The 116764-nt window shown below is 40.1% G+C and overlaps 4 protein-coding genes across 8 annotated transcripts; 3 read left to right on the top strand and 1 right to left on the bottom strand.

Annotated features, from left to right (window-relative positions):
* Positions 1 to 7277: 7277 nt before the first annotated feature.
* Positions 7278 to 20774, bottom strand: atp6v0a1a (ATPase H+ transporting V0 subunit a1a). 3 transcript variants are annotated; one of them, XM_051073694.1, is made up of 21 exons: positions 20643 to 20774; positions 19255 to 19428; positions 18512 to 18590; positions 18179 to 18276; positions 17957 to 18085; positions 17146 to 17228; positions 16564 to 16690; positions 16371 to 16453; positions 16193 to 16286; positions 14200 to 14412; positions 13390 to 13540; positions 12950 to 13089; positions 12654 to 12820; positions 12460 to 12550; positions 12153 to 12271; positions 11835 to 12051; positions 11617 to 11724; positions 11413 to 11520; positions 10918 to 10962; positions 10287 to 10404; positions 7278 to 10138 (listed from the first exon to the last, which is right to left on the bottom strand). In XM_051073694.1, the coding sequence occupies exons 2-21, from the start codon at positions 19369 to 19371 to the stop codon at positions 9963 to 9965; spliced, it is 2463 nt and encodes an 820-aa protein (XP_050929651.1). In that variant the 5' UTR covers positions 19372 to 19428; positions 20643 to 20774; the 3' UTR covers positions 7278 to 9962. The 3 variants fall into 3 exon arrangements, with proteins under 3 accessions (XP_050929651.1, XP_050929652.1, XP_050929653.1); XM_051073695.1 differs by having other exon boundaries at positions 10918 to 10935; XM_051073696.1 differs by lacking the exon at positions 10918 to 10962.
* A 3261-nt stretch (positions 20775 to 24035) lies between these two features.
* Positions 24036 to 42966, top strand: cavin1a (caveolae associated protein 1a). Its single transcript, XM_018702595.2, has 2 exons — positions 24036 to 24983; positions 39895 to 42966. Exons 1-2 carry the CDS (start codon positions 24483 to 24485, stop codon positions 40660 to 40662), a joined length of 1269 nt encoding a protein of 422 aa, XP_018558111.1. The 5' UTR covers positions 24036 to 24482; the 3' UTR covers positions 40663 to 42966.
* A 486-nt stretch (positions 42967 to 43452) lies between these two features.
* stat3 (signal transducer and activator of transcription 3 (acute-phase response factor)) lies at positions 43453 to 57182 on the top strand. 3 transcript variants are annotated; one of them, XM_018702617.2, is made up of 24 exons: positions 43453 to 43668; positions 46898 to 47041; positions 47428 to 47671; positions 47785 to 47877; positions 48000 to 48081; positions 48236 to 48336; positions 49125 to 49276; positions 49516 to 49674; positions 50044 to 50136; positions 50289 to 50348; positions 50461 to 50490; positions 50581 to 50674; positions 50771 to 50818; positions 50955 to 51038; positions 51982 to 52080; positions 52204 to 52339; positions 52433 to 52485; positions 52577 to 52671; positions 52818 to 52957; positions 53048 to 53269; positions 53435 to 53477; positions 54469 to 54528; positions 55640 to 55737; positions 55983 to 57182. In XM_018702617.2, exons 2-24 carry the CDS (start codon positions 46914 to 46916, stop codon positions 56021 to 56023), a joined length of 2355 nt encoding a protein of 784 aa, XP_018558133.1. In that variant the 5' UTR covers positions 43453 to 43668; positions 46898 to 46913; the 3' UTR covers positions 56024 to 57182. The 3 variants fall into 3 exon arrangements, with proteins under 3 accessions (XP_018558133.1, XP_050929912.1, XP_018558139.1); XM_051073955.1 differs by lacking the exons at positions 55640 to 55737; positions 55983 to 57182 and adding an exon at positions 54668 to 54990; XM_018702623.2 differs by lacking the exon at positions 54469 to 54528 and having other exon boundaries at positions 43454 to 43668.
* A 3973-nt stretch (positions 57183 to 61155) lies between these two features.
* stat5a (signal transducer and activator of transcription 5a) lies at positions 61156 to 112890 on the top strand. Its single transcript, XM_018702607.2, is given in 22 exon segments — positions 61156 to 61337; positions 93308 to 93371; positions 96826 to 96963; positions 97191 to 97347; positions 98772 to 98861; positions 99851 to 100025; positions 100410 to 100540; positions 100673 to 100795; positions 100797 to 100825; positions 101187 to 101342; positions 104037 to 104085; positions 104088 to 104218; positions 105025 to 105112; positions 105770 to 105892; positions 106233 to 106325; positions 106917 to 107123; positions 107828 to 107922; positions 108251 to 108393; positions 108797 to 108952; positions 109107 to 109158; positions 109584 to 109694; positions 109836 to 112890. Coding segments are annotated over 20 exon segments (2361 nt in total). The 5' UTR covers positions 61156 to 61337; positions 93308 to 93371; positions 96826 to 96835; the 3' UTR covers positions 109960 to 112890.
* The last annotated feature ends 3874 nt before the right edge of the window (positions 112891 to 116764 follow it).

Genomic DNA, 116764 nt, shown 5'->3' with positions numbered 1-116764 from the left:
CCAGCATCCTGTGAAGAGGAACACAGAGTAATGTTTTCCACTGTAGTAAAGTTTCTTTCCCTCTCTGTCTTTCTCTCTCATGCTCACCCTCTTGTGCTTGTTTACTTGTGTCAGGTTAAACAATATCCCAGCCTGCCAATATCATGAATTCTTGCTTTAATGTGCTCTTCCTCTTATGGCTGGCAGTGAGCCAGTTCAGCTCAGCCATGGCCAGTAAAGAGAAAGCGGGGCTCCCCTGCAGGGTCCTGCTCTGGTGGCTCTTGGCTGGACCGACCCCTTCCCCTAAAGAAAATCCGGCTGCTGCACAGAGCCAAGGAATGCCAGAAATGTTCATAACCAGCCTCCTGCCTTTTTTCAAACCACGTCCTTTATGCCTTTCTTCTCTCCTATCCTCCTTATGGGTTTTTTTTTTCTTGGTGGGAGGTGGTATTGTTTCCATACTGCAGCACACGCGCAGACACACATAAACATATGCGGTTATTGAAGTGGTTGATTAAGTGGCTGTTTCTCAGAAGGACTCTCGGGATCGGCTCATGACTTTGATATTTAAGGTGACTATTAGAGGATGATTTAAGACAGATGTGGAGACAATTTATGTTGTCTCCTGACTGGTGAATGCGCTACAACATCTGGCTTTGTAGCAAAAGAGCACTTGACTCCTACACATCCAAATAAATACAAAGAGCCCACCAAAGCTTATTGTGACATCCAGATAACCTGCTCTCAACAGTCCATGTGGATTGAAACTAAGGTCTGGCTTAATGGTTTCTGAAGGCAACAAATATTACTTTTAAACACCACAATGAGGCGCATTATGTTACAAAGTCCATTTGTCTCTCTTGTGTCTGTGCACCATGCAGAACATAGGCTGCTTCTGCTGTAGGCTCTCAGCAGTTGTTCCATCTCACGCTAACCAGCCGCACATCCCAAAGGCAAGTCTGTCATTGCTTCCAGCTGTCACACTTTGATCCCTTGAGGTTCGTGAAAATCCAGAACTGGGATTTCAAAATGTAAACCTCTTGGGAAGATGGAAAGGCTACATTCTACACTGTAAAGGTCAAAACTATCCGTTATATAACCAAAGACTGTTTGACAGCAGGGTTATATTTTGACTGTGTCTTTTTCATCCATGTGCCACCGACGGCTCAGGAACATGCTACAAAAATGGTATCTTGTCTGTAATCAAATATTTGTTTATGTAAAGCACTTTTCTTCGTCATAGTCAAATATTTTTGTTATCTGGGTGGTTAGGGAGAACATCCAGGGGAGCACCCTAAAATAGCTCACTGAAAATAGAAGACTTTATAAGGGCTTTAAGTCCTACTCATTTACATGAAGTACCACACAGAGTCAGATATGACAGCAGCACAAAGAGCTACAAATAAAAATAACTTTTTTGTTAATCTACTGGTGCAAAGCATGTTGGGTACTTTTAGTTTGTAAAGATTATGGTACTTTGTGCTGCTCTTGTCCCTTTTTCTACTTTGTGGCTCTGTGCATAGCAAATAGTTTGACCGTATCTTGATACCTGAACTGAAATCCAAGTGTCTTTGTGTCCTAACCAGTACCACACAAAGGCCAGTACACATATGTATATGGTTAGATGTTCCAGTGCAAAAACACTCACAGCGCAGTGCCCTTGAAGCAGTTTGGAGGTTTGATGATTTGCTCAAAGGCACCTCAATAGAGCATATGCTGTTCTTGGTTTGGCCAATGGATTGCAATTAAAAGCTCATTTTCTAAGCCAGTCTGCTGCCTCCATGAACGGCCTATTTCCATCACTAGAAAGACATGAGAGCTTTCCCAGCTCCTCACAGTGTTCTTCTCTCTCTTCATCTGCTTGACCTCCTGCTCCGGTTGTCTCTCTCTGTCTCCTCTAACTGTTGTGTTTTTTGCTCTCCCTGTCTCTCTCAATCTCACTATCTCTAGATCTCTTTCAGTACACCAGTTTTCTCAGAAGTAGTTCCCCTCACACCTTACATAATGGGGAAATTCCTTTACGCTTATGTTCCTGATTATGCTGCCTTTATGGAGAGAGTACACTGATGTCAGAGACCTCAAGAAAGTGCAGGGGGGTAGATTTAGAAAAAACATCGCCTATCCTCCTGAAGTTTTAAAACCTGCAGCCTTCAGCAGTCTGCCTTTCCAACGTTCATTTTCAACTCCTGTCTCATTGATAAACATAATTTCTGCTCACCTTTACATCATAACCACATAGGCCAATGATTTCATTGATTATACAGTGTATGGCTAATAAAATGAAAACAAGCAAAAATCCTCACAGTTACTTTGGATTCTGTCTCTTCCAAAATGCTGTATTTCATAGAGATAAGACCAGCCATGACAAAACTGGCTGAACTTCTCCATGTTTGCTCACTAAAAGTTGACCAGAACAACAATGGAGAACATTTCTTTCACGTGTCCCACAAATGCTTGCAAAAGAAAAACAAAGAGAGAGAGAGAATTTCCAGAAGAGGCAAAACTCCCGTAACCACAGGTAATATGTTTCTCATGGTGGTGCATTCATGGCAGTGAGAGAGGCAAATGCCTTTGGTTAAGCAGAGCTATTTATTCTGTCCCTGGAAACAGTTGAAGAACAACAAAAGCATTCTCAACAAAGAGTAGCACGACCTGATGCTGCTGTCTGTTTTCATCTGTCTGCGGCAGCCATATCCTCCCTCAACATGGGGGCACGACTGGCATACATCGTACTCAAAGAGCTACACAATAGACACACTCAGCTGAGGGAGAACTTTTCAACTCAAAAGCTATGAACGAATCCCAACCAAAACAAGGGACACAGCTAAGTTAATCCTTAAAAGGTTCAATTTCACTGTGGGTAAGCTCATGGAAAGAAACAAAAACACTGCCAGTTCTGTTGTTTGGATTTGCTGGACGTGGTGCACACGAATGCCCACTCACATGGACTTAAACTGTACTTTATACACACACACACACTTGCCAGAGTACCCACAGTGAACTCTGTCCGCTGACTCGCTACAAGCTTGGGAGGGAGTCCAGGTTTTCAGACTGACAGGGAACAGATTGTGGTGGTCTGGATCTTTTCGAGCTCTTGATTTTCAACCCACAGCACTCTCCTTGTTTACTATAGTACTGGATTAGGGAGTTATTTAGAGCACGCACACACACACACACACACACATCTACGTGGATTCAGCAACATGCTCAACTTTAGGCATAAGTTAAGTTTGTACCAAATTTCATAGCAATTCATCCAGATATTTCACACAAAGACTCATGGTGACCCTAGAGGTCAATAATGTCAGTGGGATTCATCCTCTGGGGACCACAAACTTGTGTACCAAATCTTTTGGGAATTCATTCAACAGTTGTTGAGATATTTCAGTCTGAACCAAAGTGGTGGACTGTGGTGAAACTCACCACTCACCACAAACAGAAGCTGTCAGACAAAGCATTTCTCACACTTGAGAAGTACTTGTATTTATGATATTGGCTTTATTTGACAGCTCTTGTTTTTTTAATTGTTGGGAGTGCGAGATGCCACTTGTTAAATTGTGTGCTCTGTGGAAGTGACTGAAGATTTTCAATGAAGAGAGAAACAAATATCTTCTTTCTGGAACTTGGTGTCTTTTCAGTGGAACTTGTTGCCTCCAGGAATTTTTTCTCCAGGTTTTCCTGGAGCCTGGAACGATTAATTATTAAAAAAAAAAAAAAAAAAGTCAGCTGTCACATCTATTCATGTGATTGTCACTTGCTTTTTCTCTTTCTATTCCTATTCCATCTCTCTCTCTGGCTTTTTGTGTTATGCAACAGTGTGTTTGTGTGCATGTTTGTGTGGGTGCGTGCATGTATGTTCAACACTGTCATTAATGTCAGATTTTCATATTGTCTGAAACTTCCTGATGTAATCGGCCAAATCGGTGTGTGAATAAAGAGCCTGGAAACAATAGCTGGGGAGTCATACAGGTCATGGAAATCTGTTTGAAGAACAATGTTATCTGAAGACCTGGTAATAAATTCCCAGTGGTGTGGAAAGGTACAAGCCCTTTGAGTTAAGAGAGGCTTCCGCTATCCCAGACTCACCTGGGCTTTCTATTAGAAGAATGGACCAGCCTGTCACTCATGTCTGCACAAACAGTTTTACCTCGTCTCTCTGTCAGCCATGATAATTCCTGATGTGACAACTTGTGGCAGTCTCTTGACAGCATGACAGGCTTTACTTCTGCTGTGTTGCAGGTGGATGTCAAGAGGGATCAAGACCTAGAAAAATATCAGTGAGGACAGACTGTTTCAATTAATTTTTACCTTGAAAATGAAAAAACCTGATGATTAGGAAGTCTTATTTTTCACGCTAGCCATGTGGGGCAGCCCCCCACTTTGATTCAGACTGAAATATCTGAAAAACTATTCTAACACATAAAATTTTGTACAGATATTCATCATCCCTAGGGAATGAACTCTAAAGACCCCCTGACTTTTCCTCTAGCACCATCATCAAGTCAAAATTTAAATTTACCAGATACTTTAGTTTATCAATAGCTGCCAAACAAATGACATTCCCATCTTCCTGGGCTGCACTTCAAGTTCATTCCTATGTTCCCAGGGTCATATGTTCCACACATTTGTATGACAAATAATAGGACAATGGGTCCCATGTTCCCCAGTTCTATGTCCTCTGCCAGGGTCCTATGTTCCCAAAGTCCTACAGTTCTCCAGCTCTATATAGCACATAATAGGGATCTGAAATAGAGTTCTCCTGCTCTGTATTCATTCAATATGTCATGGGCTATTGTGGGAACTTGTCAAAGAGGTTTCCTGTTCACTAGCACTACTTATGTCTTTCAATAAAATAGTCCCTCACTTGAGAGAACTTATCAAATGGGTTAGGGATAGCTTTAGGAGTAGGGTTAGGGTTGTTGTGTTTATATAGCTGTTTTGAAGAAGGTTGATGTGTGCTGACAGAATACTGAACTGGGGAACATCCTGAGAACAAAGGACCCCAGAAACATAGATACACTCACTGTCTAGTGCTAACTAGCAAATGTTAAAAGACAGAGAATAATATTGAGATTGAGACAATGGCAGCATCTTAAACATTAACATGTTGCCATTGTCATTGTGAGCATATTTGCTTACATTAATTCAGAGCTGTAGAACCTCACAGGGCGCTGGCATGGCTAAAAACTCTTCCATTACAACAGTGCAGTGGCATGAGCTCTGTAAGATAGTTTAACATTTTTGTCATTTGTTTGTCTGAAAGTCACTGAGCATGAAAGTGTGTGTGGGTGGAAAACAGAAGAAGAAATGAGAACATCGTATTCCACAGCTGCTGAATGCACAGTACCTTAGAAAGGGGAAAAAAAAATCCTTTTCATGAGTGGGTCATCCCACAAAGATGTGTAAAATGTTAGAATCACACCAGCAAAAATACAGTGAAGCCATATTTTATGCAGATTCATGCAACATACTGTTTGGGCTCTTCAGGCTACAGAGACCCTAATTTAGAAATTGGCTTTCCACAGCAAGATCTTCAGTTGCCACTGGTGTAGCTGTTTTGGCTCATATAACATCATGAACCCTGTTTTTTGTGCCTGGATCAAGAGGACACCAAGGCCTGCAGCACTACAACAGCTGCAAAAGCATCTTTGTTATCCCAAAGAAAAATCTACTGTAACCTTACGAGAAACACAACATTCCTTGAGACACTTTTCTGCCAAACTAAAGTGCGCTCAATGTTTGCCTAAGATAAAGGAGCAAAAAAAAATAAGTTCAATCTCATTTGGGGGTTGTGCTTTGAAACTGCAGAGTAAAAGTCCCTGCAAGTGTAAACACAGCACGATTTCTGGGCCTCTTATGCAAGCTTGCCCTCACCCCAGGTTACACATGACACACTGGGAAATATCAAATTAAATGAGCTTGCTCAAAAAAACTGTAAGATAAATAAAGAGTTCTATTATTACTCTGGGACGTTGTGGCTAATAGCAAATGGCCCCCCTCAAAAAAACACACAGGATAAAGAACATGATGTTCCTAATCGCAGAGCGGCTGAGGATTTTTACAGTTAGGCCTCCCATGGAGTCAATAGGATGAGACACTGTTTTAGACTTTGTGTTGGCAGTGACACCTCAAAAAACCCTTTTTTGTATGTTTTTTTTTAATGAGCTGTGTTACAATGGTGGAAAGTAATCAAGTATATTTACTCAAGTTCTGTAAGTACCCAAGTACAATTTTAGGGTTTGTGACCTATTGTTATAGTTCACAATTAAAAGAAGCACCGCCTTTACCAACTCATTACCAGATCATTAAGTGAGGTAGACATTAATGCATCAATAATTATAATCCAATAATACAATTTACAGTATTCTGAAATAAGCCATTCTGCATGAGTACTTTTGGTACTTTAAGTACATTTATATGACAACTTTATTAAGTAAAAGTTTGAATGAATTACTCTCCTTGTTTTTTGGTTTTTTTTGGACACAGAGTAGTTTTACACTGGGGTATTTTTTAAAAAGTAATATTCTGTTAAGCTGATTTTCCTGCTGCTTTTGACAGAGAAAATCAAACAAACCCTTTCAAAATGGGTGGAAACACAAATGGACACTTCTGTTTGGACATTAGAACATAATTGCCTGGAGACGGCTGGCCTGAGCAAACTGAAGCAATTACACCATAAGTGACATGTTAAAGAAAAGGACCATTATGTGCAAAATACATGACTGTATTTCCAGTGTAGTCAGTGTTCTTATGGGTAATTTCCCTTCAGTTTGCCAAATCTCCAATATCCTGTTTCAGGCATAAAGTTCAGCAGCAAAGCAGGTAATCAAAATAATTCATCTGTCAAAGACAAATTTACTGCAGGTGTCCTGATCACAACTTTTAACAGACAGGGGAAACTCCTTTCTAATGGACCACTGCCACACACAGCCTATTCAACAGCACCACCAAGAGGAGGGATTAACATACTGAATACCTGGTCCTGAACCCACCATATAGGGGTTCAGCAGTTCACTCAGTATCATTGTTGGACTATGTTAGTGAGTTTTTATTTTATTTTATTTCATTGTAGTGCTTACCATAATAACTTTTAGCTAACAATAAATACCACAGTTTGTACTGTATTTGACATGACTTCCACTTCTGTTCTTTACTGAAGTAACATTTTGAAAGTAGGACTCTTACTTCGACAACAATATTTTTATAATGTAACATTACCACTTTTACTGAAGTTAAGACTTTCTTCCATTACTGCAGCACAGTACATAAGTGAAAAAAAATTAAAGAAAAACCACAACTTAAACCAGCTCTTTCCACTTTATTGACAGAGATGTACAATTAATGCGGGTGCCCAACCATCTATTTGAACATGCCTGCTGTATGCCACTCTTACTAAGTGTGAGGAAAACATTTTAAATGTTAAACATACAAATGAAATTTAGACGAGGAACAAAAATCAGCAATACTGATAATGTCAAATCATTTTAGCATGTTTGATTGCTACAGAACATCTATGTACAGATTCCCCTTCTTTCTCTCCAGATCTGTAGTAATGTCAGAGCACAACGCAAGATTAAACTGTTCATCTTCATTTTCAAAGATCTGACTGACATCCTGATGAAGGATTAATTGAATTCCCTTTAGACCTTTATAGCTCTATGTCAGAGGTCAGGATGCACTGTAAGAGAGGCATCTGCTAGTGCAACATGAGTGTGTGTTTTTTTTTAAATAAAACAGATGAGCTCAGTGCACAAGATGTTGATTGTTGCTGAAGAATAATGCCAATACAAAGAGAAAGTGACAATCTGGATACAACAGTGTGGAAAAGACCTTCTGTCACTTGACTCTGAATAAGCATTTATCAGCATCATCAGTCAAGAAATTTGCAGATTTGTTTATAATGATCGGTATTGCAACACTCCCCCATAGGAAAAATGCGGGTTTTATAAGAATTTGCATAAATAATATTAAACTAAATAAAAGACAGATAAGACAAAATGACTTCACCAAGACAAGACACAAAACAGATTATAGTTAATGCTATTTTTCTCTGGAATGAATGAATAGTAATTTCTGAGTAGATGTTCCAGATTTAGATAATGATTCTGAAAATGATAAGTTGAAAAGTCTGATAGATAATCTTGTGGAGGGTCACTCATGACTTTGTGGTAACACCCAGGATATTGGAAAACTCAAAAATCACTATTCAACACCACACCACTCAATAGATGAGTGACATTAATAGAAGAAGAAGAGTTGTCAGATCTCAGTCTTCAAACCTCCCATCCAAGATGCTTTCGAAGGTGAAAGGGAGGAACTTGAAGCCCTGGCCTGAGTAAAACTTGTTTTGGAAACTCCACCCTGCAAAGAAAATAAAGATCCAATCAAAAAACAATGACCAGGAAGTCTGTTAACACAAAAACACAGTCAGGCACATAGCGATGATGACTGTCAGGTCGGGTAGTGCTGAGCAGAGCAGTCGTGGCTGGTGACCCCTGCTCTTCATTCCACAGTCTGCACCCGACCTGCACCCACTCATGTCTACATCTTTGTGCCTGGACCCAGTCCTAAGGCCAGTTACCTAAGCCCTCTTCCCTTCTGGAAAATGATCATGCGCTATTTTTAAAAGGCCAGCGTTAAGTGATGGCTGGATGACCTTTTAACTGAGGACCCACAAATACTTGCCATTCCACAGTCTGTCTGTACTGTACATAACTTCCTGCACTTTATCTTGCGAAAATGCTCTGAGAATGTACCAGTGTTGAAAATGAAATCAAAATGGATACCAAAGATAAAAAGACTTGAAGGGATCCTCAAGCCTAAATATCTTGGTATCCTTTGATTTCATTCATACTTGTATCATTTTAAAATTATAAGCGCTATCTTACGACTGTTTTAGGTAACTGGTGCATATGCTGTAAGATGGTTAAGATATCTCAGCAACTGCAAGAATCTCTAGACAGATAACCACATAAAAGTGGAAGGTCAACAAGCATGTCCTTTTTTTTTCCACCTCTACTTTGGTCAACCGACCTGGGAAATCACATGACTATATTCAATAGTTTCCAGAACCACTGGAAATAAAATATCACAGTTGTTGTTTTATTAGAAGCCTCCATGTGCTCAAAATTGCACCTGATTGTCCCCGAAGGCCATTTAGTGAAAGCTGAGTCACCCAGCATTCCTGTGTGAAGGACAATTATAGAGAAGAGTGGCTCTAGCACAGGCACGCTCTGTAAATGTGCCAGTGGATTATGAGACCAGGATGACATTCAGGGAAGCCAGACAAAGACAATGATGAGGGGACAACAGAGCTTGTCTGTACCATACTAAGGAGTCACGGACTGCTCCGCACGCCACACATGCAGCATAAATGGAAAACACAACACTGGCAAGAGCCAGACATGATTTAGGTCACAGGACAGGGAAGAGTGTGTCTGAAAGGGAACCACAATTTGTCGATTTCTAATTGGGACACACCTTGGTTGACTGGCACACTGTGACTGCTGGTTACTGGCAGCAGTGCCTCCAACAAAGGTTGGAACATTTAGATATTATAGCTACATAATCTATATTTTGGTTCCAATTCCTCAAATTGAAAGAAATAGTGACCAATATGTTATATCAGTGACAAACTCTCATTGGTACATTTTTTTGTGCAGCCACAGACAATTAGTAAAGTTAAAAAAGGTTTTAGCCTGCAGATGGAGCTATACCTATAGCTTACAATCATTTGGCTGTTGAGTCCTCATCTTTAACACATTTTGTTATAACGCAATTCAATACACACCAATATTAACCTGTTATTAAAATAGTTGAATCAGCACACATTTCATACAAATAAAAACTGAACATTTGTTATAAGCTTGAACAATGTAGCTCATGAAACTGTGATTAGTTAATTTTAAGAGCTAGAAAAATCATAGTATCAAGTAAATGCAATATATACACATAAAAAAAATTAACACATGCTATTCCTCAACTTACCAGTGCAGTCTCAGTGCATGCAGGAAGGCTGACAAGCCCTCCATAATGAGGAGAATGGCAACTGTGAGAACAGCAAAGAAGTAAAAGACTATGGCCAGAAGGATGAAGCCTCCAAGGCTGCTGCTAGAAAGGCCAATGTGCATCACCATGGACCACAGCACCTCTGACAACTCTGTGCATGGGACAAAGAAACACACAGGTTTCACTGCTGAACTGAACTTGATTTTATTTTCAATTACATAAGAGTTAATTTCTCTTAATGGATGTGTGTGTATTGCTGCTTTAGTTTACTAATGTCAAATTTAAGTGTGTGGACCTACGTGCATGAGCCAGACTGAGGGCCCAAAGCCTCAGATAGGAGGCAGTGTTTGAGATACAGCCCAGGCAGTACTCTATGGTGTGGATTGCCTGATGCACTGCCACATCCCCAAAGTTAAACTGTGGGACAGAGACACAACATCAAAACAGAACTGCATGTTAGCATGAAACTCTAGAAAACAAAATCTCTACGACAAGTCCTGAGGTCCTCTTAGGAGAGGTCTGCTTCATTGTAAGTGCGTGATAACTCAGGTGATTGCCAGGAAAGCCTTTTGCCACTGTAGATCAGCAAACCACCCCTAAATTAGAAGAGGCACCATCGTAGGACCCTGTGAATCTAAAGAATCAGCTGCTGATGTCTCATGCACATCACTGAAACTGTAAGGAAGCACTGGTCTACTGGCGCCCACTGCTTGGAGAATCCCTGCAACCCATGTTTCAACAAGAGACACCTGGAACACACTGACCACACACCGACTAACACGCACTGAGACACAACTAAGAGCAGCAGGCAATGGTTGACAGCACATGTAGACAACAAAGCGAGAGGGGCAGAAAGAGACAGAACTGCTAGACATGCACTTTGACAAGGGGGGATAAGTTGCAGGGTGCAGCATGAGCTCCTGGTCCTACCTCTTCCTCCTCGTGGGCCTTGAAAGCAGGTGACAAAAGGCAACGCTTGGTTATTGACGGCACACACACACAGGTGGACAGACAGACATCAGTAAACAGGAAAGTAACAAGAGAAACCAGTTACTCACTTAAAAACAAACAATGGGAACCCAACATTAGAAAATGACAACATTCTGCTCACACATACATCAGTGCATTTTAGAATTAAATTATGAATCTATATCAGTTATCATTATATCAGTTCAATTTTCATGTAAAACAACTCACAGCTCGGACCTTAATCCATAATTGATGTTTTTCATTGCCACAGTGGAAGTGGAAACATGAGGTATTAGTTTCTGTTTCCAACTGAGTGACTGAATTATTCAGAGATGTGAGTGGATCCTATAACCTGTGTAGCTGCTGGCCTGCTGTTACTCCAGCTCTGTGGGCAAGCGGGAAAAAATGCCATCAAGCTAGAAGACAGTGTTTCTGATGAGGACGTGTATCGTTTACCTCAGGTTCTTCCTCAGAGTGCTGCGAGAGCTGGTCATGCTGGATGATTTCAGCCTGATCCTCAGTGGGACCGTTTTCTACCCGGATCCCTCCAAAGTTCTGTGTACCCTGTCACACAAGATGCACAGAAATAACACAATTAAAAAGGACAAATGATCACTTACTGTGTTTATAATTGTATTAAAATATCTTATTTCATCTTACCAAATGTTTCCGCCAAAGGTACTGTCTGCGCAGAACCAGAGTTTTCACTATTAACATACAGGGAACACATGCCAAGGCTATGACCACCAAGAGTGATTGTACACCCATCTACACATCCAGGGGGAGGAAAGAATAACACAAAACGGGCCAGTTATCTCTCTTTCGTTGATTTGAGGACAAAAATATGGATGAATGGGTGTTACCTAAGTGTATCTGACCTGTCCTCTGTAGAGAGGTTTGTTACTGGGGTCATTGTAGTTGAAGAGGAACATGTTAATAAAGGCAATGAGGAGACTGGGAGCGTCCCTGGAGGTACGAGCATTGTATGAGACCCACTTGTAGAAGATCAGAATGACTAGGTAGCCAAACAAACTGGACATGAAGACAATCTCTGGGATAAATCCCAAGTAGATATTCAGTGGCTTCTGGAAATACCTGCAGAGATGCAGCAAAGCCATTTTATCACCATATCAATTATGCACAAATCTGAAGAATGAAAGACAACAAGAACAAATAAATGGGAAAGAAAATCTCACAGGTGGTTGAAGAGACTGAGAGTGACTCCAAACAGCATGTGGATGACTCCCAGGATAACGGACATCTTCATCTTGAAGGAGTTCAGGAATGTCAACTTGTTGGTCGCAATGTTCCATATCTGAGAGACAATATGATTAAGTCATATAAAATAGCAAGCTTATGTTATCACCACTGTTAATTATTATATGTTAGAAACAAACCTCAACATATAATAATTTGCAAAGACATGGCTTGTAATAAGTTACGACTGAGTTAGTTTGTACTAAGCAGAATTAATGGAATAGAAAAAAAAAAAAAAACATTTACTGGATCGATGCCGATGGGGTATGGCCCTTTAAACACTCCGTCTATTGTGGGGTCCAACTGCAAAACTTTATTGCCGTCAAGTGTCTCAAACCTGAAAAGATGACAAAACAAATCAGTTCTATAACTTGAATTACAGCACCCTCACAGCAGTCACTGGGTTAAAGTCCTAGTTAGTCATTACCAATGACACTTACGACCAGTTGCCTCCTACTCGAGCATCAAACATAGGCCTGACGCTCCAGCCAGAGCCAAACAGGTTGAGGGACTTGGAGAAGCAGTCGTTGTAAATGATGCCCGTGTAGATTGAGAAGATTCCCATCAGCAGGATTATGTAGCGCCCCGCAAACACCATGCTGAACATCTGCCCCGAAACAATTAAATAATTTAAATCTCAGGGAAAAGAAAATTGGACATACATCTCTCAACAGGATAAACTGAAATCAAAAGGGATGGTGCAGGACTAATGAGATGGCGATGATGGGATCCATACCTCATTATCGTTCTTCTGGGCCATCAGCCTGCTCTCTCTCAACACAAGGTAGAGGGCAGCACAGGTCATGAGTACCCCGTGCCCCAGGTCACCAAACATGACCGCAAATAGGAAAGGGAAGGTGATGATGGTGTATGGTGCTGGAGACATGAGGGCATGGAGGCAGGCATCACATGAGATGAAGGTGGTGTGACAAGTAAAACAACAAATGAGTGACACATTAGGAAACACAGCACGTCCCAACAAGGTGATAATGGGTGATGTGGCAGCTGAGGCAACAGCCTTTCAGTGACTGTAGTTCAATACTACAGCCAGCACAGGTAAACAGAACTTTTAACAAAACAAAGAGTTCAGCTGCCTTAAAAGATAAAGATAAACACTGATCTGGGTAAAGACAGGCAGAGATTTAGAGTGGACAGAGAAAGGTGTGGCACGTTTACCAGGGTTAATCTCACGGTAGCTGCCGATTCCGTAGGCATCCACAATGTTTTGAAAGCCTGAGGTGAACTTGTTCGTCTTGTTGTAGGTGGGTGGGGTCTGCTTGGTCTGCATCCTATTGAGGATGGAAGGCACAGTGGAGCCACTCTTCTCCTAAAGTGCAGAAAACAAAGCCGTGCAAAAAATGATTATGTCACACATTAGCTTTATTCTCACAGACATGAATTACTAGAACATTTCTAGAAATCTCTTTATATTAACTGGGGAAAAAGCTAACTTTCAACAGTGTGAAAGCAATGCAAACAATGGGATTGTGTTCTGAGAACGCTAACTGTACAGAAATGAGAGGTCTAATACTGCTTTCTTAGTTTTTTATGATTAAGGGTATCAAAGCCCATCATATCTCTGAACTGACCCCACCTACTACCTTAAAATCTGGTTTTAATAAAGAGATTATGAAAAGTGCAAGTTGTGTCTGCTCTGGCCCTGACTTATAATCTCAACCAGTCGCCATGGAAGCAGTTAAATAAATATACCTTCAGGTGAAGTGAATATACTGATATTTAAGTACACACAAAAGCCGTTGTTTATTGCTGGCTAAACACCATGTTTGCACTAATGTAGTCTAGACCTATTGGTTTCAAACTGGTTCTGCTACATTCAACATAAGACCAGGTAAACATAAACCAGTCTACTTTCTCAGAAAAAATAAGCAGGGCTTTGTGTGACTGTGTCTGCAAAATATGAACAAATGCTACTAAATGGTGGATGGTTTCTATTAAACATGAAATGCCTGGTGCGCAGTTACTCACCGTCCCCCTGCGCAAGGCAAACTGGATGGAGTCCAGGTCAGAGACGGGACACCACACCTCAGCGATCAGACACTTCTGAGTGACATCAATGTTGCAGAGGTTGAGGGTGTGGTAGATGGCCTTCATCTTCCTCACCTTGATGAACCACACTCTGACTGTCTTGGCTGCGGCCTGCAGGACTCTCTGCCTGTGATCCTCGGTCTGGTTCAGCACCTTTGGGGACAGACAAGAGTAGAGGTTGTCAGAATGAAATATTTTACATGATTGTATTATAAGGGTTATATATACTTTTTATTATCACATTTTCAATTCTGATTTTGTGGTATATTTTGTCGTCCGTCTTATCTTGGCCAGCACACTCTTGAAAAATAAATGTTTAATCAATATTAATTATTACAAATCATCAATGGCATTTATCATCTATTAATCCATCTAAATAAAGTCACAGCTGTGTGGATTATAATTTCCATTACAACCAGAAAAGGCTATCATAACAAGAAAACCAAAAATAGCAGCAATGAATCACACATTCCTTGATATTCATAGAAAGGGTTTACATTTACTGGCACGATAAGTGAGCAGTAACTCATATACTAAAGAGCGGCAGGCTGTCTAATCCATTAGGTTTTCCCCAAAAGAGATATAGGATGTTCCCAGGTATGCTGCTGTATGACTCACATTTTAAGCCAAGTCCCATGATCAGCAAACGGCATGATATTTAAACTGTGCTGTCTGCCTGCTGTCGAGAGGCTAAATGGCCCACACATAGCTGACTGCTGGACAAATAGCCTGACATTCTTCATCATCCATGCAATTCTGTCTTCTGCCTTCAGCTTGCAAGCCCACATAGCGACAAGCATAGCACAGCATCCACAAACACCGAAACACACATTCTCTGGGATATAAAGCCGTGAAAGGACATCAATCGATTTGTCAAACTGGAGGCATGCTAAGTATCAAGTATCCATCTCATATAAGCCGTTACTGTGGCTGCAACGGTTAGTCATCCTACAATATGTGAGTATAAAACACTTGAACAAAACTGACACAACTTGCAGACTGAGTGAGGCAGCATGTGAGAGACTGTAGCCCAGGGTGTAGTGAGTACAACTCCTCTAATATATGAGTCTGTGTGACATGATGTGCATATGTTGTTACATGACAAAAATACAAGAGGGTTCTCATCTGCAAAGATACAGGAGGAGGGGAGGGTACTCTTCCTCATGCTAGATAACGAGTCACAAGGGAGGAACGCAACACTATGGGCAATAACAACAACGTGTGAATATTCAACTGCAATTAGACCACACTCTGTATCCTGTGTGGGGTGGAGCTAGAACATTTAACTTCTGTTGATGATTTGGTGCTATATAAATAAAACTGACTTATCTTGTTGATCAGCAGCTACAAAAGTTTACTGAGCCATTATTTCCCAACTAACAGAGATTCTGGGTGTTAACAAATGAGGACTGCAGCTTGAATGAGTGCAAGACACTGTCTGTTGGTCGTGGTTTAACGTGCATGCATCATGGAGGATGTGGTGATTTCTAAAGCCATGTCAGCATGAAAAAACTGGGAAGGAAGTGGGTTTATCGCCTCACTGATGACAAATTTACAGTTCATTGTGTCTGGTGACAGAGAGATCTTCCTGATGTTTTAGTTCCTTGAGGAGCTGCTATGATTGCCAACAATCTTTACTAACATCTTTTAAAAAAGACAATTTAAGGGCCCAAAAATCTTACAAGAATTTACTGCTTAAGAGAATCATATCTTGCTTTGAGGCTGGGCTGAAAATGAACTGCAAAGAGCAGATGTGTCACTGTCTTCATACGTTATGAAATTTCTTCTATTGACACTTTCCAAAGAAGAAAATCTTGCTGATTAGGGGGAAGCAAAAAAAGAGAACTAACCAGTTCAAGTGTGTTTTTGTGAGAGTTGTTGTTTATGAGTCAACAGTGTGTGGCTGTTTTCCCAGCTGGTGTACAATATTTACCATTTGCAGGTCATCAATGCGAGCATTCACTCCTGCTAGCATCTCTTTCCTCTCCTGGGGTGTTTCTGGACATGGATACAAGGTCGCTCTGAACCTGAGGACACATGGAGAAGTACAGATAAGGACCTGTTGGTCAAGCATGTTTGATAAATTGTACAAATGTTGCTGACTCACTTACCCCTCACAGATCTTCTTGACTCTATTCTTCAGTTGGTCTCCCTGGAAGAAGATGATGAAGACAGACTTGTTGACCTGGTCACCCTGTGGAAACATCACACAGTTAAGAACTTGGTGGGAGAACACTGAAGCATGCGTTACATCTGACCAAACCTACAGGCTACAAAATATTTCATTTGTTAACAGGTACTGACTGTAGTTGGGTCCTCCAGAGGATCTTCAATGTCTGCCTGCCTTAGAAACACATTTCCTCTGCAAACCCTCCACAGCATCCTCTCAAATGTTGGGATACGTTCTCTGCCAATGACTCCAGCTACAAATCTGTAAGAAATTGACAAATCCTGTCACTGTTGTTTCTGACATATCAAATGAAAGACAATAAACCTTTATCAGTCATGTACATAGCATGAGTTTAATGAAACAGCTTAGACTATTTTCATGTAATTACACAAATTCTGTCAGTTTCCCTGACAAAACAGGTATTATCTGTCTACTGAGGTGAATGACTTTATTCTTTGGCTCTGTCTTTAAGAGGTGACCAGGGTGATAACATTTAGTGAGATGTCTTTACCAGTAGGGGCTGCGTTTGTGAATCTGAATGGATTTCCGCATTAGGGTGACCTTTGTTGCATGTCTAAGCTTGGCAGCCTGAGCTGGTGTGTGGGAGGTAATAGGCTACTTGTAACACTGCACAGAGGGCCAAAGTACACAGAATGGAAATCTCCAAGAAATGCTTGATCCTTTTAAATTAGAAAAGACCACAAAACACAACTCACCCAAGTCTGAGAGGAGCCCCCCTGTTAACCTCACTGGGGTCCAGGAGGATGGATGATTCCTCCAGTAAACTGGGGTCCTCCATCTGAAAATTCAGTTAACAAATCATCAGTTACAATGGCAACATAATCATTACTGCCACTGCATTACCAGACACTTGTGAGTAGTGCTGTTACAAAACTTCTCAGACATTTTATTTACATGAATGTTATTTGACAGAGGAAAGATAAAAAAAAAAAACAGGGCAAGACAGTGAACTTCATCAGTTAATGGCTGAACAGCTATGTGTTTGGTTAAATGATTCACCTCAATCAAAGCTCATAACAACTTGTAAAAGATCATTTAACACTGTGTCAACCCAGTTTTTTCTTGTGAAAGCAATGAAGTGGAATTGATGTTGGGCAAAGGTGGAAAGGCAAGAATTTTGCTCTAGCAAATTAACGTTCTCATACGCAGAACTAAACCTAAGTACCGTACAGCAGTGGGCTTACAGCATATGAAATAGTCTGAATAGATGGTGTAAATGGACCAAGATCATGTGAGCAACTATAAAAGATCATGAGTGCAAACACAAAATCCAGCAGCAATAAGCTTTCCTTTGTGTGGGTGTGTGTGTGTGTATGTGTGAGAGAGATCAGTGCTTATCAGGAGAATCTGTATTACACCAATGAAAAGCTGCAACTGTTTTTACCCAGAAGTAAAAACAACTACAAAAGTAAAAGTCTCACTTCTCTTTCAGGCAATCACAGTCTTAGTTAAATAAAAGACCCAGCACATAGTTTTGCAAGGCCGTGTGTGCAAAATGAAGCTGACCTCATCAAAAAACTGTTGTGTGCGACGCAGAATGTGCTTGAGCTCAGTAAGTTCCAGGAAGTTCTTCTTTAGTGCCTCTTGGTTTGTGTTTATTTCCTTCAGTTCATTCTCAAGCTTCTCAAATGTGGCCTGCGGAGAAACATATGGGAGAGGTTAGTGGAGGGAGGCAGCAGATGATAAGAGCTCAAATGTTTATCTTTAAAAGAAAGAGGGAGCAGTCACCTCCAGGTCGATCATGTCCCTTGGAAAGGGGACTTCAGGGTTTTCTCCTGTGTCAACAATTGGGATGTTCGCCTTCTTAATTTCTTTCTCCACAAATCCTGCAAATGAGAAGTAACCAGGTTGTTTTATGCTGGATAAAGAACCACCTATAAGCAATGTGTGCTACACTGCCTCTGTCTGTAGGGCTCTAATGTGGTTTATTAAATGGCAGATATGAAATAAACAACCGTTACTGTCGGTCAGGAAATACGAGTTGCGATATTGTTAATTTCTGCCCAGGGCTCCTGTAAAAGGCAAAGGCAGCTCTTGCAAGATAAATCCAGGCTCGCTTACTCAGTTTGCGATCCATCTCTTCACATCGCCGTACTTCATTAACAAACTTTCGCTGGAACACGTTCACATCAGGATTTAGCTGCAAGAAAGAAAGAAGAGGGAAAATAATTATGGGTGAAGAAACACAAAATGAACTAAGACATGACTATAAAGGAATGATACAAATTGCCCATCAGCAACATTTGTACAATCAGCACATTTACAATTAACTGATGTGCTCAAATTCTGCATTGTTATCCACTGACAACCCTTCCATTAACAGGCTTTTTTGAGTTGTTCAACGGTGTATTTTCAAAAGTTTAAAAAAAACTCAACTTTCTTACTGTCGTTAGAAAATATTATAACTTTTTAAAGCTATGTCAGAGTATAATTTGATCAAATGCATAAGATACTGTTGATGATGCACAGACCTACTCTGTTACAGCCCATCCAATACTCTAGCACAAAGCTTTCCTCAGGGCTTGTCATGCGTGGAATGAGGGGTCAGCTGTGAGCACATGATGAACATGATGCAGAAGGCATGCACTTTCTCAACAGTTTTAACAACATGGTTATCATCACCACAACAGATGACAGTGATGACTAATTAACAGGTTTTTCTTATCTGAGCTTTTCCACTATGGGAACCACCTTTGGAAAACGTTTTAAGTTGGTAGAAAATGGTAAACCAAAGCAGAAGCTGTAGTATATTGTGAAGGGATCATGAGTCTCAGGGCAACACAATGGGATGGAGGTGGACTTACATCACGAAACTGCACCATCCCAATCTCTCCCAGTTCACTGACACAACAGTAGGCAGCTTCTGACTGGAGGAAGAGCTGAGCCAGCGTCATCTCTTCACTCCTGAAGAGTTCCCCCATGTTGCTGAAGGATGTGAGCTCTCAATTCACCCTTAAAACAAGCAGATCCTCTGGAAACTGAACAATGATATCATCCATTAGAGACACTCAAATGTAAGCAAACTCCTTTTCAGTTTTAGTTCTACATGCAACACTTATCTCTGCACTAGCATGCTAGTGTGAAAATCACTAAAGGGGGAGGTCTGTATCAGTTCTGTGTTAGTTTCACACAAGGCTGAAAAACTGGCATGTGACAAAAAGAGAAAAGAAAAAAAAAATATCAGCTTGCCCCATGCTGATCCCATGATCAGTGCAGGAATGTAGATATGGTATAATGAAAGGAGCTTCAACTGTAACATTGAAATTAACCTAGAAGACCTTGGATTTTTAATTTGGAAGTAAAACACAAATTAATGACCTATGCAGATACAGAGCAGTTTGTTGTATGTCCTTTAACTACAACTAAAAAGGTGAAGATTTTCTCAGACTATCCTGACGCTAAGCAGCATGACCTCCTACTATAAAACGACCACACAGGGCTTATCTGTGGATTACAAGGTAGCATGTGACCTGTAGCTTTAATAAGCCTCAATACATCAACGCTGAGTGCACATTTACTGACTTAAATCTTAAAAACAGCATAATAAAATCAGACAAAACTACAGAGTTGAAACATTTAATATTTAGATGATCGATACGCTAACACATCAGACAGCTACTACAACTAGCTTAGTTCCGTGACTAATGCAGCTTCACCTGTCAAAGCTGGAGATGTTATAGAGGCTAACAGTTACTAATGATACTAATGAACCAAACTGGCACTGTTAAAGCTGCTTGGACACGGATCAATCAACACTATTAACACCGTAGAATGTAAATAACGTAGCAAAGCCGGACAGTTATAGCTAATCAGTCGGTGTTGAAGTTATTTAGCTTAAGCAGAACAATTATTAGTTGACGGATGCTAGTCAGATTAGCAAGCGCTAGCTGGTTAAACTACAGTATTACGAACGACATAACGTTATACAATAGGATACTAAATGTAGTGATGTTTATATGAACTTTTCCTGATATCGGATGCTAGTTAGTTAACTTATTAGCGTTAATAGCTCAGAGCGTATACAATATATATATAGCTAATGCTAACCTAGCACCTGTTGTTCGATATTTTAACTTAGCCCACATTAAAGACGTAAACGCTAGAGTAGTTTAAATCATCTTCAGCCTCAGTTATATTAACATAATAGTAATTAACCAATAGCTTGTTTGTTTTTTAAATTCAGTGTCCTTACTGATTAGATGCCCTGCCTCTCCTCTTAGCTTCCCGTCTTGGTTTCCTCTTCGCCGTTTGTTGTGGACTAGTCGGTGGTTTGAAGCAGACCATTGGAGTATCGACCTTTCAAAGAGGAAGTGTTGAGGCACTTCTGTCTACTACGTTTTATTTTGAAAGTCCTAAACGGAAGTGTTGGTGTGTGGTTTTTTTTTTTGTTTGACTTGACACCCCTGAGTTTGGTTGTCATTAGTACTAATGGCTATTCAGCGTTCCCCAGTGGATAAAGTGCGCAAATGCATCCCTGTCTTTTGTAAAAGCATTTATTGGTGTTATTACAAGTATTTTACAATGTTGGTTATTTCACAAGGAAAATGCTTGTCAAATAACTTATAAATATACAATATATATGGTTTATTTATATTGCACGTTTCATTATTTATTCCATATTTATTTCAAACTCAATGTACTATAAGATACAAAAATAAACAAGCAAAACAGGTGACATAAAAACACAGTGCATAAAATTCAAGACAGTGCAGGTGTAAGCAAAAACCTTCATCGATCAATAATGTGACTTTTGTAGCTTTTATTTTTAATGTTTCACCCGGAAATACGACAATATCAATACGTCTGCCTTGACAGCAAATAAATTGTAGTTGCTCACCGTGACCACTAGAGGGCAGAGCCGATGTCAACGCTCGGCATAACTCGTTATTGTACCGGTACCCGCCTTTATTGTCGTAGGCCCCTCATTATACCGTCAACGCCAAGGAGGTAGTCTAAATAGAAGTGGACTAAATTTTTCACGTATGTAGCATCTGCTGTAGAGTGGTTTAGAATACATTATTTAGTCTAGGGCTACATATTGTTGATGATGATATGACTACAATACAAATACAAACACAGACAACAACAAGTAAAACACGTGGCATGAAAATACAATACATAAAATGCAAGACAGTGCTACAGTAAACATATATTACGTACATATGTAGCTAGTGACTTTTATTTTGAATGTTTCACACGGAAGTACCGCTATGCTATTATATCTGTCTTGACAGCAGTGAAATTAAGTTGTAATTGCTTACCGTGACCACTAGAGGGCAGCGTCGACGTTAACGTTCAGCGTAGTTAGCTAATTATCTTATTAAATGCCATTGTGATTCCAATGGATAACGGTTCGCCAACTTAACGCTATACTGTAAGGAGGTTCTTTATTGGTAGATACTCTCGCAACCTGTCGTGTTAACGTTAACTCGGTACTGGTACTTGTCTTTATGGTCGTAGGCTTCTCATCATATCAACTACACCAAGCAGGTAGGCATAAATGGAAGCGGGCTAGATTTTCACGGAGGTAGTATTTGCTGCGGAACGGGTTGGAATGTATTACTTAGTTTGGGGTATCATATTGATTGACAGTAATATGCCTACGTTAGATAAAAATAGAAAGAGCGACGACTATACAAAAAGCTATTGTCTACATTGTCCTGTACTGACCAGTACTCTATGTAGCTTGTGACTTTTATTTTTGAACGTTTCACCCGGAAGTACCTTATGCTATTATATCTGCCTTGACAGCAGTGGAATTAAGTTGTAATTGCTCACTGTGACCACTAGAGGGCAGCGTCGACGTTAACGTTCAACGTAATTCGCCAGTTATCCTATTAAATTACATTCTGAGTCCAACGGATAATGGGTTGCGAACTTTACTTAACTCTATATTGTAAGGAGGTTCTTTATTGGTGAATAAGCTCGCAAGCTGTCGTGTTAACGTTAACTCGGTACTGGTATCCGCCTTAATCGTCGTAGGCCTGTCATCACACCATCAACATTTAGCAGGTAGGCTAAATGGAAGCGGGCTAAATTTTTCACGGAGGTGGTAGTTGCTACGGGACGGGTTGGAATACATTACTCTCTCTACAAGTCTAGGGCATTATGTCTACATCATAAGTACAGATACAAATTCAAAGTGCAACAAGTAAACAAAAGTTACTGTCTCTATTGTCCCGCACTGATTACGGTGTAAACTATTTTGTTTATTTTGTGACTCTTATTTTGAATATTTCACCCGGACGTATCGCTATGCTGTTATGTCTGACTTGACAGCAGTGGAATTAAGTTCTCATTGCTCACCGTAGCCACTAGAGGGCAGCATTTAACGTTCAGCTTCGTTAGCTAATTAACCTATCAAAGAACATTGTTATTTTTACGGATTATGGGTCATTCATTTTACTTAACGCTGTACTGTACGGTTGTTTGTTGGTGGACAAGCTCGCAAGCTGTCGTGATAACATTAGCTCGTTAAGGGTACCTGCCGTATGACCCTCGCCGTTATCGACCTCAACGCCAATCAGGTAGGCGAAATGGAGGATGGCTAAATGTTTTAACAAAAGTACTATTTATTTTAGAACGGCTTGGAATATATTACATGTTGTTTCTCAATATGGTGTCTACATTATCAATACAGATAGGGTACATACTGTACAAAATGTGAATACTTATGATACTCCGCAAAATTGAGAGTATGCTAGTATCCCTGCATTGACGTTGATTGTTGTGACCGCTAGAGGGCGTGATTGTAAATACATTTATGTCAACTGTCAACTCCATAAATATCAGTAAAATCAGCATAATATGAATAACTACAGTTCTTGGTTAGTGTGTTAACCACAAATAACAGAGGAAGTAGCAATAATTGTGAGATTTATATTCAAGAAAGAGCTGTTAAATGAACAATAAGTCACGCATGACTGTCTAGTAAGACTTCCGAGGAATATTTTCAAAATAATTTGTCGAACAGAATCTGTCAGAGAGAATTACTTTAATTGACCAATTTGATGTAATAGTCATGCTTATTGCTCACAGTTAGAGACTGCCACTCCACATTCAGCACAGGGAATAATACAGATATTAATACCAGTTGCTTATCAATACTGCAGCTCTATCTTTGTATGTTGATCTCACAGTTTAGATTCAGTCTTAAGATCAGTTGGTTGAAAAGTTGCTTAGTTCCATTTGTTTTTTACTCTTTGTTTGATCAGAGGATTTAGACATTGCTTACTTTTAATCATAGATGTAATAAATTATTTGTCAAACATGGAAGGTTGCTTTTAAACACAACTTCTCTTTCCACGCGATTTTAAAAATGACAGTGAGAAGAATTATAATAAATTGCAACATTGTCCATACCATACAGAGAGCACAACAGTTGGACATACAGTACAGCATGCATTTTCAATGTAAAACTTTATTACCTGTTAGATTTCTAATGTCTATATTTTTTTCCTTTGACCAAATTTCAGAGCCTGTGAACTTCAGTTGTCACCTTTCTCTGACAGAGGCTGATGTCTTTCTGTGGTGCTCAATCTTGCCTGTGGTGGCCCTCACCTTTCCCTGTCAGAGAGGAGTGTCATGTCGCCATGAGAGGTGGAGTCTGGAGATATCCTTGGGGACAGAACAGGGTGGAGCCCCAGCGGCAAAAGGGAAGCCGGGGGGTGGGGGCCGGGTGTAGGAAGGGAAAAGTTTGACGGGGTGGTTTCACAAGGAGCAGAGGCATTTGAGTCAGGGCACACATGCCTTAGCTGTGAGAGGCCCTACTCCCCTTGGCTGGCTTGCATCCCAGAGCAGAGGCAGAGAGAGACTGAGAGGGTAGAGTGTGAGAGATCGAGGGTGAAGAGAAAGTTAAACTGTAAAGTAGACTAGGAGGAGGCAAACAAGTGCTATAGAAAGTTGTCTGAAAGAAAGGAAAAAAGGATTAGAGACTGAGTTCTGTGCAGCGTGGCTCCTGCAGGTTGTATTTCAGTTGTGTATTTTTATCTGTAGTGAGTGCACAAACAGTTTGCATTCGGAGTTGACAGCCATGGCGGACACAGGTGTCAAGAAGGAGCACACAGCCCTGGCAGAAGTGGCTTATGATGATGAAGAGGTAGCTCTGGTGGGTGCCGCCACGGAGCCAGCAGTGGACGACGATGACCCTGCTGAGGAGGTGGACCTGGTGCTGGCCACTGGCTCTGGAGGCAAGAGCGAAGCCCAGATGAACGGGGTCATGGTCCTGTCTCTGCTTGATAAGATCATCGGGGTGGTGGACCAGATCCAGCAGACCCAGAACGGCCTCGAGGCCAGACAGGAAGCCATGGAGAAGTCGGTGTCAACCATCCAAGGGGAGCTGGCTAAGTTGTCTAAGAACCACGTAGGCACAGCCAACACTGTCAACAAAATGCTGGAAAAGGTACGCAAAGTCAGTGTCAACGTCAAAACAGTGCGCAGCAACCTGGAGAAGCAGGCGGGCCAGATCAAGAAGCTGGAGAGCAACGAGAACGAGCTGCTCAAGAGACGCAACTTCAAAGTCCTCATCTACCAGGTGAAGGGATGGGGGGGCATACTCAGAGGTGCAGTAGGTGTATGAGCTTGTTCTTTTTCATCATATGATAGTAATATTTTTTCTAAAACATGGTGATGATTCATAGTTCACATGTGACTATTAATGTGAATTCGCTAAAATTACACTCACAGTACATGTTGCCCCCCAAAAGGGGTGTGTTGCATTCCCCACATCATGAGGGAAGTTTAGGAGGAAGTGTGAAAAGCACCTGAAAAGCTATCAGAGCATCAGAGCAACGTTTTGACATTATCTCATCAGACAGTGAGAAAGAGTCACATTGTGGCATGGGGTGAACCTTCATGGTGCAAATGAAAAAGGGTCCTGCAATAAATCTTATCTTAATGAAGTTGAAGTGTGTTGCATTATACAGAGGGGCGTTTCTGTTTGGATGGAGAAAATGGTAGAAACATTTATCTGAAACTGCAGCTTCCAAAATGACCATGAAGTTGAATCTGCATCTCTTAAAAACAGTCTCAACACAAGCTGAACATCATAACTGGTAACTAATGTAAGATTAATTGCAGGACTGAATTAGCTTTAGCTAGTAAACTGTCAGGGTGCAGGATGCTGGCTAAAGCTTCACCTCTGTGGTTTCCATGACATAAATGACAAAGTCACTTTTTCCTAAAACTTAAATGAGGCTGTAATGTTTGCCAAGTATCAGACACTGTGCTCCTCTATTTAGAAGCTGTTGCACAATTTGTGTTCAGTGAGAGGTGGATTCCTCCTCTCACCAGTGAGGGGAATACCAGTAGCTTCTATGGAAAAATGAAGGCAGGTAGTGGCCTCTCCCACTCCACGGGACTTCATGATTACCCAGTGAAACTATATAAAGACTGGTGGGGGTAAATAAAAATATAAGCCCTATAAACACTGGCATGAGGGGCTACTTGAGACAGAACCAACGCCCCACCCCAGAGGACAGATAGTTGGCAGGCTGTGCCATGTAAGATGAAGATGTAGTTTTTATTATGAAGATTTCTCAGAAGTGGAACACACTTAACATTCATACATGCATGGTGCTCAAGTCCACACTTGAATACCTAAGAACACCAGTTGTTCATATAGAGGATGGGTCAGTTTTAATTTAGGAGAAGCAGAGAAGTTGTCAGAAGTTGTCACCTTATGCACATCACATCATAACCTCTGCAATTTGCTGGCTGGTAAAGAGAGAAGATTTTCTTTAAAAAAAACATTAGTAACAGTGAATCTGCGAGTTGCAAGCCTCTCGTGAGTAGAGCTTACTTCAGAATCTGCATTGGCAGGCACAAACTTTTTCACTTCCCCCTCCTGGGATATCCACTGTGGGAGCATGTTACACTATCGGTATCTAGCAGAAATCCAATCATAGACACTAGGCCTTAATAAATTACTCTGCAAAGCAGGTGCCTCCTGCTGTTTGGGCCACTGTATGGCCTACTGCAAACCTTTTCAAGTGAATGTGTGGAATTGTCAGTGTGGGATACTGTACATTTAAGGGTTTGCAGATGTGGAATTTCTTTCAGAATCTTGCACTATTTATAAAGCTTTATATTTTAATGTTTTTTTGTTTGGATTGGCACAGCATAACTGACTTCCTGTTGATATCACTGTAACTGTAATGCTCTTATCACCATCTAAACTCGGTGGCTGTCACGTTTACAGAGCAGTTGTAAGAGCTGTAGCTTCCATGTTGCAGTAGCTGTTTCGGGCTCCCACGGTCTATTTACTGCCAGAGGATGGCTGCACCGTGTCCGGTTTAATAGACCGGCAGGCTGGTCAGTTATTGGCAGCGTTGCAAATCAACACTGGCTCTCAGTCAGGTTTCACCACTTTCCACTGTGTGTTTGTGTGTTAATGTGATGGAGTGGGTTAAGTTTAGAATTAGAATTAGGTTAAGGATGAGATCAGGGTTAGACTTAGGCATGTAGAGGTTATGGCTTATTTTACGGCAAACGTCCATGGATGTGCCCTCACAAGTATAGAAATACCTGCCTGTGCGTGTGTGTGTGGTGTGTGTGTGTGTGTGTGTGTGGCCATTCCTCACCAATATTGGCTTTCACCTGCAGTGTCAATGTCAAACAGGGCTAGAATATGAGTAAGACAAGTGAAATATTTTCATAGCATTACTTTTGTTGTAATGGACTTTGTACTCTGTTAAGCTGATCCTGGCTTTAACTGCAGGTGCTGGATTTTTCTTTCTCTGTCTGTGCACTCTGAGAATAGCCACATAACTCAGGATTTCTAGCCGGAAAGACTTTGATGATGATGCTTTATAATTAAACCGTCAATGATGGTGGTACGCAGGATCCCCTGGCAACAGCAGGGTGTGGCAGTGAAGACGCATCAGCAGGGGTGGAGCAAGTATTCAGATCCTTTACTGAAGTAAAAGTAGCAATACTACAGTGTCAGAATGTATGTAGTAAAAGTCACGTATTCCACTTTTTACCTCAACAAATGTACTGAATATTACTAATATACTTAAAGGTGTTATATCTAAGTCTTTGCTATAGCTTCACAGCCAACATTAGCATTAACAGCTTAAGAGCTTCAGCCATTGTTGCATTTATAAGACAAAATACAGCCTCTGGGCAGTGCTACTACTTCATTGTCTCATTTTGGACTGAGGGCAAGTTTGTGTAGTGACTCACTATCACACTGTGGTAATACAAGATGAGATGGCCTCATCTCTGGTTAGCATGGTATCTTCAGTGGATAAAGTAAGTGTGCTAAGTTACATTCCACCACTGCATATCAGATATGCAAAACAATGTCAATGTCTATGTACATTTGAATAATAGTGAAACACTGTTACTGTGGTTTGTCATGAGACTGGAATATGAACTGGCCTCGCTGTGATCATATTTGGACAGAGAAATCTGTGAAGTACAATTCTCATTACAATCATCAAGACTACTTAGAATTTGAAAAGTATGGTAGGTACAACTGTTGAACATTTCCCCCCTCGCGGGTGGTGTCTCTGTGGAGTTGCAAAGCTGGGGTTTTAGAATAACAAGCCCCTGACTGTGAGTGTCCTTGCAGCAGCTGAGGGTCTCCCTACTGCACAAGGCACAGCCAGCCTGTCATCACAGCTCTGTGGAGCACAAATGTCCAGTCAAGCCCTGTTTTCACACCCTCCCTGCATGTTTCTTCCCTGACTGTGATTCATATGATATTGTTGTCCTTTTATAGATCTTCTCAAGAGAAACAAACATAATCATTCTAATTGAGTCCAAGTTTGTTTCCCCATTTCCTGTTAAACTCACATTGCCAGGCACTGGACCAATTTCCTGTTGTACTCGCAGAGTTTTCTAACAGCAATAGCTGTCAGGAAATAAACCTAGACAAAAGCTGTTAACAACAATAATGCAATTCTGATAGAATGGTTTATAGATGATATTGTGGCTTTTATGATGCATAATACTGGTCATATTATCATTGCAAATTGTTAAATGTCCCTCTAGAGGCTTTCTGTTTCTGCAGCAGCTCCATATTCCACTAATAAAGGCATTGTGCTTGTAAATGACCATTATTTCCATTATCAATGTTTCTGTGGATTATTTTCTCAATTTATCGATTAATTGGTTGGTGTCTGAAATATTAGGAAGACAATGAAAAACACGTATTCCAAGAGAGCCCAAAGAGATTTATTCAGATGTTTTATTTGTCCAGCTACCCAAACCAAACTGTCTAGTTTGGCTGACAACAGGAAAGTAAAATGGTTTCATCTTGATCGCTGAGCCTCCTGCTCATCCTCAGACAGACCAGGCACATCTACACCAGTGTCCACCAATTGTCAAGGCTTTCAGTTGCTTCAAACCGATGCTGTCTTAAAACCTTAGCTGGCTCAGGTTCCCTCTTAGCTCAGCCCTCCACAGCTTCCATATGGGCTGCCCAGGCAACAGTAAGAGACTTGTACAGAAGAGGGGTCCTGCTGTGTGACAGTAGTCCTTACAGTAGCCCCAGCACTTCTTTCCACAAATATTACAAATGACAGCAGAGTGTGCCTGACTTAGGCTTAGGCACCGCCCTACAAAGAGTTGCCAGTCCCCAGGCAGATGGCCCAGGCTACATGCCGATCTTTTTCATGCATGCATTTCAACCACTGGCAATTAATTTGTCGTGACATTTAAACCATGACATTTTATGACATCAAGTCAGGCTATGAGAAATAATGGTAGATGTTATACACTGTTTTCTGATATTTTATAGAGTAAATGATTATTTGAGAATATAATCTGCAGATTAATCGATTATGAAAATAATTCTTCTTCATATTCAGTAGTTAAACAACATAGTTCCATGAAACACATGTACCAGTGTTAGTTCTCATTTCAGTTCATTTACTAAGAAGGAACGTGTGCTTTAATCCCATACTTAAAACTGCCATCAGAACTGGGGGTCATGTGTATGTGTTTTATAATGCACATTATCTGTTTGATTATGTGAACTAATCTAGTTTATGCAATGTGATAGTACATGTCTATCAGAGTGTGAGACAGTACTGCTGTGTGTCTGGGATCAGGGTGTTTGGCTGCAGTTCAAGGACAGTGATAGCCATGTGGTCAACTCTATCAGAGAGATGTAAGACTTCTCAGTTACAGTCTACTTATTCCACACCAACTTCACAAACCTTCCAGAGCTCAGATCACAGCCAACAAGCCTCGCCACTCCACCAGCCTAAGCCCACTTTTCTTTAATAGCTTTTGACCTGGCCCAGACTGTGTAATAACTCAATTCCACTTTCTGCAGACATACAGCCAAAGCTTTTGGCCACCTCAGCTCTCTGATTCTTTGTTTCCAGGCATAAATCAGACCTCAGCGTCATTGCAGAGAGGATAGTTATGAAGCACTTAGCTAGCCCGTTGCAAGCAATGGAAGGAGTACCAAAAGCACTCGACTAGCAGCACCAAGTTAGTGCTGTGATTCACTCTGCTGGCATCTCTGTGCTACTTCTGCCAAGATACCCACTGGTCCTCCTCCCCACTTCTCAGTTTCTCGACTTAGCCCATTTTACTCCCACTCAGAATTCGAATCCAGAACTAAGGGGCGCAGCTCATTCAGTATTTGCTACAGTACTTGTATGCTATGTCATTCCCTTCTGGTCTCTTCTCTCTGTATTTCGCTCCTGCTGCTCTCCTCCGTTACCGGGCGAGTGGAAAGATATCTGAAAGGCTCCACATTTCACTATTGCATGTCAGCTACTGTGTCGAGCCAGCACTGAGTTCCAGTACTCAGTGGCGTGTGAGCCCCTGCATGTAAAAAGTTGTCCAGTTGTTCATGTGGGTTGCTTAAACCATGGCTTATGTGATAAAGAAAAAACATTTCAGATATACACATCTACTAAAGTAAGCGAAGATGTCCATAATGAACTATTACTTTGAGACAACAATTATTTCTGAGAACTGGGCATCAGAGAAAACAGTAATGAAAAAGAATGAGTTAAATTCTGAAGACACCTGCCCCACATCTCGTCAAAAGGGTCTTATGAAGATTGTTAAAGGAATAGTACTTCTCATTCTGGGAAACAGGTTTATTCGCCTACATGCCGAGAGTTAGATGAGAAGATTGATACCACTCTTAGGTGTGTATGGCAAATATGAAGCCACCACAAGCAGATGGTGGGAATAGCTTAGCATTAAGACTGAAAACAGAAGGTGAAAGACAGCCTGGCTCCGTCCAAAGGTGAAAAAAATTAAAAACAAAAATAATTAACACATTATGCCCTGTTTTGTTTAACCCCCCAAAAAGTGTGAAAATCTTTGTATCTATCGTAGTTTATCTTATAGTAGTTTATATTTACTATACAGAATTGAGAGTTCAATTTTCTCGTATAACTCTTGACAAAAAAACTAAAGAAGTGTACTTCCCAAATGTCAAACTGTTCCTTTACAGTCAAGCTTTCAGTTCCTGTGCTTGTCTCACCCTTTCATCCCATTTGTTTTAGCAGCAATCAGCGACATCTTGGAGCCGAACTGTGTTTCTTTTGGCATATTTTGGCACCAAATTTGGGTGCTGTAATGCCCTGATCCTGTCTCTCTCCGCCTCTCCGTCTTTGTCTCTCTCTTTCTATTTTCATACACATTTTTGAGCAGTACAAGGAACAAGTGAGTTCAATCCAAAGTAAAAACAATCCTTTTTTAGTTTTGTTCTAATTAATCTTTTATATATTGGAAAGATCAAAACCATTGTCCTTGCTTTCAAAAGCCCTTCTGTCTTTCATGTCCCTTGTGTACTGGCCAGCATCCTTTACTATTGTTCACCTCATTTTTCTGGTTTCTTTCTTTTGCAAAGCAAAAAGGAATTTCATTCTGAAATTCTAAATTCGTACACTCACATACAGTACATTTGCTCCATGCCATGCTTTCTCTGATCAAGTGTACAACACTTTGTGGTGTGTGGGTGTGTCTGAGATATAGAAGGTGGATTTGCTGATACAGTTACTTTAGCCTTTCCTGCATTCCTGTCATAAGGATATCAAGCGTGTATAGCGGAAAGAGGATCCCTGCTGTTCCCAAATGTGGTATCACTGCACATGCCTGTATATAAATATTATTATTGGCTATTAATAGATCTGCTTGTCTAATTTATTTGTTTTTTTGGTTTTGTTATGCAGTAGTCTCCCACAGCACTTTTAGACTATGTGTTATTTACATGGCATAGCTGGGGCACCATTGGGCCTGTGGCAAAAAAATTAATCGCTGTTACCTACATTAACTTGTAAGTTCGTTGTCTCATAATGGGGAATTATTTTAGCAAAAAACGTAAATGAACTTGAATTCATTAAAGGTTTTCATCACACTTTCATACTTTGGTTGGTATGACAGTGAAACAGGTATGAAATTGCATTCTATGTGATATTGCAAAAGTCATAAATAGTGTTTAATTTAACTAGATGAATTCCACAGAAATCCTGGTAGTGTATTTTATTCACTTTGGTTTATTAGTTACACACTGCTTTGCACCAAAAAAATACCTCTCAGTCAGGCACCATGAATATGCGCTAGTGTTCTGTGTGCATGCGTGATTACATCTGCCTGTGCATAACATTGTATAATCCAGCTGTTTTGTTGTGAGCTGTTTCTCCAGGTCTGCAAGAGGACACTCCGAGTTGCCCCCATTAAAAAAAAAAACAAAAAAAAAAACCTAATTTTATGTTCCCTGTTGCCCGATCTGCCTTCCCATCTCACTGAACATCCCAATCCCACAGCAGCAGACAGGATTTACCAGCTGGGAGACCGATCAGGTCACTCCCTCAATTTGAACAGTTGTAGTTGTCATCCAGCTTCTTGGCTGGCTAACAGAAATGTGTCCTCATACTACATCACAACTCTGCTGATACCCTCCGTGCTGTTTATTCCAAGATTTGTAGGCACAGCCTTCATCTACGAGGCCATTGCCAAAATAAAAAGGTGGCCAAATTATCTGAGTCGGTATATTAAAGGAAACCACTATGTTGCTTTTGATTATAAATACACAAGCAGCAATGCAATGGAATGGTGTAGTGTCCTGTTTCATTGAGTTAGTCTGAATTTAGCTATCAGCAGCAGCAATTGATTGATTAATTGCATTATATACATGTTTGTGTGGCTGTATTTCCAGATAAATGTGCTATAGGTGCTGTAATTTTAAATGTTTTGCTTAATTGAAAAAGATTTATCAAGGACAACTGTTCACAGCACAGTCAGTGTTTCTTTACAGGCAAAACACTGCTAATAAAAGTACCTCTCTGCATATCTAGAGACATCCTTTTAAAGTGTTCGTTTATTTTAATAATCCAGAAGTTGCTGTTAAGGGTGCATTCACACATTTACCACTATTATAGGTTACTGTTATTCCTGTAACCTAACACATTACGTGTGAAAGTAAAGTCTGGTCTGTGTAAATCTTCAGTCTAAAGTGCAACAGTCAGGTTACACTGGTGGTATGTTTCCCACTGCTTCAGTGGCAGCTCGCCGTTCTTGTCACTGGTATTTGAGTTATAGGCTGTCAGAGAGAGCATGCTAGGATACCTTGTTGGTTTTGGGTACCCTTGGGATTAGATTTTGCATGCACATGGATGTTTAGGATGATTAATATATAAATAATACAAATAGTGCTTAAATTATGATATCAGTGCAAGAGGCAACTTTGATGTATGCTTACTTATTCTCTGTGTAGGTCTACTTTGGTTCTCTGAGGTTCTGCTGTGGGGTAAACACAAGTTTACAGTACAGAGGGAAAGAAAGAATTCATCCAAAGCTCTGGAATGCATTGTTAGCATATCAGTTAAATATAATATTTGATTAATTCAACAACAGATCTGCTAAATTTACAATGGAATTTTTTATGCAATTTGATACCAAAGCTGTTGTGTTATGTTAGATTAAAATAGCTGCACGCCTGATCAACTAAGACAGAATAAAAGCTCTATGCAGCCTGTCAGTTTTTCCATATAAAATGACCCAGTTGTATTTTTCAGTCTCACACAAACAATAGTTCAACTGAGAACAAAGCAAAGCAGTGTTTGTGATTGGCTGGATGCATTCCTTCCCATTCCCACAAGTGTTATTTTGCAGGAGTGATTGGTCCTAATGTAATTCAGTAATTATAGTTTCCTAAAGCTGGGCCCAGTACTATATTCATATTTGGAAATTATTCATGCCCTGTTGAGAGTTTGTTTGTGTTTTACATAGAAAATAAGGATACAATGAATAACTGCAACATCCTCTTTCACTTAAAGATTAAAATAATAAAATACCATCAAAATCGTCATGGTCAGTGCAGTAGGATGAGTAAATTCATGTTTGTGCCTAAACTACTTTCCAATCTTTGAAGCACACGAATGGAAACTTTGATGTGGCTGTGTTTGATTTGGCTGAAACTGTATTTACTGTACCCCTTCAGTGTCAATATGGATGGCACCATTAGAGAGAAAGGGAGAGTTATATAATATATTCCAGCACTGCGGCTGCCAGTTCACACCAAGGTGTGAATGGAAAAGTAAATTTTCTGTCTCTGCGTGGGACTGACCCTGGGATTCCAGCGGTTACGGAATTGTGAATGTGGGAAGGTTGAACTGTGGAAAAGGGCTTCCCCCGAAATCACAAATCACTGTGACAGAAAACCCAAGGAACTCCCTTCCTGTGGTGCACACTTAACATGGTGTCTGTGTGGTGTATACAGAGGCCCTCTCTTATTACCCACAAGACACTTAAACACGTTGCCACCAGCACAGGTCATTCTCAAAGGCAAAATGAAACAGAATTTCCATTGTATAAACCCCAACATGCCTGAAATGGTAGGCAGCTGGTCCAGTCCTCTGTGAATTGTTCAAGCCTCAATGAGGAGAGTGTGGGAGGCACCAATATTAATGACCAGAGTACATTAGCGTCCTTATTTTAGCCTCAGAGCCTTCTTTAGGGATCAAAGCATCGTGATTCTGGCCTGCACAGGGCTCCAACACATGAATCTCCACCTCTGTTTCATGTCAGTTTCTCATTTGGCCTTCTCCCATCCTGGAGGGGCAGACGGGTCAGTGATATCACTCATTGTGAAAGCTAAGTGCACAGCTGCAAGGACTGGACAGGATCAGACAGCTGCTCCTGTGACTCACCGGAGAAGCCTTTCATCACACTGCCTCAAAAGGCATGGTGTGTGGCTGGTCTGCATGCATGTATGTGGATCAGGACTGTGAATGTTGTGCATGGATTTGTTATCTTAACAATAATCAACCTTGCTACATTTCCTAACTGCTGGCAACATAAGTTAATTCATTAACTTATGTTAATGAATAGTAATGTCTGAAATAATCTTATGTTTATTCTAAATACAGAAAAGGAGTTTAATACTATTGGTATTTGCAATCGGTCACAGCTGAATATTATCTTTATCTTCCTAGATTTGAATAATGTACTACGGATCACTACTGTAATCTGAATATTTATTTGATAATCTATTAAATACACTTGGATAATACATTTTCAAAATAATATATATATTTTTTAATCTAATATATTGTGACATTCAGATATAACGTGTTATAGTTTGAACAGAACAAGGTGAACAGATTAATATTTTAATGCACTGGTTATCTGTGTTTATTATTATGATTGTATATAGCATTAACTGTGACCCACAAAACCAACTTACAATTCATAGTGATGGAAAAACATCTTTAATCAGGCTTGTAGTAATTCTTCACATACCTGCCTTAATAAAGTTGCATGCTCAAGTAGCAACTTGATTAATTTACTGATGCTGTTAATATCTGCCACAGTTGTCAATGATCACATATTTAAGTAACCAAGCAAGAATATTGGACCATATTGGTGGATTAATGATGTCGTCTTGCAGCAGATAAGACAAAGAAGGTGGTAGGGAAAGTTAGATGCCTGTGGCTTTAGTCAAAGCTGCTGTGGTCTCTATATAGTGCTGGTTGAGAAAACTGTTTGCTCTGTTGTCCATGGAAACAGTCAGTGAGTAAAATTATCCCCAAGCCCTCGTATGAGTCAGACAGAGAACATTTTGCCTCTGATAATATTTAGACAATGAGAAAGTGTTACTGTTGCAACATGGACGCTTTAGATTCAAGGATTTTTGAAGGGTTGTTTTTTACTTTAGATTGAGAATATTGTTGTGTTTGGAAAGATGACGTCTCTTTTCTTCTTGTCCTGCTTTGCTTGCTTTTCCTTGATAGGTTGTAGCTGTTTACCATACTCTCTCCTCAGTCTGCTGGGACTTTTTCATTGCATCTCCTGTGTTGTGTCTCTTTCTGAGAGACGGCTCAGACAGTTGCTGGCTTGTCCGTGCAAATAAAAATGGAGAGAGAGAGAGTTCTCACTAATTCTAGCCAGCTTTTCCATGAGGTATGATTCACACTACTCTTACTAGGAAAACATCAGCAACAGACCTCTTTCTCATTGAGGAAAGCACACATACACGCAGTCACTATTCCCACAGCATCTGTCAGCAAACATACACACACAGACTTCTGACTTTTCCACTGCTGGTAAGTGGGAGGAGAGAAGAAGGTAACACAGGCGCACTAATGGACTTACCATCTCCGTTCTCAAGCTTCTCTTGGTTTGTGATCAGGCAGAAAAACCCAAACAAAGTTTGCTGATATAATCACAATTTCCACAGATACTGTGGACTGACTCAAGTTTTAAGAATGTAAACAGCAAAATGTTCCAACAAGCTCTCTCTGTTTTTGGTTATTGGTTCCAAGCCATGAAAGTCTAATAAAAGATTAAAACATTTTGAAAATGTGACTTAAATCTTTGGCTGATAAATTTCGATTGATATTAGCTTATTGCAGATACTGGTATCAATCTATTTGTCTGCCAATAACTAACAAGAAAATGCAGGAGAGAAACGCCAAACTAGGTTTAAGGTAATTTAGAAACGCTGTGGCCATTACGTAGTTTGTCAAGTCTATACTCCATTAGAGTTATTAGAAAACTCCTTGAGCAAGTATGAAAATACTTTGATTTCTGTCAGTTTTAAGGAATAAGTTGTACCTCTCAGGAAAACATTACTAAGTTGTGCAGTGATGATCTTGATTACGCAGTACATAGCTTTAGTGAGACACGGTATGAAATTTAGATGATCCTGGACCATGCTGTAGTTTCCCTGTTTTGTATGACTTCACTGCTGTTTTTCCATTGGTTGTGGAAACTTCTTGTTCAAGGATCAGAGCTGCTACTTTTTATGAAAGGTGTTCACAGTTTGGCTTCATGGAAAAACCTTTGCATCTATGTCTGTATGCGTGAGGGTGGGCGTACACGTGTTAGCATGAATACTCATACTCATGCATTTGTACGTGTGTATTTTTACACGCAGGGAGTCTTTCCTAAGGGTTACTTTCTACAGGAACACAAGAGAAGCACTTATATATATTTTTAAAATGTAAGCTTAACAAATTGGCTTAGCCACTTAGCTTAGCCCACCAGCCAAATTTACCCCACAGTAGCAAACATGTTTTGCCAGGGACATATGATGTCACTTGAACAGCTTCTGACACAGCTATTCACAGTGTGCAGTGTTTTTTCTGTACTTTATGTCACTGTGAGTAAACATGTTTACTCTCTGTAGGTTTGTCTTTAAAATCTTAATCAAGTTCCATTGAATTATCTTTGTGTATTTGTCCTGTTCAGTGTTGTTCATGATATTAATACACTGTTCTGATAAAAGCTATGGAAAAATGTTGCGGTAGGGCTGTGCTCTCACTGATTCAAAAATGTCTCTCATTAATGTTATTATTAGCTCAGCCTCACTTTTTCTCAGTGCTCATGTCTACAAAGCTGGTGCAGTATTTTGTCATAATACGCTCACAGCAACTAAGAGCCTCATGTCAGTGTATTGTTGTATAGTTGTCAGCTGTTTTTCTAGCAGAACTTCACCGCCCACCAGCGACAACATGAGGAGGTGGTTGCCACGGTGACAGAGCGCCGTGTTTATCTGTTGCTGTGCTGGAGGGGAGGGTGTTGTGTGGTGGGGGTCTGGACGCTGCAGTGGCTGGTAGCCAGAGAACGGAAGATGGAATCTAGAGAGAGGGAAAGGCCAGCCCAAAATAAACCTATACAGAGCGGGCCGGCCAGGCCCACACCATACCCAGCGCCAGATAAGGAGGCAATGTCCATTATGTGATAGAACTGTATGGCAGTATTTGAATAACCGGGCATTACAAAACCCAACATTGCAAGTTATTTATTCCTGTATAGTTAGTAGTGTGTGTTGTGACAAACTGAGACAGTCTTAATCTTTTTAATAGAAAAACTCATAGTAGGTTAAACTACACTGGAAACGATTTTTTTACTATCTTCATGTGTGTTTGCTCTCATTTCTTTTCTAATCTATCTCTCTCCACTGTCCTGCATGTTAAAATATGGAGGGATATACTTCAGGGACCAGGTTTTTGTTAAAATGCAGTGCATGTAGGCGAAAGGGGATGTAGCCCATGTGTGTTGTGTCACATGAGTTAAGGAAAGGGGAAGGTGTTGCAAAAAATGCAGCCATAGAAAGTGGAACCAGAAATTATTTAATCTCAAGTGACAGCTAGACATGGGGAAGAAAGAGTGATTACACTTCAGATGAGATTTGAGGATGAACATGCTCACTTGTGTCAGAGGCGATGCATTAATTTGATCTGTTGACATGGTGATGCTGATTAATTTGACAAGTTATTGCTGCCTTATTAAACTGTTTTTACAATAATCCCAATGAAAAGGTGTTGAGACAAACAGACATCTGCTATCAGCAAGCAGCAACATCTGTATATCTCTGTATAACTGAGCCCACCTGTGTTCTGTAGGGGAATCGGTCTGTATGAGGCAACAAGCTGACAATAACCACATTCCTTGATGTCATCAACTCTCCAGCAGGCCAGTATTGGATGAAAAGGAGTAAAGAGTGCATTCTGTTTGATTGTGAACCTTCTGCTCTTTCCTGCTAATATGTAAAATTAGCATTAATACAGAATATCAATATCAGTTTTGGCCTTCCTAAAACCTTCACTGGTCTTCAGTTCATATTGTATGATAGCATGAGCAACTCAGGTTGGAAAGCCATGATAACTTTTCATATTTGTATCAGAATTTTATTATGACTTACAATTTAACAACGAGTGTATCTACAAAATCAGTGAAGATTGTGTTGGCGCAATGATGAAATCCAAAGAGAAACAGTGAGGTGTGGCACTGAGGTGCAGCAGGGATGGGACCACTAATCCCTCTAGTTGTCATAGACATCCTATTAGGCGGAATCACATTCTTTGCATAGCTCTGCCTCTCCCTGTGTGGATAGTTGACACTGACAGTGTCCTGCCAAATAGCAGGGAAATATGGTCGCTGCAGTGCTGATTGATTGGCATCTGTCAGCATTACAGCAGTATAGGTTGTTGCTTGAACAAGTGATGTTACAAAGTTATAGAAATGTCATGGAAAACCCTCTTGTATCTCTGTGTGCGTTGTGGAATTGTAGACTGTTGGGCACTTTACTGTTGCAATTGATTTTACAACTTAGGGCAACATTTCTGAATTGCTGTATGCTTTCAGATCTATACATATAAATATTGTTGACCAGGTGTGAATTTCTGTATGGCTGCTCTCTGAATTACAAGAGTAAATTGAAACTGTTTTAACCACAAAGTATTTCCAGTAAAATGAAAGCAGCATTACAAATTACAGAACATCTGTGATTGAAAGATAATCTATGTTTTATCCAAACATTTTTATCCGTGAAGTCAACAGAAAGTAGTCTTTATTTACTGTTAGATTGGACTGAAAATTCTACCTTGAAGTCACAACAATGAAAGTGTGTGAATTTAAGATTTCATAGAAAAAGTAATAGCACAGTGGCAGGAAATGCAGCTGTGGTTAGATGTAAGAACCTGTTGGCTTTAGTTTCAATATGACTGTAGAGCTGCAGTTAATATAGGTTTTTGTTGAAGTCCTATAGTTTTATTATTTTTTAGGAGAGGTGTCACATGATACACACCACCCAAAGTTCTCATATTCCTAAGACCATGAAGTGTGAAATAACTGGATGTAGCCTTGTTGGCGCATAATCTTTGGCATATGCCTAACACCACTAGATGGCACACTACACTAGCTACAAGCAGTGAACTGTTAGGTGCACAGACTAGGGTGACTAGGTAACACATGAATCTGTGAGGTATCATGCTCATATTTTCAATGTCCTTTCTCATCCAAAGGCCATGAACTTCACTTTCTCAGGCTGATAATTTTCACATGACATATTCAATGAAATGCCATGATTTACATTAAGCATACAATACAATCAGTGTAGCGCCATGACTCCTAATTTTGTAGTAAATGTCAAAGTGAAAATGTTATTAATTTCACTCATTGTGATCCCTTAATATAATCTTGCTGTGGTTTACAGTCTTCTGTTTTTCTTATCTTTGCAGGACCAAGTGAAGACCCCAAAGGCATCCAAGGCCAAGACAGGAGAAACAGTAATTGAAGGTAAAGCAGTGGAGGGCCTTGAACAGATACCTGAGGAGGAACAAGAGGGACTCCCAGCCAATCTCAATTCCGATGAGGAGGTGGAGATTGAGGAGATTATCGAAGAGTCTCGTACCAAGCGCCTCCAACGCTCCACCAAGCAGCAAGTGGACAACATAAAGAAAGCTTTCTCCAAAGAGAAAATGGAGAAGACCAAACTAAAGACCAAGGAGAATTTGGAGAAGACCAAGCAGAGAACCCGCGAGAACCTGGAGAAGACAAGACAAAGAACCCGTGATAATTTGGAAAAAACTAAGCACAGCCTGGAGAAGAAGATTGGCAAGCTTGGGACCCGTATGACCCCCAACCAGGAGCGCAGGGCAAAGATGAAGAGCTCCAAAGATAAGATGAAGAAGTCCCTAACCCCTGACCACACGATCTACGCTCGCTCCAAGACCACTGTGTATCGTGTGCCACCCTTCACTTTCCATGTCAAGAAAATCCGAGAAGGGGAGGAGGAGATGGTGCAGAACACAGAGATGGTGGAGGTGACCGAGGCTGAGGGCCAGCCGGCCGGAGAGGAGAATGGGCTCGATGTGCATGTGGAGGTGGAGGAAGGGGAGCTGGTGAGTGTAGACAGCCCAGAGATGGAGGCTCTGTTGGAGGTGACTGAGGATTCTCAGCTGGTCAGCGTGGAGCCAGACTACCTAAAGAAGGCCCAAAGCGAATAGAGAGTCCCAGCTCTGCAATGAAAGAGAGAAGGATGAAGAGAATGAAGTCTCGATAAATGAATCTAATAACAAGGACACAATATTAGTCGTAGTGACTTTCTAGAAGTGATCACAATCTATGACATTTAATGTGTTTTCTGTTCTCTTTTTATTATACCCAATAGGGATGACTTTCATATTTGCTCCTCTTTATCATAGAAATAAGAAAAATAAAACAAAAACATGCTACAGGCTGATTGGTTATTCTAGACCTGTATGTTTAGGGTATTTGCTTTTTTTTTGGTTGTTATTGGTTTGATCAGTTGCGTGGCTATAAGAAAAAAAGGGTATAAATAGTCTTTGCTATTGAGATGTATTGTATAATATAAAATTTACCATATATGATATGCACATTAATTGGTATGGTAACAAGACGTTGTTGGCAAGATTTATGTTCTAATGGTTGATGGTTTTGAAGTAACGTGCACATGTGAACAAAAACTGAACATGCAAGGATTAGGCCTGAGAATTAAGAAATAAATAAAGAACTGAGGAGGCAGGAGGAGTGGGAATGGACTTGAAGAGTTTACAAAAAACATTACCCCTACTATGCACAATGCTTTAGTGAATAATGTTTATTTAATGCCAGTTACTCAGGCATTGTGCTAAACGTTACAGTGTAATGTTTTTCGATGTAAAATACAAATGTATTGAAAATAGAAGCATAATGTCTGTTAAATTATATTGGGAATACTGAAACACTGACAGGACTTTATCAGAATATTACTACTGCTACAACTACACAGTTGTACTACATTATGTAGGAAAATATCTCTACTCTATTCCAGGTCCCTAATTGGTCACTCATTTCAGTTATAATTTAGTGATATAATAATAATGATATTTAGAATGTAACCTTTGCTACACCATATCTGTACAATGCATATTAGAAAACACAGTTTGATGATCATTTACTGTCAAGTATTCATTCACAGTTATTTACATACACACACACATATTTATTGCATCTGGACATCTTGTACTCACCAAGTTTAACATAGCAGACTTCCTACACAGAGGAGAAGAATAACAATGGTGTCACCATGGTCACAGCTCATCATAGTACATTTGCACATCCCTATTAAATTTCTCAAGGTAATTGCAGGCAGAAAAAAATATGGTCTGAAGAGCAAGATGACAGTTTAATGACTGACTGTTTAACACATGGAGATGCAAATGTCATGCTAAATGCAGTCAGGGTGAGACAGTACACTGCCAGGTATTATGAATGGCATGGCACACTGATAAATGTCAGAACACCAGAACAGAATGATCCAATGCACAAATGTTTTTGCAGAGACCAGGTGTAACTCTTTGTAACTCTTTGTAATTCTGAATTATAAAAAGAATGTCCCCTATAATGGAAAAAAAACCTTGACCATGTGACCATGATTCCTAAAATGAGGTTATCATTGTAGAAAAGGTAGTGGTGGAGGATTAGAGGAATCTATTATAATTAGAATGTAATTATTCTGAACCTAATGTAAACTGACAATGGCAATGCTCAGTCATTGCTATATTTGATCATGTAAAGCAAGCCTACAGGGCTCCAGATGGAAACAAAGTGAATGTAGTGCTTCCATTTTCCTGTCTGGAGACTGTATGTGACCTTGATGTGGTGCAGGCATGCAGAAACCCACTGTGTAGCATGGAATACCATTAAAATAATCAATGGGCTGGGGAATGCAATTAAGGAGAGTGCTCCCTCTGAGCACTGAGCAGGGTTGTAGAACTGTGAGAAGGACTGAGCGAAAGGATATGTATATGTGTGTGTGAGTGTGTGATTGTGAAGAGTATATGCATACCATATAACCAGACTTATATTTTTGTGAGACTCTAAGTTTGTCAGCATGAAATAGAAATTTCTTTAAAGAGAAGAAAGAAGAAATTAATTACAGGCTTTTTATGTATCTTTTTATTGATCTTTTTTTTTTGACAGAAATGTGTACATTGTCTTGCACATCAAACACTGAAACATTTGTAAGATACTGGTCCCTTTGAAAGATTTTGCCACCATGTATATCTTGCCTTATTTTAAGCTACTGGTCATTAAAAAAAACTGAACCAGTGTGCCACAAGCATGATATAGGTCATGTACAGCTTCTATAGAAACACAGTCCTTAAAAAATAGTCACATAAAACAATGTAACACATAATTAGAATAGGTGTTATTAATTCATATTCAAATAATGAAGCTTGTCTTTTCTGTTGTGTTTAAGACCTCCTTTGCCTAACCACTTATAAATAAAAGCTTACTGAATAATATATATTGCCTACAATTTTTATTTTATGAACTGTTACATACCTACTTACTGTACTTGTGTGTCAACTAATGTGTTTAATTATGTTTGTGCACCCACTGAGGAACGATGCTTTGGTAATTAAAGTATTGAACTGTGATTAGGATAGGGCAATAATGAACAGCACTGGTGTTATTAAACTCTTGATGACGTCGGCACTGCCAGTAACTCAGATGACTTCCAGGCTGGCTGTTCTTGTGAATTGCTCGTCCTCCCTCCGCAGCAAAGAAGCGCGCGGGCCTATTCTACGGTTCACCCGCAGGGAGGGTGTTCCGGTGGGAACAGCGCAGTTGCGACAGCAGTAAACACGACGTTCTCAACCAAGCACTGCGTCAGATTCCGCCTCTCTGGCGTATAAACTGTGTTTTGATTGGCTACAGCAGAGTTCCCAAATACTATTGGTTGTTGTAGGTGTCAATAAAGTAGTTTATGGAGTTTGGCTGGCTGGAAAGAAAGACTGCAATGTAGGGGATGGGTTGAGTGTGAAGGTTTATGCGTGTGTGAGAAGTGTGTCCGGAGCTGGCAAGAAAAGATACAGAGTTGCGATCTTTTTCTGTGTTTCTTAGCTCGCTCTTGTGTGCTCAGTTTTGAGAAAAGTTGTGTTTTTTAGTACACAGGGTTACATTTTTCTGCGGGAAAACTTTCCAAAGGAGTGAAAAAGAGCTAGGTAAGCGACTACAACGACTTCTGCTTTTGGCATTTATTAAACGTTTTGTCTCAGATTCGAGGTCATATTTTTTTTCATTATTATATCACAACATCTAATCTTAATTGCATGGTTAGCTCTGTTGTAAATAACACTAATAAACTACAACTGTAGCAACGTGACTGCGTTATGAGTTATTCATGATGGAGAAACCATTCTGTGTCCACGGTGTTCTGTAAGAAACTCAAATGTTAATATATTTTAACTGAAGCTAGTCAGTCCTGCTCGCTCCTCATTACTCTGTTAATATTACAGCCAACGCTCTCAGGCCAAGCTTCGTGAATTTTTATTTTCTGTTTTGCTCATGTGGTCTGGACCGTTTGGTTAAATAATGGCCAGGACGTTTGTCCTTAAACGGGACTGACCACTCAGACTTTTCCAAGATGCATATTTGTGTTATTTGGACACAGCGAAATTCAGGTCAATGTTTTGTGTTTGCCTTGAATTGTCACGCCCATCTCCCTCCCATCTGCGGCCAACATGTCTGACACTTTTTACTTAGCGATTCTTTTCTTCCATACCACATACAATTTAGAGATCATACAGCTCTCCATACCTGCACAAAATCTTAATTTTTGGCAGCGTGTGATTTCTCAGAATACCTTGTATAGTGCAGACAGCACAGATGTGGAGTCATAGTGATATTGTTTATCAGATCAGCGACTGTAATGAAATACATTCATGACTTAATAACATACATATCGCTATTAATATTTTGGTGTCACCTGTGTCTTTCGAGACCATAAAACTTGAAAGTCAGCATGGTAATTGCTTTCTTTGTTTGTTCCAGGAAGTACTGGATGTTCAAGGAAGTACTTCCTAGAATATCTGTAACATGATTTAAGGAATCACATTGTGCTTTACTGGTAGTGCCACATGACTGCCAAGCATTGGAAACTGGACAAGCGACATCTGGTTGGCCTGGCATTATGTTGACTAAGTCTGCTTGCATACCATCAAATTGAATATTAAAACTCAGGCAAAAAACAAATATGTTGCAGATGCCATGTTTGGTCAAAACCCTTACGTTGGCACACTTTTACTGTTATTATGCGCACTTTGGTCTTTGATAATCCTTTAGAGTCCTCACAGAGGTTTGCTACCATGTTTTGGAGCAGTCCAGCCACTTCATTTAGGTGGTGAATTTACTAGAAACCCAGTTTGTAATTCAGTGCATGGAAATACTTGAAATGGAGGTAGTAGAAATAGATAACAGTCATACCGTATCTAGAGGTTTGCGGACGGAACTTAAGGACCCTCTTGGTGTCCTCTTTTCCTTGGCTAGTGTGGTGCCTTTGTGTATCAGAGAAGTTTGAAAAAGATACCAAGTTGAGATACTGTTGGTAATTCCAACCCAAAATCATGAAAGTTGCAGACCCTAGTTCAGATGATGAATGAAAAGAATCTTCACAGTGCTTATGATGACTCAGCTGTTCTTTGATGTGATCCTCTTAGGGTTTTCACATGCCCAGAAATTCACACTATGCTGATGCACCATTTCATTTGTTAGTGAAAGAGGAAGGTAGTGCATATGAAAACTGTTAGGTTTGTGGGACAATTTGAGTTATGCACCTTACATGCTTGAAAAAACTAGTACCCAGATGATGTCAACGAGAGTAACTGCTACATGAACTGTTTTACTGAATTCTTGTGGCTTCTCTGGGACACAGACTTGATTAAATGAAACTTTGAACAAATATAGTTATGTTTCAGGTTGCACTAAATTAATGTAACAATGAGCTGGAACCTGAGTTATGAGTTCATTTGGTGTACCAGTACGGTCTTTTTCAGTTCATTATGAAAGACTGTTGTAACAGTGGGCATGCTGAGTTGGTAAACACAGGTGTTAACTAATAAAATTAATAATGGCCTCATTCCATTAAGGTGTAACAGTGGCCTCCACCTTAAAGGAGCAAAGTCAATTAATTAATTCTAGTTATACCTCTGCTTTTTATTAATTATATAACCCTGCAATAACTGCTGTATTTGTAAAGCTTCTAATGTTTCTGTTGACACTGTGTCAGATAAGACATGATTAACTAGTAATCACCAAGGTTGTGGTTAGAGGCTTTGTTATGGGGGATTGCATTATATTGAGAGGGGTTTCTATTACTCTGTCAGATCAAATGTGCAAATTTAGTAATGATTCTGTTGATCAAGTACAATGTGAGTGATGCAGAAACTCAGACTGATTTAGAATGCAAATTTAGGTACTTATTTTTAACTTTTTCAAATGTTAACAGCACTGACTAAGATATTGCTCTTCCTGCTGTCTGTCAGGAAGAGCAATATCTTAGCTCCTGGAAATAGAAAGCAGAGTCTGGTTTCTTGTCAGAAACATTTCTGAGTCATCATTTACCAAGGATCAGAGCTTTAGTAAACTTCTGTGCCTAGATTTATATTCTCCTTGGTACACAGCACAACTCAGTATTGTGCTAGGACGCTGTGGAACTGACTACTCAGACTTTGGATAATAGTGCAGCAGTATTCAAAAGATATGTAAGGGGCTTAAACAAAGATTTCAGTCTGTCATTTAATACAGTATGGATGACAGAGAAGATAACTTTCTATTGGATTTGGTCTGGAGCCCTCCAGGGAACATTGTAGCCTGTTGTTGGTAAGATGAGAAGGCTAGCAGAACCTTCAATGTGAATCTGATGGGTAATAGTTGTCTCTGCAGGCAGCTGAATGAGGATTACATAGTTTATGATGTTCAAGTTGCATTGTTCTCAACAGAACACTAATATGAGAGAAATGATAAAAAAAACAATTTTTATTATGTCCAAGAATATATGTTTCTCTGGTATCAAATCCATACCTACCATAGCTTTTCAACAGCTTAGAGAAGGAAATGTGGTTTTCATTCTTTCTAGCGAATACAACTGGGGCAAAACCTCAGTCAAAGATCATTTAACTCTTATCTGCCAAGGGAGTTGACAGCTGTTCATGTCGGCCTATATATCTCGGTGGAGGTGTAGTGTTTCACTGAACAGGAAGTGACTGCACTGAAAAGGAGGCCTCCTGAGGGCCTGTCATCTTTTTCAGATAAAACCTGACATTTAGCTATTTTTCTTTGGTCAGTATAAGTGTTACTGAGTTAAGGCATGTGAAACTCTTTTTTTAAATATATATAATTGTCAGTATGTGTCCCTTGCTTACTTTATTTTGTTACGTCTGTCTTTTTATGTAGGTTTTAGGAGGTCAGAATGGCCCAGTGGAACCAGTTACAGCAGCTGGAGACCAGGTACCTGGAGCAGCTCTACCACTTGTACAGTGATAGCTTTCCCATGGAGCTACGGCAGTTTCTTGCCCCCTGGATTGAGAGCCAGGACTGGTGAGAAATAATTTAATTCCTGATTTCTGTTATCATTTTGTTTCTCCTGTTTGCAGTATTTGCCATTAAATTTATTTTATCCGCCACTCCCTCTAGACTGGCAGCCGGCCATTCACCATGACTTGCTAATAGTTTGCCACATAGAAGGCTATTGTATTTTAGCATTCATTGTCACCCTCGTCCTTATCATGTCCTATTCCTCCCTTATGACACCATTACAGGGATCTCATGCATACCATGTATCAGGGTGCACCTAAATGATTCTGTGAGAGAATTTTGAGGGCCAAATTAATAGAACTTAGTATCTACCAAAGAAGTTATATTTTGCATCTTTTACCAGCTTAAAAATCAGCATACCCTTATTATCTTATCCTCTCATTTACAAGGGCTTATGCTGCCAACAAGGAGTCACATGCCACACTGGTGTTTCACAACCTCTTGGGAGAGATAGACCAGCAGTATAGCCGTTTCCTGCAGGAGAATAATGTGCTCTACCAGCATAACCTTCGCAGGATTAAACAGCATCTGCAGAGCAAGTACTTGGAGAAGCCGATGGATATTGCGCGCATTGTTGCCCGCTGCTTATGGGAGGAGCAAAGGCTCCTGCAAACTGCCACATCTGCTGCACAGGTAGAGAAAGCAACACAAACCTAGCTTTAGATTTTTTGTTACACAGTCATTAATAGGTATGGGTTGACACACTAGTGGTTCTACACTATAGTATATCTTTTATTCTCTTGCAGGATGGCCAAGCAGCGCATCCAACAGGCACAGTAGTGACAGAGAAGCAGCAGATCCTGGAGCACAACCTTCAAGACATCAGGAAGCGGGTGCAGGTTAGTTTCTGGGAGAGCCGCATTGATTTAAATGTTTGAATATACAACATAAAAATACTAAATACTTGACAAGATTAGTGTTGCTGTAAATGTATAATTCGTGATCATTCGTTTTTAAACAGGATATGGAACAGAAGATGAAAATGCTTGAGAACTTGCAGGATGACTTTGACTTCAATTATAAGACACTGAAAAGCCAAGGAGGTATATTCTAATTTATGTTTTCTTTGCTTTTTCAGTGACATTGATCCCTTGGAAATGTGTTAAAGCTGTTACAGTGCCTTTATCAGCCCTATAGAATACATTAAATGCATCTTAATTTGTCAGCTGACCTATGACATGCCCACCCACTTTCCAGAGTTGTCCCAGGACCTAAATGGAAACAGCCAGGCAGCCGCTACAAGACAAAAGATGGCTCAGCTTGAACAGATGCTGAGCGCCTTGGACCAGCTCAGGAGGGTGGGTGTCTTTGTCTAACTTATATAGTGAGTTAAGTGAAAAATACATGAGAAAGACTTGCAGCTTTGCAAACCAAAAAGATAATAATAAACACAAGGATAAGTTTGCTTGTATATCTGAACAACACCTATAGTGTCATGATGGTGCAGTACAGGGACACACCCAGCTTGGCGTTGCTGACTAATACAGATTGAAGAAGTTCTGCCTTTGGCTGTGAAACCACATGTGCAACTGACGCCTATTTTAGAAGCTTGGTCACCAGTTTTGACTTAATGTGAAATTTTCTGACTTAGTTAATGGTACAAAACTGGAGCAGCAGCATTCTTGGAAAGACACCTGGCAGATGAATATTTTAAAAGAGTGGTCACATTATCTTTCCAATAAGAGACTATGTGGGTTAATGGAAAACAATGATTTAGATCTTGAGAATCAATAACATACTGTACAGACGTTATGCTACCAGTGGCATCGACCATGGTGACTAATAGTAATCACACCTACTAAGTTGATATTTCTAAATGTGTGGTTGTAAATTTATACAGCACTTTTTAAAGTTGTTAACTGTCCTGAATATTTGGGTCTTACACATGGATATTGGAAAATATCATAAATATATATATACATACTATACTGCATATAATATTATTTAGATTATATAATAATTTATCACATCGGTATTAGATATTAGCATTGTTATAATCCTTCACAATAACAGGAACTTTAGATCACAGGTAGGCATTAACTGATTATGCCCATGTTTGACGCATGCTGTGTTTCTTATCTTGTAGCAAATCGTGACAGAGATGGGAGGCTTGCTGACTGCCATGGATTATGTGCAGAAGAACCTGACAGATGAAGAACTAGCAGACTGGAAGAGAAGGCAGCAAATTGCCTGTATTGGAGGTCCACCTAACATCTGCCTGGATCGCCTCGAAACATGGTAACCAGGAGTGCAAATTTTAACCAGTTTTCTAATTCAGACATTACTCATGGTAATTATTAGTGATCAGTTTACATTTAAAAGTTAATAAAAGGCAAAATGTGTGTTGATGAAATCTTTGTTTAAACAACTTACATATCACCCACATTGCTGCCCTTGCTTCTGCTTGTCCAGCATCTGAAAACACAAGAGCAGACAGAGGTGATGTTGAACTGAACTGGGTTTAATTTTCTAACCAGGATCACATCCTTGGCTGAGTCCCAGCTCCAGATTCGTCAGCAGATCAAGAAATTGGAGGAGCTTCAACAGAAGGTGTCCTACAAAGGGGACCCCATCATTCAGCACCGGCCTGCCCTGGAGGAGAAGATTGTGGACTTGTTCAGAAACCTGATGAAGAGGTACTACATATGATGAATCTTAACTGTACATTTGCCCAGAATCTTTGCTAGTGTTACTATGAACTGCATGGATGTTCCTTCTTGACCTTTGGGAACAGAAGAATCTAAATTCAAGGTTTCACCCACTAGTGATACATAGCTTGCAGCCACATCTCATAGCATCCTGCAAATGAAGTTTACAAATAAAGTTCAAATAAATATTACATTGTGGTTGTGAGATCACATCTGACCCAGCTCCATTTGCTGATGGCTGAGATGTAGTGAAAAGCTCAGAATCATTAAAAGTGGACCTTTGACCTTAGATTCTCATCACCATATGTTATGAAGTTTGCTTGAAACCTAATCTGCAACATGATCTCTGTCCTCTAGTGCTTTTGTGGTTGAAAGGCAGCCTTGTATGCCCATGCATCCAGACAGACCTCTGGTTATCAAAACAGGAGTGCAGTTCACAAATAAAGTCAGGTAAAGATGTAGCACTGAAGTATCAGAGACAACATACATATGTTTCTGTTTTTGGTATCATGGTAACATTTTATGTGTCCCATATCAGAGAGAACAGTGGCACCATTTTATATCATAAGGAATTTTGTGTCCAATATTTTCTTCTCTTCTAGGTTACTGGTTAAGTTTCCTGAACTCAATTACCAGCTGAAAATTAAAGTTTGCATTGACAAGTGAGTTTTTTTTAGTATGGGGTTTCCAACATTTATACTAAGACATTGATTTGAGTGAAGTGAGTAAGGGGAGAAATTACTGTTTTGCTTATTTAAACTGTTTATTTTTCAGGGAATCTGGTGATGTGGCTGCAATTCGAGGGTAAGACTTTAAGAACCCTTTTTTAAAAGCATTTATTCTATATTATTTTAGAAAAGAGTATCACTTTCTGCTGTTACTCGATTTTCTTAGGTCACGAAAGTTTAACATCCTTGGCACCAATACAAAAGTTATGAACATGGAGGAATCCAACAATGGCAGCCTGTCAGCAGAGTTTAAACACTTGGTGAGTTACACAAGCAAAACAAAAAAAAATGTTTGACAGTGATAAAATTCTCTGATAAAAGCCTGCGATGAAGTGCTGACTTCCTGTTTGTTACAGACCCTGAGAGAACAGAGGTGTGGTAATGGTGGCCGGACCAACAGTGATGTAAGTACTCAGGTTACTACTTACTACTACTCAGTACTAACGCTGGGATAGTGTAATTTAATGCAGAAATACACGTAAACAGTCCATGCAGTTCATTTTTTTATATAATGGAGGTTTAAATATTTGTTTCCTCTAGGCCTCTCTTATTGTCACAGAGGAGCTCCATCTTATCACTTTTGAGACAGAAGTCTATCACCAAGGCCTGAAGATAGATCTGGAGGTGAGTGCCACCACTTTGTTTCATGAACTGGGAGACATTTCTATTTTCTCAGTTAAACTTTCTCACAACACTAGAAGTCAACAAAACTCTAAACTCGAAAAACTCTCAAAGCATAACACAGTGTTGTTTTTTGACACCCTGTACAAAGTAAGTCACCAGACAAGTGAGTCATTGACAAAGTCTCCCGCCTCCGGAGACCTCCCACCTTGGCGGCTTCTAAATAAGCTGTTACTTAAAGTTAAACCTCTTCCTTCAACCCAGTTACTGACCTGACCCCAGTTACCATACTGAGGGCAGAGTAATCAGATCCAAATATTTCATGCTGAAGTGCAAAGTTTGATTTTTTACAGCGTTCTCTAATCTTCTGTGGGTTTCCTTGAATAATCAAACAAGGAATTTAGATAGTATGTTATGACTAATTTAACTTTCATGTTTAATGTATAAGGCATTATGTGTTTCCTTAAACTTCAAATGCACTACAGAGCTTCCATCCACAGACCCCGAGTAAAAATACAACAAGCCATGTCTGTCTCAGAGCAACATGCACCACATCCATAACATAATTATCTATGTCATCATGGCAAAACAAAATTCTCCCACTGACAGATGGTATTTTTTGTTCGCTAAACACTAAATTGTGCACCTTGTGTCACCTCCACATGATGAATTTGACATGTTCTTTGTTGCAACTTGTCATACTCAGCTGAACTTTACACCAAATAATCTTGCACTAAGAACAGCTCCATGCCTTCCTAGGTCTAAGTGTAGTATTAATGAGAGGACATTCTGAAGAACAGCTCTTTCAAAACAATGCCCTGAAATAAAGGCAGGAACATTTTTGGGTCATTGTGCAGGAGTAAATCTCAGCAGGCAAATAACAAAACTCAAAAAAAGAAAAGAGGACACAAATGTGCTGAAATTAATTTTTCCTTCATTTGTGCAGACTCATTCCCTGCCTGTGGTTGTCATTTCGAACATCTGCCAGATGCCCAATGCCTGGGCTTCCATTCTGTGGTACAACATGCTCACTAACCACCCAAAGGTAGGACAGTGCCCTCTGGTGGAGAGGGGCTAAAATCTGTTGGGGGGGGGAACTGTTCACACATTACAGTTGGAGAAAAAATGATACATTTTTAAATATGTTGGCCTGCGTGTCTCTGCACAGAATGTAAACTTCTTCACCAAGCCCCCAGTGGGAACGTGGGATCAGGTGGCTGAGGTGCTAAGCTGGCAGTTCTCTTCCACTACCAAGAGAGGCCTGACCATCGAGCAGCTCACCACTCTGGCTGAGAAATTACTAGGTGAGTTAACATGTCTGAATCACTCCAAAAATGTCAAACTTTCATATAGTAATATGTAATTTTATGACGTAATGATGTTTTTTATCCATGTAGGTCCTTGTGTCAACTACTCTGGCTGTCAGATCACCTGGGCCAAGTTCTGTAAGGTACATCACCCACCAACCACATATGATTCAGTCTGCCATATTGCCATTGTGTTGAGTCAATGTGAGTTATTTTTTTCCTTCCCTTTCGCAGGAAAACATGGCTGGTAAAGGCTTCTCCTTCTGGGTGTGGCTGGACAACATCATTGACCTGGTGAAGAAGTATATCCTGGCACTGTGGAATGAAGGGTGAGAGGTCGTTCTTTGTTTACAATCAAGTTCCCAAGCAGTCGCTGGAACAGTGTATTGACATGCAATAGTCCACAGTTTTAAAATAGAGTTACTATTTTAAAATTCAGTGTGCATTTATTTGACTTCCTGTTGCCTTTCTACAGGTATATCATGGGTTTTATCAGTAAGGAGAGGGAGAGGGCCATTCTGAGTCCAAAACCTCCTGGTACTTTTCTCCTGCGATTCAGTGAGAGCAGCAAGGAGGGAGGCATAACATTTACATGGGTAGAGAAAGACATCAGTGGTGAGTATTTTGGGCCTTCTTTAATTGTTTTATGATATTTTCAAGTCTTTATTTGTTGTCATGACGCTGAGTTTCCTGGTGTGACTACAGGAAAGACCCAGATCCAGTCAGTGGAGCCATACACCAAGCAGCAGCTCAACAGCATGTCTTTCGCTGACATCATCATGGGCTACAAAATCATGGATGCCACTAACATCCTTGTTTCACCCCTCGTCTACCTCTACCCCGATATCCCCAAAGAGGAAGCTTTCGGGAAATACTGCAGGCCAGAAGCGGCTCCTGAAACTGAGATGGGAGGAGACTCTACGAGCAGTAAGTCACTTGTCCTGGTCATCTGTGGTGTTTATGCAGTTTCAGAGAAACAACACATACTGCATTGCTTACTATGTATGTTATTTCTTTCTCTTTCATTTATATCTTGTGTTATTGTGGATAGTATTTTTGTGACAAGTAGAAATATTTTCTTTTCCCTGACAGCTATTCAGCCATACTTGAAGACAAAGTTCATCTGTGTTACACCGTAAGTATCTATCACTACTTCTCTATCCTTAAGATGTCAGTATTTACGGGAAGATCCAGTGCGACCCATTTACTTCCACTTATCTTAGCCCTTATTATTTGCTGTTGATATTTCCTTTTATAAAGACAACAGACTGAATGTTCCTGCTCAAGATCTGCACTTCCTTTTTTTGAACTTCTTTTGTATATGGCAAGTGTTGCCAAATGTTCACAGAAAAGAGAACAAAGCTGTTTTCACTCTTACTGTGAGTCACCACTGTCACTGGAGGAACCATTACCCTGTTCAGCCCCAGATATGTGTATATTCGGTTACGACAGATGCAGTTCACACCTGGCATCAGGTTATGTAGTTTGTGGGCTTCTGACCGGAATTCATTTCTAAGCTCAGTATGCAAATAATCATGTGCAATGCTTGCATTTCTGTAGATCAGGCCTGTGGTCAAAATAAAAACAGTAAGGACCATCAGTTTCCAACAGGCAAATATGCCCCTTCCAAATGATACATCTATTCTTAATATGCTGTAGGATGTATATTTCTGTTGCTGTTTATGTGCTTTGTTGTGTGTTTTCTTTGTAATCACACTTAAGTTCAGACACTTTTTGGTGTGATCAGGGCCAAAAGACAAAAACAAGAAATAGCAACAATCGCTAACTTCTGAAATTAGTTGCAGCCTTAAATATTTCCAACTAATATTTACGTACAAATGCTGACATTTAGAAATGTAAGAATTAGCCTCTATAGAGCTTCTTCAAATGTTGTAGCGTTGAATATCTGAGATTAACTGAAAAATAAATGAGGTGGGAGGGGGAGAGGAGGGTCAAAATTGGCTGCAGGTGAGTGTGATAGTGTGAGGTTGACTGAGATCAGAGGAGTGTATACACAGGCTAGTCAGCCATGTGTGCGTTGCTTGGTAGTCGACTTGATGGTGGATTTAATGGCGTGCTGGTGGGTTGTGAGGTTTGCTCAGTGAGATCCTGACCTGTCTCCGTAGGTGTCCCTCCGTGTTCATGGACTTGCCGGACAGTGAGCTGCTTGGGAACGGATTCCCAGGGTAGGCACTCGGGGGAAAGTGGCATGTAGGGCTGTGTGTGCATCTTGACACTTTGTCTGTCTGTTTTATGGGTGGGTTTTAGGGATGATGGTGCAGTACCCCCATCTACATAATTGATGTTTGTGTTTCCAACTCACAGCCACTTTTCCTGGTTCTAATTCAAGAGCATCTCCCTGCCATTCATCAATTTTTCATTTGGTTCAGGTCACACTCATGTTTCCAGACATTTCTGCCGTAATTCCTCAACCAAATCCATTTGTATGGATTAAACAGTCCAAACAATTTTTGATATGATTGCTTGAGGAAAAGTGATATGAGATTTTAGATAATAGTAGTATTTTTGATGAAAATATTTCCAATTCAATTAGTAGTCAATAAAATTTTTTTAAAAAAGGGCAAAAACCAGTTTGACAGAAGAAAGAAACAAGAAATGGAAATTGTTCTTTAAGACTGAAGAAAAGAGTGAGTAATGGCCTGTTCGATCCACTTAATCCACTGTGCTAACAAACAACTGTTGTGACACTGACTGTAGAGTAGCTGTCATTAACATCAATACAGTGTTAAACATAAAAGGCTTTTGTGTCAGTGTGCTTAGCACTGCCTAAAATATATGTGGCATTCTCAACATCTGTCCAGTCTTCTCTGGTTTCATTTATAATGTATTTTGGTATTTAAATCAAAGTATTTGTCAGTGTTGTACCACAGAACCATCCCGGCTTTCATCTTCTTTCTTTTTTGGTCATGACTTTGCATACTGACGCTGAATGCTAAATTACCTTTCAGAGTATAATGAGACTGATGGAGTGACTTTTCACTGATTAACCACTGATAGGTGCATTAAACAATTCAGCAGAATCACATCCTTTTTGTTTGTGGTAACCCTGCAGACAGTGTGATGATGACAAACACTAATATACACAAGTTAGTAGGTTAACTTATTTTGTGGTGAAGTGTAATGACAAATGTATTTTCACAGTAGTTATGTTCAAAGTATTGTGACTAACCTGAATACTGTGGCAAGTAATTCTAAGAGAAAGTGTGTATGATCCTCTGTGGACATTTCAGTTTGTAACATGAAATTTGTCTTCTTATGTTGTTTGTTTCTTTACAGAACAAACTCTGGAAACACCAGTGACCTGTTCCCCATGTCGCCTCGCACCCTCGACTCTCTGATGCACAATGAAGCTGAAGCTAATCCAGGACATTTGGGTGAGTCAGATACACATACTGTACATATGCACACATAGTTATACTTCTGTACTTGTGAGAGCACTCACTTGCAATTGCCAAGCCTGTACTTTCTAACCTAAATAAAAGCAAATAGCCCTTTGAAGAAGGTAGGACCAGCCAAAAAACCATTGTGTTCAAATTAGTCCTCACAAAGATAGACGATAGAAGAACAGAACTTAATTTATAACTAAGATTAATAACTGATATTTCGATTTCTTCCACAGATTCACTCACTTTGGATATGGATGTAGCATCACCTATGTGAGGAGATTTGTAAAGTTTCTTCATTTTTTTTCTTTCGTTGTTGGTATTTGATGATGATTTCTCTTTCCTCTGTACACTCATTCTGCCTGTACAGTTTGTTCCTTGTTCCTGTTTAAATTTACACACAGTAGGGAGTTGAATGAATTTTGAAAGATATTCTTTTAAAGGATGCATTGCCACTTATTTAGCCTTTGACTGTGCACCTGTACTAAGTGTGTTAAACTGTTGATTAATACTGACCTACTTACTGACTCTCTATTCAGTACTTCTCCCATCTTCATGTGTGTCTTTAGTACATTTAAGTATCTGGAATTGTATTTTTTGAGAACATTATATTTTTGTGTTATTGACTCTCAAGATGGTTATGATTTCATGTGTTCTTTGAATAAGAAAATGTAATGATAATAATTGTTGTATAAGCTATGCCGCTTAAGAAATGTACTTTGGCGATTTTACTTGGATGCATTTAATGGTCTTTGTCAGTAAGAGTTGCATTTTTAATCTCTGCCAAATGTAATGTTGCAGGTGTTCCCAAAATACCTTGGTTGCATTTAAAATGGTTTCTGTTTAATAATGTTTTTTACACAAAATTGAATATTTCCTGTATTTCTCAGAGCCCTTGGAAACATTTTAAAATTGTACAGAGAAAGAAAGATGGGGAGTTTCAGACACTTCTAAAGTAATTTTCCTGTAAGCTTTCTCCCTATAGTATTGTGAGAAATTAAGTGATATAACTTGTAAATGTGGTGCTCTGAAAACAGTTTTTTGTCACTCCCGCCTAAATACTGTAATTTGTGATCATGTAAATTGCACTTGCTTTTGAAATTAGTGTTATTATTTTAGTTTTGCCTGAATTCACCTGACATGGTCAGATATGTAAATCAATTTTATGAACAGTTTATTTTAGAACAAAGTTGTTATCAAAATAATCATGGGTGTTTCAGATAGATATTTCACTCTAACAGAATGTACACAGTAAGGTGTGTAGCAGGTGACTTTTAACCTTTCATACAGTTGAGCAAACCCTGTCAGTTGAGGTTCGATGCAAGCCACATATTTGTCTGTCAAGCCATGAAATATCAAGAGGTTTTCTGTAAGATATGCTGTAACTACTCATGATTTGACAGAAGGCAATAAAAACAAGTTGGCACTAAAAGAAATCTAGTAGTCTGTTGGTAACTTGGAAGTTAAATTTGCAAACATGTCAAATGTGCTCAAGAATCAGTATCTGACAAATAAGAATCAGAGCTGTTTTAGTACTTGAGATGGAAGTGATTGATGTCCACATTATTTACAGCATCATGCCATGACTTTTAAGTTATTTGCAACCGTGTACAAGGATCAAAAATTAATAACATTTAATTTACACTTACTCATTTGGCAGACTCTTTTATTTGGAGTAACTTACAAACGAGGAACAACACTCAAGTTTCAGTGCAGTAAGAGACTTCAGGGTAGGCACTAAGTGCTAGATCTGTTCAATATGACAAAGTACAAGGAGGTCAGGTACAGAAGTGCACAGTAAATGCAAGTTAGCCAGGTTGAGGGTGTTAGGTGTTAGGAGAGGATGCACTATCCAAAGAGATGAGTCCTCAAGAGATTCTTGAAGATGGATAGGGATGCACCATCTGGTAGCAGTTGGTAGTTTTCTACTGTGGAGAACAACAAACAAGAAGAATCTGGACTAAGATTTCCTCGTGTATAGAAAATGCCAGTGCCAGAAGATGTTCCCTGGAGAAACACAGTGATGGAGAATAGGCCTGTATGATTGAGTTCATTGAGTAGATGAGTGCAGACCCAGAAGTCACTTTGTACACAAGCATTAGTGACTTGATTTGATTTGGGTGGTTTTTTGGTTGCCAGTGGAGGTCAATGAGCAGCAGAGTGACGTGCTTCTTTAGGATGATTGAAAATTAGATGCGCCACTGCATTCTGGAGAATGTATAAGGGTTTCACTGTGTATGGAGGGAGACACCACCATCATTTTGAATATGAACACACTTTTGAATGTATGATTGTATTGAATAACACTTGATTTTTTTCTGCTCACAACATTTTGACATTTCACCATAGGAAAAGCACAGATGTGAATTAAATTAATGTTGACTGAAGCTCATTTAGCTGCCTTGGTTTCAAGGTCTTGATATTGTCCTCGTTGGCTCACTTAGAGGGACACTTGAATATGGCATATATCATTAATGTTATTAGTAGCACCTGTTCTTTTTACAATATTGTCAGTCAAAATGTTTGCTGTGAAAAGACCTATTTAAGGGACTTTCAATCTAAAGTAAGTAACAGCCAGTATAACATTATAGTATACTATGGCACTTCATATTCAACATTATTATTCCTATGATTGGCTGTTCATCATTTATGTATCATTGATGTGCAGTTAAAATATGATGTTTTTCATACACAGCTGGTCCTGAATGTTCCAGATATAAAAGAGATAATAAGTAAAGCACACACACCATCAAATGATGCTGGATGAGGACAGCATTGTTTCTGCTTTACAATCTGGACACTGTGATGCAGCTTAACTGGATGAGAAGTGACAAGCTCATGTAGTCACACCCTTCTCCAAAAGATGAACAGATAGTACAGTGCTCTTCTGATCAAGCCAGAGGAAGTCTAAAATGGTAAAAATAACTAGAGTTCATAATTGGAAATGTGCTGAAATGCACCAGTGTAGGTGGGAAACCAATAACAACAGACCATTAACAAAGAGGAACTCTAAAGATTTAAGATAAGCAATAAAACAATATGTGATAAATAACATGCAAGCAATAGACGTTTTATGTCTGTGAGGAACTCAGGGCCCCTGTTTGTCTGACACTATCTGCTGGAGGGGAAAAGAGCTGAAGTGTTATATCCATTGTAAACATTAACATAAAAAACTGAGTTCATACAATGATATCTGGGGCATTTTCACATTCATATTGTGCAAAGAATACATTTAACCCACCCACTGCAAACATTTTGGTTATATGAATCAGGAAACAGAAATTCAACAGCACAGAAAATCAACCACATATTCTCTTTATTATTATTTATTTATTTATTTTTTTTTGTAAAATCTTGTAAAATCTCACCTCAGCAGGTGTCAAATATGATGAAATCCACTGTGTGTTGGCTCATAACACTAATTATTTCAAATAAACTGTTGTTGAGGCCCTGGGAAATGAAATACACAGATGTCGTGGCAGTAATAATGCATTGTAGTTTCTGGGATTCATGTACATGCATAAGAAATGACATATTATTGCACTTCCTATTTTCACTTTGAGAGTTTCTCTCTCCCTTTTGGTGACAATACTCTCGACACATGATCACTGGACTTCCCAGACTGGAAACCCCATATTGCATGTGTGCAACTCCACTACATTTTCAGCTATAAAGTAGCACTGACATGATCAGCTGCAGTGTGACTGCCAGGATTCCCACGAGTCCATTTAGAAAATATGTGACAGCTGATATAAAGCAGCTAAATAAATTCAGGCAGTGAGGAAGCAGTTTCTGCATCACTGAGCCCCTGCCTTGCTCTACAGCACTTGCTTGCTCTGTCTCTCGTGTGCGTCTAGTTCATCTCTGTGATAGGAAATGAACACAGACTGGTTAGAGGAGATGAGGGGGTGTGGAGATGTACATCTATTACCGTCAGCAGCTGCTGACTCAGCTGTCTGAGGAAGCAACTGTCACCCTTCAGTTCTGGCTCGCAGCCAATCAATTTGGAGAATCAATGAAACTGTGTGTGTGTGTGTGTGTGTGTGTGTGTGTGTGTGTGTGTGTGTACATAAATGATGACTTTTTGACATGGATGTGGGAAAATGAAGTCATTTATTTCTGCAGTGTGAGAGGGGACTTTTCAGGTTACAGTCATCAGCAACATTCAGAAGAAATTCTGGACGTTTACCCTTTTGTTTGTATGTGACAAAGTCAGTTTACTGTACAGCCACAGGCAAGATGTAAGCAGGTGCATTTCCACAAGTAATGTCCTTGGCTACAATTTTGACGTACTTATATTTTGAGTATTCCCATTTTGGGAGTCAAATGTTTTTAGGTGTAAAATTGGTATGTACAAAACAACAAGTGTCACTACTGGCACATAGGACCCAGTATGTGGATTCTGACCCCTTTATATGGTCCTGTGGGATAAAGAAAGTAGCACAGATACAACAAAATACAATACAATAACTAAGATATATAATATTTTCTTCAGTCAGCACTTGTTTACATGGTGCCCGTTGCCCTTTTATGTGTATTTTGTTTTGTCTCAGGCAGCAATATGTGGCTCTCTTAAATGCTGGACGTGCCTCAGGCACATATTGTCCTCTAATTAATTCTGGCAGGTTTATCTTTGGTCCCTGCCACCTCATCTCTCTCTCTCTCTCTCTTTCTCTCTCGTCCCCCTTTCATCCTTTTCTCCCTCCCTCTCTCTCTCTCTCTCTCTCTCTCCTCTCGCTGTTTTTTTTTAAACCAGAAGGCGTCGCTATTCTACAGCTTGAGGGAGACAGATCTAGGATCGAGTTTTGCACTGAGTTGGATAAGAGATTTGCTGTACAGTAGATTAGACTTAATCTAATCAACCGGTCTGCTCAAAAACTATGTGCAGTAGTGAACAGCTTTGATCACAGCAAGTCAGAAAAAAGCGAGTCTGAGCTTAATGACCTGCCGCAACCAGGGGGCAATTTAAGTGTGATCTCTGATATAGGAATTTAATTACATTTAACCTATTTCATTTATTTATTAGGTATGGAATTATTATGATTATTTCTTTATTTATTGTAGTAGTGGTGTTTAAGGTATAGGCTATTGTTTGTGCCTATGCTTTATGTATATAACCTATGGTAACATAGTATTGCTCAAAACAAAGTTGCAAAGTCCCCTGAATTCAAAACATTGTGCAGATACCGAAGGCTACAGCAAAAAGCCCATAAAATTAATATCTATTTTGAACACATACAAAAAATAGTAATTTCGTCTGTTGTTGTTACCTGATAAAAGGCTTTCAGCTGCTTAAGCCTGTATTTAGCATTAGTCCACATCAATCATCACCGGGACACAAATCAGTAGAAACTGTTGAGAGTGACAGAGTGCAAGAACCGCCGGAAGTGGGCGGTTTGTCAGCGAGAGAGAGAGAGCGAGAGACATAGGGAGAGAGAGAGAGAGAGAGATCGGTGAAGTGTGAGGCGAACTGCTGGAAACTAGACGACTGACTGACTGACTGGGAGATTCCTGTTGTAGGTTGCTCACGTCGCTGCAGCCTCTCCCCGCATTTTATGAGAAAGGACAGCAGCTTCGGTCGCTCCACAGAGGTGAGTGTGGCAGTTTCGTTTCTTTTGAATGTGTTTAAGAGGTGAACGTCCTCGTCTCGTCCCGCTGACTGTCCCTGTTGCGAAAGAATATTCTGACAGCGTTTTGTAAACAAACTGCGAGTGTGAGGCGGCAGCAGCGCTCCGCGGACGCCGCTGCACACAGATAGAAACCAGTTTGGATGCGTGTAATATCATTTAGTTTCTGCGTTACTTTTTTCCTTGCCTTCTCTGTGTGTTTTTATCAACAGCTGCTGAATCAACAGGCAGGTCTCCGTGCGCAGACGAAGGAATCCCTGTGATATTTCTGTAATAATCCTCACGGACTGGCAGCGTGTCTGGTGCCACCGAGTTTACTGTCACCCTGTCGTAAGCTACTTTGTTGGCATCTTCCATCTCCTGTGTTGTGTCTTCATCCCAGTATTGTTGTAGGAACATGGTGTCCATGTAAACAAGCTTTGTGGCATGTGACTATGACATTCTCACTGCTGTAATGGTCCTACAAGGGTTGACTCACTTTCAAAACGGCATTTTGAAATGTTAAGTTTTGCTGTTGGGACGAGCCTCCCTACTCCCCTCCAGTAACTCTAATGATACCTATAGGAGGCGGTAAGCCACAGTCACAGGTGAAATAGGACCATAAAGATAACCCGCGGCAGCACTCACACACACACTCGGGTTTTACAGCCTTTGACTTAAATGAGTGCAGAGCAGCGTAATGATGGTGTAATGGACATGCTTCAAAAGTTTGACAGGTGAAAGCCTGACTGAGAGCTTTTGTTTCAGGGACTGTCTCCGTCATACACATACGTGCTTAATGCTTCTACCCTGCTCTATTCAAGTACGTGTTTGAGCTACTTGAACTGAGCTGTTCCATTTTGTGGAAATGTATACTTTTACCTCACACTTGAGCAAGAAGTCTTGTACTTTGTACTGCATGACATTTGTCTGACTGCTGATGTTACTTTGAAGATAAAGACCTCACATGCAAACACACACACACATACACAAGCTCATAAAATGCTGATGCTTTAGTCTCAATTATTCCCAGCAATGTATGAAGTAATCTTAGTGAGACCAGCCGCAACAATAAAATACTGCTCATATGTTACCACATGAAACACACTTTAGAATGGGTACTTTCACTATTTTAATTACAATTTACTGCTCTTTAACTTCTGCTGGTGCCAATTTAGTTTTGTTCAAGTGGAAGTGGATTTTAATCAACTTTTTGTGCACAACAAACACCAGCTATAGCAACAACGTGAGGCATTTTACAAGAATAATAAACTGATTTCTTAGGAAAAGCGTGAATGTAGGAGTGATATCACACAGATAAAGCTAAAAACCAACTCAGTAGGGTCATTCAGTATTGAGTGCCACAAATTCAGTTGCAGTCCCTATGGCAATATGGGAGAATTCCATAAAATGACAAAAAGGTCACTCTGGTCTCACTACTAGAACTCCACAGTGACACACAGTAAGCCTTTATACTGTACAAGTACTATAGTTATGTTACACTCTAAAAAATATGTCTTGAAAAGAAGAAGAAACATCTTTCTTTAGAGAAACCTTAGGGAAAGGCCTGTAGGCTACTGTAACCCAAATGGTCTGTGTCATCTCTCTTCACCTCATACCCATTATCATATTCTTACAAAAGCTAAATCAATGTGAAAGATGTTGTGTTAATACAACGCAGGAGTGCGTATGCTCATTCCGATCGTGTCTCTGCCTTTCACTTTAGCTGTCCTAAATGTGTGTTACTGTAAAACAGAGGATTCATTGTTTCTCTGCATTTGGCTGTTGATATGCGGTATGAAAAAGAATGAAAGGATGGCTCATAAAGGTCGACACAAAGCTGTCAGAGCTGTAAGGCACATCTCTAGAATCAAGACCCTGGTGTTTATGCTTGCTTACAAACAGAACTGAAATGTCACAGACACTTTGAAGACACTGTCATATCCAGGAATATGGTGTGCTATGTTTGTGTGTGCGTGTATTTGTCCTTGTGTATTTCTGAGTGTGCAGATGAGCTTACCTGCCCTGACTGACTGCATCCTTCTGATATGCATCCTTTGTTTTTGTTATTTGCTGAATGCTTAGTTACTCTGATAAGTCTTTGGGTTTTTTTCCTTTGGACTTACAAAAAGATATATTTTACACTCCTACAGTCAAGTTGGCATTGACTTTGTCCCCTGTTGCTCTTGGTAATTGAGAATTACATGTTGTGATTATAATGCTTTCTGCCCACTGTGATAATTTCCCCCCTTGAGGCTGCTGTGTGAAAAGTGTTTGAATGAGGTCTATGACTGCTCTCTGAGTCCTTTCCTCTCAACACAACAATAGAAATGGTTTGTTTGCGGCACCTTTGTGTTTGGCTTTTAGTAGTGCTGAAATTAGTCAGTCAAAAAATGTTTGATGATTTCTCTTTTTTATGTGTTTGGAAATTGTGTAACTTTAGGTTTTGGACATAGTAGTTTCAAGGCATCACCTTGGGCTCAGGGAAACAGTTACAGGAATTGTTTTTTTATCTATTTCTTGACATTTTACAGATGTTATCGTTTTGTTCTGTAATTTCTGCATGTCTGCTCTCCCAGTCAATAAAACATTTCAGACAGGAAATAACGGCCATCGCCTTTTAGCATTTAACCCTGTTGGCAAGCACTGTGTTACCCTGCATGCTCCCTCTGTCACTGCTGCGCATGGTGCGTGGCAAGGGAGGGCTTTCCCAGGTTTCTGTGAAAAGGAGGGTGTTTTATGTTGGCATGCGAACATGGCATGCTGGCCAGGCATGAATTGGCTGGCACACTGTGTCCCTGACAGAAAGACCCAGGGGAGACAGGGGAAACCAGTATTTTATCCTACAAACCCACTGTGCCATGTGCTCACAGCATGGCATGTCCTTAAGCTTGTCTATGCTGTTCACTTTTTCACTCTCTGCTGCCAGACAAGTGTAGGGTTCAGCGAGCCTGGAGAGGCTGATGTGAAAATCTGGGTACTGTAAGTAGGGGTGGGGGTGCGGTTATTTGGGAAGGACAATACAGGAGACATGTTCTCAGCATTGACATCATGAGTAGCTGGAAGTGAGCCGATTAGAGTAGTGGTTTCAATCTGACTGAGTTATGAGTCAAAGGTGTCAGAATCACTTACACACGAATGACGATGCTTAGCATGGGGCTTCCTGTAGGTCCGAACAGAGCAGGAGAGTATGAATGGATGAAAGAGTTAAATGGAAAGACACCAAGAATTCCCTTTGCTTGTGATCCTGGTCTTTGATGAAACTTTTTTTGGTGCAAATGATCAAAGTCACGTGAAGAAAATAACATTTTATAAAACTGTGAAAGGCAAACAGGGGACACAGGGAGATTCAGAGTGACAGAAAAAAGGAAACAATTTCAAAGGGAAGTGATCAGGAAGCATGTGGTGACATGCACCCTAACCTCCTCCCCCTTTCAGTTGGGCTAACGCTAATCCACTGGCCACGTGACCATGAGCTTTTAGCCTGGTCTAGGCCAGGAGTGCTCTGATTGTTGGCATCCACAGTGTGTATTTCTGTCCCATGATCACTGCCTGCTCCACACAAGACTCAAACTTGATCGCCATCAGCTAGTTACTTCTGCAGGGCTTTTATCAGCAGTTTCATGAGAATTGCCCTCTCTGTGGCAGTGTCTTTCCCATTGTCCTTTATTCTGTGTCTATCTCTCTTCTCTGCGGTACAGTGAGTAAGTGGGAGGGGGATGACAGTCAACCCTTGTGGACACTGAGAAGCATGATAAGGCCTTGGGTTATTATCTCAGTGACACAACGAGAATAGCCAGAACACTTGAGGGCAAGTTTGTGCTGAGCCATATGAAGGAAGTCACATATCATGAGACGCAAAGTGTATGCTTGAAATCCTATGAATGTCGCTGAAGGTGCTTCCCTTTTTGTTGCTGTGATTTTAAATTGTGTAAGGAGACATCGGACATAGGTCAGCCCAGAATAGACTTAGAACGGATATATGTGGTCTGGATTAATCATTTTCTCATGTTTACACAATATTCCCCTGCAAGCTCAGTCACACAGGAGCAATATGCTGTTGAAATTTGCTGTTGCGGGACCATAGCACCATGCTTGGCCCTCTTAAAATCATACTTTAGAGGCTATTTTGCATTACTATATGCATGCATGATTACAAATGCTGTCTAAAGTTCAGTGATATTCATAATCTGCACATCACCATCTTGTTTATTCAAAAACTGATTACAGGTATCAACTTAATTATTGAGATTACAGCAAATTATATTGCAAGTCTTTCAACATTATCTCTCATCTTGTGGCTTGATCCATGCTGTTATACTCTAGTAGGGACACACACCTGAGGGTTTGGTAGCTCGAAGGTTAGTGAGAGCTGGCTTGTGAGCAACTGGCAGTTTTTGAAGCAAGCTTTGAAAGCTTTTGAATCCTCAGAGTAGTTGGGGAAGTCTGAGTGAGAAAAAGAGAAGCAGTTTTCCTCCTCCATGCAGAAGTAGCATCAGTGTGCTCTTTCAGCAGGACTCTTAACCTCAGAATACTACTAGAGTAGCTCAATGACCAGCAGCACACAACTCTGGCTGTGCCTTAAAAGTCAGAAATATAATATGTAGTTAAAATGCAAAATCTCCCCAGGCTGCTGCTGCACAAGGACCCAAGTTCAATTGTTTCATTAAATGAGAGTTAAATAAACGGGATGGTTTACTGCAGAACCTGGACTAGATTTGTCAATTGGTGAGTTATCGATCTCTGATATTTTTTGTAGTTGTGTTGGAAAGTTACACTGCACAATCTCTTTTGTGTTTTATTAATGCCTTGGGCCCTGAGTCATGCTTGATCTCTCATGCATGAATTATGTGAACGAACAGCTTCATCTAGGCCCTGAAGGATATTGTACCATGTGAAGTCTCGAATCTGAAAATGTGGGAAACATGTTTGTTATGTACAGGACATGTGCAGGGCATATTGCTGGTGAGACCTAGTTATATTTCCTTTCTCAAAAAGTATTCAATTCAATTCAATTCAGTTTTATTTATATAGCGCCATATCACAACAAAAGTCATCTCAAGGCACTTTTCATATAGAGCAGGTCTAGACCATACTCTTTAAAATAGGTAATTACAGAGAGAGACCCAACAAATCAAATTATATTTAATTGAAAGTGGTGTAGATTAAAAATGTGCCTGTAGGATTATGCACAAATCCTTTTCATATTTATACTTCTGGTCTCATTGTGACACCAAATCTTTCACTGAAACTCTGTTTGCAGAGCTTTAGTAGTTTATTTTTTCTTTTCACACCCACACTGTTCATGCTGTGGGTCATGACCCTATACAGCCTGACCTGTTGGCCTACTTCTGAAGTCAGTGTAGTTTATAACTCGTTGAGTGACCTGGAAGCTGTATTAAGAGCATTGCCATCTGACAGTGTGTTTCAGTTAGATGGGGAAAAAACTCTTATATCTAATCTTGTAGCAGCAAAGTCATAGGATTTGTCACAGAAACACCATTCACTTGTCCTTAAATGCTTTCTCTGAGCCAATATAAGCTATTGAATAGAGTACAGAATGTGATACTATTTATGTCAGTGTGATTTGAATAACACCACTTTAAATGTCCTTACATTTCCAAATGTAAGGTTTGCAGGACTGCTATTTAAAGCAAAGACTTTACGGTGTAATGATGATGAAAACTATGTATTTGGTTACTATGCTTTGACTTGATGCCAGCGTTTGAACTACTGTACTGTATGTTAGCAATACTGTTGTGTAAGTTTTTTACCACTTAGCTTTGTGGGTGATTGGTTGGGTTTGCAAATGTAATTAATCTTGCGCTCTGTATTTGAAAAGGGCATCTGTAGGTCCCCTCCTTTGTATTGTTTTAGTGTTATATTTATTTTTAAATTCTTGCAAACTCTGTCATCACCTTATTAATACTATCTACTTTGTTGTGGTGACATCAGCTTCAACAATTTGATGATCCATCTTTCAGATGGTGTTGACTATTTCAGGTCATGACAGAAGTTCAAGGCACTCTTCATATATATATATATAAATAATAATATTCACAGAGACTTCACATTCCACCATGAGTGAGCAACTGACAACAGTGGCAAGAAAAAACTCCCATAGCAAGCGCAGCAATGCAGATTCCACTCAGAGATATATAGTTATAATGATAATAATGATTGTAGCAGTGGATGTTGAGCAGGCTCATCGAGGCAGTAAGTGGCTTACAATCACAGATCCAGGCTCTACAGCTTTGGAGGGAGAAATACCTGCATAAAGCAACAGGAGGAAGCAGAGAGAGAAGCACAAAACTATGGGAGAGAAGTTGCCAAGTTAATAACAAGCACTGATGGGATATGAATGTGTAAAGATGGAGAGGGAGAGGAGGATAGAGGAACACAGTACATCATGGGAAGTCTCCTGGCATTCTAGACCCATAGTAGTATAACTAGTGGATGGTTCAAGGAAAGCCTAAGCCAGTTCTGATTAAAAGCTTTATCAAAAAGGAAAGTTTTAAGTCTGCTCTCAGACATGGAGAGAGTGTCTGCCTCTCAAATTGGAAATTGGCTCCACAGGAGACAAGCCTGACAGCTGAAGGCTCTGCCTCCTATTCTACTTTAACGGACTCTAGGAACCACAAGTAAACCTGATACATGGTTTGAAGAAGGCAGACCTTTAAGCATGTTTTATGCGGGAGTCAAAGGACATATACTGATCAAAGATATCTCAGATTCCTTACAGTGGTGCTGGAGGCCAAGGCAGTGCCATCTAGAGGAACTATGTCATTAGATAGTGTGTTTCTGAGGTGTTTGAGATCAAGCACTATAACTTCAGTTTTGTCTGAGTTAAATCATCCACGTCTTTAGGTCCTTAAAGCATGCTTGAAGTTTAGCTATTTGATTGGTTTCATCTGGCTTCATTTAGAAATATATTTGGGTATCATCTGCATAACAATTAAAGTTTGCAGAAGGTTTTCTAATAATCTTGTCTAAAGGAAGCATATATAAAGATGAATAGAATTGATCCAAGTGCAGAACCTCGTGGAACTCCATGACTAACTTTTGTGTGCATGCACGGAGTCATCATGAACATGTAAAAACTGAAATTGATCTGATAAATAGGATTAAAACCAGCTTAGTGTGGTTCCTTTAATGCCAATTATATGTTCTAGTCTCCATAATAGGATGTGATAGTCAGTGGTGTCAAATGCAGCACTAAGATCTAACAGGACAAGTCCTTTGTCCAATGCAATTAGAAAGTCATAACTTCTAACTTTTACCAGTGCTGTCTCTGCTCTATGATGCACTCTAACTCATTGGCAACTGCTTTCTCAAGGGTCTTAGAGCAAAAGGGAAGGTTAGGTTTATAGTTGGTTAAAACACCAGGATCAAGAAAAGCCTTCAAAGAAACTGTTTCATTACAGCTGGTTTAAAGGTTTGTCTTATGTAGCTTGCTAGTAAAGACAAATCGATAATATCTAGTAAAGAAGTGCTTACTAAGGGTAAAGCCTCTTTAAGTAGCCTAGTTGGGATGTGGTCTAAGACAGCGTTTTTCAACCTTTTTTGAGCCAAGGCACATTTTTTTCATTGAAAAAATCACAAGGCACACCACCAGCAGAAATTGTTAAAAAATGAAACTCAGAGGCTATATTGACAATATAAAGTCGTTCTCATCAAAGTGTCTTGAATAGGAATCAAATAAACACAAAGAAAAAGTATTTTATAATCTTTCATATTTCTACCCGCTCAGTGTGAAACCTGGGCCTATTTGGATGAACACAGAGCTGATTTCCTGGCAGGAATCGAAGAAAGACACACACGAAGCTCTTCCTCAACAGCTCTCAGTCTCTCTTTGTTTTTAGTTTTTATAGCAGTCAGGCTTGAAAAGCTCACCTCACACAGATATGTCGTGGAAAATGGGAGCAATGTCAAAATAGTTTTGTTTGCCAGAATGGGGAACTCCTTGGCAGTAGCCAACCAAAAAACAGTTTCGTTTGGAGATGGCGTTGAAGCTTACTTGGGACCATAGCACACCTCACCACACACCAAGCACAAGAGTCGGTTTCATTGCATCCCCAGTGAAAGTAAATCCAAGCTTTCGCTGTATTGCCTCGCGCCAGAGACTTTGCTTAAGCTATCCGTCTTTGCTTTCTTTTGACCTCCACTCATACTTGGGCCTTCATCTGGGCCCGAATTTTGTCCAGGGTCCAGTTCGGAGTTACCATCTTTCCTTTTCAAAAACTTCTCCATCACTGTCACTGTATAGTCTTGCTAGCCACAATGCCACTGTCACCGCCACCTGACGCATCTATGCATCACTAATTCTCTTGTCTCAAAGTACAAAGCAATTAGTGGAACGGAGGTGTCTTCATGTAGATTGTGAAGTTAGTAGGTCGGGGTTGATGGGAGAAAAATTGTCTAAATATCTATCAGGTTTATATATATATACATTATATATATTTAATATATATATTAAAGAAGCTCATGAATCCTTTACTACTGAGAGCTCTATGAATACACGGATCAGTAGAGCTATGAGTCTTTGTCAGCTTGTTTTTATTTTCTTCTATTAATGATGAGTAGTAGGCTGCTCTAGCATTACAGAGGGCCCTCCTATATGTTTTAAGACTATGTTACAAGATTCTTCCAGATTTATGGAATGCCAAGTTTCAGCAATGTTGCTTTACTTTGTGGGTTTGTGAGTTATACCATGAAGCTAAACTCCTTTGCTTTATTTTTCTCTTTTTAGAAGGGCAATAGAGTTAAGTGTCATTCATAGTGAGCCTGCAACACTGTCAACACGATGATCAATTAAGGAGGGACTAAGAAGTCCCCTGTTATATTGAATCATGGCATTGAATTATGTGCTGATGGAATCATTCCCTCAAATTTAGCAACAGCATAATCAAATGGACATCTTGAGTAGGAATTTTTGCTTAATGGTATGTAGTCCAGTTATAAGAATTCAAAGGCTATTAAATAATTGTCTGATCAAAGAGGACTCTTTGAAAAGACTATTAAATGTATTATTTCAATGCCATATGCCAGAACAAGGTTGAGGGTGTGGTTTAAAAAGGGAGTGGATTTACATGAGAAGCCAATTAGGTCTAATAATGAGATAAATAAGGCTATAAGGTGGTAAGGCTATCATTATTGATGTCCATGTGAATATTATAATCACCTAGCAAATAGAACTGACTGTATTGTATTCCACCTTGGGTATGAAAGACTGAGAGCAAGGGTTTTGAATGAGATATGACTGACATTAGGGCTAAGGTTAATCAATAGGCTTGAGTTGAAAATGGCTCCAACTCCACCTCCTCGGCCACTGCCTTGAAGAATATGAGTTTTAAGATAAATGGAATGAATGGATTAATTTTGACCAACATATTCTTACTTTTAATGTAATTAATTTAAGTGGTTGGGGGGCAGATGCAGTCTCTGTGGGGTTTTAGGACTGCAACTCTGCCCCTTGGTCTCAACTCTGATTATCGTATAAATGACCCCACTTTGAGGTAGTAAAGTGCAGCCTTATCCTTCTCCCTTTTGTCTCATTTGATCATGTTCACACCCCAACACTTGTCCCTCACCTTAATGAGGTGGCCAATCCTGATACCCAGTGTAACCTGAGGCTAAGGCAACTGAATCCGCCACCACAGGTGTAAAAGAAGCAGCTGGACAAGAAACAAATATCACTTCTTAAAATGCTAATGAGATTGTGAATCAATTATAGAGCCATTCAAGACACAATAAACAACAAAAGTGGGCAGTTCTTCTTGAGTGGGTACTGGGCTTGACCCAGCATGAAGTGGCTAACATTGCGACAACCCAGATACAGAAGAATCAGCAGCAGGTAGACAGGGGAACCCATTGCTTTATTCTGCATCTGTTTGACAGCCTGTCTCATTTTACCCACATTTCAGACAAATCCTATTTCTTCTAGTTCTATTTATTTTTATTTTCATGGGAGAAAGAAAATATTAATATACTGAATAGGACAGCTCTGGCTCAGGAGGTGGAGCGGGTCACCCACTAATCAGAAGGTCAGCAGTTCGATCCCCGGCTTCAAGTATCCTTGGGCAAGATACTGAACCCCACCTTGCCCCTGATGTGTGTATCATCGGTGTGTGAATGGGTGAATCTGACTCGCAGTGTAAATCGCTTTGAGTGGTCGATACGACTAGAAAAGCGCTATATAAGTACAAGTCCATTTACCATTTACTATGAATGTAGATATAAGTTCACTGCCAGGCTTTGTTGAAACATTAGTTCTGCTGTTATTTTTGCACAACAGAACTGCAGCTAAAAGCAGGTTTGCTGTAGGGTCTGCAACAAGACACTTGTGTTTTAATTGAGCAGGATGAGAGGTAGCTGCTGCCATTGCCATGCTCAAGCCTATTACAGGCTTACAGCAAATGAGACAGATTGGAAAACCAATGAATAGCTCACAAACAGATAAATACCTATGTCTGTAGAGAGAGGTAGTGGGTAAGATTCTCAAAACAGAGAACATGCTGTCAGTAAATGAAATAATGTCACCAAATGTACCTACACTGACAACACAAGTACTCCATGTACATGGGAGGGACAACATAAACAATTTAGCTCAGTTGTTTGTGCTGCCATTATTCATGACCCTTGTTAGAATGAATATGTGTGTGTGTGTGTGTGTGTGTGTGGCATTAATGAATGTGTTTTGATCAACTAGATTTAGGTCATGGATGCTCCTTTGTGTCTGGGGAAAGAGCTAACATCTGTGTAAGATTAATGTAAGGAGCATTTGATTAAAAAATGATTATGATGTCATGCCAGGGAAAAAAGATTTCTCAATTATTGATGCTTATGTCTCATTTATGTTTGGTTGCATGTTGGATTAAAGAGTGGTGGATTAGAGAAGAGATAGGGCTGAATAATCAAACACAAATATGATCACTGGCAAACGTGTGCATTATTTCTCTCTGTATTCTCATTTTGCTTTTCCTGCATTTTCCTATTCTTTTTTTTCACATGTGCACCTCTTTATCTTTTATAAACCAACACCATAGGGATGCAAATGCTCTCTATTTGTCTTTTCCTTGCTTGTAGAAGCACTAGCGCGATATAATGCAAAGTCAGTGTTTGGATTTGTGGAGCTGTTATCCGGTATTGATCCTGTGAGCTCATCTGTGCCCACGGCAACGTCTGCCTAACAAGGCTCAGCCAGCCTACCACTCCCACAACAGAACAACAAATCAGATTTTATTTGCTTTACATAAAATTAAATAAGTATGTGCAAAAATGTATTAAAGGAATCCACACTCATTGTATTGTAGATGATACGTGGTCTTGCTGATGCCAGATATAAATCTAACAAAGATAAAGGTTCACTTCCCCTTTTCTTCTGTTTTTGTGCACTTGTGCATACCTTATGTGTGTCCTAGTGCAAATATGAGCACGTGTTTGTTTAGTGTCTAGTTTCAGTCTATAATAAAACATATTACTGCTAAGATATAGGTCTAAAAGAGGTCTATGATGACGTCAAAGCGTTACTATTCATAAATATGTGTCAGACATAACTTTTTTAGCTTTTTTTCTCAGCCTTGTGAACTGTTTATGACTTAAATGAGTTTAATGATCACCTATACATTTAAGGAAACACTTAGGATCCCAGTCTGCTTGACATCTCTGACTATTAGATCTCATCTGTTGCTCTCTTCACTCTCCCCTGCTGCCCCTTTGAGGCATTTGGCCATGTGAATCAATCACATGCACTATTAAATATATGCTGAGAGTAGGGGGGTAAGACAAGATATTGTGTGCGTGTTAGGTAAATACACTGAGGAGCATCAACACTGGCTCATGGTGTGTGGGATCACCATCAAACCTCATTAAACACATTTTCCATTCTCACATGATCTGATAGTCCTCTGCTTTGTTTTGCTCACAGCAAGGCATGAGGCAGCATGTGTACAGAATTGTGAATTATAAATAGACTGAAATAGAAATAATATAAATAGCACTGGAGGGTTTGCATTGTTATTGTCTGTATCCCCTTTTTAGGGTTATTTAAAGCAAAGACTGACTGCTTTGAACTGGAGAACATCTATCTGTAAACATAGTGAATTAGGAAATCATCTCATGCAGGGAAAGCTGGGGAGTGAGGGTGAGGGACATGGCTGTGGCTCTCTGTGTTACTTCAGTGTTCATGCTCAGCTTATCCAGATTATCCCTGTGCCACTACCATAATCACTCAGGCGCTACCATGCATACAGCATCGTAAGGTTGATGCCTTTGTTTTCCTTGTTTAATGTGGCAGAGATGAGAGCTCTGTCCTGTTTTTCTGTTTCTAAAGAATGGTCCGTCTATCATGAGCCATGATAGCACCAGGTCAGCAAGCCAGTATAACAATAGTACCACATTTGGATCATTGGTTGATCAGTTCTCAGTCTGTGAGAACAGTGTGTGTGGGCTATTTTGCAGGGAAAAGCCCATGTGCCATGCTTTGCATTTTAAAGTAATATTGTTTAATCTGGACAGTGTCTATGAAAAGGACACAAAAGCAATAGGATAGCTTAGATCATATGGCAAAATATGATGTGCCTCTAGCTGTTGTAGTACCACTGCTCATTTTCTCTCTGCCAACAAGCGTTGTTGGTGCCAGCTGGAACGAGTTATCCATAAGATAAATCAAACAGTCATATGATGCTACCTAGATAAACATCAACACATTTGCCATTAGATGATTTATTTATTTACAGTTAATATAATTACTCTTGTGTTGGTGTGGGGTCTTAGAGAGCAGTCAAGAGCTACTATATCTTGGCATCCACAAAGTAGCAGGGTGACAAGACTTTGCACATGCTCATGAACTATTGCTGTAAGAACCAGCATTTCCTGTTCCTCACGTTACCTTCCAAAATTCAGCCAGTTTGACTTTTTGGCAAGTTGAGGCTTTCTGATACTACTCACAATTGGGAGGACAGTCCCGAAACATGCTCAGCTGCCCTAGGATTAGCACTTGGCATCTTGTACTTCCGCCTGAGGTTCCTGAAAACTGGACTGACTGACATGTTGGCACACCATGGTGCTATCATGACCTAACAACAATGACTGATAGCTTCTTCAGTCTTAAGGCAGCCAGTGTATTGAATGTAGATTCAGGTATAACCCCAAGGGGCTGTGAGCATTTTGCGTTGTGGGTCCACTCCCACCTTTTCCAAAAAAGGTCAGACCTGGTCGTGACATCAGGTTGGGGATTTCCTCTTTTTTCCTCTTTTTTTTTTTCCTCTGAAGCAACAGTTCTTCATTCTGTCATGTTATATCATGTAGTTGTTTTTTTCGTTTCTTTGGCTTTCTTTTGCTTAAAGCTAAAATGGGGATTTTCTGAAATACCTGTTAAGGAAATGAAAGAGAAATTGACTTGTGGGACACCAGCTACATGGCTGATCTTATTTCAGCTTTTTAAGCCACAGAAATGAATAATATAGTCCAATAGTTCAATGTGGTATGTTACTTAAATCACTGTTACCTTAGTTACACTTACATTTAGTTACAGCAGTGAAACTATTATCTTAGATTTAAAGAAGTCTTTAAGTTAGAACACAAAGAATGGTAAATTGTTGCTTTTAAGTCTACCCAGATTCTCAGCACTTGGCTCTGGACACTGTTAACAAAATCAGCCCCATCTGTCATGAAGTGCTGTGGGTGCTGTGAAGTAAAGACTTCTGTGGGGTAAAGGTGGCAGTTGACCTTTATTGAAAGCACTGAGCTTGCCATGACAAGAAGGGAGACATGGTAAGAGGAGCAACAGTGCATGGGGTGGGGTGGGATTGAGTGGGGGTGGGGTCCAGAGCTCTGGTGACTGGGTTAGATACTGTGTGTGAAAAACCGTGCAGCTTACTGACCTCTGACACATGACGAGCTGGGAAGATCAAAGGGCATAGCTCTCAAAAGCTGCCTGCATTGGTGTTTACAGGAGCATTGGTGGAGAGAGGAAAGGAGACATGGTGACAGAGAAGGAGAATACCAAAATGAAAGCAAAGAAGCAGCAAAGTCATGTTAAATATAAAATAGCATTCGAGAAGAAAACTAAAAACTACAACTAAAAAGAAACATTTTGACAAATGAATTCTTTCTGTTTTATAACAATATAACTCCAGTGCTCCAATTCACTCAGGTGCTGCGTGTCATTAATGTCATTAGACCAGTTTGAAGATGTTGAAACAGTACATAACCCATATTTACCACCTTACCAATCTCCCTCCCCATCACATACAAAACATTAACACACAGGCTGTACATCTATGCACACACACTCTCTCCTTGATTCTTACTGCATGACTGAAAGGAAATGGACAAGAACATGAGCTCTTTAGATAAGGGTTAATAGAGTTAGGACATTCTAATGCAAATGAATTAGGCATTACTTTGAATAGAATTTCTCAGGATAATTTTGTTAAAGTTAAGTTATGTAATGTAATCACATGTAAATGTGACTGGTTCTGGTAAACTAATATAGCAGCGCTTCCTTTATTTTCCAGCTGATGAAAAGTATTGATTTGACTGCCTGAATCTGATCATTCTCCTTATAGGTGTGCGAGCTCACACAGTGCATAGTCGTCTCCTCCCAACTCCTTGCACAGCAGGACGGCTAAGTCCACACCAGCCAGGGGTATGCAGCAAGATCCACTTACCATACATCTGCAGGGCAGTGACTATTGGTAACTCACAGTTTGTCAGGTTGGCCTCTCTGACAGTAAGATAGAGCAGTGTTAGTCAGTAGAGCAGAAAGAATAGAAATTGCCTGCCAGATAAAACATGTGAATGACATTAGAAAGGAGAATTGACAGGCAATCAGCTGACCTCCTGACCAATAATGGTCTGTCTTTCATCCTCACAGACACCACTGACAGAGTACATAGCTTATGTTTGCAGCTGCACATTTGAGTAGTGTGACAGTTTTTATTAGCTCCATCACAGGCCAGGGAAGGTCTTGCTCTGAAATCTGCCCTCAGCTCTTTCTTTAGCTTCTGTCTCTACCGGCTGACTCCTTTAGTGAACTAAGCTTAAGGCCAGTTTGTAGCCATGTCTGCTCATGCTAAGTTACTATTGAAAACCCTTTAGGGAGAATACTGCTGTGATTGGAGAAGTTGCAATACAAGCTGAGTGTTGAAAATGTGTAGACATGAACGTGTGCAATGTCCTCAGGATTATCCAAATGTATTTAAATTAAAACAATGATAAAATGAAAAACAAAAGGTTACAGCAAAACCCGATTAATAGATACATTATTATCCATAAACCCTCAAAATCTAACCTTGATATGATCAGAAGAATAATTTCAACAAGAAGGAAACTGAATGTATGTTGAAGTATTTATGCTGAGATAAGACTGTCTCTAGATTTCTATTGTATCCCAAATGTACTTACATGCGAAACATGCTTTATATCATGTTAACACAAAGCTAACGTTGCCAAAATGAGATTGTCCTCCACATTGTTTCAGCAAATTCCCCCAAAATGTAATTTGTTTATGTTCAGTTGATGTAGACCACTACTGGATATGACTCTGTTGTGAGCAAAGGAGGAGGGGTGACACTGTTATAGAGGGACAAAGTCCACAGGGGGAGGAGGTCTGATGGAATTGTGGGTTACCAAAACATGGTAGTTTGACATGGAAGACCGCTGTTTGCTTCCCATCCCAAAATCAGCAACTTGAATGGAGGAGGGGATGTGTGAACACAACCAGGTATACAAGAGAGAGCAGGGACCAAGGTGCATGAATAAGATTATCTATCTATCTATATTTATAAACTACATTTGCATCTGTGAGTCATGGTCACTGAGTCAGAGTTCATTCCCCATATCAGTCACCCTGATGATATAAGCAGCGACACATTCTGAGCAGCTGTAGCTAAGCACAATACTATCACGTAAATCTCACAGGAGCATATTATTTTGGAAAGGAGATTTCTGATCCCAGGCTTCACTTTTTCCAATTTTTAGAAATATTTCTAGTAATGTTTCAAGTAATCACTGAGTTTGTCATTATATATTGTCTTTATTTCAAAATCAAATATGCACATTTATGTAAATATATGTGACCATTTATACTGGAATTTCCCTGGCCCACCCATGAGGTTTTATGGCTGCCTGCTTATTTTCAAGCCAAATCCAGTAATGATAATTTTTTCCATTTTCTGAGATTTGCCTCAAAGTTTCATCTCCTCCTCTGTCTTACAATCAGACAGTAGCTTTTGAAAAAAATTCCAGTCTATTCAAGCATTCTGCAAGCCCAAGGCTGTGGTAGGGCAACCTCATTTGCTCTACCGCAGGAATGTGTAAACAACACTGTCATCTGGGGCCTCATCACAACTCCTCATTGACTGTCCCCAGAGACCCCCCACCCCCCCTCCAGCATCACCTCCTACAGGTTCTGTCTGGGGCTTCCCCAGCCCCTTGGTCATAGCTACAGACATGGAGGGCCTCTATGATGTTTGTTCACTTGTCAGATGTCGTTTAACACGCTGTTTGGGAAGACAACAATGGTGGTGTTAGAGGAAGGGGTTGAAAGGGGGTGAACTGGTGAAGGTATGCAGTGTGACGGGTAGGATCGAGGTGTTCTCAAAAATAAAATGAAACCTAGTACCCAAGAAAGTCAATAAGTCCATAGTCTGTTACTTTAAAGTGACTTTGCACCCCGGCCCCAGGCCACACACTCTCTCTCTCTCACACACACACACACGCAGTCTATCATGAATGGTAAATGGTAAATGGACTGTACTTATATAGCGCTTTTCTAGTCTTTTCAACCACTCAAAGCGCTTCACACTACAGATCACATTCACCCCATTCACACAGCACTTGTTCTATATATAAGTGCTTTCTAACACATGCACACACATTCACACATCGGAGGCAATTTGGGGTTCAGTATCTTGCCCAAGGATACTTCGGCACGCGGACTGGAGGAGCCGGGAATCGAGCCACCGACCTTCTGATTGGTGGGCGACTGCTCTACCTCCTGAGCCACAGCCGCCGAATGATAATAGTAGTTCAGAATTCTACAGTGGTTCATGTCTGTCTATCTGTCCGTCTTCTAACCTGGACAGTATAGAACGTATGTGTATGTTTATACATGTTTATATTAATCCTTATGCTTACATAGTTGGACAAGACTTTGTAAACAGCAGACTGTGAGCCTGAGTTTGTCATGTACTGTGGTCGCTATCTGACCCCTGACAAATGGTACTGTGTGGTAGAGGTGTTGCACCAGAAGGCCAGGTGTTGCTCATGAAAAATATGTCATTCTGGTGATGAGGGGATTTATCAGACAAGATTTTAGACTGTTGTAAGGGATTCTTTTACAGTGTATGTGGTTGTATAAATGAATAAGGTACATTAGGTGACATCTTGCACCCTGATCCTTGGAGAGTGGATCTGTATATTATTGTGTACAGTGTAGACAATGTATACTATAACATACACATTTGATAATACTCAAATAAAAGTATCAGACAAATGTATTAAGAGTCCTACTAGTCTATGGATTATTAGATATGGAGCCAGTATAATTTGTCACTATTTTGTATTTTTGTCAAGCTCAACTGAACTGAAATTTAAGAGTATTTCTATGTGTGTGTGCCAGGTACTAATTTGGTTTGGTGTTCTCTTCAGGGGCCCATTACCAGGCCTGGATAATCGGCCAGTGGCAGGGGGCCATGGGGTCCCTGTGGCAGGGCCTGACTCTGAACAATAGCTTCAGTGCTAATGCTTTGCTCTGCTCCACTAGCTCAGGAGAATAATTTAAGTCTAATTAGAGATACACAACTGTGACCTGGCAGAAGTGTTATTGCTAAGGATTTCTCTTTTGTCTCCCCATGTCAACTGTGTACAGATTTGACTATTATAAGCTAAAAAATTACAAGCATTCCCCACAGATAATAATGAATGAATTATTGAATTAATAATGCAGACTGTTCATGTGGCAGCTGTGATAATCTATTACGCTCAGAGTGGTTTGATATTCAATAAAAGGATAATAATGGGTAATTGATCAATAAATTTATAGATTCTTTAACCTTTGTTTTCATGTCTTTGAGGCAGAGGGCATGCAGAGACATGCAGTCATGCTGTATGCGTTAAGAAAGGACAGAGCAGTTGGAGTTTAAAACCATCGTGTTGCCAAATGTCTGTGTTAGCAGATTAGAGTTCCCACCGCATGTGTTTGGTTAAGTAGAGAAGGGGACGGGATTTTACGACAATTACCCCAAATGCCCTCCGCTAACACATGGACCAGTGAACTTATTTGTCTGGATCTGTTGCATGTTCTTTGTTTCCAATTCATGCTGTATGTAGGTTAAGCTTCTTGTTGGGTGATTATTTTGGAAAGGTTTTTCCTTTCTTACCAGTCAGCCTAAAGCCTTCTGACCTTTGCATGTTGTCATCCCAGAGTGTGTTATTCAAATGAAGACTTTCTCTGTTATTATAACAATATTAACAACATGTAACAGAAATGTTTGTCAACAGCCCACTTTTTAATTGAGGGCTGTAAGCTATCAGTTGAAGGACATTAATTTGAAGCAAACATATGAAGATGTTAGTCTGGAAAGCAATCATTGAGGACTGACTGAATTGAATCCAGTGTGAGATGATACAGTGGAAAATATGTCAACCAAGTCCAATGACAGTGTGAGTGAGTGGCATAATCATCAATTCAGGTGTCAGATGGTTTCATGATGATGTTTCTGTGAAGGAGTAGGCTGTAAGTCATCTGCCATGTAGCCCACATCAAATACCTCAGACCACAAAGAGTAAAATAAAATGTATGGGCTGGCTTAGCAAAACTGATGCCTTTGTGTTGACAAGTATTGTCCTTCTTAAGAGGATCATGGCAGTTGTGAAAATGTGCAGCCTAGATGTGCATGCCTTAAGGATAAGATAAAAAAAAAAACACTGAAATAAAAGCTGATTAACAATCTAAGTAATTTTCAATTTTGGGTTCTGAAATCAGAGAATTTGCTTCTTTTGGTCGTAGTTCATTGTAAAGTAAACATCTTCAGGTTTTGGACTGTTGGTTTCACAGAACCAGACATTTGATCATGTCACATTTGACATTGACATTTTCATGGTTTTCTATTGTTTATAGACCAAACAATATATTAAGGCTGATTAGTCAAGTCAGCCTTAGTTTCTCTGTAATGCAGTGACCAGTGGACAATCTAGTGAGTAATACATGAGTAATAATAATTATCATGATTATGATTATCTGACTTTATAATAACTCTTTAATCACTCTTATCACTTGTGTAATGGAGATGCGTAAATTGGTGCTGTAGATAAAAACATCACTTCCAATTTCCATCACAGAATTGGATTAAGTTTAAGATTAAACTATAAGCAACAATGCTGCTCTTCAGTGGTTGGCCATGGGTGGATGTAAAGGGTAACACATCAGGCCTTGAATGTCCGATGTCTGTGTTTTTAAAAGTGGAATCATACTATCTTGTGCTGATGTCTCTTTCTGCTAGACAGTGACAACTGGCTAGCTGGTCGTCCCTGCTGTCCGTCTCTGCTCTGTGGTTTTCTGGCTGCAGGCTTTTTGCTCCAAAAGTGGCTCCACTCCAGCAAGCTGGCATTCCTGTTGCCACAGACTTGAGCTACAGGCCATGTCCACATTTAATGATCCCTCTGGGCCCTAGATTATATAATGCCACCCACTAGTTCTCTGTAGTTGACACCAACATGTATGGATGCAAACATATGTGTAGACATATAAATAGAGACTTACACTGTCGTCCTCCTGCATGCATAAATACAGAAATACAGCGAAAACAGTGAAGCTCAGTCCCTTCTCACTTTTACAAACAAGGCAGACACAGATAAGATAAATGCAGAAGTAGTGTATGTTATTCTGGTCTCGTTCTGAAATGCTTAGTTGGCAACCGGATTCAAATGTGTGCGATCTGACTGACAACTAAGTGACAAGGTGTCTAGCATGTTTAATTTATTTCATCAAATACAATCATATTCTAGGCCTGAACTGGAAAATAATGATGTAATGCATTAAGTTGCAGAAATTCACCATATCTGTGAATATTTTAATGTCTGTAGCTCCAGTTGTTTAAGAGAAAGCTGAATTTGTGTTTGTAAGCTATTGCAGCTACTTTTCAAAGCAGACTATTAGTAGGCATTCCAACATCAAAAGGGAATCAACATGCTGTAGGTAATCGGCAAATTAACGATCTCTGCATCTGTTGCTATATGGCAAACAAATGCACACAAACAAACACTGATTGGTTACCTTTTAGCTTCAGTGTGCTCAGTGTATGTATGCAGATCTACATTATACACAATGTGCAGCATCATGGGCTGTAATAGCTTTCGGGCAGAGTATTTTGCCACAGTGCACCTACTGTACAATATTAGGGTTTTGTTGCACTTGAACAAACAAGAGATTCAGACTCACACTTGAAAGTATTTCAAAACTGCGCAGTTTCCTTTTCACATATAGGCTGCAGCCTTTCTCACCTCAGATACCCTGACTTGCTCTTAGGCGTCAGTCCAGATGGTTGGATAGTGTGAGCCGGGGAACAGAGCAGATCATTGGCTGGTTGAGCTCTGGCTGGAAGAGGTTTAGGGTGGAGTGGGGGGTGAGTGAGGGTGGAGGGGGGGTTAAGAGGCTAGCAGGCCAGCTGAGCACAATGAGGTCACTCTGCCAGGGACTCAGCAAGTACAGAGAGCACAGCAATAGAGGGTATTCATTCCCTCCCTGTGAAGCACTGAATGACAGTGCATGGTGTGTTTATCTAGCCATGTTGTGATTTTGTAAGTTTCATACTAATACCAGATATCTGACATTTGAGAAAATACTACTCACTTAAGAATACTCTCTAATGACTCACTATTTATAGCATACTGTTTTATTCAAAACTACTTTGGCTCATGTGAGACAAGGGCTAACATTTCTTGAACAATCACATGTAGGTATTTGTAACATTTTGGTTTTTATAAATGAATAGAGACATTTGAGTTTGACTGTACCCGTAGACTTAGAAAAAGTCCCTTGGTCAGCCTAAACTGTAGATCCTAATAGAATGAAAGATATTTCAGCCTCTCTCCACCATGCCAACTCCTTTAAATAGTCTCTTGCTCTCACAAGGTTGCAAAAGGCCACCATTGCGACATGTCATCACTAGTGAAGTAAGGCCTCTCTGTTACCTAAATGACACTCAAATGTACTTCTGCATGAAGTTGCATAAAAGGACAACTGTGTGTGAAAATGCTCGACTTGCTGCATGCAGAAGAGTGCTTGTCAGTGTAAGGCAGGCTAATGACACAAATCGTTATTTCTCAGGCTGGGTAGCGGAGTCCGGCAGGGTGCTGTCACCTGCAGTATATTATGACTCCCTGATTGATCCTGTTCCATGCAGACCACTGCTCCATCGCTCAAGCTGCAGGCTGCTCTGCTCAGTCACAGCTCCAGCCAGTGACACAGAAATAACAGATTGCTACCGTCTGGTGTTTCATCATGGACGCAGGGAAGGTACAAGCAGGAGCCAAAGCACTGCAGTGGGTCAACTGTGACTGAGACAGCTGGAAATTCTTCTTTTTTTTTTTAAATGTTTTTCCAATTCAACCCTACTTGGGTTCAATGTTTTTCATTTCTCACCTCTCTGTGAAGAGTTTATATTATCACCATATGCTTGTTTGGTGCTAAATTGAATGAATGTGAAAAAGTGCATAAAACATAAATAGCAGCACATAACAAAAAAATAATACATCAAGTGCATCATCAGCCGTATACAAATACACTCCAGTAGTAATGGCCTCTCAACTATCCTCTAACATCCACAGTTTATAAAGTTAATGGGCCAGGAAATGAGAGTTCCTCAGCCTGTTGGTCGGTGATCTTGTGTCAATGCAAGAGCATTCGCCGGAAGTGTTGGGTTGCACACTCAAAAGATCAAGTAATAATAATAACAAAAAATATATATTTTTAAATAATCTTTCTTTTTAATCATTTATTTGTCTAAGTTACTTTTTGTTAAGCATGAAAGCAAACTCTTATTTCAAATGTGCAACAGAAATTGTGTTTCTAAATGATTAGTTGACTCCTGGCATTGAGTACATGAGTAGATGTTTTTTCCTTCTTTTTCCTCTCCACACAAGAAAACTGAAATGAAACAGGAAATTCATCTTCCCTCTAAGTTCAGTGTTTTGTTTTTTCCACTGGTCTGATCTGCCCCCTCTGAGAGTTTTAGTAGTTGCACCATAACAAAGTGCTACAACCCCAGGGGAAGGTGCTGTAAGCCTGTGAATAATAACTTTTACTTTCTCTCAAGAATTTAACTTTTAGAGTCAGTGAAAATCTGCTTACATATGTTTGCTGTTAAATTGTAATTATTGTGACGGCAGCTATAATGCTGTCTGTGGTCATATCTTTATGACTTTAATGTCTTCCCTCCATGTTGGTATCTGGTCACTGTAGAGCAGAGGTTTTCATACTGTGAGGCCCACTTATTTGGCTTGCTCACCAATGTGGTCAGCCATTGCAGCTTGCAGAAATGGCTGCTATGCACTGTGTGGAGGCAAGTTAAGTACTAAAAGACCTTAGTGCAATTATTGAAGCAGCATTCGAAAAATATACATAACTGTCAATTGCTGATTGCATCCTTAAACATCCATAAATCCACTTATAAATCAAAAAATATGGTTCTTGTAAGTGGTTCTTGCTTCCACTTGGAATGGGGGTCAGGTGGAAGCAGGGGTGAGGATGGGTAATGAAGAAGCATGGCTGGCATGAACGAAGAGCGAGGGGGAAGCGTGGCTTGGAGCTTGGATGCAGCTGGCAGGCAGCTGGAGAAGCAGACTGGGAGACTGACAGTCTGGTGAATTAGAAACAGTTAAGTAAATGCAATGCAGAAGGTGAATAGTTCCCTTGGAACAACAAAGGCGGCCTGAAACGTTTACTACCGTTATGGTTAAAGCGACAGAGAAGAATGAATGGAGAGCTGGGGTAGATTTACTGCAGGTGATGAGATGATGGAAGGCTGGTGTGCAGATGATCAGTGGAGGACTAGAAGCCGCACCCACACCAACATAAAGACAGAAAATGAGAGGGAAACGATGGGAGTGCAGTGAAGGGAAAACAAGGAAACACTGGGAATTTGCAGAGAGCACAGCTGTAACACCTGTTAGCCAAAACAAATACAGTACAGAAAAAAAGCAGAAAAATCTGCCCACAGCGGATTCCATGGCAACATTATATTTCCTGTTTAGTTGAGATCTCAGACCAGTGTTGACAATAACTGCACAACACCCCCCCCCACAGGCTATTAATCACCTGTGTGAAAGTGGCTAGATAGTGCCTGTCCGAGATGTCTTCTTCTATTATTTGTAGTGGCTCATCATCACAGCCAGCAAACAAAGCGTATCCTCAGGCCTCTGCTGCAGCTCTGTGGGTAACTGGCTACCTGGTGGCATGTGTAGGCTACTCTTACCTCTTTACACAATTACATTTGGTCTGTCATTCTGAAGTGTGTCTGTGTCTATTTGTATTTCTAATAGCACAATACAAAAGCTAAATATCAGCCCTGCTTGCAAAACAATGCAATGGCAAAAATGGAAGTTTAGAGTTATCATATTTAAATGTAAGCTAAGTGAGAGTGACTCATTCTAGGTTGAAAATGGCATTTATACCACACCAAATGATGCAGCAGAGCCTTCCAAGGAGCACTGTTTTGTGTTGCATCAAACTGACAAGCAACGCTTTCTGTCCATTTATACCCTCACCCCTCTGGCCCTGTAGCATGAATTTTTTACACATTTTTCTTTGGTATTCAAACATCATTAACAATAACGCAATATTCTCTAACAAATTATACTGTAGCTGTAGGCAGATGTTCCGTTTCTTTAAATGTGCCCTTTTTATCCAGTTAATTTTAATTTATCTATGCCACTGCCAGTGCCCTTTATTGCCCTTGGTGATTTTCCTGTTTAACTGGTTTGTGTATGTGCATATACACACAATTGTTTGCCTGGAGCTTTTGGTGTCTGCCTTATGTGATAAAAATTTCAAGTCAATCTCACCTTCATAAATCTCCATGGGCAGTGGACTTCAGCAGCTATTCTTCCCCTCATTTTGATTTGTCAAGTTATTTTTAGCTAGACATTTCCTAATTGTTTCTGAATTGCTTTAGGCTATACCCAGAGTCCAGGACCTGTAATATTTGTGATTCTTACTGTACTGATTGTTTTTCCATGTAAATCCTGAGATTACTGCACATGAGAATATATGTTCTGTAACAGGGTTTAACTGTTACATGGTGGAAAGAATCACTCAGTCTCACTGCATCACATGTTTGTCATGTAGCTTCTTTAAAGAGCAGAAAAAATCAAGAGCCCCATTACTCCATCCAGCTTACAAGCTGTATGTAATACAACCACATACACAAATAGACACACACACACACACACACACACACACACAAACACGCAATTTACCTCCAACTGCTTCTGAGTGGAGCACGTTTTCTCTGATTATGGATGGTTGTCAGCACAGTCTCTATCTATTTTGGCCTTCGTGTCAGTGACACCTCAAAAATTAGCTCATCTTTCTAATGTGAGGATGTGATGGTGACAGCCATATTCAGCTCTGGTCCTTGTTTAACCTGTTGCATGGAGAAGTAGCAACAGGAGTTGATGGGAGAAGCCTGCAGGGCAGAGATGTTCAGCTCTCAATGTGATTTACCCATCAAATATGTTCCCTTTTTAGTGTTAATTTAGTCTTGTGAGCCATATTTAATTAAAGTTTTGCCAGATTCAAATGTGAGACAATAGATGAGCCCTGTGTCACCACCTGCACACACCAACACGTGTGTACACTCACACATACATGCACATTACTGAGCTAATGAGTGATCTTCCTCATGTTGACAGCGTGAGGGGATGTGGGTTGGAGCATAGCAACAGGACCTCAGGGCAGGTTGGACAGCACAAAGACCCTCTTGTAGCTGTCTGTCCCTCCCTTTCAGCTCCTGGCACATTCACTTGTCATGCGCTCCTCTGTGACAAGAAGTCTCCCATGTCTTCTTCTTCTTCTATCATTCTTTGATTTTGTGTGATCAATGTGACTCGATTGTCACATTTGCTTGACCCTCCGTAGATTATTTTCAAGAGGTTTATGTGTGTTTGATACATTTTTCACCTCACCCTCTCCTCTGCACTAGCACTTTTTCATGGCCATACTTGCGACTTAGGAACAAGTCAATAAAGGCTCAGACAGATACTGTGAGACTGAAGTACAGGTGGATTTCACTGAACAGGTCCAGCTGCTAATGACTAAAATGACGTAGGATCTGTCATGAACATGATCCTTAAACCTTAGTAAAAGTTAACATAAATATGGAGTTCAAAGGTCATGTATTTCACTCTGGAGATGATTCACAGTGAACTGAAAAAGTTGATGAGTTGACAAGATGTACTTTGGCCAGCTTGGAGTGTTTGCATGCAGGAGAGCAGTGAGACAGATCTGTGCTGGTGATGTAATGAGGATGTTTGTCCTGCCTGGGATATTGTGTTGCCTCCTGACTGCTGCTCTGTGCTCCAGTGCATTGCAAGGTTTGGTTGTTTCCAAAACCTGTGTTCCTTCCCTGCCCCTTAACCCCACCCATTTTCATAAACAGTCCTACTGTTTAAACTATTCACAAACACTGTCCTTTTCACATTCTTGCTGCTTGAAGGTTAATGTATTTTGAACCAGCAGATGACATGTCTGACTAGCCTTTAAAGGTGCTTTAAAATATCACTGAATGGGTCACAGTTTGCATGGAAATAGATGCCACCATGTGCGCTGGACGTAACACCAGAAGTAAGTTATGGGCTTAATTTTACTCTCGGCAGTTTTACTCTGAGATGTTATTTATAAGTGCTGCCTCAGGGTGGGTGCGTTAATGCATAGCCTCTGTCATGGAGCAGCTGGACTGAGGGAGGAGGACAGAGGAGCGTGGAAGTATAGCTGTGAGACAGGGGTAAGAGCAGACAGTGGAGCCAGTTGTTTATTTTAGGCAACCTTTACTTATCTAGACAAATAAAGTTATGTGATAATTAGCAAAATGTGTTTTTCCTGCTGCTGTCTAGCTCTCTTCAGAGGCCGCCGTCAAGAGCTAAGCATATGTTGATTTTGTTCAGTCTTCTCATTTCTTTGCAAACTACCTTTCAAATTAAATTGTTCATACTAGAACAACAAATCTAATCAGTGTTGAGACCCTGATCATTAAAATCATGTACCAATCAGCATGCTTTTAAGCCTCAGGCTACAAGTTTTGTGTAGGCTTACAGATAAACAAGTATCAGCAACATAATTAAGTCACTAAATACATTGAATTACTACTGGTTTTTTGTTGTTGTTGTTGTTTTGTCCAAGTACATGATGCAGCTGTAACAGCTTTGCCTTGTTTAAAAAATGTTAATTATGTTGCTTTCATTTGTATTGTGTGTGGTTGCAGGCACAATTTACTTTAGTTTGCAGAAAGAAAAACATTAATCAGCTAAAATGTTTGCATGTCTTGACTTTTTTGGTGTTTGCTTTTGTTATATATAATTTAAAGATCAAGGACCAATGAGCTGGCTCAGACCAGTATCAATATAATACTTCCTTGTACTAACATTTGGTTTAAAGGCCCATACAGTGTTTTGCATGTTATTGGTAATTTAATTACAGCTCATCTGTACTAAACATTTCTACTGACTATTTTCTGAAGTATTCCACTAAAGCTGGAACTTTAAGATTATGAAACATATGACAGTTAAGCACCTTGCATATAGCAACAGATAAATTATGAAACACCATACACTGTATAATTTTAACTCTTGACTGTCAACAGCAACTGGCTCTGACTAGAATAGACTCATGTAGCTATCTCTGATCAGTTGGAGTATCTCAATAAAAACTAATAATAACTGATACCTAATTTAACCACTAAATAACTGATACAGCAATTGTTGTGTCCCCTGCACCTTTAAAGTAGAATGTAGAATACTGTGAATATCTAGCAGCCACTGGTTTCACTTCATGTATAGTATGAAAATCAACTTTCTCAGACTTCCATGTCTTTTGTATGAAACAAAGTTGAAAGTACTGAATTTTCGAGATGTTTCCCCATATGCTGGTGGGAAGTTCCAGCACCTAAGATCTTAGAGCCAACTTCTGATCAGCATCACATTTACATGCAACTGTGGAGCCATCTTTGCTTTGTATATTTCAAGTAAGTTCTACAGAAGCAAAATTCAGCTTCAGTTCACAAAATTCAAAACACAAGATTAATACAGGCAGACAGGCATTTTGATACAGTCCATTTTATAATTTGTGTCTGTTGTTATTAAAGATGTGTTTACATCAGTTATGTTTTTACTATGTCTGTACTGCATATCTGTCATTTTAAATGGCTGTGGTGTGCTTTGGCAAGTAGTTGTTCGTAATATTAAGTATGCACAGTTTTTAATAATACATGCAGATACACCAGTCTGGTCTTTTAAGATACAACAAAACTAGCTGCTGCAGCATCATATGGTATGTTGTTTGTGAGTGCCCTTTCGATTCTGGTGTTCACAAGGCTTTGGTGTAAAGGGGAGCAGTAAGATTGCTTTGAATGGTGGGTGGCACTTGAGTTTCCTAACAGGAAGTGCTTACGTTGATGAATGGCAGTTTTTCCTCAGAGGAAGGAGTGGGTGACACCATTTCGTGTTCAATTTGGCTCATGTCGGAGAACATGCCTGCACATTTTGAGACCAATGGGGAATTTAAAAAGCCTCTCAGCTGGTCTTTAAAATACACTCATTGCGATTGTTGCGAGTTAATTGAAAACAACAAAGATACTGATGATGATTCATGTGTTGTTCCTGCCGCCTGGATGGCTTATGCTGTAATATAATGCACACTGGCTCACAAGTGAAGCTCATCGGAACATGTCAGTCAGCAGAGGAGGATGTGTGTTACTTAGATTGTTTGGTCTCTCCTCACACAAGCACACATACACAGCTTCTCCTGCTCCATCTTTGGCAGAGCAAACCAGTGAGGGATTGGCTAAAAAATAACATTTCTTTTTGTTGACTTCAACAGAACTTTCTTTTCCATTGACAGCTGATTGACTCATAGAAAAGCTTTTATGCTTCCATTTGTTTGGTTTCCAGTCTGCTTCAGGAACTGATGAGTTTGATGTGATTGGTACTGATGCATGACTTATGTACTGGTTTGACAGATGTAAATCTGCATGTCAGAGTATAAAAACTTGTCCACATTTGAATCACACTTTGCAAGTTAAGTGTTATTAAAGCCGTGCTAGTTGCTCAACAATTGTGAAATATGAATTGTTGAGCTTTTCAAGGACAACAACAGCAAGTTAACCACTCGAGATGGAAGTTGAGTTACTTATTGTGGTTCCACATCCAAGGGTGAGAGTCTGCCCGTCATCACGTCACCCCCTCACCTGCACAGAAAATTGCTTTTTGACTTTTCTTGACTGATGACACAACAGACAAAATAGGTGACTGTAAAAACAAGCATGTTCATTTCATAGTAACATACTTTTCCTCATTATTGTAAGCTTTAGCTTAGGAACGCATAAATAATCAGAGTGAAAATGAAGCAATCCTCCTTTATTTTCACCCTCTGTGGGATAGTGTGGAGAACCCTGTCCAGCTGCGTTAGGACAGGGGTTTGATTTGTTTGTTTTTATCAGTTGCATAATGCTAGCTGGAACCCAGTTCTCTTGTTTTCTTGTCCAGACCCTTCTCAACTCATAAATATGCCATGATTCTGCACAGTGGGTGAAAAAGAAAACCAGTTCAGTTGTTCCTTGCATCTTTGCCAGTGCTGTGTGAAAGGACTGGGGGAGAAAACTGATTTCTGCCTTAACCTGACGTCGAACTGTGTGTTGTTTGGCATTTGAGAGAGCAGAGTCAAACACTGGAAGCCAGTGCAGATTCATTTATTTAACTGGCAATTCATCAGTTGAGCAAAATGAGTGTCTGGTGTTACCATGGTGTTGAATTGGTTTAGCGGCAGCGTTCAGTGTTTGTGTGTAACTGAGAGAGAAAGAGAGAGAAAGAGTGTGTGTCTGTGAGAGAGAGAGAGAGAGGGGAGAGAGGCAGGAAAAATATGTTGGCAGTGCAGTTTGCAATAAATTCAAATTGGACAACAGAAGTATGTGTAAGTGTGAGAACAGCTTTGGAGATGGAGCCAAGGTCTTTCTCCCTCTTTTGGAAAAGAATGGCAATAAAGATCAAAGAGAACAACTGACCATCTATGAAGGGTAAAAGGTAAAAGTCAGATGCTTGCACATGCATATGTGAACATATGCTCATAGATACAGGGAGCAGACAAAATACCAGGAACACCTTACAATGTCTTGCCATATAACATCACAAACTAATTACCACAGGGGTTCAATCAACAGCTCTTGTACACAAAGAAGTGAAGATTATCACAAATGCAGTGTTTATAGGGGCAATTGTATTTAATTGCACTATATTGCACCATTATTTTGCCCATCCATGTCTTCTGAGATAATCTGAGGATGTGTGAGTCGTCTAGCTGAGATAATAACCTCCTGTGTAGAGTCAGAAGACTTTTCCTTTCAAGTGACATCATTCTATTTCCTGAAAGCTGAGCTCTTCATAGTTTCTGTCATAGGAAGAGAAACACATTAGTGAGTATTAATATCCTCATATTAATGTTCACATTAAACATCTGTGATAACTAACTGCTTTAGTAAACCATTCCAGTGAGTATAGCAGTGCACTTTTAGCTGTTAATTGGCTGTATTTGACCGTGTGTGCAACAGCTTCGGGTAATTCATCATGTTTACTGTTACTGCTGATATTAACACATTATCAAAATGGGATTTGTCATAGGAATCATAAGCCACTTGTTTTTTTTTTTTGTTTTTTTATTGCCTATGTGTCTTTCATCTGGAGTCATAACACCAGCAGTCAGGCCAGTATTTTGATTTGAGATGAGACATGGGCTGATGGACCTTCTGAAGAGATCAGTCACATGACCTTCTTTTGTGCAATGAGATACATACAGGACCTTGACAAATTCTAGACACAACTTTCAAACTTGTAGGTCAAATTGTTTATCTTTTTGGATTTGCTACTGAAAAGGAGGCAATATTGAGCTCATCAGTCTCCGGAATTTTTAAGTAGCCAAAGAGTTAAATTGAACAAACAAGCAGGACAACAGAGAAGCTAAGAAGGATTGAGCCAAGGAAGACAGATCCAGACAGTAAAATAAAGATACTCACATATTTGTCTGGAGATTTCTGCCAGCATGTGGTCTCCTGATGTTCTGCCTTTTCAGGATCCAGCCAGGAATGAGAGCTGTCTCAATCACGATAAGCCCAACTTCAGAGTCTCAGGCTTTGTGTGCTTCAGGATGACAGGCACGGCCTTCTGTCAGGCTGTAGATCACACTTTAATGCAGCTGCCGTGACTCTCTGCAGCCTCTTGATTGGGCCAAACACTTTCTGTCCGCTGAAAACCAGCATGGAGGCTGAACAGAAAGAATTACTGAAGCTAATCTAATATTGGCTTTTTATCATAAAGTGCATTTGTATACTTTATAGAGACTTTCCTTTTACTCCATACACACATCAGTTTAGTTTTTCTGCAATGAATTCTGAGAGAGAGAGAGAGAGAGAGAGAGAGACAAAAACAAGGTTCCAAGGAAAACATACATTATTACAACTTTGGGTTTTATTTTTGCATATTTTGCCATTGGTTCTCTCAGTTTTGCCAACACTGTACTCACCACGTACACTGCTGAGGTCTTGTGGTGGCATTACTAAAAATAGGTCCAATGGAGCTAGAAACGCAAGCAACCAGATCATTATACTCCTATGACAAACTTATTTGAAAGAGAAAATTAAAGTGTCCGTTATCAGCTGAACTCACAATATAATTGCTCTCATTTACATAATTTTCTATTTCTGTTGTCAAACAAGAAGATGAGTATGAAATGGTAGTTTAAACACTTTGGTTCGGTGTTCATAAAGTCATTATTTCATGTTTACGTCAAAATCAACATAAATGCAGGTTGATGACAACAGCTTGGTTGTGTCATCAGCTGTATTGTCATTTGAAGTGATCGATCACAGAGAAGAGTGAAACTTTATTCCCACACAGCGTCTGACCCTCACTGCACAGCCAGGCTGGGCATCGTTTTGCAAAAGTTCTTTTATATTTATTTTTTATTTTATTTTATTATCCACTCTGGAGAGCATTTTGGGTAAGCTGTGTTTTTGGCAAGCAAGGAGCAAAGGAGAAGGGGCTGAAACTGCGAGAAAATTATGCGTTTTAAATGAAATCAGTTTAGTGTGGACAAACCCTTTGGCCTTCTGTATTTGCTTTAGTTTTAAACACTCAGTTTTAATCTTTGGAGAGAACAAAATTATTATTACTGATAGAACCAATGGCCAGAGCTCAGAAAATCTAGCTGAAGTAATTAACCTTAGTTTTCCTTAATTTTTTTCTCATGTATTTACTTTTAAAATGGCATTCTGGCCATATCATTAACATCTCTGTGGGTTCTGTCACTATGTCTTTTTATGTCTTTTTTTTGCAGCAGTTCCAAGATCCTTACATAGCATCACTGAGGGAGTTTTGCCTGTTTACTTCTGAGGAAGGGAAGAATTTGTCCATGTTCATGAATTATGTTATTATATTGTCATGTCCAAGACAACTGGAATAAAGACAAATCTGTTCAGTGGACTTTCCCTTTCACCCTTTCAGCTCTCCCTCAATCTCTCGTGCTTTTTGTTAATGCACCGGTCCTTGTGAAAAAAGATAGCTTCCTCAGAAGCACCCAAGGTTGACTCACTTCCTCCTTTTGCGTTCTCTCATGCTCTCTCTTTCTCTCTCTCCCCCTCTCTCTTTCTCTCTGACACTGTCTCTCTCTCTCCGTCTGTCTGTCTCAGGTTTGTGGTGCTCCTCTTTAGAGTTTCCTGCTGTTACATGGTAACACAAAGCTGAAGGCAAGAGGTAAGGTGGATTTTCTTTTTTTTCTTTTCTTCTTTTTTTTTTACTGCAGTTAAGTTAGTGGTAAAATGGATGACGTGTTACATCACTGAAAGTTTCTGGTGAAGAGAAAGTGACAAAGAAAGACTTTTTAGTTGTCACAGCATATCTCAGGTTCATGCTGGGGCATTTGGATGTTGCGGTTAGTCAGAGTGAAACAGTTGCTGGGAAGCATCTCATTCTCCTGTTGGAGGTGAGAATGGAGGTGCTAAAAGTGGGCAAACAGTGCCTGGAGCCCTCACCCTAAAGAGCTGTTAAAGAGACAGACAGACTAGTAAACACCAGTTTCTCCCTCTGTCTTTTGGCAATACAACAATTGCTCTACAAAGCTTAAGCTCCCAGCATACTCTGTGTGCCTTGTATTTGTGTGTCTGTGTAATAGAGGATGGTACAGAAAAACAGTCCTGCACCCACAATGGGTGTCACAGAAAGAGGTGATAGAAAAGGTTTCATGCTCTTCCTGTTCGGTTCCTCCTCCAATCAGCTGATAGTTTGAGCGCTGATGCCCTCATAGATAAAGCATGTGCAGGTTACTCATTTGAAAAGCACTGTTGAAAATATATTGTGAGTGTGTCTTCTTCTGCCTGCAGTTTGCCTTCGTACACACAGTCTGAAAACAGACTCCATGCTCATGCTACAACAAAGAAAACTGAGCATTTACTGCTGTGTGTGTGAATTTTCCAGCTCATTGTTTCAGGTAGAATAAAATATAATCTACTGTCTAGGTAACCAATTTACTGATTTGATTATATGCATGTAACGCAAGACACTTAATGAATGTTTTGTTGTAGCAGACGATAAAGTGCATCTCCAGTCACTATTGCTCTAAAAACCATGTCTTATTTCTTTTTAATTACAATTTTTAACTTTACAGCTATGGAGTTGATAAATCTGGATAAATCATAATGACATAGCACTCACAAAACAACCACAAAATGATATTTAGAATTGTCCAGGTTAACTTTTTGAAATCCTTTTTTCCATACCATATTATAATTTATTTGTTCATTTTATTTGATGAGTACAGACAAAGTCCCTTCTACTATGACAGTTAAAGTCATCTGCCATGTATGGTTGGTGTGATTTTCACATGCAGTTTACTGAAGCCACCTCTCAGGATTTATATATCAAAGCTTTTGCTCCACACAGAGGTGAGCCACTCATAGGACTACTAACAGTTTGCTTTCGTAGCTGTGTAAATGTGACTGCTTTGCGAAGTCTGTGCTGAAATCTGAAGTCATTGGTGGATAAGAACAATCTGAAAGGTTCAAAGGTTCAAAGGTTAAGTGCAGAGGAATATTCAGAATGATATGAGCGCAGGAGCATTAGTGTAGGCTGACAGGATTAGTGTCTACAGACGCAAATACCATAAGGAGTGGAATTATCTTTCTGAGCTCATCTCACCTGGATGCACGCACATATGTGTAGTAGGTGAACATGCACACATTTGGACTCAGCTATGAGGGGTGATTTGTGCCATGACATGCAAACATGCACATGCTTTGCCTGGTGGTCAGATGGGATGAAATGTTTGTAACAAGGTTTTTGAGTTTTTCATCAAATTAATTTATTATCTAGCTGGCTCATTCCATCATTAGACAGATGACTGAAGGTCATTTGTGCAAGTCATGGGATCCTCCTCAGTTTGATGCAGTTTCTTTTTGTGCAGGGATGTGGATTCCTGCATTTTTTTTATGCATACCCATGACAATGTGCACAGCCCCAATGTTATTTGTAAACTGATGTGTAAACGTCAGTTACAGACTAGCCTCTGTTGTTAAAGAGGAAATAAAAGTTTAAAATAGGAAAAGGAAACCTCTATCCAAGATTAGCAGCAACATAGAGAATGCCTTGTGGGTATTGTGGATATTGTAAACTAAAGCTATGATGAGCAAATGAAATGAGCCAGAGAAAGAGAAAGAGATGAGAAGAGATGAAAAGAGACACAGATGAAGAGATAATGTAGATTAACTTTCTTTTGTGCTTCATTGTTCTGTATATGATACTATGTTTTGGTCTGTTTATTACATACACGTTGATAAGCAAAAGACGTACACACTGTCAAGTAGAACCATGGACACCACAAGCACCTACAACTACACACATGCACATACACGCACGCACACACGCATACATATGTACCACAAACTTCCCGCGTACTCATATCGCTCAGTCTTTTACTGACAGTGACTGTGCCACTTTTGAGAATGGTGAGTGGGTGTGTTGACTGGAAACAAGTAGCAGTGACCCAACACAAAGTCCTCTCAACCCATACACAGTAACACTCAATGTGGAGCTGTTGTTTAAGATTAAAGACACACTCAGATTAAAGACACACGACTGGTTCAACCACTATGGCTTGGAGCTGTAGTCATGGGGGGAAACCAGAAACATCTGTATACTGTAGGTTTCGTTTTAAAAGATGTAGGCTGTAGTGTGTAAGCTGGTAGTGGTTCATTGAATTGTGGATTTAGTCAATTCATAATGTGGGTTTACTCAGAAAATAAATATTGGTTATTTCTTTCCTGTACATGTCTTACAGCCTGACAACTGTTAGCTAAGCCCTGCTCCCCTGTCAAGCTTTCCATTCTCGCACAGATGCAGTTCACAATGATATGGTGGCAGATTTACCACTCGAAATGCCCAGTCATGTTTTAAAACAGTGATTCCTTGATTTCACACAGATAGACAAAACCAGTCTTTTAATTTCTAGCTGGTAACCGTCGATTTTGCCGGCTGAAATGAAAACTATCACCTGCAGATTGTATCAGCTGCAGTGAGCTAATTAATCATTTGCCCCATGAGTTATTTGAAAAAGGTTGTCTTTGGCAGACTTTCCCATGTTTCCAACTGACTTATTTTAAAAAAGAATCTTGTAAAAGGGATGTTAAATATATACATGACATAATAATAAGACTGAGACAAAAGCTGCCTCAGGCAGAAGGCGAAATTGAAGATCAGACTTCATTCAGATTGCATACTTTGTCTGCATTTTCAAACAGTATGTTTCACTTTCAATGTAAGAAAAGAAAAGAGTAGGGTGAGGACTAACCAGTGTGCTTTGAATGGTGTGTGCAAAGTATATGCAAGTGCCAGTGTAATGTTGGCTGTGGTTTCTGGAGTGTAAACAGAGCTGCTAATGTTACCCTACACTCTCCTGGCATCCAAGTCTAGCCTCCAAAGGGTGCACGGCGTCATCAGCCAACACACCTTTTAAACAACCTCATACTTATTATGCTCTTGTATGTATGTTTTGGTGGGACTGAAAGGGCCTCAATTGGTGGTTTAGCAAACAGTCATTTGAAAGTGAAAGTTTCATAATCCCTTCATATTCTGTGACCTTACTTGTCTTTTCTCATCACCTCACACTGTCTCATTTCTCTACTCTTTTTAACCAACCCCCCTTTTTCATCTTCAGGGTGTTGAAGATGGCAGTGTGGATCCAGGCCCAGCAGCTCCAGGGAGATGCTCTGCACCAGATGCAGTCTCTATATGGTCAGCACTTCCCCATTGAGGTGCGACATTATCTGTCCCAGTGGATAGAGGGCCAGCTCTGGTGAGTTGCTCTTTAGAATAAATGTGCATGCCATGCCTGAACAAATGTTTGTGCTGTGTGTTTGTCCATGAGAGCATATTTGAATGGTTCTTGTCCATTTTTTGTTTGTTCATTCACAAACCATGTGTGCACATTTATACACGTGTCTATGTGTGTGTGTGTGTTGTGTGTGTGTGTGTGTGTGTGTGTGTGTGTGTGTGTGTGTGCGTGTGTGCATGTGACTTTAGGGATGTCATAGACCTGGAGAACCCGCAGGAGGAGTTCAAGGCCAAACGCCTGCTGGACAGTCTGATACAGGAGCTGCAGAACAAGGCTGAGCACCAGGTGGGAGAAGACGGCTTCCTCCTCAAAATCAAACTGGGACACTACGCCAGCCAGCTCAAGGTAAGTCTGTTGGAATTATACCTCAAAAGCCATGAGAGCTATATATGAGAACTGTGTGTGACACTGAACACCTAGCAATATACAGCACCTTACTAGTTGTATGTTTTGGTTCGCCTGCCAGTGGCCAGCAAGCTGAAAAAATGCCAACTTATCCTGTTTGTACAGCCTGTTTCATTGAGAGACTTTGGCTTTGGTTTGTAGTCAAAGAGGGCAACTGAATTGGGGTCAGTATGGTCAAAGTTTGAGAACACACAAAAGACTAAATGCAGCATGTATATCAACTGTGCTTTCAGTTCAGTTGTCAGATTCATCAGTGAAGGAGAAGTTTCCCTGGCACTTGATTTCTTTTGTCATAAAAATGTATTTGATACTGTATGTATTACTTAACAGAAGAATGAAAAGTACTTTAACATGAAGTGCCTACTGTTCATGCAACCAAAACCAGAGGGATATTCAAAGAAATGAGATCACCTGCTCAGACTGCAGCTGTGTTTTCTATAAAAGATTTGAATTGTTTACAGTGTGGCAAAATGATAAGCAAGGGGTTGGAAGGCACCTCCCCTGCCATAGTTCTAAGAAAGAGCATGCAGTGCACAAAATGTTTCAAGAACAGGTTGTATCCACCATGAGAAAAACAAGAGGACAGCCCAAGTGAGGGCCTTGGTAGCCAGCCAGCGCTGCTATTTATGATCCCCCTGCTCACAGATCCGTTCTTCTGTTTGTCTTCCCCCCTCCCTGAAACTAGGCAGAGAAACAGGGTGAGGGGGCTGGCGGTGCAAAATCAAAATGCAATCCCGAATTCCTACCACTCCATTTTTTACATACAGCTTACAAGTAGTATATTGGCTGAATGTGGTGCTATTTTTTTCAGTACATGGCTTATTTTTCTGTTATGCTTGAGATCCTATCTTACTTTCAGAAGTCAGAATAATGCAGGTGAACAAACACTGTTGATGCCCAGCTGTCTTTTTCATTTAACATTTAGCTCTCCTTGCAAACTCAGTGTGATGAAAACAGTTTAACTTTAAATGCAACTTCATCCTTCCACTTAAAGCAGGAAACAACAAGAATATCACTGAATGACTCACAAGAGTATTTTCTAAACTGAAAGTGAAACCGCAATTTGTTACACTGCTCATGAAAAAAATATATTACTGTAACACATAAACCGCCCAACTTTGGTTTGTGTGTGTGACAATGTGTGTGTATGTTAATGAGTCAAGGCTCTATATAAAGTGTGCTCAGCTTCAGAGATGGGTCTCATTAGGCTCATCTAATGGGTTTTAGTGTGTCTGCGGCATTGGCTACAGAACTTAGCGAGCTTCCTTGATGCGACTAAATTGGTGAATACTGTGTGCAGCAGCCGCTCCACTCGTCAGGGGCTAACAGGCCTTAACACAGCACATGTGCTCCTTGTCTTTCAGAGCACGTATGACCGTTGTCCTCTGGAGCTGGTCCGATGCATCAAACATATCCTCTACACAGAGCAGAGGCTCGTCAGAGAGGCTACAAATGTAAGTAGGATGCATATGTGTGCAGTGCAATATGTACGCAGGTTGAAACCCACATGCACTCTTCTGCTCATTTGCCTGCACACAGACATCCTCACTGAAATATAAACTTGCAAACACCTGTGGCTTCTCCATGCATTATTCATTTCACAGCCTGTACAAAGCCTGCAAACACAAACAGAAGCTCAACTACATAATGGCAACTGATTCAGTGATTGGGTAATTGGTAACTACTCTCTGTTTCCTCAATTTATCTCCCAGAGTCTGCAGATTTCCTCGATTATTATTAATTTGATACCTGCAAACTCTTACATGCACTTAATCATGCTATAAAATGGGAATGTAAAAGCAAATCTTGTATTTCTCCACTGCAACACTGCAATATGGAGGGAAATCAAAAATGGAAGTCAAATATTTCACGGTTTATAACAAGCACTGAGTTATAAAACCATAAAGCCAGCAGTGCGTAAAACATCTGACTCTCAGCAGCTCCTGGGGTGAATTGATTTCCAGTCACAACATGCCTTTTCTATTAGTGGAATGCATATTTGGACTGATTGAATTCCACCCTGTTTAGTCTGAACCTTTAGGCACCATGGTACTCTTGTTCAGAGCTTTAACTGACCATGCAGTCTGCCTGAGTTTGATAAGCAAATGCATTTCCTCCCCCTCTATTTGCAGCATTCCTACTTTGCTTGTGGTCACTGGGGATTTTACAATCAAACAACGCAGCCGCCACAAGCAGGGGTCAATGTATCATGTCCAGCTTAATTTTGCATCCCAGTTCCATCCCCCAATAGCTCAGCTCTCAGCTCAACAGTCACCAGCCATTTCCCTTAACAACTATCATAAACAATCCAATGACAGACAATTTACAGGCCATGCACCATCTAAACCAACCTTACCAATTACTGTTCCCAAACCCATTATTTTCTCCCTCACTCTCTCTCTCTCTCTGTCCCTGTCTCTCAATCACACTTTGTAATTGACAGTCGAGCTCTCCGGTGGGCGGGATGATGGACAGCATGTCTCAGAAATACCAACAGATCAACCAAGCTTTTGAGGAGCTTCGTCTGATGACCCAGGACACTGAGAATGATCTTCGCAAGCTCCAGCACAACCAGGAATACTTCATCATCCAGTACCAGGAGAGCCTCCGCATCCAGGGTGAGACCAGGGGACTTTCATCTAGTAATCCCTGTTCTAAAGTAATGCAAGAATTTTTGTTTTTACTGCCTAGCTTTTCAAATGTGCATTTTAACTCACAGTTGTAAGCTAAATGATTGATCAATTGGTTAATAGGAAATATAAACAAGAAACATAACATAATTACTATTTGAAGTCTTAAGTTGCTCAGTGTGCAGCTCGAATAAACTCATGTTGTCTCACACTAAATCAAAGTTAACAGTTTATAAATGTTGTAATTTATATTGTATATGTCAGGTTAAAGATTTTTACTTCTACCTCTCTCTTTACCTTCCTCCATCTCTAACTCATCCCTACCCCTCTTCCTATTGGATGGCATGAATGCCCCCCCCAATCCCTCCCCAGCTCAGCTGTCCAGCCTGACCACGCTGCCCCCTGCTGACCGACAGCTACGGGAGCCCGCCCTTCTCAGCAAGAGAGCCACTGTGGAGGCATGGCTGACCAGAGAGGCCAACACACTACAGAAATACAGACTGGTAAGACATGAACACACACTCAGGAAATACACACTTTATCTTGTTCATATACCTTATTTCTTTAATTTGTGTAAGTGTGTGCATGCCAGTGGTTCTGAGGCTGTGGAATTGTGTTCATCTTTTTGTGTACAGGACCTAGCAGAGAAGCATCAGAAAACACTGCAGCTGTTGAGGAAGCAGCAGACCATCATTCTGGATGATGAGCTGATCCAGTGGAAGAGACGGCAACAGCTGGCAGGCAACGGGGGCCCACCAGGAGGGAGGCCTGGACATCCTGCAGTCCTGGTGGGTTCTTCTCTACCTCCTGCCAAGTTCACAGCCACTAGACTCTCTCACAAAACAAAGGGTCACAGGTTTACAAGCTTGCAATTGACTACCACTGGGTTTATTTCCAAAGTTTATTGGCTCCTAATAAGAGAGACATGGGCAGACATTTGCTGACATCTTCTAATCCTTTATCTTCTGCCCAACTGTGTTCTGTTTACCTTTTTTTGGAGCATAAAAGCCGTCCCTGTCCATTCAGGGATATGATTGTTGCCTTCAACTATGTCCAATTTTAACTGATATTCTTAAGGGAAATAGTATCTCTGACCATGTCTATGTTTAGGCCTAATTCTTACTTGTGTGTTTTTTTTGTGTGTGTCAGGTGTGAGAAGTTGGCAGAAACTATCTGGCAGAACAGACAGCAGATTCGGAGGGCAGAGCACCTTAGACAACAGCTGCCCATCCCTGGCCCCATTGAAGAGCTCCTCAATGAACTCAACAGTACTATCACAGATATCATTTCAGCACTGGTCACAAGGTGTGTGTGTGATGTGTGTTCAAGTTTATCTATATGTCTAAGGACTGAATTTAAGGCCAGGAATGGAGGTTAGTATAAGTTCAGTATACGGATGTGCATAAGTGAGTGGGTGTGTTATGTCCAATGAGGCATTGCCCTTTCCTGCACTCAGTGTTGGCCTTTATGGAAGCAAATCCTACTTACACAACATTAGCTGTTTTTGTGGCCAACAGAGCGAGAGATATCATCTATTACTAAAATTAAATTACTTAGGCATTAAATTTATTCATCCAATGATTTGATCCACATGAGCGAAGCTACTGAATATGACTGTAGAGAATGTTTGTTTGTGTTTTCTTCATTCAGTACTTACTGTATGAGCAGTAAGGAACATCTGCTAAAGTGGGAACATTTTACGTTAAATTAAGAGCTGTTAAAGTAAAGTTGTTATCCTTAAGGTTTCAGCACTGGTTGATTTGGTGACACCTGTAGTTACCATGGTGACAGCAAATACAGTCTAGTACTAAGGCAAACACTCACTTAGCAGCTACTTTGTTATAAAAAGAGAAACTGGCCATACAGTACCTGTTCATTGTGCAGCCAAACAAACAAACATATGCTGTTTTAATAGAAGTCGGTCAAAAATCACACCACAGTCTGATTTCGCTCTGCGCTTAGTGTGAGTAATTGTCCCTGCTGCTGAGGAGCCGCATACAGTTCACTGTAGCTGATCCTTCTTGTTTCATTGATCCCTGTAATATTCGAAATGGATCTGCTTCAAAAAGTGTCGAAAATGTTGTCTTCTTGTGTTTTCTGTGTTTCACCATGAAAGCCACCCCATATGCTTCTTATGTGAAGCAGTGGCAGTAGGATATGTTCAGTTTGCATTAGCAGTGACTTAATACAGATTTGATATGGTGTAAAGGAAATAAGCTGTAAACAGTGAGGCTGTTACTAATGAGATAAAAGTACATATGCATTACATGATGCATCGTTTCCGGTGAATCTCTCACAAGTTTCAAGGCAGTTTTTATCCAGTGGACTCAGCCAATGGACTCAGAACAATAAAAACTACTATTTAGAGAGAAAATTACAAAATATTGATAAATAAAAAGATAAACTATGTCATAAAGATTTTCATGAAATGGAACCATTCATAAAAGATTGCCTTGGGTCTGGGTTTATCTTGGTGCAGGTGAGAGTTAAGATTGTAGTGGTGATGGGATCCATGGTTGGGATATGTATTAAAAGAGGATTCAAGAATAGAATAGAATAGAATAGGCTTTATTGTCACTGTACAGTTAAGTACAATCGAAATTGTGTACTATAGAAGAAATTATATACGATAAATACAAAAATACAAAATGTACACAAATAATACAAAAATTTACACAAATTTTACACAAGTAAGTTTAAGTGTGTGTCTTTCCTCCTGTGTTAAAGTCTGAGCCCCCGTGCTGAGCCACATTTAACTTATTACATCACCTGACCATCATTCAAACCCCATCAGTACAAATTGAGACATGGGCAGAGGAGAAGAGGAGGAGCCCTGGTGGAGGAGGAGGGTGAAGAACAAGATAAGAAAGAGTCCAGGACTGAATGTAAATGTGCCCAGAGGCAATGGATGGTAGCTGAATGCACCTCAAGAAATCTACAGAGACACAGAACATGCAGTGTGCAAGAGATTAAAGGGAAGCAAGAGTACATACAGCTTGTTTTAGTACATTATTTTTGGCCCCAGCGGCACATCTGCCAGGGTTTTTTAGCCCTCCAGTATCTCTGAACAGAAAGTAATCTGAAGTTTTTGACAGCATCTTCTCCCACTTTCCTAGAAGATTGTCCCTGCAGGGACCCATAACACATTGAGAAGCCATGTCACTGTCACAGCAATTTCTGATTGGTCTCAGACAAGCCTGTGACCAGACAGTAATGCACTGCTATCACGCACAGTACAAACACAGGTTATGTTTTCACAACAACATCCTCTATATATCCCTCTGAAGCCTCAGGAGGTTTCAGGCTGGGAATGGGAGAGTCTTGTTGTCTCATCACCACTTAGTTCTGCTACAGACCAGAGGGCTTGAAGGCTCATAAGAACAGTATGCATTTGCTTCCAAGCTCCCTCTGTGCCTGCAGGCTTAATTATTAGGTTGTGTTTGCTGTCGTCTCTTTCTCTCTTTTTGTGTTACGGTGGAAATCAGATGACAAGAAAAGCAGACCATATCGTCAGAAGAAATTAATTGTTAACCCTGTTGGTTTACTGAGCAGGGATTATGTTCATGACCTTCCATTTGTGTGCATGGTTGCAATTAAGGTCAATTTCAAAGGCTAATATTCGCAAATCCTTAGGTCAGGAACCCTGTGGAATTTTCATGGTCAACAAGCAGTTATTCAACATTTCACACCAAAACATGTGTACGTGTATGTGAATCTAAAGTCTAATGAACATGTTGAAAGCATTTTCTACCTCATAAAACATTTGTGCTGTCTTTTGTATGTTTTAAACATGAATTGTTTGCATTCTTTGTGTTTATAGCCTTCTGAAGTCTTTGTTAAGATTTGGCCATTATTGAGTTTTTATTTGAAAATTTATGCTATATTGTAACTAGCTACAGTATTCCACAAGAATGCATCAAATAAGCTATTAAGGCTGTGAACAAATTGATATAGTTGTTTTTTGCAATTCAGTCAATCTCCAGCTTTTTCTCTCCACAGCACCTTCATCATTGAGAAACAGCCTCCACAGGTGTTAAAAACCCAAACCTAAGTTTGCCTGCTACAGTGCGTCTCTTAGTTGGAGGGAAGTTGAATGTGCACATGAACCCTCCACAAGTCAAAGCCACCATCATTAGTGAACAACAAGCCAAGGCCCTGTTGAAGAACGAGAACACAAGGAAGTAAGTCCAGTGTTTTATTTGTATCAGTGTGGATTTAAAAACTGAAAATATTTGAACAATTGCTAATTGGTGACATTAGCCACATGGTTTATTTTAAATTAGTACAGAAAATCAATTTTGAAACAGATGTTTCAAGTGCTTTCACATGTGATCCATCTGTTCCCCTTCCTTTGTATGCACATTTTTTAGTATTCCCTTTTGCTTTAGTGGGGACACTGCAATAAACTCCCATGGCGCCATTAAGACAAGGAATCTTAGTTTTCTACAAGGATTACAGGAATCCAGGATGAACTCTGGCCTAGTGTGTTTCCAGACCTCACCACAGAGACATGGCTGGAACTTGAACAATTCCTCAGAGGAATCTATGGTGTGGATGCAGAATCCACATTTAGCCTGTTCCACAGCCTTGGTCCACATTCCTCCTGACTAATAGAAACCTTCCAAGACTGTATAGGTCAGCCAGGCAGCCAGTGGTTAAATGGGTGAGCAATTCAACAGCTCAGCCATCATCTGCTGTTTCTCATCTGAACCACTTGATACAGCACTGATCTGCAGCCTAGACACATCTGCTTGCTGTTTTCTCATGTTGAGAAGATAGAAGAGGTGGCAGTCAAACAGTTATATAAAAAAAATGAGTATGATGAGCATAATTCCTACACCCAGCATGTTTTTTTCACACAGCTTGTGCTGTCCAAACGAGCATCATTTTGTTTAATTTGTTCTCGGAAGAACATAATTGTAAGCACTTAAGTGCGTCACAGCAGACAGTACAGCTAATTGACTCCCTGATTGTCTCTCTCCTTCAGTGACAGCAGTGGGGAAATTCTCAACAATAATTGTGTGATGGAGTACCACCAGACTACGGGCACTCTCAGTGCCCATTTCAGGAACATGGTGAGTGGGGCCTCGTGGTCTACATGAGCAGATGAGTTTACGGTTATGGAAGCAACAGGAAATTAAATGACAAACATGCCTTTCATATAGCAGAAAGTGCCTGCAGAATTCATTTTAAATATTATGGCAAAAATGTATCTAAGTCAAGATAGGCAATATAATATTTTCCTATAATAATAGAAAATATATCCTCTTGGACTGAAATAGCTTCACATGTTATTAATGCAATTCCAATAGTTTTGGGATTTGCTAGATTAAAGTGACAGTATACTGACATATAAATAAAATCTACTGGGATCTAATAGGATTAGAAGCAACACTGTTGAGCAGCAGTGCACCACCCAGTGTTATTGTCTTGTGACTCTGCAGTGTGGGTATTACAGCACATTGTGTGTTGCACATACCCATGGCAACTCAGAAATGCTTTGGAGGATCAGTGTGCAGCATCAGTAGACTCTCCCTCTACATCGCACATGTTGTTTGCAACAATCCCCAGAGCCATGGATTATTTACATGTCAGCCCTGCAGTGTGACTCAAAATAAATTATGCATGCATGTACTATATGTATCATGTGTGCACTGTCAGCCTAACAGCGTAGGCAAAATGTACAGTATATGCACTATTCCTCATTGTTACATATGTTATTTTTCATGTAGTCTTTGAAGAGGATCAAGCGATCGGACAGGCGAGGAGCAGAGTCTGTCACAGAAGAGAAGTTCACCATTCTGTTCGAGTCCCAGTTTAGTGTTGGAGGCAATGAGCTTGTCTTTCAAGTGAAGGTAAGAGGGCCTAGATAGATAGGATGGTAGAAAAGATTACATTAGCCTTGGCACACAAACACAATATACATTCTTGCTCCAAGAGATTAACAGGAATCTGCTCATTTATAAGCCTAAATCACAAGGCCTTGAGCATCCACTCCCACACATACTGTGACATGCAGTGCCCTATATCTGCCCAACTAGTAACACCTGTCCTCATCTGTCCTCTTCCCAGTGGTTTTATGATGGTGTTTTAAAGTGCTCTTCTCTAATATTAATCTATGGAACTACTACAATGAAAGTCAAGTGGATGCTGTAGCTTTCTTGCACTGACAGCCTCTCCTCTTTCTCTGAACAGACATTATCGCTTCCTGTAGTGGTGATAGTTCATGGTAGCCAAGACAATAATGCCACAGCCACTGTGTTGTGGGACAATGCTTTTGCAGAGCCGGTGAGTAATTTGTGTGAGTGTGTCTGTGTTCAAAATTTTACATAGGGATGGCTAAACATTAGCCTGTGTTCTTAGATATGCCAGAACATCTATCACATAACTATCACATCACAAAACTTCCTAGTTTTACCTGTAAAAAGTATCTTATTCATTGGTAACACTTTGCTTTAAGATTTTTTTTTTAGCATTTAGCATTTAGCATCAATAGACAGAGTATAAACATTTTATTAATGTACAAAAGTCTGTAGTGTGTAGTGCTGATCTACAATGATACACAAACTATAAACAGTTCTAATGATTCACTGTACACTTAATTAAGTGTATTTTATCAAATGCAAATTGACAGTTCTGCACAGTGAAGCTCAACATCCAAGGAATATAAGAACAACACAATTTTGAGTGAAAGGGGGGCTTGTATTAATCCTTGCAGAAACAATAAAGCAATATCAAAATACTGCTGCTGTGGAAATAGCTGTGTGTGCATTTGTTTATGCATTAATCTTTGCACATTTTATCCATGACTGTGTTTTGCATTCTGCCTCTCCCTTGCTCCCCTCAGTAACGCTCATGTAAATCCTCTGCCTTCTACAGGGACGGGTGCCTTTCCTCGTACCAGATAAAGTGCTTTGGCCTCAGCTATGTGATGCCATCAACATGAAGTATAAGGCTGAGGTGCAGAGTAACCGAGGCCTGTCTGAGGAGAACCTGGTCTTCCTGGCTCAAAAGGCCTTCAGCATCTCCAGCAACAACCCTGACGACTACCGCAACATGACTATGACTTGGTCACAGTTTAACAGGGTGAATAAGTTTCTTTCCCTTGTGGTTTTCTCCTTTTCTTCCTCTGTGAATACAAATACACAGCTCTTTTATGAAGACTATTCTGATTATTTGCCATCATCAGTCTTAATATATGGATTTCTGTCATGCTGCACAGAAAGCATTTTCTATCTTCTTTGTATTTTCAAAATGCCCACAGGCCAGTTTCAGTTAGCCATTTTAGCCACATGCAGGTTTACCACGGAATGATTTACTATTGGTTATTCATACATAGAAATATTTCTTGCTCCATTTGCAGTGTCCCTACTGCCCTATTCTGTAGTCAACTTGAGTGAGAACGCCTCATTGGTAGCAAGGTCTTCATCTTAATGGGCCTGTTTGTCCACACAGTGAATGGCTAGAGGCCTCATTTTCTGGCTCAAAGCAGCTGGCTATGGCAGAAAACACACTCACATTCACCACAGACCATCAGTCTCATTAGATTACAGGAACATCAAGTTTCAGCCGCTTCACAGATTTGTGTATAGGCTACACACATACACCCTGTCTTCTTTTTCCTCTTCCTTGGATACACAACACATACACATTCAGCCATGCACTTAGTGAAATCAAACTCAACTGAGGATGAGGACATGTCGTTCTCTGTATTTATGGGCTTGATGGAGATGAGGGAGTCTGAAAACCTTTTAGAAGATGTACATGTCTATGTGCTTTTAAAAATACAGGAAAGCTTGCCAGGGAGGAACTTCACATTTTGGCAATGGTTTGACGGTGTAATGGAACTCACAAAAAAGCATCTCAAACCACACTGGAATGATGGGTAAGGAAACTTCTTCTTTTTTTTTGTCAGTTTCAGTCTTTGGATGAAAAATGTGTCAGAACAGAAAAATAAAAGCAATACCTCTCTTTTTTCATTTTGACAGCTAGACTCCATGTTCTGTGAAAGTAAATGTTTTCCTCTCCCCTATTTTGTCTGTCTTGACAACTCAAGCAATGGTTCACTTTCATGATTTTCCATGGCAACAGGGGGAGCTGGACCTGCTCTCAGTAAACTAGGACTTAAATTAAGGAGAAAGGTGGTGAGGGAAAGCACATGACAATTGTCTATGTCTTTTTCTATATATAGTCTCTCTCCTTTTCTTTCTCAGAGCTATTCTGGGCTTCGTGAATAAGCAGCAGGCTCAGGACATGCTGATGTCCAAACCCAATGGCACTTTCCTTCTGCGCTTTAGTGACTCTGAGATCGGAGGAATTACAATAGCCTGGGTGGCAGAAAATCCTAACAAAGCAGGTATAATATGCAAATCCTTGTTACGACTCCAAATTTGTCATTTTCTGACTGAATCAACAGCGCAGGAAATCTAGAAAAAATTTAAGGCTCCTCCTATCTTTCTGCTAGAATTATGGCTGCATTATGCAGTTGTTGACCACTAGGGGGCAGTGGTCATAATGTTATGGCTGATCGGTGTAGACGGACAAGGAAAAACAATGAGCTTAAAGTGTCCTAAAGGAGCTATAAGTTAGATCAGTGTCTGCACTTTTGTAACATAAATGTAACTTCTGATACCTGTCATCTCATTTAGATAATTAAAACATCACTGTAGTAACGTTAAAAGTAGTTAAAGGTTCTGGAGAAATGGAGGTTATATTACTATCACTGCTGATACTTTGGTGTGGGTTCTGTGTTTCTTCAGGTGAAAGGATGGTTTGGAACCTCATGCCCTACACAACCAAAGACTTCTCCATTCGCTCTCTGGCTGACCGCATCAGTGATCTCAATCACCTCCTGTTCCTCTACCCTGACAGACCCAAGGATGAGGTTTTCTCCAAATATTATACCCCACCACTCTGTAAGCAACCTTCTGTTTGCACTGGCTGCTCTTCTGTACTTTAAAATTTTAATATCACAGCTGCAAAGCCTCCTGAGTGAAGCAATGTCTTGATTGAAGAATAACCACACAGAGCTGTCAGTCATTCTTGTCCCTGTGCTTGTTTGTTTTAAAGCAAAAGCAGTGGACGGCTATGTGAAGCCACAGATCAAACAAGTGGTGCCAGAGTAAGTATCAAGCTTCCAGTTCTTCTCTCCTCCTGTTCTTCCTACTATCTCACTCCTTCCTTTCTCCTCTGCTGTCCACCCACCAGTTTTTCCTCTGTGGCAACATTTAGAGTTAATCACTAAATATCGGACCCTGAATTCAGATCAGCTATTAGTTAGCTGTTACAGTTGGAGGAGGCCAATTAAGGATGGCCAGGGTTCCTGAGCAAGCTTGTCTTCAGCTCATCATTAGAGTTAGGCTTGTTAGTTAGCAAGCCCCGCTCCCTGCTTGTCTCCGCAGTTGGTTCATCCACAGTACAGAGAATGGCCATAATGATGCAGCGAGGCCTGGAAAACACGCTGAGGGTAGTTGCTTAGGCAACTGCTGAGCATAGACTCATAGGCTTTTATCTTGGGTTTGTGTGTGTATTCGTCTGTGTGTGCAGGTTTGCTACAGCCAATCCAGACCCAACAAGTGGGAACCCAACCTATATGGATCACGGCGCCTCCCCAGCACCTGTCAGTCACCCTCACACCTATGGCATATACCCACCAATGTGAGTCCTTTGAACATACAAGCTGCTCTGTGTGAGCATGTGCGTGCATTTTGTGTCTCGTTGGTCTTGCTGTTTTGTTTTTTGGTGATGTGCTGCCAGCTTGTCTGAGTGTGGGTGGCTCTTCTCTGTGTCCTGTGGCAGGAGTGACTCTATGCTTGACACGGATGGAGACTTCGACCTGGATGACACGATGGACGTGGCGAGGCATGTAGAGGAGCTCCTCCGGCGGCCTGTAGAGAGCCAGTGGGGCGGCCAACAGTCATGACCCTTGACCTTTTAAGCTGCGACAACACCAAACGAACCCTGCCTCCTAACTTACCCACTCTCATTGACATTTCTCATGGTTTAATTCCATTCATTTCTCTTTTGTTTCAGATAGCTATAATGTGAAATGTTAATAATGGTTGTGATTTTTTTTCTTTTCAGCATGAGAGCATGCACGTCAGTGACTTCTTCTTAGTTTTATTTGTGTCCATATGTGTTTGTAAAACAGACTAGGTATAATGCAAATCCTACAATGTTACAATATCATGAAAAAGAACAGAAGAAGTAATGTTTATTCACATTGTGCATGCATTTCCAGTTGATTTTAAACAGATTTAAATAATATGCTACTGTATGAAGTCATTTTAACAGTTGAATGTTTTTATTTTGTTATATTTTCTTCTTTATAAATGGGTTATCAGTATTTTGATAGTGACATTGAACTTGCCCTTTGACAAAAAAAAAAAACTTTAATGAGGAGTTTTGCTTTTGCTCTAAACAACATAATCTGAGTCATTGCTCTGCAGAGTTAGTCAGTTTTTCAAATCCATATACACTAACCTAAAGGCAGAGTGACTCTCTTTGCTCTCTGCAACTGACAGCACACACATCAGCACACGGTACACATGCGCAAGTGTACAATGTATTTGCTCTGATTTGTTCACCAGCTGAAACCCAGGAGGGGGGTTTTATGCACCTCCCTCGCTCTCACAGGGCTACTTGTCTTCTGTTTGTACACAGAAATGCAAATCTAAGCATTTACCCAGCGCTGCCTGCTTGTCCTCTCAGGTCCCTCTGTTCCCCTCATCAATGCTACCTCGCATTATTCTACTGTCGTTACTTTCTGTTGATGTTTCTGCACCACATTCACACCAGTAGGTACGGCCATTGGGTTTTGTCCCCGTAATTTGTGTTAATATGTGTAAAGAAGATCTCTTGCTGCCTGAGGGCTGACTCTGTCGGCCGTCTTATGCTTGAAACCACTCACCTGAAGAAGTCTAGAGTCATGAAGTAGTCAGGTCCGGTCGGATTGACCGCATATTTTGGGGCAGTGCTGCTCCCTTCTGACTTTTCTGCCTATCTGTCCACTTGTTCCTGTAGTTGTGTCATGACACTGTGACACAACCAGTGTATGCATGTCTCTGTGTGACAACATGGCCGCACCAGCAGCTGTAGTCGCAAGGCATAGATTGATAGGTGCAGGCTTTGAATGCTTGCACAGGCTCACCAGTCGCTGGGGCCACATATAGAATTCAAGGCATGTGGAGTAGTGTTGGTCTGTTTCTGTGTCTGGCTTTTGTTTGTGCGTCCCCTATTTTGCTACAGATAAAAAGATAGCAAATAGTGTAGTAAAAAATGTTGAGACTATTACCCCTCTGGCTCCACTTGATACACACACACACACACACACACACACACACACACACACACACACACATAACGCTTAATAGAAAATGTCATTGACAACAGCCTTGCACCTCAGGAATGAATTGCTTTACTTAGCTGATGTATAAGCCAAATAGAAAATGATCTATGTATACAGACTATATGAATTTATTTTCTCTATCATGATTCTATTTTATTATTGTTTCTCTGGCACTCCCCAAATGAATGTAACCCCTTTGCATGACCCTGTCAAGATTTACATACAGATACCTCCCCAGTCTGAGCAGAAGTTTCAAGTCTCGTGTAGAAGTACTAGAAGTACCAGATGAAAAAGGACACAGAGCAACTGGAAATCAGAGAAGAATTTATAATGTACTTTTGTGTTTGTCCAACAGACATTACAGTATTTAAAATATTCCCTTGTGTTTCTTTTCATTTCTTTTACTCTTTTGTATCACTTACTTTCTTTCCCGTTTTTTGAGATCTCAACCTATATGGACAGTCTTGTGATATATCCTTCATTATCATTATTCTCATAATTTTTGAGCTTTGTAGACTGTGTATTTTTTGACGATGTAGATGGCGCTGTGTGCTGTTCGATGTACGTACCATGTTTGTGGTTTGGGTTTATCGCTTGGAGGTTTTCCAAGAGAAACAGCTGTTGAGTTGAAAAGAAGAAAATAAAGTTTTATAAATAATTTGAACTCAACCTGTAGACGTTACAGAAGATTTTGATGTCACTACAAAATAAATGCTTTTTTTTTATATTATATATGTGAGGTCACCACCATCGATTTAACTGGCAATGCTCAAGCTTGTCTGGATTCAGCAGTGATGTGCAGAGTAAAAAACAGGATGTGTGTAACTGCATCATGTACAGTAAATGAGGGGATTCATTCAATTAAATAAACCCCTGAAATATGAGACTTTACACTTGCTAAAATTGGGGAGGTTGTTTTTGAATCTATACATACAAATGTGACATTTCTCTCTGTGAAGCTTTTGAATGCTCATTATCTGCTTTCAACTGCATTTATACACTAGGCCAATGTAACTTTCACAAACTGGAGAATGGAAAATTCAAGTCGATTTTCATATTGAATTAAACTAAATATAAACCAGTGGTTGTGCAAGGATGATGCTAAAAAATTAGAGTAAGAACAAAAATCAAAAATAGCATGGTATATTTGATGTAACTACATGGCAACTACTACATATGTCAACTATAATATCTCCTAAGAGATGGTAAGTATGAGAAGCTAACTGACATGATAATAATACAGATTGTGTTTTACCATGTTATCCAACTGCACTGCCCTTTGGCAATAGTTTTTCACAACCCCCAGTAGCAGCAGTCTTGTGTTGCTCACAAATTGTCTTAATAAGCTCATTTCTGCCATCTGGTGGAGATAAGAAACAAAACAGATTTTTTTGTGTGTGTTTATTTGAGCTGATGTGTAAATGCCTATTATCTGCCTGGAAAAGCCTGGGAAAGGTGATAAGAAAATCGAATTTGCATGAAATCTTAATAAAATGTGACCAGTTATTGCCTAAATTATTTTCATCATCAGATTATATGTCTAGAAATTAATTCACTGCTTTCTTAAGAGAAAAGGTAGTGGTTGATCAGAATGTACTGCAGACCAGTCATATTTTAATTATTTATACTTTATCTATAGGTTATTATATCAAAGGCTGAAAATGTGCGCAGGTCAGTGATTGTAATCCAATGGAAAGGGTTCCTATAGGTCAGCGATGGGTTGTTGCTTGGATACTAAACCTTACAAGGAGTATAGCATAAACACTGTGGGCTTGTATCTGGAGTGATGACAGACTCACAGGGAGATTTTCCTGCAATGGGTTGTTGCAGTTTACATGCCAAGGTTTGAGAATATTGAATTAGATGGCAAATGGTTGGCACATAGATATACAACAGTGAATGAAAAAATATCAAAATAGTTGATGACAAATAATTAAAAAACATATATATTATGAAATATATTTTAGTAGATACAGTTTATGTATTTAAAATAGTGAGAACCATGAAAGAAAAGATATGAAATAAAAATAAAAAAAAGACAACAAAGAATGTATGAATGAAAGGAGCTCAGTGCAGTTTGTATTGTTCCCCAAGGCGATGACAGGCTCTCAGTGAGATGTTTGGTTGTAAATATCCAATGTTTGATGTACATTTCCTTCTCTTTGGTTCTAATTTAGTAGGTCCAGACTGCATAAAGGATTTTTGTCTTTTTAGAACTTTATTGCTCTTTTTAGGTCCGTATTAAAGATAGAAAATGGAATGTAATGGTCTTATATAAGGTCTAACAACCTTATTTATATAATCTACATAATGATAAAGATTATTTCACTAGCTCCATACTGATATCAGGCAAGTGTCATATTTTTGATCAAATTGAACCATATAGTTTTATGGTTAATTATGGACACAATTGTATAGCAGTGTCTGACTACAAAACTAAGAATATCTTATAAACTGAGCCGTAGAGCTAATAAATACATTTATACATACATTTTTTTTAAAAATTCTTTTTAAAGAGGCACATGCCTAAATTATCTTTATTCTAGTTCAGCCGAAGGTGGAACAGTGGTGCAGTGGTTAGCACTGTCACCTCACTGCGTGGGTTTTCTCCAGCTTCCTCCGACAGTCCAAAAATATGCAAGTTAAATTTTCTTTAGATGTGAATGATTGTCTCTATATGTCAGTCCTGTGATAGACTGGCAGCCTGGGTGTACTCGGCTCCTCGCCCAGTGTCAGCTGGGACTGGCTCCAGCCCCCCCTTGTGACCCTCAGAGGATTAGTGGTACATCTAATGAAATGGAATAGTACGTCATCAGTACGTTATCACCACCAGGTGTCAGTGAAGTCTAATGCATCAGACAGACCACCATGTAACTGGGCAGACTTGGGGTCAAATCAAAATAAAGATTTACATATTACATCTTGACTGTTGTAAAATCAGAAAACATGTACAATCATGTTTTAACAGGAGGCACCTATATACAGTATATTCTGGTAAATTCTTACTTTCCACTTCATTTCCCACCTTGCATGCCACATTAAGTTTGTCACTCCTCCATAAGGTGGTCCTTAGAAGACCTGACAGCCAATAGCAGATTCCAGTCTTGTGTTTTCATTTTCGGTATCCTTTTGTCTAGGTCATGGATTGTGACTTTAAATGTATTTGAATGCAGAATTAGACTGTAAAAACTACACTGTATAAAAACATTCATAGGAAGGATTTTATACACAGTTTCTGTTCCTGTTGGACTGATGATCACATGAGTCGGCACAGGAATGTGCGGTGGCAAAGCTCAGGAAGACACACCCTCTGCTCTCCAGCTGTGAGCAGCAGGAACTTCCTTTATAGATATCATCAATAAAATGTACAATTCACACACTATACATGTATCTGTCAGAGGCAGATTCTTGTTCTTGTGGTTCAATTTCTTATCTTATTTCGTATCTGCGCTAGAACTTAAAAAAGGTAACTATTACTGATGCTGTAGACACAGTAAATGAGAAATAAAGGTGTGAAGGAGCAAATCAACAACACATAGCTTTCTACAAAAATCTGGTGTGGTCATAAATCCTGATCATTTGACTGGGTGACCCTCTCTTCTCTCCCCGCTATAGCCAGCTGGGATTAGGAGACTTGATCAATAGCCAGCTGTCATCAATACGATGGCCTGGCCTCTGTTGATGGCCCCTGGTGGGAGCAGGGAACTGTTAGAGGCCTGATAGTGTGACGATGGAGATCCATTGGTCTGAGCCTGACAGCTACTGCAGCAGGAGGGAGCTGTGTCGCACTGTACATAGCCATGGCTGACATCCTGCCACAGGAAACTATAGAAAACCTCAATGGAAAAAAAACAAGGTTGTTATTTTAGAGTGACACTGCCATTTCAGTGTTCAAGAGTGCTGATGCAGCCTATTCTTTATTTCACTCTCTCTCGCTTGCTGTTTTACTTTAGCTCTTTTTAAATTCAGTCGAACAAAAGATATGTTCATCTCTTCACATCATTCCTGATCCAGTCATTCATCAGGCATTTCTTTACTCTTTGGTGAGTAAAGGAAAGATTTACAGTGCAGTATAACATACTGTATTTGTGGATGGATGATCAAGAGCCCCCCTCAAAGGCTGACACCCCCCCCCCGGTTTAAGTACCGGTGGAAGCTGATGTTTGAGATTTTGGAGACTGGTCGTCAGAGGCCTTCTCACATTAAAGTGAGACTGCTGGGCCAGGCAGGGAGGCTTTTAAAAGCAGAACTTTTGCTAAATAATTTCTGAGAATGCATAATACATGATCCTCAGAGATCACAAGGGAAAGGTGGGAGGGGGTGGGGGGTGAGAAGAAGGGGGCATGTAATCGCTTCAGCCTCTTCTTCCTGGACATTTACTGCCTCGGTCTAGCAGCAGGTAGTCCCTTCCTTTACCCCCTTTTCTGCCTTTTCTTCTGTCAAAGCATACATTCATAGATTTCATTCATTCTTCCTCTCACTATTCTGGCCATCCTTGAGAAGTAGCTGGGTTCCAACAGTACTCTCATGTCTTTAAGTCATTCTCATTCATAAGATTGAATGTGATTAGAGAGTCTAGTGTTTTGGCTGCAGATTAAAACACTTATGACAACCAAGGTCTGTGAAAACATCCATATGTAGCAGTCTTGAATAAGACCCACACTCTGACAAAACACAGCTAGTTATTAGGTGCAGTACACAGTAAACTGCTTTGTGTATTTTGTGGGTGTTGCTATTTACCAGAAAGAATTTCCTCATTGTTTGCAGAATTTGCATGACGATAACAATCCAAATATAGAATCAAGTCTGTCTGTGATGTAAAGACATTGCTTTGGCTCTGATTATTCTGGCCATACTTGACAATTATGAACAGACACTGAGCTCACGCTCTCTACTGCACATGACTCCTTTCATACAAATTGGCTGTGATTTGATTTGTGTCCTCATTGGGTTATAAATGAGGTTGCATTATCCCAGCTTATTGGCCATGTCTTGTCTGATGATGTGAGTTGGCCTGACTTTGAATGTTACACCCTCTGTTGTTATAGTTTATTCTGGCCTGGCCACAGCGGCATAAGCAGATGCTTAATTTTATGGCGTGTGAAAGGGGGGTGCCAAGGTTAGATGGCATGCAATGATGTTGCACAAGTGCAGTCTTTCCAATTTGTTCTGAACATGATTGTACAGTAAATGAACAGGACTGATATTCACAGTCTCCTCTCTGTTCTTTCCTCCTGCTGATTGTCTGAAAATCAATACCTAAGCATAGGGGAGATGGGGTGAAGGAAACACATCCTTGCATCTTTGATGAAGAGTGATACTGTGAAATTACAGTGTCAATTCATGTGTTCTGTTTTCATTGGTACGATCCTTCTTAGCA

Source organism: Lates calcarifer, linkage group LG11 (genome assembly GCF_001640805.2).
Source record: "Lates calcarifer isolate ASB-BC8 linkage group LG11, TLL_Latcal_v3, whole genome shotgun sequence".
In the NCBI taxonomy this organism is placed as follows: Eukaryota; Metazoa; Chordata; class Actinopteri; family Centropomidae; genus Lates; species Lates calcarifer.
The sequence above is the reverse complement of the archived record's forward strand: the minus strand, read 5'-3'. Positions and strand labels throughout refer to the sequence as shown.

Bases quoted from the DNA above. Each gene is read 5' to 3' on its own strand.
- cavin1a (XM_018702595.2), top strand. From the start codon at position 24,483: ATGGCGGACACAGGTGTCAAGAAGGAGCACACAGCCCTGGCAGAAGTG. The intron at 24,984-39,894 runs GTGAAGGGATGG...TTATCTTTGCAG, and splicing joins TCAAAGTCCTCATCTACCAG to GACCAAGTGAAGACCCCAAA.
- stat3 (XM_018702617.2), top strand. From the start codon at position 46,914: ATGGCCCAGTGGAACCAGTTACAGCAGCTGGAGACCAGGTACCTGGAG. The intron at 49,675-50,043 runs GTACTACATATG...TCTGTCCTCTAG, and splicing joins TTCAGAAACCTGATGAAGAG to TGCTTTTGTGGTTGAAAGGC. The intron at 54,529-55,639 runs GTAGGCACTCGG...GTTTCTTTACAG, and splicing joins CTTGGGAACGGATTCCCAGG to AACAAACTCTGGAAACACCA.
- atp6v0a1a (XM_051073694.1), bottom strand. From the start codon at position 19,371: ATGGGGGAACTCTTCAGGAGTGAAGAGATGACGCTGGCTCAGCTCTTC. The intron at 18,591-19,254 runs GTAAGTCCACCT...TCTTTCTTGCAG, and splicing joins GGATGGTGCAGTTTCGTGAT to CTAAATCCTGATGTGAACGT. The intron at 18,277-18,511 runs GTAAGCGAGCCT...TCTCATTTGCAG, and splicing joins AGAGATGGATCGCAAACTGA to GATTTGTGGAGAAAGAAATT.